Source organism: Lithobates pipiens, unplaced genomic scaffold (genome assembly GCF_037356315.1).
Source record: "Lithobates pipiens isolate NorthernLeopardFrog02 unplaced genomic scaffold, aLitPip1_a1.2 Scaffold_3, whole genome shotgun sequence".
Lineage (NCBI taxonomy): Eukaryota > Metazoa > Chordata > Amphibia > Anura > Ranidae > Lithobates > Lithobates pipiens.
This window is the reverse complement of record NW_027507790.1, coordinates 271,380,288-271,505,029: the sequence shown is the minus strand read 5'-3', so window position 1 is coordinate 271,505,029 and position 124,742 is coordinate 271,380,288. Positions and strand designations below refer to the sequence as shown.

Here is a 124,742-nt window from a genome sequence, read left to right as displayed (position 1 = left end):
ATAAAGGGGGCCTTGAGAGGCAAGGAAGTCCTCCTCTTCTTGCCTCTGTTCTGCCTTTAAGTGTCCTGTCCATTATTCCATGCTCCAAGAGGTGGACAAGAGGTACAGTGTCACTGATGCATGCACTGTTACTGCTCACCATCCTTGTGGCCTCCTCAAACGGTGACAGGACAGTGCATGCATCCCTGATCATGCCCCACTGGCGTGGTGAGAAAAAAACTAGCTCCCCTGACCCTGTCCTGGTGCCGTAGTCGCACAGGTACTCATTGATGGCCCTCTGCTGCGTGTTCAGCTGCTGCAGCATGGCCAATGTTGAGTTCCACCTGGTGGGCATGTCACATATAAGGCGGTTCTTGGGCAGGTTCAACTCCTTTTGGAGCTCAGCCAGCCGAGCACAGGCATTAAATGATTGGCGGAAATGCACATAGACTTTCCTGGCCTGCTTCAGGACATCCTGTAAGCCCGGGTACCTGCCCAAGAACCGCTGCACCACCAGGTTAAGGACATGAGCCACACAGGGCACATGGGTCAGTTGTCCCTGTTGGAGGGCGGAGAGGAGGTTGGTGCCATTGTCGCAAACCACCATTCCTGGCTTAAGCTGGCGTGGCGTCAACCACCTCTCGGCCTGTCCCTGCAGAGCTGACAAAACATCCGCCCCATTGTGGCTCCTGTCCCCCAAACAAACCAGCGCAAGCACTGCATGGCATTGTTTTGCCTGCGTACTTGTGTAGCCCCTGGAACGCCTACGGAGCACCGCTGGTTCCGAGGACAGAGCACTGGAAGAGGCCATGGAGGAAGAAGAAGAGGAGGGGGTGGGGGAGAGAGGTGTGTCACAACCAATAGTACTGCACCTTGTCCTGTATCCTTCCCAGCTGCCAGAAGAGTGACCCAATTGGCCGTGAAAGACAGGTAACGTCCCTGTCCATGCCTGCTGGGCCATGAGTCAGCGGAAATATGCACCTTCCCGCTGACCGCCATGTCCAGCGAGGCAAGGACATTGCCTTCCACATGCCGGTAGAGAGCCAGAATCGCCTTCTGTGAGAAAAAGTGCCGTTTGGGGACCTGCCACTGAGGAACCGCACATTGCCCAAACTCGGAACACGGAAGGGGGCCGAGTCTACCAACTGAAAAGGTAGCAGTTGAAGTTCTAGCAATTTAGCCAAGCTAGCATTTAACAGCTGGGCATGTGGATGGCTGGGAGTTAACTTCTTTCTACGGTCCAGCAGCTGGGGCAGGGAAATTTGTCTGCTACAATCGGACATGGCTGTACTGCTAGCAGAGTGCCCGCAAGCATTTGGCTGTGACACACCTAATTCTACACCTTCATTCCTCTCAGCGCAGGTTGCAGAGAGGATTGAAGGTCTAGTGGGGTTGGAGATCCCAGCTGATGATGAGCAAGGAGAGGTCTGCTTTGTTCTGTGGTGTGGGTCTTTAAGGTACGCTTGCCAACGAGCTGCAAGACAGGTCAACATATGTCTGGTCAAGCATGTGGTGCCCAAGCGGCTGATGTTTTGGCCATGCGAGATACGCTTGAGCCATATGTTGCAAAGGTGCGATCTGATGCACTCATCTCAAAAAAGGTCCACACCAAAGAACTTTTAGAATAACGCGCAGAGGCAGCGCCCTGCACAGGCGGAGCTCTGTGGTGTGATTCAGTCGGTGTACTGTCCCTAAGCTGGCCCCCGGAGGGCATCCTGCCTCATTGGAGATGTGCCTCCTCCTCCTCCTCTCTCCTACCAGGCACCCACGTGGAGTCAGTGCCCTCATAATTCCCTCCCTCTTCATCGCTGGAGCAAATCTGACAGTATGCTGCAGCTTGTGGAACATGACTGCCAGATTGCTGTCCTTGAGCATCCCCTCTCTCTGCGCTCACGCTACTGCCTTCCTCTAGCTGAGTATCATCATCAGAGCCTCCAAAACACTGGGCATCCTCCTGGAGCATGTACCCAACACTGTGCTCAAAGAGTTCAGGGGACTCCTCAGAAGGACGTGGTGGGTCTAGGGAAGGAGTCAAGAAGAGGGCTTGGTCATCCACTCTACCAAGTCTTCAGTATGATGCGGCTCAACACGTCCAGCTGCCAAAAATAAGGACAAGCGTGTCTCATGGCCACGTGCTGATGACGATGCACCGTGTCTATGACCAGCACTGTTGTTTCTAGACACAGAGCCTGCTTGCCCTCTTTTATTGGCTCGTGCCTGTCTGCCTCTCCTTGTTGGCCTTCCAGACATGGTAATGGCCTGAAGGGAGATGGGAAAACCCACAATTGGGTAGTGTATATTGTGCTGGAGGCACACAACACCCACTAACTCCTGCAGATGCCTTTATTATAGAACAACAGGAATTAAAGGGTAGATACCGATGTATACTGTGCTGTGCTGGAGGCACACAACACCAACTAACTCCTGCAGATGGCAGATGGCTCAATTAGAGAAGAACAAAATAGGTGGATAAAGGTGTATACTGTGCTCATAGCACACAGACAACACCCAGAAACTCCTGAAGATGGCTGATAGCTCAATTACAGAAGAGCAATATAGCTATATAGGTGGATAATGGTGTATACTGCACTGAGGTCACACAGGCAACACCCAGAAACTCCTGCAGATGGCTGATAGCTCAATTATAGAAGAGCAATATAATTAGCTATATAGTTGGATAATGATGTATACTGCACTCAGGTCACAAAAACAACACCCAGAAACTCCTGCAGATGGCTGATAGCTCAATTACAGAAGAACAATATAATTAGCTATATAGGTGGACAATGGTGTATACTGCACTCAGGTCACACAGACAACACCCAGAAACTCCTGCAGATGTCTGGAGCTCAATTACAGAAGAGAAATATAATTAGTTATATAGGTGGATAATGGTGTATATTGCACTCAGGTCACACATACAACACCCAGAAACTCCTGCAGATGGCTGAAAGCTCAATTACAGAAGAGAAATATAGCTATATAGGTGGATAATGGTGTATACTGTGCTCAGGGCACACAGACAACACCCACTAACATCCTGCAGATGGCTGAAAGCTCAAGTACAGAAGAGCAATATAGCTATATAGGTGGATAATGGTGTATATTGCACTCAGGGCACACAGACAACACCCAGAAACTCCTGCAGGTGGCTGATAGCTCAATTACAGAAGAGCAAGAACGCTAAATAGGTGGATAACTGCGTAGAAGGTACACAGAGAACACCCACTAACTCCTGCAGACGCCAACACACTACACAAGGCCGCCACGCTGGCGGCCTTATATAGTGTGGGGCGTGTACTACACAGCCTGAGCTATGATTGGCCACAGGCAGGATGCCTGTGGCCAATCATGGCTCTCCTCACTGGCGGCGCTGTGATTGGACAAGCATGCGGGGTCACAGTGCATGCTTGGTCAATCATGAGCCAGCAATGCACTGCGATGGCGCAGTGCATTGTGGGCTGTGAGCACCACATGAATTTGGCGCAAACGGCCCACAGAGTTCTGGCTTTGCCGAATGGGCCTATTCTCTAAGGTGACAGAAAGATCACACAAAGGGATCTGCCTGGCCCTTTCATGAAAAGGTTTATCTTCAGTTAGCCAAATTTGATGTTGGGCAGTCCTGGCACAGCAAAGTCATCTTTGTAGAACATCTTCTCCCATTGGGCTAATTGGACTTTAATCTTTTCCTCCCATCCTGAGGGTAGATTTGAGCAATTATTTTTCCAAATTTTACTAATTTTTTTTTTTATTATTTAGCTGTCAATAGGGAAGCCCATTGACAGTTGATGACTTCCCGTCCCTTCTCATTAACAACCAGTCGTTATTGCACCCTGAATGGGCAAAGCTTTGCCCTATCAGAGTGCAGAATACACTGTGAAAATTTGGGTGTTTCCCAATATTCAGCCAGAACTCATGCCCAGGCCGAACCAATTGCCCAACTCTAATCTCTACCACACTGTCCCTTACCAGAAGGAGTAACCTCTATGCCTGCAATGCCCACTTCACAAAATGTGTGTCATTTTGTGTCACTAAAGATGGCTGCAGAGGTCACCCAGGGTTTCAGCACCCAATCTGACAGCTACTCCCTTAATGACACTGACAGAAGCTCCAGAGGGACAAAGTTCTCCATTCCTCCCTCCTGTACAGCGGCCATGATACAATTCCATCTACAGCCAGGAGGCCACATTGCACCCGCCTTTTGTACTAATGCACTCATCTTCTTTTTCCTTAAAGAAGACTTCAAGGTATGACATTTTTTTTACATATCTTGGACCAATCTAACGATGCATATACCATACCAGTGGAATCCCTCTAGAATCTGGAAATCACTTTAGTAAACAACCCTACTGCAGTGATCTGCACTAGCTTCTGGGTCTTGTACCAGTGGCTGCTTTGTTGCATTGTGCAACACAGGAGTTTCTGATATCCCTGCCCCACCTGCCCACCTCAACGAATCAGAGAATGCTTTAAGAATGCAAATGCAATGCAAAACAGATCCTTGCTGTGTGGCTGACCACCTGTGTTTAGCATGCAGCTGGGAAGCCATTCACCATAAAACCTAGAAATTAGTGGAGATCACATTAATAGACACTGCTACTACAGTGATCTTTACAATAATTTGGGGCCTGTGCTTCAGCTTGTAGAGGGACCCCATGAGTATGGTATGTGCATTGGTACATTGGTCCAAGCTGCTATACTTGGAATTCTTTTGTTAAGACACATTAAAACCAGTACTTGGGACTACTAATTCTTTGTTTTATTCTTGCACAAAGATACATATCAGTAATTTTTTGGATTAATAGTGTACATGTTGCAAAAAAGTACACGTTCTCCTCCTCCTCCCTTTTTCTGTGTCATGCGCTACACAATAGCAAGTACCCAACCATCATTATTTTTATCCAAAGTTCAAGCCAGTGCCATTATTTTCCACAAAAGGCCATTCCGTGGCATGTGGAATGCCCTAAGGCAGCAGGAGGTAAAGGTGCAATATGAAGAGGAAGAGTGGGTGCTGAAGGTTAGGAGGAGAAGTGTTGGAGTGTTAAATGTTAGGTGGATAAGTGTTGGGTGATGAAGATTAGGAGGAGAAGTTTTGGAATTCTGGCAACAGCAGGGAATATAGTGGGACGTTTCAAGGGAAATGTTTTACCTCTTCTTGATACAAGGGTAAAACTGGTAGATCTACTGCCATCATTCCAGAGGAAGCCCAAGTAGAACAATTACTGTAGGAAAAGAAAAATGCAAAGTCATTACTGTTTCATGAGCATAAATACAGAAGACATGGAGAAGCCGGTATTCACACACTTAAACATGTTTGCAGGTAAAGGACAAAAAAAAAGTTAAGTAAAGACAGTTTTCTTTTACAGGCCTTGCTTACTTTAAAGGATCATAACAATGTAGAACAGTTATGTGCATTGTTAATGTGAGCAGAAATCATTATAAATAAATAAAAATATTTGGTACTGCCTGTGTACCGTATATACTCGAGTATAAGCCGAGATTTTCAGCCCCTTTTTTTAGGCTGAAAGTGCCCCCCTCGGCTTATACTCGAGTCACCGCCGTCTGCCTACCAGATCAGCGTGTCGTGCAGACAGACGGCGGCCATTCCACTATTCAAAAGCCGCGCCTCCCTGTCTGTGATAGGCGGAACACTCAATTTCCCAGCAGTCAGTGGTCCGCCTATCACGGACATCCGCTCATCCTCATACTACGGACCAGGATGAGAGGATGTCCGTGATAGGCGGAACACTGACTGCTGGGAAATTGAGTGTTCTGCCTATCACAGATGGAGGCGCGGCTTTTGAACAGTGGAATGGCCCCCGTTTGTCACAGACGAGGAGAAGAGGTGCGGCGATCCTGGCATGGCCGCCGTATGTTTTTACATGCAGATCGCTGCAGAAGGACACAGGCTGCAGAAGGACAAAGAGGCACAGGACACAGGTAGGCTGGACACAGGGATGGACACAGTGATGGACACAGTGATGGACACAGTGATGGACACAGGGATGGACACAGTGATGGACACAGGGATGGACACAGGGATGGACAGGCATGTCTCACCCTCGGCTTATACACGAGTCAATAAGTTTTCCCATTTTTTTGTGGTAAATTAGGGGCCTCGGCTTATATTCGGATCGACCTATACTCGAGTATATACGGTATTTCTTTTTTTTTTCCAATACATTTTTATTCAAGAAACAGAAGTCAGTTACATTAATAGAGATGTCATACATTTCTCCAAATAACATAAAGTGTACATAAAGATAGATCCAAGCCAGTACATATTATAGGCGAATCGCATCCATTTTCCATTAATTAGGACAAAAAGTTTCCAAGCAAAAATTAGGAGGTGCAGTCAAGGAATAAGTGTTAGACATTTTGAGTCAACCATATCGGGATGGACCCAAGGTAGGTGTATCCCAATAGTAATGTGGCTGGGGGGGATCATGGGAGTGAAAATAAGAAGGGGGGAAACTTAAAAGAGGTAATGGATACGAATAAAGTCTCCTCGGTCTCCGCTCTGCAATATGTGAGATCGGCTTGTTATCGCTTCTGAAGGGCAAGGGTAGGGAAAGAGCTCTTTGTGAAAGATTGGGAGCAAGATGTGATCTCTCAGACCCATCCCTTGGGAAGGGATGGGAGCACCCCGTCACCTAGAGAACCGGGGTAAATACCGGGTTCGTTCTCCCGACGGACGTTCATGAAGCGTCACGTGGAGTCGCATATTCGTGCATCAAGGCCCGATACCTGTCAGTGGTAAGGAAGTATTTCCAGCAGGCCCAAGTCTTGGAAAATTTAACTGTGGAGTCCCGAGCTATTGCAATGAGCTCCTCCATTTCTGCTATTCTACTAACTTGCTTAAGCCACTCTGAGATTGTTGGGGGGTGAGGTGAAGCCCAGTGTCTGGGAATGCACATTTTGGCTGCATTAAGCAGGGGCAGGACCAGGGTCCTTCGGTAGTGAAGGGTTGGCATGTCAGAGAGATGAAACAGGCAGTGAGCTGGAGTGAAGTTAATTGTATATGTCGATATTATTTCTGTGAGTTCTTTGACCTGTACCCAAAATGGTTGTAATACGGGGCAGTCCCATAATATGTGTAGCAAAGTGCCTGGAGCTTCCGTACATCTCCAACATGTGATAGGGTAGGAAGGGTTATATTTGTGTAAAATTATCGGGGTTCTGTACGTCAGGGATTTATAATTGTTTTCTTGTATGGAAACATTCAGGGAGCCCTGATGTGCAATTGTGTATATATGTTCCCATTGATCTGCCGTTATGTCTAACTGCATTTCTCTTTCCCATGCTTTAGGGGCCTTCCCATCTTTAGTAGATACATTTGCAAAAAACATGGTGTATATGCTGGAAATCAAGTGTTGTTGGGGGGTTGACTGAGAGCATAGGCTTTCAAATGGGGACAAGTCTCTAGAGACCTTGGCGTTTCGATTTAATGTTTCTAGGAAATGACGGATTTGGAAATAAGACCAATATGGGATAGGAGTTTCAGTGTAGTTGGGGACTAGAGCAAGGCGGTCTAGTATTAGGTCATTGTGAAAAAAATGATGTGCTAGCATGTCGGGGTGTTGCCATTGCTGTGCTAGAAATTGTGTAGACATGCCGGGGGGAAGGCAGGGTTCATTCTAATAGGGGTGAGAGGGCCTGGGATAGATGATAGCTGTACCGATTTGCAGATCTCTCTAAAAGATCGGAGGGTCGCGTCGATAAGAGGGTGGTTCTTCCATAGGAGAAATGTGAAAGATGGTTCTATCCATGGAGATAAATGTAGCGGAACGGGGGAAATCGTATTTTCTAGAGTAACCCAGTCCTTGTATCGGCCGTGTATAGCCCAGTCCACAATTCTAGAAAGCTGGCAGGCCCAGTAATATTTTCTAAGGTCTGGGAGGCCAATGCCTCCTTTTGACTTCGGGCGAGTCAGAACCTCGTAGGCAATTCTCTGACGTTTATGACCTCATAGGAATTTTGTTGCAATTCTTTTATAGGATAGAAAGTAGGATGGGGGGAGTCTTATAGGGATGGTTTGTAGAATATAAAGAATGCGTGGGAGGATATTTATTTTGAGTATCGCCGCGCGGCCAAACCACGAAAATTGTGGTTTATTCCACCTGTTCAGGTCATCAGATACGTTTTTAAGAATGGGTAGGAAGTTTTTACTGTAAAGCTCAGAGAGGTTCGTAGTGAGATTTATTCCCAGATACTTGGTCATGTCGCGGCGCCATTGAAAGGGAAAGTTGTTTTCACATTGTCTAACTAAGTCTGGTGGTAAGGTGATATTAAGGGCCTGGGATTTGGAAAAAAAAAATTTGAGATTGGAAAGGAGTTGGAAGCATTTGAAATCTTTCAAAGGGTTAGGGATCGAAATATGGGGTTCAGTAAGGAAAAGTAAAATGTCGTCGGCAAATGCCGCTAGCTTATAGGTCTGGTTTGCAATGGGTATTCCTTTGATATTTGAATTGGTTCTAATACAATTAAGGAAGGGTTCTAGGGTTAGTATAAAAAGAATGGGGGAGAGAGGGCATCCCTGTCTGGTTCCATTGGTTAGGGAGAAGGCATCCGACAGATAGCCATTAACCCGGACCCTTGCAGGGGGTAGTATAGAGGGACATTATCAGGTTATTAGCGTTCTTGAATACCTATATGTCTCAAGACTGCTGCCATGTAGTCCCAGGCCAATCTGTCGAACGCCTTCTCCGCGTCTAAGGATAAGAAAAAACCTTTAAATTTGTTTGTGGACATCCAATGATGAATATTAATGGCCTTAACTGTGTTATCCCTTGCCTCCCGTCCTGGAACAAAGCCTACTTGGTCAGTCTTTATCAGGGACGGTAGGAAGGGAAGCAAGCAATTGGCAATAATTCTGGCAAAAAACTTTATGTCTACGTTTAGTAGGGAAATCGGCCTGTAATTGGTGACTATCGCTGGGTCTTTACCGTCTTTTGGTATCACAGTTACATGGGCTTCAAGAAGTCTGTGGAAGGGGCGTGTCGGAGATGAGAAGGAGTTGAAAGCTTTAAGAAAAGGGTTGGAGAGAGTGTCTGTGAAGGTTTTGTAGTAGGAGGCTGTAAGCCCATCTGGGCCTGGGCTCTTCCCTGATTTTAGTTGTTTAATCGCCAATTTGAGCTCCTCTTCAGATATGGGACTTTCCAATTGCATGGCATCTGCTTGGTCAATGGGCATAGGGCAATGCTCGTTTAAAAAGTTCTCCATAGGGGTGCGTCGATTACTATTTACTAAGGGGTTGTCTACATTTGTGTTGAGATTATACAGGTCGGAGTAATATGATTCAAACTGGCCAGCTATATCTGGGGTTGTGACCCCAGGTTGTACCATTACCATTAATGGTATGGATATTGCTCAGGGCTCTATTTTTCTGAACAGCTCTAGCTAAATATTTCCCACTTTTTGTTGCCAAACTCATAGAACAATTTCTGTTGAAGGATACATTTTCGTTTCGTTTTTTGGGCCAGTTCCGTCAGGAGAAGTTCACGGTGGTGCGTCAGTTCAAGGTATGTTTGTTGGGCTTGGGTCTGTTTGTGAGCTAATTCCAGAGTTTTAATTTTTTGGATTAGGGATGTAATCTTAGCTTGATGTATTTTCTTGCAGGCCGATTTTAGAGCAATAAATTCGCCCCTCAAAACGCATTTATGAGCCTCCCACTGTGTCACTGGGGAAGTCTCTCCCTTATTATTTTCTAAGAAATAATTATGAATGACCTGTTTGAGGGCTAATATGTCTGCTTCTGCTGTCAGCAGAGTCGAATCAAGGCGCCAAGTTTTAGAACAGGTATTAAGGTCTGGAAACGTGAGTGTCATGGTAACGGGGCTGTGATCAGAAAGGAGCATAGGTTCAATGGTAGCATGGGAAAGGAGGGAAAGATCTGTCTGAGAAAGAAAGAGATAGTCAATTCTTGAATGTTTATTGTGTGGGGCTGAGAAAAACGTATAATCTTTGTCAGTCGAGTGTAGGGTACGCCAGGTATCATGCAGAAGCAAATTTTGAAGTTGGATTTTAATATGTCGGAGGGTTCTGTAGGGCAATGATGTAGTACCCAACAAAGTGTCTAACAAAGGATAAAGAGCCACATTGAAATCTCCACCAAGAATGGTTATTCCAGTGGAGAATTCCATCAGGAGTTGGGAGACTCGTCTAAAGAAGGTCGCTTGTGCGGAGTTTGGGCTATAAATGTTAGCTAAAGTCACTGGTCGGCCATGGATTTTCCCTTTCAGAAAAATGTATCGTCCGTCCGTATCTATAAGGGAATCTAGATGTTCCCATTGTACATTTTTAGAGAACAGGATGGAGACTCCTTTCGTTTTTGCCTGTGGATTCGTAGAGTGATAGGAGATCGGAAACCAGTGGTTCGTGAGTTTAGGGATCTTATCTGAGCGAAAGTGCGATTCTTGTAAGAATACGATATTTGCTTTTAGTTTGTGCATTTGGGCGAGAATTTGGCTAAGTTTTTCCGGTATGTTAAGCCCTTTTGTGTTCAGGGATACGATCTTCAGCGTAGTATGCTTAGTGGTAGGTCCAACGTGAGCCATGTTCTGCAGGTGACAAGGTGCTTATGGTGTGGAAGCAGGGAGCTCTCTGTATAGAGCGTGGTTTGAGTGGCTAAGGAGAGGTCCGGCCTCCCAACTGGTCGAAGAATGTCTCAGGGAATGGCAGAGCGGAGACCGAAGAGGAAAAAAAAAAACACAGAGGGGGGAGGAGGGGGGGAGAAAATAAAGGGCGGACAAGACAGATGAGTATAGGGGAAAGGGCAAAGGCCGGAGAGGGGAAAAAGAGAAGGGGAAAGAATCGGATTGGGGAGGGAAGTGAGGGGCTAAGTAAGCAGCCGGGGAGGGAGGGGGTAGGTCGGGGGTGTACCGGACGTAAGGAGAGGTAAATATACCTCTCCTTAGGCACGTAGGGTAAAACCGGTAGGGTTTAGCGGGAATACTCTATAATCCCGTCGTGTGGAGGCGCGGACTAGGCCGGTATGGTGTTGATAAGTTGTAGAATGGGAACCTCAGGTTCCCAGGGGGAGATGATAGTGATACAAAGGTGAGCCTCTATAGTTAGGCATTAAGAGGAGGATGCTGGGTTCAGCAGAAAGGGGAGGGTGCTGTGGGTTGGCCTGTGTCAATGTGGGTCATGATGCCGTCTCCCCTGTGCGTGGGCCGTGGAGGACTGAGCGAGCGCCATAAGCATGGCAAGTGAAGAAGTGGTAAACTCAACCTTTATATGTGTAAAGAAGCTTGGGATATGTACCACGGGTCTCTGGAGTGGGGGGGTGTTTAGGTATGGACTGGCTTTAGGAAGCAATCCCTCAGAATGATGGAGGGGTTGATGAACATAAGGTAACCAGTCTCCAGGAGAGAGATAACATGAAAGGTAAAGAGTGCCCTAACTGTACGCGAGTGTCAAGCAGTAAGTTAGGCATCTTGTGAAACTAAGTAAGGGGGTGAAACCTTCATCAGCAAGAAACAAGCAACATAAAACAATAACAGTAAAGAACCCAACGTACCAAACATATGCAACTTGATCCACTGACAGTAATTTTTAAAACATATATCCTGACCTCGCTGTGCGTTGTTTGTCTACTAAATAGCATGGCATAGTTATGATCGCCCTCAAGTTGCATTTATGGACGGTTTCATACGGAGCGCCTGGATAAGAGGGCTTATATTGTTTAGAGGGCACTTAGGATGTGCCAGATCTTAGGATATATCGGCCTAACAGACCACAATTGGGCCTCCTCAGACTAGTTCTTGAGAGCAGTAAAGGGGGGGCCCCGTAAGGTTCATGGGCAAGAGATGCATATGGGAGGGAGAAATAGTGGCATCCCAGCTGTGACTCCGTATGAAACCATTTTCTGTATAGGAAAGGGAATGCAGACTATACCTTAAGAGCATATATAAAGTATTACATTACCCGGAAAGAAGTAGCTATCTCTCTCTTATTTCTCCCCCTCCCCACCTATCCCTTATCCAGTTTTTATACTGTCAGGACCACGGGGATGCATGAAGGGTGGAAGAGGGGAGGTTGTGGGGCAAAATACCTAAAAGGGCGCAAGGGGGGGTCATGGAGGGTGCATTGGGGGGATATATAGTCCTTTAAGCTAAACCTTCGTGACAAGGAATGTTTATCATCTGACAAGAATCTGTATACTTGCGTGCAGAAGGATAAATCAATGAAGCGTGTCCGGTGGTATGCGCGTGGGCTTTTCTTGCAATCGATGGGGATGGAGATGCGTCCTTGGGAAGGCCTAGTCTTTAGTGTAAGATCAGTTTCGGAGTAGGGGCGGTCAATGGGTGCTCAGCGAGCCAGGTATTCTGCGGATCCAGAAGCATGATAACTAAGGTGTTGGGTTCAAGAGTTCGAAGGGAGCACGGAGAAGGTGCGATTATTCAGGTTCCCCATGGCATGGCCTTCTGTGTGCGGGAGAGGCTGTAGGGCTGGAATTCGCTACGTTCCTGGGTTCCATCGCAGTGTTGTGTCTAGGCGAGTTTGATCTGCGTCTTCGGATATGGAATTCATCCCTTACCGGGATGGCGTCCATTGAGGCGGTTCTCCTGAGATGGGGAGGTTGGATGGATCTATACCAATCTGGTAGATCAATGTGGGGTAGGCGTAGCGTCTCGCAAAATGAGCGAAGATCCTCAGGGACTCTGAGGTGAGCCGTGCGACCTTGGGCAGAGGCTGAGAGGCAAAAAGGAAATTTCCAGCGATACTGGATACCGTTCGCACGGAGCAGATCAAGGAGAGGGCGCAGATCCCGTCTGTTCTGCAGAGTGATGGGTGATAAGTCCTGGAAGATTTTAATCTCTGTGCCCTGGTACAGAAGGCTGCGGCGATCTCTTGCTCTGTGCATGATTTCTTCTTTCAATTTAAAGTTGACCAGGCAACATATGACATCCCTGGGAGGATCTGCGTCTCTTCCTTTGGGTCTAAGGGCCCTGTGTAACCGTTCACATTCAATTGGTGATTCAGGGGGCCTGCCTAGTAGGTCATTAAAAACTGCAATGGTGGCCTGGGCAAGTTGGGTCTAATCAATTGATTCTGGCATGCCTCTTACCCTCAAGTTGGGACGTCGGCTGCGATTGTCCAGATCCTCCATGTATCTGTGCAAGTCCCTAAACTGGACTGTGCTTGCTTGAGAGGAGGTTTGTAGCTGGTGTATAGCATTTTCATTACACAAGGTGGTCTCTTCAATGTCCTCCATGCGCAGTGTCATAGAATGGAGATCTCTCTTGAGATCAGTAATGGCTGTTGCTAGCGCGGATTTGATTTCCTCGGCCACTGATCTGAGGTCTCTGACAGTCAGGGGCTGGTCATCTTCTGCAGGTGGAAGTGAAGGTGGCTCCTGCTGTCTGCCTGATGGGCTCAGGCTGGATAAGCGCTGCGCTCCGGAGTAGGCCCAAGATGAAGCCGGGGTCTTGCGTGGCTGTGACCGGAATATCTCCGGTATATTGCGGGCGTGTTGCACGGCGGAGCTCCGCGGGGAGCGCGAGCGGGACGGGGATGAGTTCCCCTTCTGCTTTCCCATAACAGCGGCTAGGAGAGGCTCGTGAGGCTGCTAAATGATACCCCTGGGACCCGGAGCGCGAGGATCAAGCGTCCATTACGGTCCGGCTCCAAGCCACGCCCCCTGTGTATTTCAATTGTATGATAATATTTAGCATTGATTCTTGCTGAATAGGAGTTTATTTTAAAGAAATTATGTGTCTTGGTTTAGAGTTGTTAGAATATGAATATGAATAATAGAGGAGTAAACTTAACAACTCACAAATAAACTACCTGCAAACAACTAAAAGTAGATAGAAGAAGATGTCAGTATAATGAGAACAAAGAGAGATGCATGGTACTGAACTGTATAAAAGGAGGGGAGAGAAGCCATTTCATTGTATTGCCATTGTGATACCCATGCTGCAGAGATCTGTGTCACAATGGAGAATTATAGGCTCTAATTAAAGAAGAACCCAGTGATCGGAGCTATGCGTGTATCATATACCTACATCTTCCAGTTCTGTGTGATCCTGCAATGTATGACACTCTGGAGATCAGGAATGCAGAGTCCAGCCTGTACCCTTCATTTTACTGATGTATCTGATGAGTTCCAATATTTTCAGGATGGAGATCTGATCATTGGAGGAGTGCTCACTGTGAGGTCAAAAGAAGATTATCAATATTCACTTGAAGAAAAGATATACAGGTATGTAACTTACTTGCTATGGAGAGGAAAAAGTGATCAGGGTGACAAAACAACAAATCAGATTTTACAAAATGATTGTAAGAAATACATGTGATGGAAATATTATAAGAATGTGTATATTGGATATGAAATGTCTCTTCATTTACATGCAAGCCAAGCTGAAAGTGTCAGGGGGTGGGCTACAGTCATAGGGGTGGGTGACAGTGACAAACTATAACAGTGTCAGGGTGGTGGAGAAGTTGCTGGAAGAGTCTTTTCTTTAAAGCTGAAAAGTGTGGGGATTCCTCCATTGGCTCTGTTTGTGTGGATATGTCATTTTTTATTTGTTGTAGCTAGGGTTGCACTGATACTAGTATCGGTATCGTGGTCGATACCGAGTATTTGCACAAGTATCGGTACTCGTGCAAATTCACTGATACCTTAAACCAATACTTTCCGACTCAGTTCTTTGAGCTGTCAGTGAGTCTCGGCCTGTTGACAGTTGAAGTGTTAAGAAGTCTGGTAATTGTCAATTTTATTTTATTTTTTAAAAGCAGCCAGCAATGTTTATTAACAACATGGCTCAGCTGCTGAAACACCAAAATAAAAAGAAACATTGTTTGTTTTTGTATCTTTCTGTTTCTTCATCTGCAGATCAAAGGGATTAACAAATGTTCCTCTGTTTAACCCCTTATTAACCCTAAATTTATTCTAATCAGCCTTAATTAACTCCCTATTCTCCCCCATTTAATTATTATTTTCCTGCTTTTTTTTTGTTCACGTCTATTTTTTTTAAAACAATAAGCAATTAAAACTGTTTGCTTTGTTAATGAATATTTTTACATTTTAAAAAATATATTTATAATTTTTATATATATATATATATTATATAATAAATTTACACATTTCACATTGAAAAGGTGCAAACAAATCTAATTTATTTTTAATTTGTAAATAACTTTTTAATGCTTTGTACCATTGCTGACAGCTGAAGGGGAAAAAAAAAACAGTAATTATCAGGAATTGATATCGCAAGTACTAAAAAAAAAGTATCTGTACTCGTAAAAAAAATTGGTTTTGGTGCATCCCTAGTTGTAACAGTGGTCACTCTACAGCTGTCCTTGGATGATTTTTTTTTTTTTTGAGTTTTAAAGTTTTATTGAACATAAAACAGCATGTACAGCTCAAATCACATAAGAGTCGTGGGAAACAATGCATTGTCAATGCCAACAAACTTAACATGTCATAAGAACAATTCTACGCAGCAGATTATAGAGAAAGAAGAATAGGGTATAGAGGTGTCAGGCAGTAGAGCATGATACTCTAGTGAGAAGAGGATAACTGGCAGGGAGAGATTGCCTCAATTCTCTCCCCCTCAGAACATCCAAAAAAGGGTAAAGAAAAGGTGGAGGATGAGCGGAGAAACAGGTGAGTATGTCATTAAAAAAAAAGAAAAAATACTTATACGCTATAAGCAAGCACACCGCAGAGGGCTCAGTCCCGTGCCTTATGGGGGTCAGGTGGGTTTCCCCCTCCCGCCCGTCCTTGGATGATTTTTGTTTCATTCATCCTGGTAGATGGAGGAATCCTCCCTTTTGAGACATTGTATTCTGGAAGCGGGACTCTTCACTGTCAGAACACTCTGACTTCTGTTCTACTAGGCCTCTGCCTTCAGAAAATATATTATGTTCTGGGGATTTAGGTCATTTTCTTTTTTTGTTTACAAACGATTTTTATTATGAAAAAGGTCAAGGTATAAAACAATTACAAAGATGGAACAGGTACAAATACAAATGATTTTGACAGTGAATGTTGTACAGAAAGAGGAAAAGCGTTATGGTTGGTCAGGTAAGAAAAAAAAAATTGTACAGAGTTATAATCAGGTCAATCAAGAGTATTATAGTGGAGGGAAGAAATAAATAAAGACAATTACGTATATGTTAAGGAGGGGAGGCGAGAAAAAAAAAACACAAAACCAAAAATCCCCCCCCTTTTTTTCCCCCCACCCTTTCATCTCTCCCATCACTTCCATTCCCCCTCCTAAATCCAAGAGGTGGTGTCCCAAATAATCCATTTTATTTTTTTTGATAGAGGGGCATTGAATCATATAACGTGTGGTGAATTATTTCAGAAAGTTTGAAGTTATTGATGCGGTTGAGAATTTGTGGCCAAGGTACCGTAGTGGAGCGCCAATTAAAGGCTATGGCCCAATGAATAGAACTAAAGAATCTATGGATTAGCCTTGTGTTAATCTTTGGAATATCTTCTATAGGGAAGAACAGAAGACATATTTGAGGTGTAAGAGGAATCTTTCTGCCGGATATTGTTTCTATGATTGTACTGGCCATAAGCCAAGTGTTCTTTATGTGAGGACAATCCCAAAAGATATGTAAAAGTGTTCCCTGAGAGGGGCAACCCCTAAAGCAAAGTGGGGATAGTGAGGGATAAAATAGGTTAAGCTTAGCAAGAGTAAGATACCATCTATAGAGCAATTTGATGGCTGATTCTCTGATCGAAGTTGTTTTGGTACATTTATGAAGATTTATAAAAATAGTATCCCATTGCTCAAGGGTAAATTAGGTATTTAAATCTGATTCCCAATGTAGCATGGGGTGTGATTTCTCAAGCAAATTGGTCTCATTTAAACATTTATATATTCTGGAGATTAAACCCCTATCACAAGGGGAGGAGATACAAATTTGTTCAAATTGTGTATATGGGGGTGGAGTGTAAGTGAATGATATTTGTGATAGAATTGTCTTATATTTGTAGAGTTCTCTAGTTCAGTAGATGGGAGGTCATATTTTCTTTGTAAACTAGTAAAAGTGAGGAATGAATTATTGTGGGAGAGCGATTGTAAATGTTTTATGTTATGTAACTTCCAGTTCGAAAGAAAGCTTTGATCTTGAGCTCTATTGGGGTTGAAGTGTGTGAGTGACGATAGGGTGTAAGGGTCTTAATTTTTGTGACTGGGATAGTCTTGGACCAAAGGAGTCCTTGTAGATTGTAGGGTAGGATAGATTCTTCCTCAAAACAGAGCCATGGGATTTGGAATGAAGGGGCATACCATTGGGCTAATTGAGTGAATCTGGCTGATAAATAATAAAGCCAAAGATTGGGAATGCTGAGGCCTCCTTTTATTTGGGGACTAAACATAAGAGAATAGCTAAATCTGGGTTTCTTGTTTAGCCAAATAAATCTGTTAATTTCTCTCTGTAAAGAATATAATGTTTTTTTTAGGTAGAATAAGAGGAAGGGCTCTAAAGAAAAATAAAATTTTAGGTAATATCATTTTTACAGCCACTATTCTGCTCGAGAATGACATCTGGTATGTTGACCAGAGTTTAAGTAGATTTTTAATACTGTTAAATAAGCGAGGGTAGTTTGCTTGGTATAATGTCTTATACAACGGTGTAATCTGAATACCTAGATATCTAAACGAATCTGAGTTACAATTAAATGAGAATTTGTCTTTAAGTGAAGATATTAAGTCTGGGGGAATATTGATTGGTAAAGCCGAGCACTTAGATAGGTTTACACCCAGGCCTGTCAGGTCCTTAAAGATTTTCAAGGGTTTTCGTTAAATTGGGTAGGGAGATGAGAGGGTCAGTTATAAATAGAAGAATGTCATCTGCATAAAGACTCAGTTTGTATTCTCTGGATCCCCTAAGATATCCTTTAATGTCTAAGTTATTTCTAATAGCGCAGGCAAGGGGCTCTATCGCTAGGGTGAAAAGTAGAGTGGAGAGGGGGCAATCCTGTCCGGTGCCTTTGGTGAGTGGGAAAAAGTCAGAGTTGTTGCCTGGGAGTTTGATGCGTGTTTGCGGATTGTGATAAAGAGCCTTAAAGCCAAGTAAGAAATCATTGTTAATGCCATATTTGGGGAGTAGAGTGTCAAGATATGACCAGGAAACGCTATCAAAAGCTTTGTGTATATCAAGGCTAAGTAGTAATGTGGATTTGGAATGTATATTGGAGTCTTTAATAGGGATGAGCTTCGAGTTTGAGTCAAACTCATGCAGGCCACAGGGAACATTGCCTGTTCGCCTGTTCAGCAAACGGTGAACAATTTGGGCTGTTAGCGGCAAATTCGAAAAGCCGGAACACTATGTACAAGTCTATGGGAGAAATCTAAAGTGCTAATTTTAAAGGCTTATATGCAAGTTACTGTCCTAAAAAGTGTTTGGGGGCCTGGGTCCTGCCCCAGGGGACATGGATCAATGCAAATAAGTTGTAAAAATGGCAGTTTTTCAGGAGCAGTGATTTTAATAATGATTAAAGTGAAACAATAAAAGTGTAATATTTCTTTAAATTTCGTACCTGGGGGGTGTCTATAGTCTGCCTGTGAAGGGGCGCATGTTTCTGCTGCTTAGAACTGTCCCTGCAGAAAGTGTAATTTCTGCATTAAAAAAAGTCTTTTAAAATCACTCGTGGCTGTAATGAATTGTCGGCTCCCGTAATACAGAGAACACTCAATGAGTGTTCTCTGTATTACGGGAGCTGACAATTCATTCATTGATATAAAAAAAGTGTTCCCCTAAATTCAATTACCAGGGCCTTCAGGTCTGGTATGAATATTAAGGGGAACCCCGAGTCAAATAAAAAAAAATTGACGTGAGGTTCCCCCTAAATATCCATACCAGACCCTTCAGGTCTGGTATGGATATCAAGGGGAACCCCGCGTCAAATATCTCCCTAAAAATCCATACCAGACCCTTTATCCGAGCTCGTAACCTGGCAGGCCACAGGAAAAGAGGGGGGGGAACAAGAGAGTGCCCCCCTCCTGAACTATACCAGGCCACATGCCCTCAAAATTGGGAGGAGGCTTTGGAGGTCTGTGACCCCTCAAAGCACCATATCCCCATGTTGATGGGGACAAGGGCCTCATCCCCACAACCCTGGCCGGTGGTTGTGGGGGTCTGCGGGCAGGGGGCTTATCAGAATCTGGAAGCCCCCTTTAACAAGGGGACCCCCAGATCCCGGACCCCCCTTTTGAAATGGTAAGGGGGTACAAAATTACCCCTACCATTTCACAAAGAAAGTGTAAAAAATGGTTACATAAGACAAACATGGGTTTCCATTACATCAAAGGGGGGGGGGTCACCCAAATGTCATTGGGGAACCCCTGGCTACTGTCACTAGTGTCAGAGGGGGCAGAGTCAAGTGACGGGTGGCCCCACCCTCCTAATATAAGAAATGTCAGGCGCTGGGATCCTCAGTGGAGACAGAAGATGGATGCATGGATGTACTATGCTGGACTGAAAATCACCCGTCACTGGATCAGATCAGCCATCGCTGGATTCCGGAGAGATGATCATCCGTCGCTGGATAGCAAGAGTGGATTACCACCACTGGAATCTTTTTTTTATTTTTTTTATTTTTAATAAAGGAATTTTTCAAAAGTGTGTTTGTCTTATTTAACCATTGTTTACATTTTCTTTGTGAAATGGTAGGGGTACGTTTGTACCCCCTTACCATTTCCAACAGGGGGGGCGGGATCTGGTGGGCTTTCAGATTCTGATAAGCCCCCAGCCCACAGACCCCCGCAACCACTGGCCAGGGTTGTGGGGATGAGGCCCTTGTGCCCATCAACATGGGGACATGGTGCTTTGAGGGGTCACAGACCCCCAAAGCATCCTCCCAATGTTGAGGGCATGTGGCCTGTTACGGTTCAGGAAAGGGGGTGCTCTCTCATCCCCCCTCTTTTCCTGCGGCCTGCCAGGTTGCGTGCTCGGATAAAGGGTCTGGTATGGATATTTAGGGGGCACACCACGTCAATTTTTTTTTTATTTGACGCGGGGTTCCCCTTAATATCCATACCAGACCTGAAAGGCCTGGTAATTGAATTTAGGGGAACCCCACGCTTTTTTTTTATCAATGAATGAATTGTCGGCTCCCGTAATACAGAGAACACTCATTGAGTGTTCTCTGTATTACGGGAGCCGACAATTCATTATAGCCGCAAGTGATTTTAAAAGACTTTTTTTCTGCAGAAATGACACTTTGTGTAGGGACAGTTCTAAGGACAGGAAACATGTGCCCCTTCACAGGCATACTATAGACACCCCTCAGGTACGAAATTTAAAGGAATATTACACTTTTATTGTTTCACTTTAAGCATTATTAAAATCACTGTTCCTGAAAAAACTTTTTTTTGCATTGATCCATGTCCACTGGGGCAGGAGCCAGGTCCCCAAACACTTTTTAGGACAGTAACTTGCATATTAGCCTTTAAAATTAGCACTTTAGATTTTGAACGTTTGAATCCCATAGACTTTAATAGGGTTCTAAAGTTCACATGAAGTTTAGGTCTGTTCGCAGGTTCTGGTGCGAACCAAACAGGGGGGTGTTCAGCTCATCCTTAGTCTTGAATGATATTTGAGGTCAGTCGTATATTATCTTTTATTTGTCTGTTAGGAATGAAGCCTGTTTGGTCAGGATCAACTAATGGGGGGATAACTGCAGATAATCTGTCTGCTAAAATACGGCCAAATATTTTTAAATCGTTGTCAATAACTGATATTGGGCGGTAGTTTTGAGGGAGTTGGAGTGGTTCTTATTTGGTTTGGGAAGAAGGAACATGTTAGCTAAAAGCATTTTAGATGGGAAATGGCCGCCTTGTTAGATATTATTGTATAGTTTAGTAAGGTGTGGGGTAATAGTAGAGGCAAATTTTTTATAGTACGATGTAGAATAACCGTCCGATTTAGGTCATTTTCTAACCAAAAATGCAGATTTTAAAATGTGTGCAAAAAATAAAATAAATGTTCTAGATGGGACATAAAAACTCAGGGGGACGTTTTTGGGGAAAGTGTGATGTGCGCTTTAATCCCGATTATTCTGTTACCATTCTTGATAGTATCACACATACAATCTGTGTTGTTATTTGCCTTTTTTTTTTAAATTCCAGCACAGGGCACAATGAAGAGTTCATATACTAAAGTCCTGCCCCTGTCCTGTTTTTTCGGGAGCACTGATTTTAATGATGCTTAAAGTGAAAAAAAAAAGTTAAATATTCCTTTAAATATTGTGCCTGGGGGGTGTCTATAGAATGCCTGTGTAGTGGCACGTGTTTCCCGTGTTTAAAAAAGTAATTTAAAACTTCTTGCGGTTTTTATGTAATGTCTGGTTCTGGCAATACGGATGACAATCATTGAGAAAAATGGCATGGGTAGCTCCCTTGCCCATTACCAGCCCCTTTGGGTCTTGTACAGATATTAAGGGGAACCCCATACCCAAATTTAACCACTACAATACAGGGCACTTTCACCCCCTTCCTTCCCAGCCCAATTTTCAGCTTTCATCGCTCTAGCGCTTTTAGTGACAATTGCGCGGTCATGCTACACTGTACCTAAATGAAATTGTTATCATTTTGTTCGCACAAATAGAGCTTTATTTTGGTGTTATTTATTCACGACTCCGTTTTTTTTTTTGCGATATAAGCGCAAAAAAAGCGGAAATTTGGAAAAAAAACAATATTTTCTTTTTTCTATTTGAAAAGAAATCCAATAAAATCAAATTTTGTCATAAATTTAAGCCAAAATGTATTCTGCTACATGTTTTTGGTAAAAAAAATTCCGTTAAGTGTATAATAATTGGTTTGTGTGATCACAGACATATGTACGCAAATGATCATGTACATATGTGTGCAGGTGATCACGTACATATGTGTGCAGATAATCATTGGGACATGTGATTTTAGTGGGACATATGTGGGGGACATGTTTTTATTATTAGGGACATGTGTTTTTATTATTTGGGGACATGTATGTTTTGGGGACATGTGTGTTTTGGGGACATATGTGGGGACTGTGTTTGTACTGTGTGGTGTGTTGTGTGTTGACACTACACTGATGATCAGTGAGTAAAAAGCTGTAAAAAACAGCCCATACTCACTGATCATCAGCCGGCTGCAGCGTTCTGCTCTCCTCTCCTCAGCGATGACTTCCGTGTGAGGAGAGGAGAGCCGATTGCCTAGCAACCGGCTGTTTGTTTACATCACATGATGGCCGTGATTGGACAAGGCCGTCATGTGATCACGAGGGCCAATCACAGAGCCCTCCTGCCGATCTGAGATGTACCGTGTCCGGGTGACACGAGCACATCGGGATCGCGCCGCTGCGCGGGCACGCGCGCGCGCGATCCCGCTACTTCTGAAGGACGTTCCTGAACGTCCTATCAGGAGTAGACGGCTCCCACCCGGCCGTATATATGCATTGGCCGGGTGGGAAGTGGTTAAAAAAAGGAAAGGCGTGGGGCCCCCGGGCCCTATATACTCAGAACAGCAGCATACAGGCGGTGCAAACAAGACAGGGACTGTTTAGGTTTGTTGTGATAAGTAGAATCTGTTGTTAATTTCGAAGTGGTACATTTCTGAAGTGTAGCTCCAGTCAAAAAAACTATTTTTAAGCTTTTTGGAAAACATAGGAAAGGGTTATCACCCCTGTATAATTTTTTTGCCATCCGTCTTTTTTCATCTCACTTCCTGTTGTCTCCTTCTGTTTGCAAGTAGGAGATGTTTGTAAGTTGTATGTTTTAAAGTAGGGGCCTGCCCTATATACTCTGCATAAATGTGGGCCTAAGGTGTTGGTGTTGCCACAACACTTTAAGCCCTCAAAGTGACTCTTGGTGGGCACTGGAACGCCCTGCTTTGGACTATTATATCAAGAATTGTAATTACATGCAATTGTTGAACAGTGGTAGAAAAATTGGGGCTATGGTGGTGGTGGTGCTGGAGCCACAACACTGTGAGTCCTCACAGTTACTCTCGGTGGGCACTGGAACGGGCCCGGCTGTGAAATATTATATCAAGAATTGTAATTGCATGCACTTGTTAAACAGGGGGTGACAAATTGGGCCTTAGGCACTGAAACACCTCACAGAAACTCTAATTGGAGTGCAGGAATGAGCCCTGCTGCAAAGTATTGCATCAAAAATTTTAATTACATGCCCCTGTTAAACAGGGCTGAAAAATGTGGCCTTAGGTACTGGTGCTGGTACCACCACACTGCAACCTCTCACAGATACTCTAGTTGGAGTGCAGGAATGAGCCCTGCTGCAAAGTATTGCATCAAAATTTGTAATTACATGCCCGGTTAACCACTTAAGCCCTGGACCAATTTGCAGCTAAAGGACCAGGCCCCTTTTTGCGCTTTGCTTTAACTAACAATTTCGCAGTTGTGCAATGTGGCTCCCAAACAAAATTGGCGTCCTTTTTTTTCCACAAATAGAGCTTTCTTTTGGTGGTGTTTAATCACCTCTGCGGTTTTATATTTTTTGCGCTATAAACAAAAATAGAGCAACAATTTTGAAAAAATTGCAATATTTTTTACTTCTTGCTATAATAAACGTCCCCCAAAAATATATAAAAAAATTTTTTTTTCCTCAGTTTAGGCTGATATGTATTCTTCTACTTATTTTTGGTAAAAAAAAATCACAATAAGCTTTTATTGATTGGTTTGCGCAAAACTTATAGAAAAAGAAACTAGTCGAAATACTTCACTTCCTATATGAGCCCTTGATCATTTGTATTGTTAAGTGTTTTTATACTTAAATAAATTGAGATAATATTTTTATATATCTGTTCTTCTTAATGTTTCTATACGTTGTGATGTGCACCATAATAGTCCCCCTGCTCGTTCCTCTCTGTTGACATTTCTGGCTGGGGACCAGATCTTTCAAATACCTATTCCACTTTACGGTCAACACTGAGGACAAGGGGGTACTCTTTATGTCTAGAGGAAAAGAGATTTAATCTCCAAATATGGAAAGGTTTCTTCACAGTAAGATCTGTGAAAATGTGGAATAGACTCTCTCCAGAGGTGGTTCTGGCCAGCTCAGTAGATTGCTTTAACCACTTCAGCCCCGGCAGAATTTCCCCCCTTCCTGACCAGAGCACATTTTGTGGTACAGCACTGTGTCATTTTAACTGACAATTGTGCGGTCGTGCGACCTTGCACCCAAATAAAATCAACGTCCTTTTTTCCCCCGTAAAAAGGACTTTATTTTGGTGGTATTTGATCACCTCTGCGGTTTTTATTTTTCATGCTATAACCAAAAAAAGCGACAATTTTGGGGAAAAAAAACAATATTTTTCACTTTTTGCTGTGATAAATATCTCCCCAAAAAATGTATTTCAAAAATTTCTTTTTCAGCTTATGCCAACATGTATTCTTCTACATATTTTTGGTAAAAGATATTGCAATAAGCGTATATTGATAGGTTTGTGCAAAAGTCTACAAAATAGGGGATAGATTTATGGCATTTTTATTATTATTATTTTTTATTAGTAATGGTGGTGAGCTGAGATTTTTATCGGGACACCATTGTCATTTATACAGCGATCAGTGCTATAAAAATGGACTGATTACTGTGTAAATGACACTGACAGGGAAGGGGTTAAACACTAGCGGGCGATCAAGGGGTTAAGTGTGTCCTAGGCAGTGATTCTAACTGTGAGGGGATGGGCTCACTACAACATGACAGAGATCACTGCTCCCGATGGCAGGGAGCAGTAGATCCCTGTCATGTTGCTAGGCAGAACAGGGAAATGCCTTGTTTAGCATTGCCCTGTTCTGTCGCTCCTTGTCACTGTCGCTGGCCCCCGGCAGACATCGAGTCCGCGGGACCAGCGGGCACGGTCACGGAGTAAGTCACGTCTTAAAGGGGACGTACAGGTACAGCCATTTGCGCAGCCGTGCCATTGTCATTGACATTGTCATGGGCTGGTTGGCAAGCAGTTAAGAAAGGCCCAGATTAATTCCTAAATGTACATAATATAACTGGGTACTGACATTTATAGGTAAAGTTGATCCAGGGAAAATCCGATTGCCTCTCTGGGTTCAGGAAGGAATTTTTTCCCCTGCTGCAGCAAATTGGATGCTGCTTTTCTGTTTTTGTATTCATTCCTCTGGATCAACTGTGGGTTTAGTATTGAATATATAGGATTGTATGATTTTTTTTTCTTTTTTTGTTTAATGGTTGAACTAGGTGTCTTTTTCAACCTGACTAACTATGTACCTGCCCTGTGTAGGGGATTTGCACAGAGCATCCCCAATCCTCCTCTTCTCTGGTCCCTCCTCAGTGTTCCTGGCCCCTCCCTCCTGTTGAGTGCCCCAACTGCAAGCAGCTTTGTATGGGGGCGCCCAAGCTGAGCCATAGCTCCCTGTGTCCATTCAGACATGGAGCCCTGACCCGGTCCCCTTCCTCTACCCATTGGCTGGCTGACTTTGATTGACAGCAGGGGGAGTCAATAGCACCACACTGTTGTCTCAGCCAATGAGAGGGGAGTGCCGGACAGCAGAGACACTCCTGCAACTTTGCTGGATCTAGAGGAACCTCAGGTAAGTTTTGGGGGGGACTGAGGGGGGCTGTTGCACACTGAAGGCTTTTTATCTTAATGCACAGAATGCATTAAGATAAAAAAAAAACCTTCTGCCTTTACAATTTAATTTGATTGGGGTGCCCAATGCCTCAGAACACACTGCATTTCTGGCACTGCATTACACAAACACATCCGACTTCGGTGCGACTTGTACTAAAAATTACATTGCAAAGTCGCACTGTTAGGGGTTGTTGGGGTTGTAATAGTGGAAACAGAACCCAAAGCTATCCCTTCTTTAAGTACATCTATATAAAAATAATCCTTGGTAAATAATATTTAATATCTATTGACATTATAATCAAATAAATAATTACATTCTTACAGTATACTGATCCATCCTAATTCCATAAAAATTGTTAATAAACTGTTAATTTATCAAAGATAGACCATGCTTAACCAACAAAACAAAATCTGTCATGTTTGTAAAAACTCCCGATATATTCATGTTTCAGTATATACACAGGCATAGGCATGTAGCCACAAACAAATAAAGTCACCAAAGAAATAGATATACACATTAATAAAGCAGTGTACAAATATGTGTCAATGTAATGGATAAATATGAAACGACAGCGAGAGGAGAGTGGTGACTGTTGCTAATTTCCAGATATATATATATATATATATATATATATATATATATATATTGTAGACATGTCACTGGAGAAGTGATCGAGGGGGTGTACATCTCACCTAGGTTGCTACACAGTGTGAGATGGTAAATCCAGGATGGATCAGTTTCTCAGCAGCGATATGCTGCTGAGTTGTTATTTAATTTTGCCGGGCCTGGGTTTATATGGAATGGCAGGTAGGTTTGGTAGAGGGACCTGTCATTCCACATCCCCCGATCCAGTTCTGGGTTTGGGATCAGGTGAGCTTTGATCCTAATTAGCCTGGGAAGCTAAAGGATCTGCAGGGTCTGCAGGTGATTGCTCTCAGCCAGGGAATGAACAATCTGTGTGTTGAAGGAAGCTGCAAGCACAGCCACTGCTGGAGCTAAAACTCACCCTGCGATATCCAGGCGAAAGACGCTGTGTTTGTAAGTGTCAGATAGGTGAGCAGAACCTGTTAGTAAGCGCCCAGCCGGGCTAGGACTTTTATTTTTGTTGTACTTAGAAAGCACGGTGTTGCTGTATATTTTGTTTGCTGGACTGTTTGTACCACGAATAAACGCCAAGATCTGCTTTATAAATTCCAAGTCTGCTGTGAACTGTGTCCAAACACACCCTACCCCGGGAAGATCCCTTACAATTGGTGTTCGAATGCGGGCAAGTCGGTTGCTAGGGGCAACGGTGTGGACAGACTTGGCTACAGCTGCTGATGTCCTGGGTGAAAGCTGCAACTACACTCCAAGAACAGTCCAGCAACATGGAGGAGATGCTGAAGCAGTTTATGCAACTGAGTTTGCAACAACAGCAACGACATGAACAGTCCATGGCTGCACAACAACAACTTATCGAGCACCTGATAGCAATTCGAGAGGCGCCTGTGGTTGCTAATCCACCCACAGTGATGGGAGCCGCTCCAGAGATTTTTTTTGGGAGAAGGACTGTGCAGAAAGCGCTGCAAAAGATGACTGCTGAGGACGATGTTGAAGCCTATCTAACAGTATTTGAGCGCGTGGCTGAGCGAGAGAAGTTACCAGCCGCTGAGTGGGCAGAGGTAATTGCGCCCTATTTAACAGGTGAACCTCAAAAGGCCTACTATGACCTCAGTGAGCAAGAGGTTAAGGACTATACTCGGCTAAAAGAGGAGATACTTGCCCGACTAGGAGTTACTACTGCAGTCCGTGCCCGGAGGGTACGCAACTGGAGCTACAGTCTGGACAAATCAGCGAGGTCCCAGATGTATGACCTAATCCATTTGGCAAGAAAGTGGTTGGAGCCAGACACTTCTACTCCTGCACAAATCCTAGAGAAGATCGTGATGGATCGCTACCTCCGAGCGCTTCCTACTGACCTGCAACGCTGGGTGGGACAAGGTGATCCTAAGAATGCAAACGAACTTGTCAACCTTGTGGAGAGGTTCCAGGCGACTGAGGACTACCTCCGTGATGTTCCTGCAGCATCTTCACCTCCCCGGAGCGCCAGATCTGTGCCGTCAGCTGGTAAGAGACTTCCATCTATTGGGGGAGTGTGGAGGGGTGCTGATGGGGGGAAAAGGGCTCAAGTGGTGTCTCAGGGACAAAAGACTGCTGATGGTCCCGGGTGGCTAAGGGGCTCTAAAAAGGACTCCTTGCCAAGGGGACCAGGCCCTATCCAGTGTTGGAGATGCCATGAGGCGGGACACGTGTCTGCCCATTGCCCTCTTACCTCTGAACCCATGGAATGTGACGCTAGCCGGCGTCAGTCGCTATTTGCGGAACCATCTTGTGCTGCAGTTCCTGGACTAGAGACTGAACCGCAAATCTGCAACATCACAATCAATGACTTTCCTGTTAAAGCGTTAATGGACTCAGGAAGCCTTGTAACCTTGGTGCATGCTAGCCTGGTGACTGGGGACTTAGAGTCTAAAAAGCATATGAGTGTTGTATGCATACATGGTGATACAAAAGTGTACCCTATAGTGCTGGCTAAAGTCGGGACTGAACAAGGCACCGTACAATATGAAGTGGGTGTGGTTAAAAACCTCATGCATAATGTAATATTGGGGCGCGATTTTCCATTATTCTGGGCTCTCTGGGAAAAAAGAAAAATCCCCAAAAGGAGTGAGGATACCTCTAAGGGGGTTGCCTTGTCCACTGTGAATGATAAAAGTGTGCAGGATGAAAATGATTGTTTTCCTTTGCAGGTCCTGGCTGGGGAGGAGGAGGCTCCTCCCACTGAGCAAAATATACTAGACTTAGAGGTGTCTAGCGATAATTTTGGGACTGCACAATTACAGGACCCCACTCTCAAAAATGCGAGAGAGCAGGTTGCTGTTATGAACGGGGTACCTCAGGAACCAGACGCTGAAAAAAGATTTCCACATTTTTCGGTGACTAATGATCTTTTCTATAGAGTCAATAAGGTTAAGGATGAGATTGTGGAACAGCTTCTGGTACCTAAGCCGTACCGGCGTCAGGTGCTTGACATGGCACATAACCATGTTCTTGGGGGACACTTGGGGACTGACAAAACGCGAGAGAGGGTTCTCCAGAGGTTTTTTTGGCCGGCCATATATGATGACATTAAAAAATACTGTGAGTCGTGCCCCACATGTCAGGTTAGTGCCCCAGTGTCACATTTTCGCAGTCCTTTGGTTTCACTCCCTATTATAGAAGTGCCTTTTGAGCGTATTGCCATGGATTTAGTGGGTCCCATTGTAAAGTCAGCTAGAGGACACCAGTATATTTTGGTAGTCATGGATTATGCGACCCGCTATCCTGAGGCTGTACCCTTAAGAAACACTGCATCTAAAACAATTGCACGTGAGTTGTTTTATATGTTTTCTAGGACTGGGATCCCCAGAGAAATCCTAACTGACCAAGGTACGCCATTTATGTCGAAAGTAATGAAGGAGTTATGCAAACTATTTAAAATCTCACACATCCGTACCTCTGTATACCACCCCCAGACGGACAGATTGGTGGAGAGATTTAATAAAACTTTGAAACATATGTTGAAGAAAGTGGTGGCAAAAGATGGTCGTGACTGGGATCATTTATTACCCTACCTCATGTTTGCTATTAGGGAGGTGCCCCAAGCGTCCACAGGGTTCTCACCATTCGAGTTGGTCTATGGTCGTCACCCTAGGTGTCTACTGGACATTGCAAAAGAGACATGGGAGAATGAGTCCACCCCATACAAGAGTGTTATTGAGCATGTAGCACAAATGCAGGACCGTATAGCCACTGTAATGCCCCTGGTAAGGGAACACCTCCAGAGGGCTCAAGAGGCCCAAAGTAGAATTTACAACCGGTCCGCAAGAATCAGGACATTCAACCCAGGCGATAGGGTCCTTATACTAGTCCCCACTGTTGAGAGTAAATTCTTGGCGAAGTGGCAAGGTCCCTATGAAATTGTTGAAAAGATCAGTGAGGTGAACTACAAGGTGCACCAACCAGGTAGAAGGAAGCCTTTCCAAGTTTATCACATAAACTTGATCAAGCCCTGGAAAGACAGGGAATCCTTGGTGGCGACAAATACTGTTAATAATTTGTCACAACCAATCCCTCCAGTCAAGGTAGGTGATACTCTATCAGTGTCACAGAAACAGGAGGCTCAGGAATTTTTACAGAAAAACAAAAACAAGTTCTCTGACCTCCCAGGGCGTACACACCTCATCCATCATCACATTGAAACTGAGCCTAGAAGCAGAGTAAACCTTAAGCCCTATAGGATACCCGAGGCACGTAGGGAAGCCGTATCTGCCGAGGTAAAACGTATGCTTGCTCTGGGGGTAATTGAGGTGTCACAGAGTGAATGGTCCAGCCCAATTGTGCTAATCCCAAAGCCCAATGGAACTTGGAGGTTCTGTAACGATTTCAGAAAGTTGAATGAGATCTCCAAGTTCGATGCGTATCCTATGCCCAGGGTAGATGAGTTGATTGAGAAGTTGGGTAACGCCAGGTACATAACCACCCTCGATCTCACAAAGGGCTACTGGCAGATTCCACTTTCTGGTGAGGCTAAAGAGAAAACTGCATTCTCCACCCCTGATGGGCTATTCCAGTATGTAGTGATGCCATTCGGGTTACATGGAGCGCCTGCAACTTTCCAGAGGTTGATGGACTTGATTTTGCGACCACATCGTGATTACTCAGCTGCCTACCTCGATGATGTGGTCATTTTTAGCCCTGATTGGGAAAGTCACCTCTGTAAGGTACAGGCCGTGTTGGATGCCATAAGTGATGCGGGGTTGACCATAAATGCCGAGAAGTGTGCTCTAGCCCTAGAAGAGGCCAAATATCTGGGCTACATTATTGGGAGAGGGTTGATTAAGCCACAGCTAAATAAAATTGAGGCAATACAGAGTTGGCCTAGACCCCTGACAAGGAAACAGGTTAGAGCTTTCCTGGGTATTACGGGGTATTACCGTAGATTTGTGCCGAACTTTGCCTCAGTTGCTGCTCCACTAACTGACTTGACAAAGGGCGGAAAGACAGCAATGGTCACGTGGACCCCAGAGGCCGAGAAGGCTTTCCAAAGCCTTAAGTCTGCCTTGTGCCAACCACCTGTCTTAGTTACCCCCGATTTCAGGCGAGAATTTCTGGTCCAGACAGATGCCTCTAACACAGGCTTAGGTGCAGTACTCTCACAAGTAGTGAATGGTGAGGAGCATCCAGTGACGTACTTGAGTAGAAAACTAACCCCGGCCGAGAAAAATTATGCCATTGTGGAGCGAGAATGTTTGGCAGTAAAGTGGGCCCTAGAATCGTTAAAGTATTACTTGCTAGGCAGGAAATTCAAGTTGGTGACAGACCATGCCCCCCTAACATGGATGAAGTTAAACAAGGAGAGAAATGCAAGAGTGACTAGATGGTTTCTCTCCCTACAAAACTTTAATTTCACTGTGGAACACAGGCCAGGGAAATTACAGGCAAATGCTGACGCATTGTCAAGGGTAAGTTGTCTGTGGGGACAAAAGGCTCAGCCCTCCGGTCTGAAAAAGAGGGGGGGGATATGTAGACATGTCACTGGAGAAGTGATCGAGGGGGTGTACATCTCACCTAGGTTGCTACACAGTGTGAGATGGTAAATCCAGGATGGATCAGTTTCTCAGCAGCGATATGCTGCTCAGTTGTTATTTAATTTTGCCGGGCCTGGGTTTATATGGAATGGCAGGTAGGTTTGGTAGAGGGACCTGTCATTCCACATCCCCCGATCCAGTTCTGGGTTTGGGATCAGGTGAGCTTTGATCCTAATTAAATGGAAAAAATATACCGCGCTAAGAAAAAAACATAAATACAAATAAACTATATGTGAAACAGGCTGCAGCAATAGATGTGATATAACACCCAACAGATATGCAAAAATAGAAAACTGCGCCAACCCTATACTAATGAAAATAATAATAATGAAAAAAATATATAATAAAAAATTATAAATAAAAATAAAAATAAAAAATATGAAATATATTATCAAAATATGTAGGTGATTATCACAAATGATTATAACAATAAGAACACCTTAAGTGCAAAATAAAACACAGAAATGCATCAAGAAATAATGTCATAAACAAAAGTCCAATCATGAAAAGTTCATATGTGAATCTGGATAAACGTTTGTGACACCACAGTGATTCAACACGATCCAAAAGCGCATAAAAGTGCCCGTCACCGTATATTAGATGCGCTTACCAGAAAATAGGCAAGTTAGGGCGTTTATATATACTCAATGGGTCCCATCAGAAGATATCCTCCTCTTTAGTGGGTCAACTCTTCATCTCATAATAGTGCCCTCCAGATAATAATGATACTTCGTGATCCCAAATGGGGAGCTGTGCTGAGTGTCTGTGTGTAGATCCCGGCCAATCTCTGATCTCTGTCCTAATGTCACTCCAGCTCCTCGGTCTAGCAGTGCAGATCAGCTGATCCTTCCCCCACCCTGCAATACCTTGGTAGAGGGACCTGTCATTCCACATCCCCCGATCCAGTTCTGGGTTTGGGATCAGGTGAGCTTTGATCCTAATTAGCCTGGGAAGCTAAAGGATCTGCAGGGTCTGCAGGTGATTGCTCTCAGCCAGGGAATGAACAATCTGTGTGTTGAAGGAAGCTGCAAGCACAGCCACTGCTGGAGCTAAAACTCACCCTGCGATATCCAGGCGAAAGACGCTGTGTTTGTAAGTGTCAGATAGGTGAGCAGAACCTGTTAGTAAGCGCCCAGCCGGGCTAGGACTTTTATTTTTGTTGTACTTAGAAAGCACGGTGTTGCTGTATATTTTGTTTGCTGGACTGTTTGTACCACGAATAAACGCCAAGATCTGCTTTATAAATTCCAAGTCTGCTGTGAACTGTGTCCAAACACACCCTACCCCGGGAAGATCCCTTACAATATATATATATATATATATATGGCTCTAAAAAAGGGGGTACCAATCTTAAAAGGAGACAATTAGAACAGGAGAGGCAAAATAAAAATTAATATGATGGAAAGCAATAGGAAGAATGAAGAAGAGAGATATATAGCGGAAGAAAAAGCAATGAGTAAAACAGAACTACAATGGAATATTACAGCAAAGAGCTGGATGAAGGCTAACCGCCAAATAACTGCTCCGCCATGTGACAGTTCTTAAATAGGTAAGGGACTGGGCCATCTGGTGATTTTAGCTGGGTCAGCTGGCACCCTCTTGTGATATCACCAACACAGCATGATTTCACATGACCCAGCATGACCCACCCATGCAACTCTTCCCCATAACCCTGGGCGGTAGGCGTTGTGATTGGCAATTGATCTACATCACAGGACATTGTTTTTTTTTATTTTTTTAAATAAATGAATTGTCAAAAACTGCCTCACTATGGTAAGCCAAAGAAATTGTGTGTACATGCTAAGCGTCATATCCAGAGGTTATCTTTGGGGAAAAAGACATATGAGTGCTGCCAGCATTGCTGCAGAGATTTAAAGGGTCAGCCTGTCAGTGCTCAGACCATACTCCATACACTGCATCAAATTGGTCTGCATGGCTGTTGTCCCAGAAGGAAGTCTCTTCTAAAGATGATGCACAGGAAAGCCCGCAAACAGTTTGCTGAAGACAGATTAGGGACATGGATTACTGAAACCATGTCCTGTGGTCTGATCAGATAAACTTATTTGGTTCAGATGGTGTCAAGTTTGTGTGACGGCAACCAGGTGAGGAGGACAAAGACAAGTGTGTCTTGCCTACAGTCAAGCATGGTGGTGGGAGTGTCATGGTCTGGGGCTGCATGAGTGCTGCCGCCACTGGTGAGCTACAGTTCATTGAGGGAACCATGAATGCCAACATGTACTGTGACACACTGAAGCAAAGCATGATCCCCTCACTTTGGAGACTGGGCCACAGGGCAGTATTCCAACATGATAATGACCCCAAACACACCTCCAAACGACCACTGCCATGCTAAAGAAGCTGAGGGTAAAGGTGATGGACTGGCCAAGCATGTCTCCACACCTAATCCCTATTGAGCATCTGTGGGGCATCCTCAAACAGAAAGTGGGAGGAGCGCAAGGTCTCCAACATCCACCAGCTCCGTGATGTCATCATTGAGGAGTGGAAAAGGACTCCAGTGGCAACCTGTGAAGCTCTGGTGAACTCCATGCCCAAGAGGGTTAAGACAGTGCTGGAAAATAATTGCCAAAATGTAAAAAAAAATGGCGTGGGGTCCCCCCAAATCCAAACCCTTATCTTATGATGCAGCCCGACAGCTCAGGAAAGGGGGGGCTGAGTGAGCAGCCCCCCTCCTGAACCATATCAGGCCACATGCCCTCACTGTGGGGGGTGCTTTGAGGTGGGGGGGATCTTGTCAAGCGTCGTGATTGACAATGGATCTACATCGGGGGACATTGTGTTTTTTAAATGTATTTATTTATATTTTAATAAACTGTCCACTGTTTTTATTTATTTTTGACCCTTTTTTTTGGTGAATGAGTAGAGGTACAATGTACCCCTACTCATTCCTCTGGGGGGGGGGGTTGGGACTCCTTGTTAAAGGGGTCTTTCATATTTTGGGGGGTTGTAGGGAGAACTCACTTTTTTAGTGTGGAGGCCCCTTTAAAACCTGTACTAGAATCAACGGGTCTGGTATATACAGTATATCCTGGGGAACCTCATGCTTTTTTTCACTCTTAAAATCCATGTGAGACTCAAATGGGTTCACTTTAATGCTTTCCTGCACAGCCTATTGTAAAATGATGGTCGGATGAGAGCACTGTTGTTGTTCTGGGAGGACGTCATCTGATAATAACCTCCCAGGATTGCGCCTCCCCTTGCATTGTTCTCGAAGGCAGTTCTCTCCCACTCCCTTTTTTTACACCCTCTTGCCTATTAGAGCAGAAAATTAGCATTTTCAGTTTAACTGGTTTCAATAAAGTTCACTGAACATCTGCTGAACTGAATATTGGATGTTTGGCTGATCTCTACCTGTCAGATCTATGCAGAATATACCAAAACAGTCCACATGTAGGTGTTCTGGATCTTTAAAGGCCACATGATTGGTTTAAACATTCAATGGTGAGACCTTAATTTACAGACCTGCTTTGTGAAACTTATAATTAACTCAACATTGTTTCTCCTGTTTTATTCATTCCCCAGAAAGCATTACCCAAAAGCTTTTCCTTCTGTATTTAATGCAGATCACATGTATGAATATTTGTAAAACATTTGACATATCTGTATAGAAACTGTTAATTTACTGTTTTGGAAAAATCTTTTTGTAGGCCGTCTTTCTGGTATTACGTGAACCTCCTGGCTTTCCTTTACGCAATTGATAATATTAACCAAGATCCAGATATCTTACCCAATATCACTCTAGGCTTCCATCTATATGATTCATGTTTGGAACCCAGGAAGGGTGTACAGAGTGTTCTGCAGATCTTATCTGGACCAAATGGGACATTTCCTAATTATTCCTGTAAAGGACAAGGCAAGCTGGCCGGTGTTATTGGAGATCACTATTCATCCACTACAATCCCAATCGCCCAAATCCTCGGATTGTACAGATACACACAGGTGAGTGAAAACAACTTGTATATTTGTAATAATACTAAGTCAACAGAGAAAAAAATATACATTTTACAAAAACATGACAGTCTGTGAAAGTTAACGTGTATATAAACTCTAAAGCCCTGTACACGATCGGACCTTCCGACGGGAAATGTTATTGCAAACAAATTTTCAAAGACTTTTTTTTCTAGTGATATCAAGAATAGAATTTTTTTTTTTATTATTATGTGTGCAAGTTACCACAGCACCATTATCCAGTAGTTTTGAAGAACAAAGATACAACTATGTTGGTGTCCCTTGTTAATTTTATATTGTATTTTTTAAAATGTAACTGCCTACTCCCAAACTAAAACACATAGCCAAGTATCATTCTCCACAATTTTTCTATTGTGCATTAAAAAAAAGAAAGACATGCTGTCTGCCAATAGAACTTAACCAAAATGTAAATTCTATGCATCCAAAAATATAGAAAATATTCCAAATCAAATCATTATTCAACCAAAAAAAAGTCAAATCAATAACTCCAAGGTCAATAATGAATAACACATTATCTCCTCCGATTCCACAACATGTCTGGTTGACGAATGGGCGTTCAGGAATGAACTGAAAAGCACGAAATGAAAAACATGAAAAGAAAAGCGTGAATCAACACTCACCAAACTTCTACTAACATGAAATTAGCAGAAGGAGCCCAAAGGGTGGTGCTAAAGAGCTGAAAAATCATGTAGTACGTCTTGTACGTCACTATGTTTGTAATTGTTGGCCAACATTTGTGTGACCGCGTGTATACAAGACAAGTTTGAGCCAACATCCTTCAGACAAAATTCCGCAGTTTTGTTGTCGGAAAGCCTGATCGTGTGTGTGGGGCATAACAATTAAAGTTTTTGTAAATGCAAAGTGAATTAGATAAATGAAGACACACCTAGCACAATCACTAAGGATTTTGTACCATTTTCCATCGTTCGGCTTCAGCACACCAGGAGCTAAAAAAATGCTGGAAAAACACTGGACTAAACAAACGAAAGCAGGCTGTTTTAATAATTTTAAAAAATGTCGACAATGGGGACAAGGGCATCCTTCCCAAAACTTTGGTCGGTAATTGTTGGGTTCTGCGGGCAAGGGGCTTATCGGAATCTGGAAGCCCCCTTTAACAAGGGAGCCCCCAGATCCAGCCCCTCCATGTGGATGAGTATGGGGTACATAGCACCCCTACTTGTTCACAAAAAAAAAGTGTTGTGTAAATAATGACAGGTGCCCCGGAGTAGATCCAAAGTCAATCATGATGCCAGTTAACCCAAAATAAAAAAAAGGTCTGCACCAGATGAAGGCTCCAGCCGAATGACAGCTTCACCACCTCCCACCGCTAAATACATGAAAAAGGGGGGCCACCCGATTATGTCACTGGGTGACTACACCCCTTGTGATGTCATCGGCCCAGCATGCCCCAGTCGATGACATCACAAGGATGCGGGGCCATACGGTCCCCATGTTGAACCCTGGCCAGTGATTGTGGGGATCTGTGGGTGGAGGGCTTATCGGAATCGGGAAGCCCCCTTAAACAAAGGGTCCCCCAGATCCTGGCCCCCTATGTGAATGAGAATAGTACCCCTACTCATTCACCAAAAAAAAGTGGTGGGTAAATAAACACAGGGGGCAGTTTTTGACAAGGCCTTTATTAAAAACAAATTAAAAAAACTGTCCCCAGGAGTAGATCCAACACCAATCACGATGAATGCTGGCTGCTGACCCAAAAAAAGCCTACAGCCGACAAAGGCTTCCAAAGACTGACAGCTCCGCCACTAAAAAAATTAAAAGGCAGGGCCACCCAATGATATCACTGGGTGACTCCGCCCCATGTGATGTCATCTGCCCAGCATGCCTTAGTCGATGACATCAACAGGGGTAGGGCCATATGGTGACATCACTAAATCACCTTGTCCTCATGTTGATGGGTACAAAGGGCCTTGTCCCTAAAACTCTGGCCGGTGGTTGTGGGGGTCTGCAGGCAGAAGGCTTATCTGAATCTTGAAGCCCCTTTCAATAAGGAGACCCCTAGGTCCTGCCCCCCATGGCTATATAGTAAAAAATGGAGGGGCATAGTTTTTCTGGGTATGTATAATTTAGCCTGATTAGGGACGCCTGTCCCCTGCCAACATGCTGCAGAGAAAGGTCACCGTTCTCTGTGTGAAAACAGTGGTCTCTCTGCAGAGGTCCAACATGTTCACTGCTAAGGCCAAGCTATATCGTATAATACTTATGACCCTTGCTGATTGGAGAGCCACAGATCTGACTCAACCGGGAGCGTATCGTACCTCTGCAGGTAGACCACTGTTTCAACACAGAGAGCAGCATGCGGGCAGGGGCTGGCTTTTCTACTCAGGCTCTGGCTGCATTCTACAGTATATAGAAATAAATGTTTTGTTTTAATGCACCTGAAATGTATTTAGCTGATTTAATCTAAAAGATCAGTTGTACTTTTAAATATTTGTACAGTGCAGTCTCTTATTATAATTTTAGTGCCAACTGGATAAGAATGGAACTTTGAAATATAGCAACATTATAGTTAATAGTCAGGGCCGGTGCAAGGATTGTTGTCTTCACAGGCAATAGCATTTTTGGTGCCCCCCCATCCCCCCACCCCCTCCTCTCCACAATGCATACCCCATGTCCTCTGCTCTGTCAATATGGCAGTGGACAGTATCGGTTGTTTTTACCTTTGTTATTTTTTATTATTATTATTTTCAACTATTTTTTCTCAGCCCTTTAACCACTTCCAGACCGGACCATTTTGCTGGCTTAAAGCGGAGGTCCACCCTAAAATGGACCTCCGCTCATCGGAATCCCCCCCCTCCGGCGCCACAATTGGCACCTTTCAGGGGGGAGGGGGGTGCAGTTACCTGGATAATCCAGGTAACTGCATCCACTTCCGGGATAGCTGTCTGCGGAAAGGGGCGTAGATTACGCCCCTTTCCGCAACTGCCCGCCCCTTTGCGCAAGTGCCCCGCTGCCTGCTGGGAAACACACAGTTCCCAGAGGCAGCGGGGACCGTCCGGATTGCGCCGCGCGGCTCGCGCATGCGCAGTAGGGAACCGGGAAATGAAGCCGAAAGGCTCCATTTCCTGATTCCCATACCCAAGATGGCGGCGGCAGGACCCGACAGACGACCTAGCGATCGGCTTCGGGTGCCGACATCGCGGGCGCGCTGGACAGGTAAGTGTCACTATTTTAAAAGTCAGCAGCTGCAGTATTTGTAGCTGCTGGCTTTTAAAAAAAAAAAAAAACGCGGAGTCCTGGTGGACTCCCGCTTTAAGGCCAGACCACTTTTTGCGATTCGGCACTACGTCGCTTTAACTGACAATTGAGACGTGGCTCCCAAACAAAATTGACGTCTTTTTTTTCCCACAAATAGAGCTTTGCTTTCGGGGTATTTGATCACCCCTGCGGTTTTTATTTTTTGCGCTATAAACAAACATAGAGCGACAATTTAAAAAAAAATGCATTATTTTTTACTTTTTGTTATAATAAATATCCCCAAAAATATATAAAAACTTTTTTTTCCCTCACTTTAGATCGATACGTTTTCTTCTACATATTTTTGGTAAAAAATTCGCAATAAAGGATTATTGGTTGGTTGGTTTGCACAAAATTTATAGCGTTTACAAAATAGGGGATAGTTTTATGGCATTTTTATTTTTACTAGTAATGACGGCGATTTTTATTGTGACTGTGACATTATGGCGGACACATCGGACATTTTTGACACATTTTTAGGACCATTGTCATTCATAAAGCAATCAGTGCTATACAAATGCAGTGATTCCTGTGTAAATGACACTGGCAGTGAAGGGGTTAACCAGTGGGTGGCAGTGTAGGGGTTAAGTGTTCCTAGGGGCGTGTTACTAACTGTGGGTGGCTGGGCTTTGTTTTAGTGAACAATGATCTCTGCTCCAATGACGTGGAGCAGAGATCAGCGTCACTTGTTGCTAGGCTGAATGAGGAAATTCTGTTTACAACAGCATCTCCTCGTTCATTCGCCCCGTGAGACGATCGCAGGTATCCCCGAGGTGATCAAGTCTGTGGGACCTGCGACCCAGACTCACGGGGCCCCGACCGGCACATGAGCATGCCACCACCGGCGCGCTCACGATGGCAGGGCGGCATTTAAAACTGGATGTACCTGTATGCCAATATGCCTGTCCATGTCATTCTGCCAACGTACATTGGCGTGTGCCGGTCAGGAAGTGGTTAAAGTGGTTGTATACTCATTTTTTTAACATTTACCTACAGGAAAGCCTATAATAAGGCTTACCTGTAGGTAAAAAAAAATCTCCTAAATCTGTACGGTTTAGGAGATATTCCCGTCGGTATGCGCCGCTGACTGCAGTGGTGCATGCGCACAAGGGGATTCTCGGCTGAAAGTCCGGCAGTGGCAGGACTCGGCCGGGATGAAATCTCCAGCTCGCATGCGTGGGAGTGACGATATTGTGGCTCCGGCCACTCACAGCGCCGGAGCCGCGATACCCAGAAATTAAAACGCAGAGGGAGCATGTCAGCACCCTCGGAGTGGATCGGGCAAGATGTCGGGGCCTCATTCTAAGGTAAGTGTTTCATAATGAGCTAATATGCGGTGCATACTAGCTCATTATGCCTTTTGCTTTGCAGGTGGTAAAAAAATAATAAAAATTTGCGGGTTTACTACCGATTTAAGGAGGTTTGGGAAAATATCACCAACAGACCCCTGATGTCTCATTTTTGAGACAGAGAAATTAGATTGAGGACAGAGTCCCCAATCTCCATCACTGCACCCTTAGCTACAGGAATGAACAGGAAGAGCACATCCTCCCTGTTCATTCACAAACCAACCAATCACTCACTGTTTTCATTCAGAAAGGGTAGGGGCCAGTAAATTATGAATGTACCAGCCCCTTCCCTTTTCTACATCCTGAAGCAATCCTGCGTCGCAGCTGGTGGGAGAAGAGGAGAAGCTGGCAGCTCTATGGGAGGGGGTACCACGGGAGCACATACAATAAGTGGTCCGGCATCAGAAGGAAGTAGAACCTGGATAGGAGGAGTGGGAGGGGCAGCATATACTGGAACAGATCCCCTGTATTTTCCTCCAGCAGCCGCAGAATGCCGATGGGAGGGAAAGCAGGAGAAGCAGTCTTGCAGAGGCTGCAGGAGGAAAATACAGAGATCCATTCCAGTGAATGCTAACATGTAAAACCTAGTGTGCAAAGAAGGCCTCACGGTCCCCTAGAGCATAGGCAGGGTCACCATTGCGATCATCAAAGCTCCACCAGCACCACTCCCCATTCTGATGGCCTGTTAATAATTAATCCTCCTCCTTTCAGATCAGCTATGGAGCCACCGATTACTCTTTAAGTGACAGACTCCTTTACCCGCATGTATTCAGGACCGTTCAGAATGATCATGTCTATTATTTAGCAATTGCCAAACTTGTGAAACATTTTGGCTGGAATTGGATTGGAATATTCATTTCAGACAATGATACCGGAGAGAATGAAGTGCAAATTCTGAAAAAAAATTTGGCTTCCCAGGAGATTTGTGTGGCTTTTGAAAAAAGAATGACCATGAATTCCGATACATTATATCAGTGGAGAGACACATTTAGTAAAGTGCATTGTAAAGTTTTAATATTTTGTGGCTCCTTCACAAGCAATGCTCGGGAGTACCTTTATAAATACTCTCAGTTCAATATAAACAATATGATTATCCTTCCCCCAGGCTGGACTTCAGGTGAAATCAGGATGATAACCGCTTTCACAAATTTTATAACAAGTTTGTCTTTAAAGTTGAATGATCCGCAAATTCTTATTGATAAAAGTCTGTTTGATGACAATCTATTGTTAAGACATTCACAAATTGGACTGTTGCTGGATAGTCTGATCATTACATTTTACAATATAACATCAACTAAAAATGGGAAAAATATTTATTTCCAAAACTTTACTATTTTTGGTCAGGGTTTCATAAGAGTCTTTTTTCCACACATTGAAGGAAGTTTGCTTTGCGAAGAATCTGTAAGAGTGTATATTGCAGTAGAAACTATGGTTGAAGCTATACATTTTTTCAACAAGTTTAATCACTATTTTAATATTAACAGATTTAAGCAGGTAAAACAGTATAATGCAATAGTCTGTAAATTATTTTTTAGAATTTTTTTGTATAGAAACGTAAGAAGGTACTTTGACAAGGTATGAGCCGAACACCCCCCGGTTCGGTTCGCAGAAGAACATGCGAACAGGCAAAAAAATGTGTTTGAACACACAAACACTGTTAAAGTCTATGGGACACAAACGGGGAAAAATCAAAAGTGCTAATTTTAAGGGTTAAAATGCAAGTTATTTTCATAAAAGGTGTTTGGGGACCCGGGTCCTGCCCCAGGGGACATTAATCAATGCAAAAAAAAGTTTTTTTCGGAAGCAGTGATTTTAATAATGCTTGAAGTGAAACAATAAAAGTGAAATATTCCTTTAAATTTTGTACCTGGGGGGTGTCTATAGTATGCCTGTAAAGTGGCACATTTTTCCCATGTTTAGAGCAGTCCCTGCACAAAAGGACAATTCTTCTTTCAATAAATTTTTATTAATTTATAAAGGATATACAAAGGCAAGTGGTACAAGACATGTTGACTTTTACAATTGTAATTAACAGTTAATGTAATAGAGGGAGGGAAAAGGGGAGAGGGAAAGAAAGGATGAGAAAAAAAAAAACGGATAAGTAGGTGGTTACATAAACAATAATGCAAAGACTGGTTACTACACAGGATATATCTTATCAGGGTTAAGATCTAGTTCACAGGATTCTTATATTTGTTGGTCCAAATTTTCCATTGCTTATCAAATAGATCACACTTCAATGTATTTATGGCAAGAGCACGCTCTATAGTGTGGTGTTGGTTCACTCTTCTAATCAGGTCAGAGATGTTTACTGTCATGGCCGTTTTCCAATGTTGTAATATCATGGATCTAGCAGAAAGGAGGATGTTGGAAATAACAATACGCATATCATGCGGAAATTGTTCAATACCCATATGTAAGATTCCTAGGGATGGATTGGGGCGAGTGACAATACCCGTGAGCGATGTTATAAGTTGGAAAACTTGATTCCAGTAACTAACTAAGTTGGGACACTCCCAAAACATGTGCAGTAGATGTCCTAGCTGTCCACAATTTCTCCAACATGAATTTTGGGCAGATGGATAAAATGTTGCCAGTCTACACGGTGTGTATTGCCACCTGTTAATTATTCTAATAGTCATTGCCCAATGATTAATAGAACGGGAGGCTTTTTGGATTTCTCGAAATGTGGTTGTCCACTGATCATCTGTAAATGATTTCCCTAAATCCGTCTCCCATTTAGCAATCGGTTTTGTTTTCACAAAAGATTGTTTAGCATGTAGAAGGGAGTAAAAAAGCGAAATGCCCTTCCTGGTAGGGCGTTCTCGAGTTAAGAAGTTCCACGCACTGGATGGCATTGTTATAATAGGGGGAGGGTTACGTTTTAGAAAATGTGCCACTTGGATACATGTAGACTGGTACTTGTTGGGGAGATTGTATTGAGTCATAATCTGTGTGCTAGAAAGAGCTGTACCATTAGACAATAGGTCTTGGATGGTATGTATACCGTGGTTGGGGAACTGCTTTAGGGACAGCATAGGGATTTTATGCTCAAGCAGGCTAAGCGGAAATTTGTATTCCACAGCATTTTGAGAGTTATGGGTATGATGTATGAAGAACCTCCATGCTTGTAGGGATGCTATAAGGGTGGGAGCCATGGAATGGAGAGCCCAGGGTTTCCAGACATCACTCGCGAGTAATGCCACTAGATCTGGTATTGGGGCTATATGCTTTTCCAGCTCAACCCAAGGTGGTGAATCTATAGTTTTGAACCAGTGTTGGAGTTGGTCCAGTCTAGATGCCCACAAATAATCAGAAACGTCAATCAGTCCTACTCCACCTACTCGGTTATGCGGAATCAGGTTGTTAGGAGAGCAGCGAGCTTTCTTACCATTCCATATGAATTTCCACAGAGTAGTAGACAAGGTCTTAAGGAAATGGGTTGGGATAGGTATAGGTATGGATCTGAACATATACAATATGAGAGGGAGAACTAACATCTTACATGCTGCCAATCTGCCCATCCAGGATAATTCGGTCTTGGCTATACATTTGAGCGTTTCATCTATCTTTAGAAGCAATGATTTAATATTGTCGGAGACTAGAGTTTTCGTGAAATTAGTAATTTTTATACCTAAGTAAGGTATGCCATCTTCTTTCCATACATATGGAAGAGTGGTTTGAAGTTGGAGTTTGCTACGTTTGTCAATTCCTAAATCTAGAATCAATGATTTGGCAAAATTAACTTTATAGTACGAAATCTCACCAAAGTTTTTTAAAGTTTCATGGACTAAGGGGAGAGATCTGGTCGGGTTTGTCAGCATCAGTACAACGTCATCGGCGAAATAGGTTAATAACGTGGTTACGAGATCCTAACACGTGTCCAGTAATATCAGCCTGGGATCTAATTGCCTCCGCCAGAGGCTCTATCATAAGGTTAAAAATGGTTGGAGATAATGGACACCCCTGACGAGTGCCATTAGAAATAGGGAAAGGTGTAGAAAGCATTCCAGCTGTTAAGACTTGGGCGGATGGATTGGAATATAAAGCCAACATTGCGTTAGAGATAAAACCTTGAAAGCCAAATTTTTGTAGAACTTCCCTCATGTAACACCACTCCACCCTTTCAAACGCCTTCTCTGCGTCTATGGAGAGCAGCAGAGAAGGAGTTTTAGTTAAATTAGCATAATGAACAATATCAATAATACGTCTTGTAGCATCAGAAGTTTGTCTCCCCCTGATGAAGCCCATCTGGTCGCTTTTAATTAAAGAAGGCATAAACTCTGATAGTCTAAGGGCGATAAGTTTGGCGTAGATCTTTATATCTGTGTTCAGGAGAGAAATAGGTCTAAAATTACTAGGGGTAGTGGGATCTTTACCAGGTTTGGGTATAGTGGTCACGTATGCTTTTAACATTTCATTTGGAAAGGATGCTGAGTGTGCTGCCTGTGTGAACATCTTTTGGAGATATGTGGAAAGAATAGTGGAAAAGGTTTTAAAATATTCATTATTTAGTCCATCAGGACCTGGGGATTTCCCATGAGGGAGTGAAGTAATGACTGATGTTATTTCATGATTTGTGAACGGTGAATTCAGCAATTCAAGCTGTGATTCGGAGAGTTTAGGGAGATCTAAATCTTTGAGAAAATGTTGTATTTTGGGAACAGTGGGTTGAGGAGTGTGGGGGTCGGTGTTAAGGTTGTAAAGCTCACTATAGTATTGTGCAAATTGGTTTGCGATTTCTTGAGGATTGATTACTTTATGAAGGGATGTAGGGTGTATCAGGTGGGAAATCCTAGTTTTGGTGCGTATTGCTCTAATCCTATTGGCAAGATATTTACCTGCTCTATTCGCACAGGCATAAGTACGTAACTTCAAGCGTCTAAGGTAGAAATCATAGTTTTGGGCCAAGTGATCTCTCAATTTTTCTCTAAGAGAGGTTATTTGGGTAGTCCGCTGGTGAGAGGGAGATGCTTTGTTGAGAGTTTCTAAATTGTGGATATCGGAAGTAATAGAGTCTATGGTTGCAGTATACTTTTTTTTAGCTCTAGCTCCTAGCTGGATAAGGATGCCTCTAATAAACGTTCCAGAGTGTGAAGGGACTCTCTACTGAATGTTCATTCTGTTGGAAATATGTTTTAAGGTTTTGAGAAATTAGTTCTTTGGTATCGGGGTCCTGTAGTAATCTAACACTGCAGCGCCAGATGGGTGATGAGGGAGAGACACCCTTCTCATGAATAGAAAGTGATATGGCAGAATGGTCAGACCACGTAATATCATGTATCTCAGAGGATGAAACATTTTGTAAGGTCCATTGATCTGACAAAAAAAAGTCTATTCTGGAGTAAGACCCATGTACATGGGAGAAGAAGGTAAAGTCTTTCTCGTTGCCATGTGTGCATCGCCAGACGTCGTACAGTTTTTCAGAGTGCAGGATCGTATTTAGGCAGGTGTTGTTGCTGCGTTTAGCATTAGAAGTGTCAAGTTGTGGGTCGACAATGAGGTTAAAATCGCCACAAAGAATGAGACTACCATATTGGATAGGTTGTATTTTATGGAGTAGTCTATTCAAAAACCTAATCTGTCGGGTGTTTGGAGCATATAAAGATACAATGGTGTACGGTTTAGAATTAATATCACCCTGAAGAATAATATAGCGACCATTGTCAGCTGTGATGGATTTCTTGAGGTGGAAGGAGACCGTGTCACGGATGGCAAGAAGGACACCTCCGCTTTTTTTATTCGGGTTATTTGCCAGGAATATATGTGGGTAGTTTTTATGTGTACATTTGGGATGGTTGTCCTGTTGAAAATGAGTTTCCTGTACACATAAAATATCCGCCTTTAGTTTCTGAGCTTCTGTCCACAGCGAGTAGCGTTTCACAGGGTGGTTGAGGCCTTTGGCATTAATGGAAACAAAGGTAATGGTCATTTTTCAGGTAAGAAAAAAAAGATGTGTAAGTGTAATCACAGAATCCTTCGAGAATTATTAGAGACATCTGAGCTCCATGAGGTTGACAGAAGAGATGCCGCTATGGTATTTAGAGATGTAGTAGAACAGGGGAAAAAATAACGTATAGAACAATAAAAATAGAATCATATAAGCGATCCATATGCAAACAAAGCTGCAAAAATGACAAATGTCAAGGGTAAGAACAAGGAAAGATGAAGAAATCCTTGTGCCCAGGGAGAGAACATATTTGTCAACGGTGTGTGATTATTTACTGCCATCAGTGACATTTTTGGGGGCTCTTCTGTGTGAAACTACTTGCCACTCATCCGGAATAGGGCGTAGTTGTGTTGCAGATGGTTCCAGAGGGTTTTGTTGTGGAAGTATGCCCCATTGACGCAAGAGTGCAATACCTTCAGTTAAAGTAGTAACTGTATGCGTGGTACCATCATGTGAGATGGACAATTTCGCTGGGTAACGCCATTTATGTGGTATATTGTGGTTGCGTAAGGCCTTAGTGACGGTTGCTAAGTTTCGGCTCAATTGCAGAGTATGTCTTGATAGGTCAGGGAGGAGGATCAATTCAGCATATTGAGATATGTTGTTACCTCGAGTACGAAATGCAGTCATAATTTGTTCCTTGATATGATAGTAATGCATCTTGAGCAAAACATCCCGAGGGCTACCTTCAGGTAGAAATGCTGGCTTGGGGATTCTGTGAATCCTGTCAACGGTCAGTTCCTGAGGAGATAATGTGGGGATAATGGTGGAAAATAGCGTGTGCACATACTGCATTAATTGGTTTGGAGGTATGGCTTCAGGAATACCTCTGATTTTAATATTGCACCTCCTAGAGCGGTCCTCAAGGTCTGCTACTTTACTCTTTAGCCATGCTATTTCTTCATCATGGGATTTGTGGGCCTCTACTAAAGTATTGAAAGAAGTTGTGCATTCCCCTATGTTACGTTCCATTTGGTCCACTCTATTACCTAGTGTCAATACTTCTCTATGGCAGTTAGTGATTTCTACAGTGAGGTCAGCTTGTATGGAGGCTTTGAGTGACATAAGCATCTCCTTAAGGACCGTATCTGAGACCGGTCGATCGGATGTGGGGTAGGCCTCAATCAGGTCGGATGCCGGTGGATGTATAGCGTGGCCTATGGGAGCGGGTCCGCTTACCTCCATGTCCGCTCGGTTTACCTCAGGAGAAGATATCCGTTGCCTTTGTTTGGCTGGGCTTCTAGTCGTGGGACTATTCGTTCCCAAGGAGGAATCACTGAGGGAAGTCGTTCGGAGGTGGGATTGTTGCGAGGCCTGTTCTTGAGTTTCAGTCATGCACGAACCGGCGCCATTTTGTGTGATTCCGTGCGCCTTGAATAGGTTCGGAAGTTTCCGCGGCGGTTGTTGACTCTTTCTATTTTTTGGCATCTTCGGTAGAAGCGAAGGTGTCTACTCTGCGTTATAGATAGGTTTATGTGGAAATATGTCACCAATGGAGTCGTTATATAGTTGTTCTCTCCGGTGGTCGAACGGAGCTCTCAGCTCAAGCGTCCATCTTAGCGCTCGTTCGCCACGCCCCCCTTCAAAAGGACATTTCTAAAGGAAAAAAAAAGTCATTTAAAACTACTCGCGGCTATAATGAATTGTCAGGTCTCGACAACACTGATAAAAGTCTATGAAAAAAATGGGATGGGGAAGGTGTTATAGTCGAGTGAGGGATACTAACAGAGTGAATTTGTATGTTGGTGGTGTCATTTGCAAGAAGTAGTGCATTTTGGAGATATTATGGAGACTAGGGTAGGTTAAGGTAGACAGTGTTTGGCTGTGGAATCAAAACGAGAGGTCAGAGTCCAGGATTACACCTAGCGTGCTGACATGAGGGGGTGGACTAATGATTGTGTCGTTTATCTTGAAGGAAAAGTTTGGAGAGGGGACATGGTTCGAAGGAAATATATACGTTTTTTGGGGATAACCAATGCCCAAACATGCACTGGTAATCCCCATACTTAAAAAACCCTCATTAGAGCCCACCTGTTTGAATAAACTAAGACCCATCTCCCTGCTTCCGTTTGCCTCCAAGCTTATCGAATGCCTTTTCCATGACCGAATAAGTCATTACCTCACGGACATCAACCTTCTTGACCCCTACAGTCTGGCTTACGCCCACGGCATTCTACTGAAACTGCCCCTACTAAAACTCACCAACGACCTACTAACTGCTAAAACCATTGGGCACCACTCCATACCCATACCTCTCTGCTGCCTTTGACACAGTTGACCACCTGCTCCTCCTCAGCAAATTACACTCCCTTGGCCTCCATGATTCTGCTTTATCCTGGTTCTCCTCCTACCTATCTCAGCACACTTTCAGTGTAACTTACAACTCCATCTCCTCCACTCCCCTTCCTATTTCTGTTGGGGTACCCCAAGGCTCCGTCCTGGGTCCTCTCCTATTCTCACTCTATACCTCTTTCCTGGACCAGTTGATAACCTCCCATGGCTTCCATTACCACCTCTATGCCAACGACACCCAGATCTATCTCTCCACTCCTCAACTCATCCCCTCGATCTCCTCACGGATCTCAAACTTACTGAATGACATATCGATATGGATGAGACACCACATCCTCAAACTCAATTTAAACTGAGCTTGTTACATTTTCTCCTTCACGGTCCACCCCCCCCCCCCCCCCCCGTGACTTCACCATTAATATCAACAACACAACCATTGGTCCCTCCACACGTGCCAGGTCCTGGGTGTAATCTTTGACTCTGACCTCTCCTTCAGCCCCCATATCCAATCACTGGCTAAATCCTGCCGCCTTCACCTCTGCAACATCTCCAGAATTTGACCCTTCCTGACTAATGACACCATAAAGCGACTTATTCGCTCCTTGATTAATTCCCACCTTGACTACTGCAACTCTCTCCTTAATGGCCTTAATCTCCCTTCAGTCTATTATGAATTCTGCTGCAAGACTAATACACTTCACTAACCGATTCATTGCTGCTGCTCCTCTCTCCTTCATTGGCTTACCCTACCCCACCATGTAAAATTCAACCTCATCTGCAGATATCATCCAAATCGCCCCTCTGCTCCTCCCAGGACCTCCTGCTCTCTAGCTCCATTGTTACCTCCCATGCTCGCCTTCAGAACTTCTCCAGAGCCTCTCCCATCCTCTGGAACTCCCTGACCCAGTCTGTCCGATCAGCCCCTACCCTGTCCACCTTTAGGAGATCCCTGAAAACTAATTTATTCAGGGAAGCCTATCCCACAACCACCTAACTGTCCTGAGCCAACCCCATCAAATCATTCTCTGCAGCTATTACCTTTTGTACCACCCCCTCACTTTAGAATATAAGCTCTATGAGCCGGGCCCTCCTGTACCTTTGATATTGAACTGTACTGTAATTGTGTTGTCCCCCCTATACATTGTAAAGCCCTGTGTAAACTGTTGGCACTATATAAATTGTGAATAATAATAATAATAATAATAATAATTTTGCAACTTTTAGCATCTGACCACATCTGAGGGCTGCAAAGGGAATTGGTTCTGAGACTTCCCTCTGCCAGACTTTTTGATCTCATGTCTGAACAGGGAAAAGGTATAGATTTTATCATATTTTACTAAGTGCAGGTCCTACTTTGGCCATTGTCTGAATAGTAGATTCACTGGGGCCCCACAAAAACAAACTGTATCTTTTTAGTAGAAGAATTAAGTTGGCCATATGCCAGAGCAGGAATAGGCTTAACTTTGAGCTGTGAGTGATCCTATCAGCACCTTGACAAACTTCTACTGAAACATCAAAAAAGGTGAATGGCCAATTGTTCCTGCATAGATTTCTCTACACCGAATCTGTACGGCTGGATATTGAATTCAGACAGCCAAAGAACGCACGTCTGTCGACTATAGTAGCTGTCATTGAAGATTCATCCATCCATGATGTTTAGAGTATAAATCTGTGCATGTATACAGAAAATAAAAGATTAGAGGATCCAGAATGTGGTAGGTCCAACATAGAGGCTTTTACACTCCTGTATTGGCTGGCAGACATGTAGGGCCCTCTCAAACATAAACATTTTCACATTAAAGCATACACTTAAGAATTTGCACAAGCAACACATAGTTCAGAGAGAAACATGCATTCCTGTTATCTTGGAACAACTTATCAGCTTGACAGACCTCTAGATTTCCAAATCCCTTATGTTTGATAGCAGGTTCTCAAAATTTCCACCAACAAAACGTTGTTGTCGGAAATTCCGATCGTGTGTAAACAAGTCAGTCACACAAAAGTTCACGCATGCTCGTAATCAAGCAGAAGGAGCCGCACTGGCTATTGGACTTCCTTTTTCTCGGCTCGTCATGCGTGTTGTAAGTCAATGCGTTCCCACGTTTATAATTGTTGGCCAACATTTGTGTGACCGTGTGTATGCAAGACAAGTTTGAGCCAACAACCATCGAATAAAAATTCACAGTTTTTGTTGGCAGAAAGTCCAATCGTGTGTAAGCGTTATTAGAATAGAACAAGAAGATTAACTTGCTCCATGATCCACATAAAAGGTTTTCTAAGAACATTTTACACAATTAAGTTTACACTTAAAGCAGGGTTCCACCCTAAAGTGGAACTTCCGCTGATCGGAACCCTCCCCCCCTCTGGTGTCACAATTGGCACCTTTCAGGGGGGAGGGGGGTGGAGATACCTGTCAAAGACAGGTATTTACACCCACTTCCGAGCATAGACTCCCGTGGGAGTCTACGCCATTTCCTGTCCTGCCACGCTGTCTGCTGGGACACACACGGGTCTCAGAAACAGCGCGGACAATTCCTATTGCGCTGCTCGACTCGCGGATGCGCAGTAGGGAACTGGGAAGTGAAGCCGATTCGCTTCACTTCCTGATTCCCGCACGTAGAATGGTGGCGGCAGCAGCCGAAAGCTGAGCGATCGATCGGCCTCGGCTGCCGGCATCGCTGGAACCCGGGACAGGTGAGAGTCCATTTATTAAAAGTCAGCAGCTGTAGTATTTATAGCTGCTGGCTTTTAATATTTTTTTTGTAGGTGGAATCCCTCTTTAAGAATTTGCACAAGCAACATATTGGGATTGATTTACTAAAACTGGAGCGTGTAAAATCTGGTGCAGCTGTGCATGGTAGCTAATCAGTTTCTAAGTCCAACTTCTTCAATTAAGCTTTGACCAAAAAAAATCGGAAGCTGGTGGGTTTCTATGCACAGCTGCCAGATTTTGCACTCCTTTTGCACCAATTTTAGTAAACCAACCCCATTGCTGCTTGCAGAACAAGAAGGTTAAAGAGGAAGTAAACCCTGATGAGTTTACTTCCTCTTTCATTTCCTGCACAGGTAAAGCATAATGGACTACTATGCATGGCATAGTAGTCCATTATGTGTCACTTACCTGACACAGGAGCCAGCGATGTCACTGCTGTCCCCTGTAGTCCTGCGCATCCATCTTCTCGGTGGGCCTCACTGCTCCGCCACTGTCATTAGGCGAAGCCGCGATAACGTCACTCCCGTGCATGCGCACGGGAGCCGCCACACGCGGCATATCGCCGTTGACGGTGGTGCGCTCAGTGACAGCGGTGCCTGTCTTTCGGCAAATATCTCCTAAACCATGTAGGTTTAGGAGATATTTCTTGGACCTACAGGTAAGCCTTAATCTAGGCTTACCTTTAGGTCAAAGTGTGTTGTAAGGGTTTACAGCCACTATAAAAGTTTCCATGTTACAAACAAAACGCATTCTAAGAATCTAGAGAAGAACCATGTGTTCTAATATCTTTCTTCAAAACAATATAACATTACCTTTTGAGCACTGCAATGTTATTTATTCATTAGCAAAATACTTAGAATTATACTTCTTTATCAGAACTTTTGCGATAGATAGATCTGCACATGTACAGGCATACCCCACTTTTAAGTACACAATGGGGTTTATTTACTAAAGCTGGAAAGTGCAAAATCAGGCTCACTTCTGTATAGAAACCAATGGGCTTCTAACCCCAGCTTGTTCAATTAAGCTTTGGTAATAAAAAGCAGAAGTGAGCCTGATTTTGCACTTTCTAGCTTTAGTAAATAAACCCCATTGTGTACTTAAAAGTGGGGTATGCCTGTATTCACACATATCATACAGTGCCTTGAAAAAGGGTTTCTACCTCTTGAAATTTACCACATATTTTATCATTATACAACCAAAAATTTACATTTATTGTATTGGGATTTTATGTGATAAACAATATAAAGTGGCACGCAATTGTGAAGTAGAAGGAAAATCATAAATGTTTTTCAGTTTTCATTACAAATATGTGAAAAGTGTGGTGCGCATTTGTATTCAGCCACCTTTACTCTGATACCCCTAACTAAAATCTAGTGGAACCACTTGCCTTCCGAAGTCACCTAATTAGTAATAGAATCTACCTGTGTGTAATTTAATCTCAGTATAAATACAGATGTTCGGTGAAGACCATTTTTTTTAGAAAGCCTTAGTGAACCAACAGCATCATGAAGGCCAAGGAACACATCAGACAGGTCAGGGATAAAGTTGTGGAGAAGTTTAAAGCAGGGTTAGGTTATAAAAAAAAAACAAGTTTTGGACATCTAATGGATCACTGTTCAATCCATCATCAGAAAATGGAAAGAGTATGGCACAACTCCAAACCTACCAAGACATGGCCGCCCACCTAAACTTACCGGCCGGGCAAGGAGAGCATTCATCAGAGAAGCAGCCAAGAGGCCCATGGTAGCTCAGGTGGGGGGATCTGTCCACAGGACAACTATGATGCCCCATACACACTTTTTCTGCTGAGTTTTTTCCTTCAGATTTACCAAAACTATATAATATGACATCAAACCTTAGGAGTTTCAATTTGTCTGCAATCAGGCAGGCCCTTGCATTACATGGTTTTGGTAAATGTGAAGGAAAAACTCAGCAGATAAAACTGATAGTGTGTACAGGGCTTTAGTCGTGCTCTCCACAAATCTGACCTTTATAGAAGAGTGACAAGAAGAAAGACATTGGTGAAAGAAATACATAAGAAGTCCAGTTTGCAGTTTGCAGAAACCATGTTGAGGACACAGCAAACATGTGGAAGAAGTTGCTCTGGTCAGATGAGACCAAAATTTTACTTTTTGGCCTAAAAGCAAAACCTTTTATCATTTTCCATCCACTTCACAATTATGTGGCACTGTGTGTTGGTCTATCACATAACATCCCAATAAAATACATTTGCGTTTTTGGTTGTAACATGACAAAATGTGGACAATTTCAAGGTTTATGAAAACTTTTTCAAGGCACTGTAAGTTTTTTCTATATTTTAATATTTTACTTAGAAATCAATGTTTAAGAATCATTTATGGAGCAGTCATTAAACCATATCTTTGTACAGTACATACATGACTACCAAGGTGACCAGTGTAACTGTCCTTCAACCCTATCCTTAATTTGTGTAGAAATTAGACATGTGCAGAGTAAAATATTTCGTTTCGGAATTTCGTTTTCATCCAAAAACTTAATTTATTTAGTTGCTCCCGAAATTCGTTTTTATTTATTTAGTTTTTCGTTCAAAAATTGCATTCGCCTGAAAATCCACATGAATTACGGTTGAATCTGTCTTTGAAGGCTTATGGTGTCTGTCGAATGTATAAAGAAGATTAGACGGAGCTAGTATATAGCATACTTCATGTGAACTTTAGAACCCTGTCATAAGGGGAAAGGGGACTGCCCCTGGAGACTGCATGCTTCATACAAAGTCCCAACCTCTCCCCTGTCCCCTTTCCCCTTATGACAGTCTCAATAGACAGGGATGGAGCTTTATGACCTAAATGGTCTTTACCTCATATAAAGTCCCAAATAGATACTACATTTTTCAACAACTTTAGAACCCTATTAAAGTCTATGGGACTCCAACGTTCAAAATCTAAAGTGCTAATTTTAAAGGCTAATTTGCAAGTTACTGTCCTAAAAAGTGTTTGGGGACCCGAGTCCTGCCCCAGGGGACATGTATCAATGCAAAAAAAAGTTTTAAAAACGTCAGTTTTTTCGGGAGCAGTGATTTTAATAATGATTAAAGTGAAACAATAAAAGTGTAATATTCCTTTAAATTTCGTAGGGGGGGGGGGGGTGTCTATAGTATGCCTGTTTCTGGTGCTTAGAACTGTCCCTGCACAAAGTGTCATTTATGCAGGAAAAAAAGTCCTTTAAAATCACTCGCAGCTATTATGAATTGTCGGCTCCGTAATACAGAGAACACTCATTGAAAGTCATTGATAAAAAAAAAAAAAAAAAAAAAAGCGTGGGGGTCCCCCAAATTCAATTACCAGGCCTTTCAGGTCTGGTATGGATATTAAGGGGAACCCTGCCTCAAATTTAAAAAAAAATTGACGTGGGATCCCCCTAAAAATCCATACCAGACCCTTTATCCGAGCATGCAACCTGGCAGGCCGCAGGAAAAGAGGGGGGACGAGAGAGTGGCCCCCCTCCCTCCTGAACCGTACCAGGCCACATGCCCTCAACATTGGGAGGATGCTTTGGGGGTCTGTGACCCCTCAAAGCACCTTGTCCCCATGTTGATGAGGACAAGGGCCTCATCCCCACAACCCTGGCCGGTGGTTGTGGGGGTCTGCGGGTGGGGGGCTTATCAGAGTCTGGAAGCCCCCTTTAACAAGGGGACCCCCAGATCCCGCCCCCCCGTTTGAAATGGTAAGTACCCCTACCATTTCACAAAGAAAGTGTAAAAAATAGTTAAATAAGACAAACACACTTTTGAAAAATTATTTTATTAAAAAAAAGATTCCAGCGGTGCTAATCCACTCTTGCTATCCAGCAACGGACGATCATCTCTCCAGGGTCCAGCGATGGCTCATCTGAATCAGCACAGCATCCTTCTTCTGTCTCCACGGAGGAGACACTGCAGGGATTCCGGCAGCCTGACGTTTCTTATATACGGAGGGCGGGGCCTCCTGTCACCTGACCCCGCCCCCCTCTGACGCAAGGGGAAACCCGGGGTTCCCTGTGACGTATGGGTGACCCCGCCCCCCTCTGATGTAACAGAAACCTGCCTGTGTGTAATTCAGATCAGCCATCGCTGGAGAGATGACCGTCCGTCGCTGGATAGCAAGAGTGGATTAGCACCGCTGGAATATTTTTTTTAATTTTTTTTTTATTTTTAATAAAGGAATTTTTCAAAAGTGTGTTTGTCTTATTTAACTATTTTTTACACTTTCTTTGTGAAATGGTAGGGGTACTTTTGTACCCCCTTACCATTTCAAACAGGGGGGGCGGGATCTGGGGGTCCCCTTGTTAAAGGGGGCTTCCAGATTCTGATAAGCCCCCCGCCTGCAGACCCCCACAACCACCGGCCAGGGTTGTGGGGTTGAGGCCCTTGTCCTCATCAACATGGGGACAAAGTGCTTTGAGGGGTCACAGACCCCCAAAGCATCCTCCCAATGTTGAGGGCATGTGGCCTGGTACGGTTCAGGAGGGAGTGGGGCCGCTCTCAAGTCCCCCCCTCTTTTCCTGCGGCCTGCCAGGTTGCGTGCTCGGATAAAGGGTCTGGTATGGATTTTTAGGGGGACCCCCACATCAATTTTTTTTTTAAATTTGACACGGGGTTCCCCTTAATATCCATACCAGACCTGAAGGGTCTGGTTATGGATATTTAGGGGGAACCCCACGTCAAATTTATTCTTAAATTTGAGGCAGGGTTCCCCTTAATATCCATACCAGACCTGAAGGGCCTGGTAATTGAATTTGGGGGACCCCCACTCTTTTTTATTTATTTATTTTTTTATCAATGACTTTCAATGAGTGTTCTCTGTATTACGGAGCCGACAATTCATAATAGCTGCGAGTGATTTTAAAGGACTTTTTTTCCTGCATAAATGACACTTTGTGCAGGGACAGTTCTAAGCACCAGAAACATGAGCCCCTTCAAAGGCATACTATAGACACCCCCCCCCCCCTACGAAATTTAAAGGAATATTACACTTTTATTGTTTCACTTTAATCATTATTAAAATCACTGCTCCCGAAAAAACGGCCGTTTTTAAAACTTGTTTTTGCATTGATACATGTCCCCTGGGGCAGGACCCTGGTCCCCAAACACTTTTTAGGACAGTAACTTGCAGAATCTTTTCTCTCTGTCAAATCTTTTTTTCTCTGTCGAATATTTTCTCTAGATAATCTTGGACTAATAGAGGTAAGGTTAGGCACATTCGACCACAGGTTCTATAGACAGATTGTTATTGTCAGAGTCACATCGAATCTCCTATTCTATATCGAACTGTTGTAACAACGAAAACGAAAATAAAGCATTTATTTATGTCGGATCTTTCGTTTTTCGGATTCTGTGCTTTCGTTATTGTTTGCCAAAACGAAAATGAAAATAGCTGAAATTCGGACGAAAATGCATTCGGACGAAAATGAATGCACATGTCTAGTAGAAATCAGGGTAATGTGAAATTAACTTTATATGCTAATACTTAACTAATTATACACCCACGGCCACTTTATTAGGTACACCTGTTCAATTGCTTGGTAACACAAATTGCCAATCAGCCAATCACATGGCAGCAACTCAATGCATTTAGGCATTTAGGTGTGGTGAAGATGATTTTCTCAACTTCAAACCAAGCATCAGAGTGGGGAAGAAAGGGGATTTAAGTGAGTTTCAATGTGACTTGGTTGTTGTTGCCAAACGGGCTGGTCTGAGTATTTCAAAAACTGCTGATCTACTAGGAGTTTCACACAGAATATCTCTGGGGTTTACAGAGAATGGCCCAAAAAGAGAAAATATCCAGCGGGAAAATTCTTTGTTGTTGTCAGAGGAGAATAGACAGACTGGTTGGAGATTATAGAAAGGCAACAGTAATACAAATAACTACTTGTTACAACCAAGGACTGCAGAATACCATCCCTGACTGCCCAACACATCGAACCTTGAAACAGATGGACTACGTCAGTAGAAGACCACACCGGGTGCCACGCATGTCAGCTAAGAACAGGAAATTAGGCTACAATTCCCACATGCTTACCAAAATTGAACAATGGAAGATTGGAAAAACGTTGCCTGGTCTGATGAGTCTCAATTTCAGCCGCGACATTCAGATGGTAGGGTCATAATTTGGTGTAAACAACATGAAAGCATCCTGTCTTGTATCAACCATTCAGGCTGGTGGTGCAATGGTGTGGGGGATAGTTTCTAAGCTCTAGAAATGGACGAACTTCCGACGGTACGTTTTGTGAACGCGAATGCGGCCAAAAGTTTGCATTTTAATGGCAGGCGAACCTTAAAAACCTACAGGTCATATTTTCAGCCACACAATACTTACTAGCTGTGCACACATAGTTCCACCACATGGACACTGACATAACAAAAGTATGAAGTGAATCTGGGATCGACAACAACAAACATTCTTTTTTTATCTGTGAAATTTTGACAATTCAGGAGCGCATGAAGGCCATGGAGGAGAGGAAAGGTCAGAGCCTGCTATGAAGAGGGTGCAGTATATGATCACCAACACCGTGTTAGAGAGCACTGACACCAGCACCATGATAGAGAGCACTGTTACACACCAGCACCGAGATAGAGAGCACTGACACCAGCACCGTGATAGAGAGCACTGACACCAGCACCGAGATAGAGAGCACTGACACCAGCACTGAGATAGAGAGCACTGACACCACACCAGCACCGTGATAGAGAGCACTGACACCAGCACCGAGTTAGAGAGCACTGACACCAGCACTGTGATAGAGAGCATTGGCACCAGCACCATGATAGAGAGCACTGAGACCACACCAGCACCGAGATAGAGGGCACTGACACCACACTAGCACCGAGATAGAGAGACAGCACTGACACCAGCACTGAGATAGAGACCACTGACAGCAGCACTGATACCAGCAACTCGCTGCGGGACCCAAAAATATGACACCGTTCAACCGCTTCAAACAGGAGGATATGGGCATATAGTACGGTGTGCTTTTTTTGTACAAGGAAGTGAGCCAAAGGTAGAAAAAAAGGTCCGTGTGCACCACAACCCTATATATTGTACACCTATACCAGTCCTTAAAAGGAACTTTGTGGACCTAGTAGCTAGTGATTTTCAGACTGTCCCTCAGTTCCTACATTGATAAAAGACAGCTGCAGAATCGGGCAGCAGTCAAATATAATATTCTTTCTATATTTGGAAGAAAGTAGATTATACGTATACAACCCTATAGTCACAGTACTACTTACAGCGAAAAACCTCAGGCGAGCAGGTGACAAGGGATCCCCAGGGCGTGGAATCTAAGAGTCAGCCGGTGTTCCGCCAGTGACCCTCTCACGAAGGTTTGACTTAGCTGCGTGCTGACCCCAGGTCACGACCCCCGGGTTCACTCTGCTCGCTAGGGAAATACCTGAAGACACTGTAGACAAGGATGGATGGATGAAGCAAGGAAAGCCAGGTAGTGAGCCAAGGTCAGGGCGGGCTGCAGACAACGTAATCAGAACAAGCCAGGTCGGTACACAGAAGATAAGATTATGAGAAGACAGGTAAACAGGTTACACAGGGGAGCTAGGAACAAACATTGCTCAAGCAACCAGTAGCAGGTTTGAAAGGGGTTTAAATAGAGAAGCACATGAGGGCTGGACAGGAAGTAGCAGGAAGGAATCATATATTAGGCAACAGGTGAAGGGCGTCGACACCCATAGCTGGAGAGTGCACAGAGCTGAACACCAGACAGTGGACAACAGATGCCAGCTGACCCACTTCAGTAAAGGTGAGACACAGATCAGCTTCACGGCTGCTCTTTGACAGTACCCCCCCCCCTCTTACAAGGCCTCCCTACACATCTGGGGGCTGGCTTGGAGGGAAATTTCTGATGTAAACTGGTCACCAGACATGGGGTACAGACATCAGTGGCAGGGACCCAAGACCTCTCCTCTGGACCATAGCCCTTCCAATCAATGAGATAGAATAACTTCCCCCAGGAGTACTTGGAGTCCAATATTACTTTAATCTCATACTGATCCGAGGTATCAGCCACAGGAGCAGGGTGAGAAGAAGGGCGAGAGAAGCGATTGAGGACCAGTGGCCTGAGCTGGGAGACGTGGTGTTGGGTATACTGAGATGAGAGGGTAGACGGAGCTTGAAAGCCACTGGATTGATCTGGCGGAGAATAGGAAATGGACCAATGAAGCAAGGGGCAAATTTAATTGAGGGTACCTGGAGTCGGATGTGCTTGGTAGAGAGCCAAACTCTATCGCCAGGCAGGAACTTAGGAGCTGGTCGGCGATGACGATCTGCCGCCATTTTATGCCTGGAAGCAGCTAGATGAAAATTCCCAGAGACTTCTTTCCAGATTGAGTTGAAGGACCTTTGGGTCTCAGCTGCTGCTGGTACAACAGGAGAAATGGGAACAGGAAAGGGAACAGATGGATGCTGCCCATAAACTGTGAAGAAAGGAGATTTCCCAGAACTTGCATTGGCGTGATGGTTTAAGGCAAACTCTGCCCAGGGCAATAGGTCCACCCAGTCATCTTGGTGAGCAGAAATGAAGGCACGGAGAAAACGTTCTACATTTTGATTGACACGTTCCGTTTGCCCATTGGACTGGGGATGAAAGGCAGATGAAAAATCAAATTGAATCCCAAAAGAGCTGGCCAAGGCTCTCCAAAACTGAGCAGTAAATTGATCTCCTCTGTCAGAGACAATATGGGAAGGCATCCCATGAAGATGAAAGATCTTCTTTATAAAAGTTGTAGCAAGACTGGGAGCAGAAGGTAGGCCTGGGAGAGGAATCAAGTGACACATTTTGGAGAACCGATCCGCCACTACCCAGATGACTGTAGAACCTGTTGAGGGAGGCAGATCAGAGATAAAGTCCATGGCAATACAACGCCAAGGTACATCGGGCACTGGTAAGGGCAAAAGCAACCCAGCAGGGGCGGACGTGGAAGTTTAGGAAAGTACACAAACCGAACAAGCTTGAACGGATTCCTTGACATCCTTACGAAGAGAAGGCTACCAATAATGACACTGAAGAAGGTCACAGGTACAAGGAATGCCAGGATGTCCAGAGAACCTGGAGTCATGTGCCCAAGCAAGGAGTTTGGGACGAAGTGTAGGGGCTACAAAAGTTTTACCAGGAGGAGGCTGCGTAGACTGGAGCTGAGTGATGGCTAGAATATGATGCGGAGGAATGATGGGACCAAGATCTAGGTGATTCTCAGAATCATTGGCATCAAACGACCTGGACAAAGCATCGACTCGAACGTTTTTGGCACCTGGACAGAAAGTAATGTTAAAATTGAAGCGGGCGAAAAAGAGGGCCCAGCGAGCTTGATGTGGGTTCAAGCGTTTGGCGGATTGTAAATACTGCAGATTTTTATGATCAGTATAGATGATAATACAATGGGGAGAACCCTCTAGAAGAGGTTGCCATTCTTGAAGAGCTACTTTAATGGCAAGTAGCTCACGGTCCCCAATGGTATAGTTTTTCTCAGCATCAGAAAACTTCTTGGAAAAGAATCCGCAAGGTTGAGACTTGCCCTGCTGAGCTTGGAGTAGGACGGCCCTGACTCCTACAGAAGAGGCATCTACCTCCAAAGAAAAGGGTTTAGTAATGTCCGGGCGTAGAAGAATAGGGGCAGAGAGGAAGGCTGCCTTGAGTTTCCGGAAAGCTTCAATGGCTTCAGGGGACCAGAGCCGAGCATTTGCACCTTTGTGGGTGAGCGATGTAATAGGAGCCACCAAGGTGGAGTAGTTGCGAATGAATTGGCAGTAGTAATTGGTGAAGCCCAAAAAGCGTTGGGTGGCTTTAAGACCAGAGGGCTGAGGCCACTCGGAAATGGCCCGAAGTTTGGCTGGGTCCATGAAGAGACCTTGTGACGAGATTATATAGCCCAGGAATGGAACTTGTGTTTGTTCAAATAGACACTTCTCCAATTTTGCATATAGACAATTGTCCCGTAGATGCTGTAGCACAGTTTTTACGTGAAGACGATGGGTAGGTAAGTCTGGCAAGAAAATTAGAATATCATCCAGATATACGATAACACAGACATACAGAAGGTCGTGAAAGATCTCGTTAACAAAATTTTGGAAGACCGCTGGGGCATTGCATAAGCCGAAGGGCATCACAAGATACTCATAATGCCCATCCCTGGTGTTAAAGGTGGTCATCCATTCGTCTCCTTCCCAGATACTTATTAAATTGTAGGCCCCTCTAAGATCCAATTTAGTAAAGATATGAGAACTTCGCAGTCTGTCAACGAGTTCGGAAATTAAAGGAAGAGGGTATCCGTTCTTCACGGTGATGGCGTTAAGACCCCTGTAGTCGATGCATGGACGGAGTGAACCATCTTTTTTCGCTACAAAGAAGAACCCGGCTCCTGCAGGTGAGTTAGATTTCCTGATGAAACCCTTTTGCAGATTTTCCCGAATGTATTCAGACATGGCTTGTGTCTTGGGGATAGATAGAGGGTAGACTCGGCCACGGGGAGGAGCGGTCCCAGGTAAAAGCTCAATGGAGCAGTCAAAGTCTCTATGAGGAGGAAGGCGATCGGCGGGCCTTTTTGCAGAAAACATCTTGGAAGGATAGATATTGGACAGGCAACATGGGAGTTGTGGAGCTCTCAGCAAGAGGAATTGAAGAAGAAGGAGGTAGCACCCCGGAAATTCACTCATGTTGGCATGGAGGGCTCCAAGCCAATACTTGTCCAGAATTCCAGTCCAGATGTGGGCAGTGTTTCTGCAACCATGGGAGGCCCAGGATGATGGGACTGGAAGATTTAGGCAATATTAGGAAAGATATCTCCTCTCTATGCAAAGCCCCAATGCATAACTCTATAGGAGAAGTTTTTTTTAAACGGATTGGAGTCATAGGCAAGAAGGAGCCGTCTACTGCGGTCACGGAGAGAGGCATAGCCAAGGCAACAAAGGTGATGCCCAACTCGGAAGCTACAGACTGTTCAATGAAATTCCCGGCAGAATCCACGTATGCAGAGAGTTGATAAGCATTCTGAGCCCAGCGGATAGCTACGGGAAGGGTGAAATGAGGCAAACGAGGAAAATTAACGGATCGGTTTAGATCACCTCCATCTGAGAGAGCTAGACCCTGGAGTCCCGGACGGAGTGGACAGGAGTTCAAAAGATGTCTTTTATCACCACAATAAAGGCACAAACCCAGTCCCAATGTGTCGGCCACGCTCCTCTGGAGTGAGGCGGGTTCGCCCAAGCTGCAAAGGTTCTTCCAACACGTGAGAGGTTGAAGACGGAGAGGATTGCACCGATCTTTGGACTACCTGTGCTGGACGGCCAGCAGGGAGATGACTGGATCTGCATTTCTTTAGAGCCCGCTCCTGGAAGCGAATGTCAATTTGAATGCTCAATGCGATTAAGTCATCCAATGTGGTGGGAATGGCGCGTCCAGTGAGTTCATCCTTGACACGGTCAGATAGGCCTTGCCAGAAGGTAGCAGTAAGAGCCTCACTATTCCATTTGAGTTCAGCGGCCAGCGTACGGAATCGAACTGCGTATTGGCCGACTGTCATTTCTTGCTGACAAAGACAAAGGAGGGCCCCAGCAGACAAAGACGCTCTGCCAGGCTCATCAAAAGTTTTCCAAAATGCATCCAAAAAGAGCTGGAGGTCCGAGGTGATAGAAGCGTGTGATTCCCAGAGTGGAGAGGCCCAAGCTAAAGCATCATCGGAGAGAAGAGAGAGATGATGTATGTGACTTTGGTGCGATCAGTAGGAAAATGGTGGCTGGAAAGTTCGAAGTGGATGGAACACTGATTATTGAAGCCCTGACAAGCCTTAGGATCACCGGAGAACCGAGGTGGTGATGGCAGATGCAGGCAGGGATTGCCAGGTGCAGCAGGTAAGACCAGAGCAACTGAAGCGGGAGCAGGAACGGGAGGAGCTGAAGTTGCAGCGAGTTGCAGACGATCCAGACGAGAGGCCAGATCCTGGAGAACCAGCATTATTTGCTCTTGATTAGCTTGCTGGGAGTTAAGTCTCTGAACTAGATGTTGCATGGGATCCTCGGTCAATGGCCGATTCTCAGAGATGCTCATGGCTTGAGCAAAATGTCACGGTATTACTTACAGCGAACCCTCAGGCGAGCAGGTCACACGGGATCCCCCAGGGCGTGGAATCTAAGAGTCAGCCGGTGTTCCGCCAGTGACCCTCTCACGAAGGTTTGGACTTAGCTGCGTGCCGACCCCCGGCTTCACCCTGCTTGCTAGGGAATACCCGAAGACACTGTAGACAAGGATAAATGGATGAAGCAAGGAAAGCCAAGGAGTGAGCCAAGGTCAGGGCGGGCTACAGACAACGTAATCAGAACAAGCTGGGTCGGTACACAGAAGATCAGATCACGAGAAGACAGGTAAACATGTTACACAGGGGAGCTAGGAACAAACGTTGCTCAAGAAACCAGTAGCAGGTTTGAAAGGGGTTTAAATAGAGAAGCACATGAGGGCTGGACAGGAAGTAGCAGGAAGGAATCATATATTAGGCAACAGGTGAAGAGCGTCGACACCCATAGCTGGAGAGTGCACAGAGCTGAACACCAGACAGTGGACAACATATGCCAGCCAACCCACTGCAGTAAAGGTGAGACACAGATCAGCTCCACAGCTGATCTGTGACACCTATATACTGTACACCTATACCAGTGCTTAAAAGGACCTATGTGGACCTAGTAGCAAGTGATTTGCAGACTCTCCCTCAGTCCCTACACTGATAAAAGACAGCTGCAGAATTGGGCAGCAATCTGCAGCACAGCAGTCAGCAGCAGTGCACCACAACCCTATATATTGTACACCTATACCAGTCCTTAAAAGGACCTTTATGGACCTAGTAGCTAGTGATTTGCAGACTGTCCCTCAGTGCCTATACTGATAAAAGACAGCTGCAGAATCGGGCAGCAATCACCAGCACAGTAGTCAGCAGCAGTGCAACAGCACCCTATATACTGTACACCTATACCAGTCCTTAAAAGGACCTTTGTGGACCTAATAGTAATAGCTAGTGATTAAACTGACTGTCCCTGCTCCACACAGCGTCCTGTCCCTACACTGACAAAAGACAGCTGGAGAATCAGTGAGCAGTGCACTCAGCAATCACCAGCACAGCAGTGCACCAAACCCTATAGACTGTGCTACATCTATAACTATCCTTAAAAGGACTTTTGTGGACCTAATAGCTAGTGATTTGTGTAACTACAGTCTGTCCCTGCTCCACACAGCATCCTCCAGATCAGGTCTGTTTATAAGGTAAGGGTAATGTCCAAGTGTCCATGTGCTGAAATGTCTCAATTGGCTGTCCTGTACCCCATGATGGATGTGTCATCATGGGTCAAAGTTATTTTACAATGTAAACGCATATGTCCACTGGGCGAACAGCGCCAAAGGTCTGCCAGTTTGGCGAATCGCCTACACGCAAAATTCGCCGCGAACCGACCGCCGGGTGAACCACAAGGCCATCTCTACTAAGCACACTTTGGGCCACTTAGTACCAATTGAGCATCGTTTAAACATCACGGCCTACCTGAGTATTGTTGCTGACCATGTCCATCACTTTATGACTACTGTCCTCTAATGGCTACTTCCAGCATGATAACGCACCATGTCACAAAGCTCAAATCATCTCAAACTGGTTTCTTGAACATGACAATGAGGTCGCTCTACTCAGATGGCCTCCACGGTCACCAAATTTCAATACAATGGAGCATCTTTGGAATGTGGTGGATAGTGATGGACGAACTTCCGACAGGACGTTTTGCGAACGCGTACCGCGAACGCGGCCGATAGTTCGCGAACCAGAAGGTTCGCGGCGGGCCCCATTGACTTCAATGGGAGGCGAACTTTGCAAACCTACAGGTCAAATTTGCAGCCACAAAATAATTAATAGCTGTGCAAACATAGTCCCACCACATGGCCAATGACATAACACATGTATGAGGTGAATCTGGGATCGACAACTACAAGCATTCTTTTTTTATATGGGAAATTGTTGTGACAATTCAGGACTGTGGAGCGCATGAAGGCAATGGAGGAGAGGGAAGGTCAGGGACCAGGGTAGGCAAAGAAGAGCGTGCAGGAGATGATCACCAGCAGCAAGACATACAGCAATGACAACTGCACCGTGATAGAGTCATCTGACACCAGCACCGTGATAGAGAGCACTGACATCAGCAGCGTGACATACAGCAATGACACCTGCACCTTGATAGAGTGATCTGACAACAGCACCGTGATAGAGAGCACTGACATCAGCAGCGTGACATAAAGCACTCACACCAGCACCGTGATATACAGCACTGACAGCAGCACCGTAATAGAGAGCACTGACATCAGCAGCGTGACATAAAGCACTCACACCAGCACCGTGATATACAGCACTGACAGCAGCACCGTGATGGAGAGCACTGACATCAGCAGCGTGACTTAAAGCACTTACACCAGCACCGTGATATACAGCACTGACAGCAGCAGCGTGATGGAGAGCACTGACATCAGCAGCATGACATAAAGCACTCACACCAGCACCGTGATATACAGCACTGACAGCAGCACCGTGATGGAGAGCACTGACATCAGCAGCGTGACATAAAGCACTCACACCAGCACCGTGATATACAGCACTGACAGCAGCCCTGTGATAGAGAGCACTGACATCAGCAGCGTGACATAGAGCACTCACACCAGCACTGTGATATACATCACTGACAGCAGCACTGTGATAGAGAGCACTGACATCAGCAGCGTGACATAAAGCACTCACACCAGCACCATGATATACAGCACTGACAGCAGCACCGTGATAGAGAGCACTGACATCAGCACCGTGATATACAGCACTGACACCTGCACCGTAAGCAGCCCCAGGAGGAAGTCAGCATAGCACAGGGATGGTGGGAGCCCCTCATAATGAGCATAGCACAGGGATGGTGGGAGCCCCTCATAATGAGCATAGCACAGGGATGGCGGGAGCCCCTCATAATAAGCAGCCCCAGGATGATGTCAGCATAGCACAGGGATGGTGGGAGCCCCTCATAATAAGCAGCCCCAGGAGGATGTCAGCATAGCACAGGGATGGTGGGAGCCCCTCATAATAAGCAGCCCCAGGAGGAAGTCAGCACAGCACAGGGATGGTGGGAGACCCTCATAATGAGCATAGCACAGGGATGGTGGGAGCACCTCAAAATATGCACAGCAGAGGTACAGCCCCAGGAGGAAGTCAGCACAGCACAGGGATGGTGGGAGCCCCTCATAATATGCACAGCAGAGGTACAGCCCCAGGAGGATGTCAGCACAGCACAGGGATGGTGGGAGCCCCTCATAATAAGCAGCCCCAGTAGAAATATGACACCGCTCAACCTCTTCAAAGAGGAGGGTACGGGCATATGCATGTGCTTTTTTTGGACGTGAGCCAAATGAAGAAAGAAGGTCTCTGGGCTCGATTAAAAAAAATTTTTATAGACATATACATGGTCTGCTGGTCACATGTGTTGAATTCCTCCGAAATCCATGCCTCATTAATTTTTAAAAATGTGACGTAGTTAACACTGTTGTGAGCTAGGCGAGTACGCTTATCGGTCACGATCCCCCCTGCTGCGCTGAACGTCCTTTCGGACAGGACACTGGATGAGGGGCAAGCCAACAGTTCGATTGCAAATTGGGCAAGCTCTGGCCAGAGGTCAAGCCTGCCCACCCAGTAGTCCAGGGGTTCATCACTCCTCAGAGCGTCCACATCGGCCGTTAACCCGATGTAGTCGGACACCTGACGGTCTAGGCGTTCCCTGATGCTGGATCCAGATGACACCTGTCGATGGGTTGGCTGAAAGAATGACCTCATATCTGAAGTCACCAACACATCTTCAAACCGGCCTCTTCTTGCAGGCGCTGTTGGATTGGTACCCGCAACTCCTTCTCTGGGAGTGGGAATTTCTCCTCTGCCAGCGCACGCAAAAGCAGAATGCAGCATTTCTCGAAGCAAGGCCTGGAAGTGCTGCATTCTGCCAGCCCTCTGTGACGGCGGTAACATTTCCGCCATTTTGTGTTTGTACCGGGGGTCTAAGTAGGTTGCCACTGACCCTTATGCTTTTTATACGGGGGTCCCCATTAAAACACTGGAGCATGAAGGCCCCCATTTGCACTAAAGTGGAAGCGGTGTGGTGGCCTGGCTCCTGCTCATCATCCAGGATAATGCCGTCCTCTTCATTCTCCTCTCCCCATCCATGCACAACAGGGATCCCAGAAAGGTTTAAAGCATGCTCTTCTTGCTCCTCCTCATCCGCCCCGGCACCATCCTCCTCTGACTCCTCTTCAGACTCCTGTTGTTGACTTGTCTCAGATAGAGTAGCCCCCCCTGGGAATTCATCCAGCATTGCGACTTCCTCATCTTCCCGCTCCTGCTCCTCCACAGCTTGATCAATGACACGACGCAATGCACGCTCCATAAAGAAGGCATAAGGTACCATGTCACTGATGGCGCCATGGCTGCGACTGACCAGTTTGGTGATCTCCTCAAATAGGCGCAGAAGTGATGAGCAGCCACTGGCGCGGTGAAAAAAAAAACAGCTCCCCAGAACCGGTTCTGCCGCAGAGTTCATACAGATAGACGTTAACTGCACGTTTCTGCTGGAGCAGCCTATCAAGCATATAGAAGTTTGAGTTCCATCGCGTCGGGCAATCCCAAATAAGAGGTCTGACTGGCAGATTGTGTCGCCGCTGAATGTCAGCAAGGCGAGCCATGGCCGTGTAAGATCTTCTGAAATGGGCCGAGATTTTCCTTGCCTGCCGCAAGATGTCCTGGACCCCAGGGTATTTGACAACGAATTGCTGCACGACCAAGTTTAAGACGTGTGCCATGCATGGCACGTGCCTGATTTTGCCCTGTTTCAATGTGCTAAGCAGATTGGCACCGTTGTCACACACCACTTTACCAACTGTCAAATTGAGGGGTGTTAGCCACTGATCTGCCTGTGAACGCAAAGCTGGAAGGAGTGCCGGGCCAGTGTGGCTCTTGGCTTCCAGGCACAACAGACGCAGTACGGCATGGCAACGTCTCACCTGGCATGTCGAATAGGTTCTGGGGAGCTTGGTGCGGCGCAGCGGAAGAGACGCTAGCAGCGGAAAAGGAGGAGTCAGCTGAGGAGGAGAGGGAGGAGGATGGAGTAGGACGAGGAGGAGAAGAAGAGTCAGGCCTGCATGCAATCCGTGGCGGTAAAACCAAATCTACATGGGTGCCACGAGTTACATGCTTGACGTCCGTCAGAAGGTTCACCCAGTGGGCAGTAAAAGTGATATACCTTCCCTGCCCGTGTTTGCTAGACCACGTGTCTGTGATCAGATGTATCTTGGCACCGACACTGTGTGCCAGAGATACATTCACTTGCCACTGAACATGGCCATATAGCTCTGGGATGCCCTTCTCTGAGAAATACTTCCTTCTTGAGACCTTCCATCGTGGTGTTCCAATGGCCACAAATTTGCGAAAGGCCTCCAAGTCCACCAGTTTATATGGCAGTAGTTGGCGGGCTATGAGTTCTGACAAGCCAGCCGTCAACCGTTGGACAAGAGGGTTATCCGGCGTCATCATTTTTTTACGCTCGAACATTAGGCCCACGGAAGCCTGCCTTTTTGCAGAAAAACGTGAGCTTGGCGTGATGGAAGGTGGAGTGGAGGACAATTGTGAGGAGAGAGGAGAAGGAGAAGTAGAAGACGAGGCTGGACAGTGAGAGCCTGCAGTGTGGCTTTGTGTGTTCCGTTGCTCCCACTCGGCTTGGTGATGGCTGCTCATGTGCCTTCTTAAGGCGGTCGTCCCTAGGTGAGTGTTGGGCTTACCGCGACTAATGCGTTGACTGCAAAGATTGCAGATGGCAACGCTATTGTCAGCAGCGGACACGTTAAAAAAAGCCCACACTGCGGAGCCATGTGCCGGTGTCCTGGGAGCACCAGATGTGACTGTACATGGTCGATGACTCGCTCCTGATACATTTGCAGTCTGCTTGGTCCCTCCTGTGCAATGTAAGTTATTCCTGCTTCTCCTCCCTATCTGCTGGTCCATATCTCCCTCTGAACTCCCCTCCTCTTCCTCTCTTGTGGGCACCCATGTGACATCACTAGACACGTCATCATCAACGTCACCTTCCCCACCGCTATAAGTAGAGATCTCGGAGTAGGCAGCAATACCGGGGACCAACCTCCTCCTTGGGCTGATCTGGGTACTGTCGTCAGACTGCTGAGTAGCGGTTGTTGCTGCCTCCTCTTCCTGATCCAATACCAAGAGTGGCTGCGCATCAGAAATTTCCTCTTGATATGGATCGGAAAATAATTCCTGTGACTCAAGCAGAAAGTATGTGTTGGTGGTGGTGGTGGTAGTGTTTTTGGGGGTGCACATAGCAGAGAGTGAAGAAGAGAGGGCAGATCGAGAGGATGAGGAGGGTGCAGAAGAGTAAGGCTGAGCGAGCCACTCAACAAAGTCTGGTGCGTCCTTTAAAGTAATTGAATGCACCTTCTGCAACTTCCCACTTTGGCTCAAGCCTCCTGCCCTACCCCTACCACCCCTGCAGAAGGGCCTGCCTCTTCCTCTGCCTGTCATTTTTTAAATGTCCCTGTGACAAAACTCTCAGTCCCTATACCGATGAAGGACTGCTGCAGTATAGGGCAGCGGTCAGCAGTAGTGCACCTTAACCCTATGTATTGTGGACCGATACCAGTCCTTATAGAATGGCAGACTGTACCTCACTCAACCCTATGTACTGTAGTATCCTATACCTTACCAGTCCTTATAAGGACTTTTGTGGACCAAGTAGGTTGTGTGTGAGTGATTAGCAGACTGTACGCCAGTCCCTATACCGATGAAGGACTGCTGCAGTATAGGGCAGCGGTCAGCAGTAGTGCACCTCAACCCTATGTATTGTGGACCGATACCAGTCCTTATAGAATGGCAGACTGTACCTCACTCAACCCTATGTACTGTAGTACCCTATACCTTACCAGTCCTTGTAAGGACCTTTGTGGACCAAGTAAGTTGTGTGTGAGTGATTAGCAGACTGTACGTCAGTCCCTATACCGATGAAGGACTGCAGCAGTATAGGGCAGCGGTCAGCAGTAGTGCACCTCAACCCTATGTATTGTGGACCGATACCAGTCCTTATAGCATGGCAGACTGTACCTCACTCAACCCTATGTACTGTAGTACCCTATACCTTACCAGTCCTTATAAGGACTTTTGTGGACCAAGTAGGTTGTGTGTGAGTGATTAGCAGACTGTACGTCAGTCCCTATACCGATGAAGGACTGCTGCAGTATAGGGCAGCGGTCAGCAGTAGTGCACCTCAACCCTATGTATTGTGGACCTATACCAGTCCTTATAGCATGGCAGACTGTACCTTACTCAACCCTATGTACTGTAGTACCCTATGCCTTACCAGTCCTTATAAGGACTTTTGTGGACCAAGTAGGTTGTGTGTGAGTGATTAGCAGACTGTACGTCAGTCCCTATACCAATAAAGGACTGCTGCAGTATAGGGCAGCGGTCAGCAGTAGTGCACCTCAACCCTACGTATTGTGGACCGATACCAATCCTTATAGAATGGCAGATTGTACCTCACTCAACCCTATGTACTGTAGTAACCTATACCTTACCAGTCCTTATAAGGACTTTTGTGGACCAAGTAGGTTGTGTGTGAGTGATTAGCAGACTGTACTTCAGTCCCTATACCGATGAAGGACTGCTGCAGTATAGGGCAGCGGTCAGCAGTAGTGCACCTCAACCCTATGTATTGTGGACCTATACCAGTCCTTATAGAATAGCAGACTGTACCTCACTCAACCCTATGTACTATAGCACCCTACACTAGGTTATTACCAGTCCTTATAAAGGACCTTTGTGGAACAAGTAGGTTGTGAATGATTAGCAGACTGCAGCAGAAGGGCAGCAGTCAAGTATAATATTCTTTCTATATTTGGAAGAAAGAATATTATACGTGTACAAGCCTATTACCATACCACTGATACCAGTCCTGAAAAGAACCTTTGTGGGCCTAACATAGTAACAGCTACTGATTAAACTGACCCTCACTGCCTCACACACTGCTTCCTGCCTGTCCCTATATAAACTGACAAAACAGAGGCTACCGGAACAATAATTGAAATAGCACTTTTGTGGACCTGATAGTAACAGCTAATGACTAAACTGGCTGTCCCTGCAGCACACACCGTCCTGTTCCTTTCTATAAACTGACAAAAGACACTCAGGCTGCTGCAACAATCACTAGCACAGCACTGCCTATCCTGAACTACGCCTAACACCTATACCAGTCCTGAAAAGAACTTTTGTGTACCAAATAGCTAGCGATTTGGGTCACTGTAATCTCTCCCTGCTCCACACAGCAACCTCTCCCTATAGTGACAGAAGAAAGAATGTAAAATGGCCGCCGGATCGGGTGTATTTATAAGTTAGGGGGAATGTCCAAGTGTCCATGTGCTGTCATGTCTCAATTGGCTGTCCTGTACCCCATGATGGATGTGTCATCATAGGTCAAAGTTGTTTTACACAGTAAACGCGGTAGTCTGCAGGGCGAACGGCGCCAATAGTACGCCGAACGGGTGGACCGCGAACAGCCGAAATTCGCCGCGAAACGACCGCCGGGCAAACTGTTCGCCCATCACTAGTGGTGGAATGGGAGATTTGCATCATGGATGTGCAGCCAATAAATCTGCAACAACTGCATGATGCTATCATGTCAATATGGACCAAAATCTCTGAGGAATGTTTCCAACACCTTGTTGAATCTATGCCATGAAGAATGAAGACAATTCTGAAGGCAAAAGGAGGTCCAACCCGGTACTACCAATGTGTACCTAATAAAGTGGCCTGTAAGTGTATTTATAGTGGTTGTAAAGGCAGAAGGTTTTTTCCCTTAATGCATTCTGTGCAGCCCAGCCCCCCTAATACTTACCTGAGCCCTATCTCAATCCAGCGATGTTGCACGAGAGACTCGGCTGTCCAGAATTCTGCCTCCTGATTGGCTGAGACACACAGCGGGGACCATTGACTCCAGTGAGCCAATCAAAGGAGAGAGGGGGCAGGGCCATGCCGTGGCTCCTTGTCTGAATGGACACATAGAGCAGCAGCTTGGCTCGGGTGTCTCCATAGCAACCTGCTTTCTGTGGGGGCACTTGGAAGGAGGGAGGAACCCCAGAAGAGGAGGATTCATGGAGCCTCTGATGATGAACCCAATGTGGTGTTCATCTTTGTTCCTGAGACCTGAATATAAGATCTGATATGATGAGGAGATCCTCCAGCCATTGTACAACGAGTCTGGAATTGAGCTTTTCATCAGCAGAAACCATTGTATGGCACTGGAACTCAGAGTCATCCTATCTACTCTGCACCCTAGTGGATTTTAATCTGTCATGCAACCAAACCTTTTACAACCAGAAGTGGCTGTTGGCTTGCTGAACCTGGCACTAGCCTATGCTGATTATTGAGTCATAAAGTCATAAAGTGGTTGAAAAGGCAGAAGGTTTTTTTTTAAATCTTAATGCATTAAAGCTAGATCCAGCGATGAGGTCAGGCCAGTCAAGTCCCTCCACTCCAAACTTGCTCATTCATGTCTTTATTGTCCTCGCTTTGTGCACTGGTGCTCAGTCATGTTGGAACAGGAAGGGGCCATCGCCAAACTCTTAGCACAAAGTTGGGAGCAAAATGCCCAAAATGTCTTGGTATGTTGACACGTTAAGGTTTTCCTTCACTGGGACTAAGGGGCCAAGCCCAACCCCTGAAAAACAACCCCACACCATGATCCCCCTCTACCAAATAATTTGGACCAGTGCACAAAACAAGGTCCATAAAGACATAGATGAGCAATTTGGGGTGGAGGAACTTGACTGACCTCCACAGAGTCTTGACCTCAACATGATAGAACACTTTTGGGATGAATTAGAGAGAAAATGTGCTTCTAGAAGAATCCTCAAAACACACTCCTAAACCTTGTGGACGGCCTTCCCAGAAGATTTGAAGCTGTTTATTGCTGTAAAGGGTGGGCCAACTCAATATTGAACACTAAGGACTATGACTGGGATGCCAATAAAGTTCATGTGTGCGTAAAGGCCGGTGTCCCAATACTGTTGGTAATATGTTGTATATACTCAGAAGCTTTGGACAATCATTTTAAACTATAAAACATAGGAGCACTTGTCTCTTAATCCCTTCTGGTCTGGATTTAGCAGCATGGACAGGGCATGTGGCTGAGACTTTCTCCCTCTCTCATCATTTCCACCTTATTGAGGATTTTCAAAGCCAACCTCCAGTAGACAGGAGGTGCTAATATATAATTACATATAACAGTGTGATATTAGTAGCTAATAGTAGAAGGCAGCAAATCCCTAGATATATAATATAAAAAACATTAAAATTCAGTATGCTAAAAATGTATTCCAGATCTCCAGATGCTTTCATACTAGTGAACTTGTGCAACAAATTCAAGTGAATGAATAAATAAACATATTATACTACAATAAATGATGAAGTTTAATTTAACCACCTGCCGTCCGCGCTATAGCTGGAAAACCGCTACAGCGCAGACTCCAATTACTGGGAGGGCGTCCCTGGATGTCCTCCTGTGCTCAAGCAGCCTGCGCGCCCCCTGTGATCAGCGAGTCTATGAGATCTCGACCCCTTACTACGTGATCAACTATCAGTCAATGACAGCTGATCATGTGATGTAAACAAAGCTGGTAATTGGATATTTTTTTTCCCAAAAATGTTTTATTGTTTCATCATAGAACAAGAATACAGAAAATAGAAACCAGTTGACATTTAGCTGTTACAAAAGGTTATCTTGTAACAAATGTATATATCTATAAGTAAAGTAGCATATAAAACGTAGTCCTATTTGCTTAAAATAGAAGAAAGGAGAGCGTATGTAGGACGTCTCTGCAGGTCCCCTTAAGTTCAGGGTATGGGCTGTAATAATGAGCCTAGTGTTGTTCAGGAAGCCTATATTGATAGATTGTCTGTAGAAGTGTGAAAATAAAGGGTGTGGGGGAGGGAGGGTAGGATGATCTCCCAGATCCCACATCTGATACATAAACTGTGGTGGGGGGGGGGTCTAAGGAAAGGAATTTGCAGGGAAGAAAGGGTATTAGGGGGTAGGGTAGTCATGGATACTCCGCAGCTCGCCGTCTGCAAAGCCTAACCTATACATCATCAAGAAACATATCCCCCTCCTTGACTTTTCAGGTGGTATGAAACGGAAAGGGATTCTATACTGTAGCCCTACTTGGCAGACCCTAGGTGCTCTAAATGTGGGGAAGGTATTTCAGAATTAAGTAGGGTCCTTTGTGTACAGTACAGTACTTTACTGGTCAGTACAGGCAGGTAACTCATTCAGACAGATTGTTGATCAATATGGTGATAGTCTGTGGTGGTCATGAAATGCTTCCAGGGGGCCCATTCCATTCCAAACTTTGTTGCTGTGTCTCTATTGATGTGAATCAGCTCTTCCAAGTCTGCTATTTTGTTTACTCTCAGGAGCCATTCTTTGGTGGAGGGGATGGTGGGGGACTTCCAGTGCACCGGGATACACTGTTTGGCCGCATTGATTAGATGTAGCGTTAGAGATTTACTGTATGAAGCCTTCAGGGTAACATTGTGGTGGAGAAGGTACTGGGCCAGAGTGAAAGGTAATTCCAAGTCTGTGACCTGTCTTATCAACTTGTGTATGTCCTGCCAAAAGGGTTGTATGGCAGGGCAGAACCACCATAGGTGAAAAAGAGTGCCACGGTGTAAAAAGTGATTGTAGAGTAATAAAATGCAAATGTAGTGTAAATGCAAATGTAGTGGAAACTCTACATACTCACTCACAGGGGCGTTTCTTAATGAATAGCAAAGTCTTTGTGTAATATGTGAATCAGTATCTCTTCTCCAAAAGGGTGTGTATAGCGGAGATATGTATTTCTTCATCAAAGGCATTTCAAACGTACTTTCAGGAGTAGAAATTGAAGAATCCTTCGTCCGTTCAATAGTTTGTTTATTGTTCAGAAAGACAAGCAAAGACAAGATTGACATCTGGTAACATATGGCATGGTGATGGCCTCAGAAGGAGGAATGGGTCATCTGATCTACATTCTCCAAAGTGTAGAATCCTTTCTCTTCCCACCGATCCTCCCTTTCCTATAACCCTAGTCCATTCTTATACTGTTTCAAGATGTTATGTCAGCATATCCTAATAACTCCCACATTTGCATATATACCCAATATGGTTCAGTCTATAGATAAGTAGCATAACTCCACCCATTGTTTTGACTAGTAACTCAAAAATAGAAATACCTACTCAGCAAATCCCCTCCTCCCTATATGATCTGCTGTTGTGTGACCTTCAGAAACCATCACTTACCACCGAACATATAACTTACATATATTTTCAGAAACCCTTATCATTTAAAATATTAATTACCTCAACAACTTCTAACAATTCCCCCTCAATGCACTATATTCAACAAATAATAAGTGCATTCATCTTAAATAATAAATGTCTCTGATTTTCATTTTTTATTTTTTTTTTCAATACAAACAATACAATAAACATTAATACAATACACATTAATACATTTTAGTGAGTCAGATATTGTACATAAACATTTTCAAAAATTCTGAGATGTTTCTATGAAAAATATTTAAATATTTCATTCCATTGAGAAAGTATAAACTATTATATTTAATTTTAATTAATTCTCCATCTAAATCATGTAATACTAAATATTTTCTTCTTTCGACTTTATAAATGTATTTAACTTCTTGTGAAACTCTTATAACTTTAACCATATCATATAAATATTTTATGAATAATCTATGATCTTACTTTAAAAATGATCTTCTTTTCAAGTATACTGTTCCATTATATGACACATTCTCTAAGTGTGTTCTTATCTGTGAAACCACTGACCTACTGACCTTTAGTCATAAATTCTGAACATGGAGAACAACTGGTACCAAAATGACATTCACACAACTTAGATATTACCTATATCACTCACACTTCATTTATGGCGCCCTTTCATACATATTTTGAATCAATTGCTCCAGATGTACCATAGCTAATCACTGGATCAGTCATAATTTTTCTACCTTTTTTTGTTTCTTCCAATAATCAATTTATAAAATCGTTTCATTCTAATCATAATACAGATTTGAAACAAAATGCATAAAAACTTTCCCATTATTCGATTGTCATATTTTATATATTCTATCATTCTATTTATTTTTTTATTTATTTATCCATCTATCCATGACCAGCAAGCAACTTTTTCTATTTTTTTTTTTTTTTTAAACAATCCAAAATTATGTAAATTCAACAATAACTTTGTTTAGACACATTGAAATCCTTTTCTTCATATACTCTAATTATACCTTTTTGTCTTTCCTATTATCTTATTACTATCATCATTATTCATAATTCATAAAAAAAAATTCTTATGAGAAGCACATCCTAACTCCCCCTCACATAATGATCGACCGATCAATATGTCACTTTTAATGCAAATCCATATGAATAAATCATTGAAATTCACCAAAAAATGATAGTCCTAGATAACATAATCAAAAAATAATTTTTTTTTTTTTAAAAAAACAAGAAATAGTAACAAATAGAAATGTAGTTGTGCTGTTGCATTGTCATGGAAGAATTTTAAAAAACAAAATAAAAAAATAAAATAAAATCGTTTTCTTTAAATTTAGAAACAAAAGATATATCTATAAAAGAAAATGAAAACAAGTATCAAATTCTTTTAAAAATGATGTTTTCCTAAATAATTTTCATTAATCAATGTAAACCATTTTAGAATGATAATTCTTTCTGTGTTTACCCATTTTATTCTTATTTTTACCAATTATTTTTATTTTTACCAATACTTTTGAAACAAAAAACTATAATCCTAATGTACCTTAAAAATAACAAAATAATCTTCCCAACTGATATCCCAGTTGACATTTCTGTTGACATCCTTGGTACCTTCAGATCTATAATTCTTAACCATAAATTTAGCTACTGGAATAAATTACTAAACATACTCATTAGAAGTAGCTATCTCATTCAAGACATCATTTCTTTTTAAATTTAGCAAAGGCCTAGCCATATTTTGTGAACAAACTTCTGAAATACCTATACCTGTTGTTTGCAAAATTTGCAACCACACTACTTTCTATACAACAGATAATATAAAAAACTAAGTATGCTAATCTCAAAAGATTGTCATTAACTCAAAAAATTAACAAACCCTATGTTTAGAAAATAATAAAGTTTTTAAACTAAAACTATAGCAGGTAAATACGTCACCCAATATTTACCTTTATCATCTTAACCAATACTATTCATACGTTCTACAATACCTGAGTACTTAAGATGATAAGAAACAAAAACTTTACTAAACCTAAAATTGCATACATGTCCTTCACTACCTGTCTTATAAAATTTTAAATCATTAACTGATTCCATGGTTTGAAAACCAACCCCAATGAAATATGACATAAGTTCACAACAACTTAGCTTTTATAAAAAATATTATTTTTCTAGAATTACCTCAATTAATTTATCAAAAAGAAACATTAACTAAAAAAACAATATCCTTGTAATCCTCCTGTAGCAAGTGAAAAAAACTAATATAAATCAATCTATATAGATTTGCCAAATCCCTCAATACTTTGTAGTATCAGGTTAGGCCTCTTTCACTTTAGATAATTCTATAAACAAATAAAACAATTTTCAGAAGTTTGATGACAAAGTGTTCTAAAATGAGTAGTTCAGAATTTTTTTCATAAGCTAAAACAAAAAATCAATCAATCAGGTACCTGGATATGTAAAAATAAATATTTTCATTTAAAAATAACTCTATCCATTATTATTGTAATCCAATTATTTTTACAATAAATTTTCTCCTATATCAGTCTGTACTGATTCTAACTAATACAACATGTCATAATCCCCCTCTTTATCCTGTGACTAATATCAAATCTTCTAAAAGAATAATCTTGCCAGATTACTGTTTTTTCTCTACAATGACAATTTATTTTAATTTTATAAAAGAACATTGATTTAGGTTGGGCTTTCCTAAATATTCTGTTTCTGAAAGAAATTTGATCATGTTGAAGTTTCTTTTCAGAACCAAGCTTTCTCCTCATACAGTATGATTGAATGAACCACACCTGCTCTGTCACTGACTGCTAAATCAACACATGGCAGTCTTAAATTCAGCTTTCAATGCGTCCACTAAAAGTTTAAAACGTGACATTCTCAAGATTAATTTACACAACTGTGGCTCTATCCCTCACACCCTTAGTCACCATGTATTTATATCCCACTACAACTGATCTTTTTAACATCCAATTGCCATTAGACAAAGCTGTGTGTATTGACACCTCCTGTTTTCCTTGAAATAACACCTTTAGTGTAACATAAGATGTTTTTCAAAACAAATGGTGCTAAACCCACAATGTCTCAGATCTGTAGCATTGGACAATGCACTCCTAACACATTTATTTATAAATACCAATGAAATTGTCTCATCATCCACATACACTGAAATGTAAAATGACTGAGAGAGATTTCTATATTTACCAAAAATACTAAATTTATAAGGGCTTTCTTCAGATTTTCAAATGTTTATATATAAGTTATCTTTTGTTATAAAAAATATATTTGCCCTACAGTAAGCCTATATAATTCATTAAAATTTACTCAGACAGATACTTTGTCTGCAAAAATCTCAATGAACTCTCGAAAAAAGTTATTAAGGCCTAAAAAATCTTATTTTTCAAAACAATTACTTTTAGTAAGTAATAATACATTTTAAATATATTTTCCTCACCAATGAACCCTCTTCCAAGTATCTGGAAAATTTAACACAAAAATATATTGTGCTTTGATCCATAAAAAGTGAAAAATGTCATGGCATGACTGACCAGTCTGTAACTTGATCTGCATCTCTCTGTTGGTAATGCACTCCTCACATGTCACATACTCTTCAGAGAATGATCTGTTACTGACAGTCTTGGCTACCATGGTTTGTACACCCTACACTGTACAATTCGGTAACAATCTTGTTTCTCGTTTTTTAAAATGTTTAACCTTTTTAACACTTTTTAAACATATTTTGTTTGTACATTTACGAAAAATCATGTACACTATGTTATATGACTTTCCTGATTAAAATAATGACAAAAAATTGTTTAGAAGACAATCTTATGAAACTCACAGATTGGATCCTTCCCAATGACCTGCGATTGACCATTTCCCAGAGAAAACTCCTCCCACAACAAAAGTCCTTACTTTTACCAGAAATACTCATTTACAAGAACTTTTAACAATAGTTATTTTTTAAAAATTTTTTAGATTGAACAAAAACTTTCATATTTTAATATTTTCTCTGGGTAATCTTAAATAAATTAGAACAATTTATTATTTTTAATTTAGTAACCAAATCCAAGTTTGGAATTTTTTTGTAAAAATTGCTCAATCCTTAACTTATTATATCCTTCAACCAAATCTTTAGAATTTTTTGTAAAACATCATGTTTTTTCCATTATCTCAATTTCATACAGTTCTTTCCACAATCTTAATCAATATTTTTTCTCTGAAAACTTTGTTCAGGGCTTAATACATAAAGATATATATGCAGCATTAAACTTAATTTTCTTTTTAATGAACTTCTTTACACTCTGGCATAAATTAATTAACCACTATATGCATTGGCCGGGTGGGAGCCGTCTACTCCTGACAGGACGTTCGGGAACGTCCTGCAGAAGTAGCGGGATCACGCGCGCGCGTGCCCGCGCAGCGGCGCGATCCCGATGTGCTCGTGTCACCCGGACACTGCACATCTCAGATCGGCAGGAGGGCTCTGTGATTGGCCCTCCTGATCACATGACGGCCGTGTCCAATCACGGCCGTCATGTGATGTAAACAAACAAGCCGGTTGCTAGGCAATCGGCTCTCCTCTCCTTACACGAAAGTCATCGCTGAGGAGAGGAGAGCAGAACGCTGCAGCCGGCTGATGATCAGTGAGTATGAGCTGTTTTTTACAGCTTTTTACTCACTGATCATCAGTCTAGTGTAAACACACACACACAACACAGTGTAAACACAATGTCCCCACACATGTCCCCAAAACATACATGTCCCCAAAACATACATGTCCCCAAATAATAAAAACACATGTCCCTAATAATAAAAACATGTCCCCCACATATGTCCCACTAAAATCACATGTCCCAATGATTATCTGCACACACATGTCCGTGATCACCTGCACACATATGTACATGATCATTTGCGTACATATGTCCGTGATCACACAAACCAATTATTATACACTTAACGGATTTTTTTTTACCAAAAACATGTAGCAGAATACATTTTGGCTTAAATTTATGACAACATTTGATTTTATTGGATTTCTTTTAAAATAGAAAAAAGAAAATATTGTTTTTTTTCAAAATTTCCGCTTTTTTTGCGCTTATATCGCAAAAAATAAAAAACGGAGTCGTGAATAAATAACACCAAAATAAAGCTCTATTTGTGCGAACAAAATGATAACAATTTCATTTGGGTACAGTGTAGCATGACCGCGCAATTGTCACTGAAAGCGCTAGAGCGATGAAAGCTGAAAATTGGGCTGGGAAGGAAGGGGGCGAAAGTGCCCTGTATTGAAGTGGTTAATTACCTTACTACTGCATGTATTCCTATATTCCATACATATGAAATATATTAATTTCCTGATCATACTGAGACTTACTTCTGAGCCTAGAGATGTTAACCATTGCCATATTACCCTTTTATATAAACAAACACACTCACCCCTTGTTAGTATGATAGTCCTGTGTATACTTAAAATAAAACAAGAGATGAATAATGTCCCTTTAACTTTGTTGTTCGTTGCTTTATCTTTCTTTTTTCTTCTTTAGTGGTAGCTCTTTGCCTTGTTTCTTGAATTCTTGAATTGTGTGCTGTAGTGTCTTGCCTTGTTTCTTAAATTGTGTGCTGTAGTGTCTTGCCTGTTGATCTATTCTTTGCCTTTGTGCTTGGACCTTCCATCTTCAAACATCAAAATCCGACTTCCATATTAGCTCACCCAAAGTGTACATTCGCTTCTGTACCTACAATGGTGACTTTTTCAAATAACGTGAAGTCTTTGTTCCTATTTCAACACTTTTTTTTCTTCTTGGGTAACAACCCAATATTTTCTTATGTGAGACTCTCTCACCTTCTTAGGAACTAACCTTGGCAGATATCTTCACGTACGTAACTAAATTACGTCTTCACAAAGTCCTGGATTTTCCAAAAATAACTTGAAGTATACCGTCCAACTGGCCTTGTCAATCAACTTCGTAGGCTGTATCTTTTTTTTTTCTTCTGTGTACAGAGAGGTGAGAAAACAAAGAGAAAAAACTCACCCTCCACTGTTTTCTCTTCTGGACCGTTTGTCCGCATCTGACGCAAACGCCTCCTTCTAGGTTCTTTGATCATTTGTTGCCAAAACTTGACAAATCTAATATCCCCCCTTTGGCAAGGAGTAGGGAAAACAATTGATCATTTCGGCTGGCACGACAATGTAAAAAGTGATTGTAGAGTAATAAAATGCAAATGTAGTGTAAATGCAAATGTAGTGGAAACTCTACATACTCACTCACAGGGGCGTTTCTTAATAAATAGCAAAGTCTTTGTGTAATATGTGAATCAGTATCTCTTCTCCAAAAGGGTGTGCATAGCGGAGATATGTATTTCTTCATCAAAGGCATTTCAAACGTACTTTCAGGAGTAGAAATTGAAGAATCCTTCGTCCGTTCAATAGTTCGTTTATTGTTCAGAAGGACAAGCAAAGACAAGATTGACATCTGGTAACATATGGCATGGTGATGGCCTCAGAAGGAGGAATGGGTCATCTGATCTACATTCTCCAAAGTGTAGAATCCTTTCTCTTCCCACCGATCCTCCCTTTCCTATAACCCTAGTCCATTCTTATACTGTTTCAAGATGTTATGTCAGCATATCCTAATAACTCCCACATTTGCATATATACCCAATATGGTTCAGTCTATAGATAAGTAGCATAACTCCACCCATTGTTCTGACTAGTAACTCAAAAATAGAAATACCTACTCAGCAAATCCCCTCCTCCCTATATGATCTGCTGTTGTGTGACCTTCAGAAACCATCACTTACCACCGAACATATAACTTACATATATTTTCAGAAACCCTTATCATTTAAAATATTAATTATCTCAACAACTTCTAACACACGGTGTTGGTGGCATCTCCAGCAAGCATCAGAGGTCATGGGGTCCCAAGTATATAACAGGGCAGGTGTTCGGTACCATCGGGATTGAATTTTGTACCCATTCTCTTGGGTCGATACAATCAGTGTGCCTGTGTGTATGTTGAGGAATATGTTTTCCCACTCTTCTGCTGACAGGGATATTTCTAGATCCCTTTCCCAGGCTTTGCAAGCTAGGGAGTTCTCAAGTAAACAGTCTTGGAATAAGAGTGAGTGTGTCTGGGAAACGAGATGTGCCTGGGGTGTCATGGAGGAACAGAGTCTTTTATAGGGGGTCAGTTGTCTGGAGCAGTCAGTTCGCTTTCCAATCTGTTTTATGTAGTGCAGTATCTGTTGGTAAGTCCATTCGGGTATGGGGGGGTCTTTGCATACACGTTGCTAGTTGGGTTGTCGTTAGTAATCGCCCATTTTTGTAAAAGGATCTCACTAATATTTGTTCCTGTGTCCAGTGTCGTATGAGGAAAGTCTCGTGCATCCCTGGGGGGAAGTCAGGATTATTTTCAGTGGCGTTAACGGGCCAGGAATAGACGACATATGGTTTTGTGTGCAGGTGTTGTAGAAACACTGTAGTGTCGGAGCAATAAGCGGGTGGGATTTGATCATTTGGGGAATGTTGGTGCGTTGTATCCAGGGCATGGAGCAAAGTGGTAGGTCTGAGAATGAGGTTTCTAGGTTTACCCAGTCCTTGATGAGTGCGTGGACGTTCCAGTCTATTATCCTGGTTAGATGTGTAGCTTTGTAGTAGTTAAGAAGATCTGGGAGACCTATGACACCTTGGTGTTTGGGTAGGGAAAGTTGTGAGTAACTAATTCTGGGTCTCCGTGTACCCCCAAAAAAAAATTGGTACATAAGCAATACATATGATTTAAAGAAGGCCGGTCAGAGCCGGATCGGCATTGCCTGTAGTATGTACAGGATGCGTGGGAGAACGTTCATCTTTAGAATGGCGGCTCTGCCAAACCAAGAGAAGATCGGCTTGTTCCAGTTTTAAGTCAGATGTTAGTTTGTTTAATATAGTCGGGTAATTTTTTGCGTACAAGTCTTTCAAGTTGGTCGTGAGTTGTATACCCAGATATGTTATCGCCTCATTTGTCCACTGGAATGGGAAGTTGGTTTTACATTGCTCCGCAAGTTCACGAGACAGGGAGATGTTAAGAGCATAAGACTTTCCAAAGTTTATTTTCAAATTGGATAGAGTATTGAAGTTGGGGAATTCTTTCAAGAGGGACGGGAGCGTCGTAAGGGGGTTTGTAAGGAACATTAAAATATCATCCGCAAATGCGGCAAGTTTATATTCTTTTGTTTTCGATTGAACCCCTTTGATATCGGGGTTCCTCCTTAGATTATTCAGGAAAGGTTCCAGGGTGAGGATAAAGAGTATCGGAGACAGAGGGCAACCTTGTCTGGTCCCGTTTCTTATGGAGAAGGCATGTTGTTTACTCTAATTTTCGCTGATGGGTTATGGTATAGAGACTGGATGAATCGCAGTAGCTGTGGTCCTAAGCCAATGGTTTGCAATACACATTGCATGTAGTCCCAAGCTACCCTGTTGAATGCCTTCTCTGTGTCGAGTGAGAGAAAGAAGCCCTTCTGTCCGGTGTTTGTTATGAGGTGGTGTAAGTTGATGGCCTTAATCGTGTTGTCCTGGGCTTCACGGTCAGGGACAAACCCGACCTGGTCACATGAGACTATCTTGGGGATGAGTGGAAGGAGTCTATTGGCCAGAATTTTTGATAATATTTTTATATCTACGTTGAGTAGTGATATTGGCCTGTAATTCGTAGCCTTGGTCGGGTCTTTCTCACCTTTTGGTATCACTACAACGTGGGCTTCCAGCATGTCATGATGAAGAGGCATGATGTTGGATACGGAGTTGAAGGCCTGTCTGAAGGGGTCTTGGAGGATATCTGTGAAGGTCTTGGCCACCCGCGATCATGGGCACGAGAGAAAGAATGGGGATTTGCATATGTAAACACACAGATCCCTGTTTTGACAGGGGATGAGAGACAGATCATGTGTTCCTACTAAGTAGGAACAGCGATCTGGCTCCTTCTCTAGTCAGTCCCCTCCCCTCACAGTTAGAAACACCCCCCAGGGAACACATTTGACCTCTTGATCACCCCCTAGTTACCAGTGATATTTATACAGTAATCAGTGCATTTTTATAGCCACTGGTCCCAAAAATGTTTCAAAAGTGTGCGATCTGTCCGCCGCAATGTTGCAGTCCTGCTAAAAATCACAGATCACCGCAAATACTAGTAAAAATTAAATACATAATAAAAATGCCATAAATCTATTCCCTATTTTGTAGACGCTATAACTTTTGAGAAAACCAATCAATATACGTTGCATTATTATTGCATTTTTTTTTAACACAAATATGTAGTAGAATACATATTGGCCTAAACTGATGAAGAAATGTGTTTTTTTTATATTTTTCGGTGGGGGGGGGGGGGTATTTATTATAGAAAAAGTTTTAAGAAAAAATTTAATTATTGCTCTTTTTTTGTTTATAGCGCAAAAAATTAAAACCGCAGAGGTGATCAAATACCACCAAAAGAAAGCTCTATTTGTGGGGAAAAAAGGACATCGATTTTGTTTGGGTACAGTGGCACATGACTGCAAAATTGTCATTTAAAATGACGCAGTCCCGTATCGCAAGAAATGGCCTGGTTATTAAATCTTTCTAGGGCTGAATTGGTTAAACCTAAAAGCAAAAACATAATATATTACATCTTACCCATAATTAGATGTGGTGGCTGCATTCATTTTCTTTTCTTTAGCTTTCCCTCTCCTCTGTTTTCACCTGGTGATCTGGTCCTTAACACGCCTCCTGTATTAGAGCTCCTCTCACTTTGGTTGAAGGATCACAGGGGGCTCATTTGGACAGCAGCATTGTCAGTATAGGGGGAGGGGAGTGTTAGGTGATTTAGATACAGTAAAAAAATTAAAACCATTCTCCAGTGAATGCATTATAATCAGTTACAGCAAACTGTTTTTTGTTTTCTTTTTGAGATAAAGGTTAAATAAGAAAATTAGAAATTAGAAAATGCGAAAACGTTAACATTTGGAAATTTGAAAATTCGTAAATTTGTAAATTCGAGAATTCCGAATTTGTAAATTCAGAAAATTGAAACTTTGAAATTCAGAAATTCAAAACTTTGGAAATTAGAAATTCGAAAAATTTGAAAATTTGACAATTCATAAATTCAGAAATTTCAAGAATTAGTAAATTTGAAAATCCAAAAATAAGAAAGGAAAATCTAAATAAAAATAAGAAAGAACGAAAATCCAAAAATCCCAAAAATCTAAATGGTAACTGACTAACTAACTAATAATAACTAACTATTAAATTATAGGTATTGGAATTTTCTTTCAAATTTGGCTGTTAGTAAATGTAAAAAATACAAATTTATCTGAAGTTACGAATTATGTAAAATAAAAAATGCTGCATCTAAACAAATTGAACAAAACAAAATAATGATAAATAGTAATACATTATTATTATTATTGTTTCTATTTATTATTATTAGTTTGTTACATTCCATTTGTTTAGATAAGGCATTCATTATGATGGATAATTTATAACTTTGGATAAATTTGTAACAGACAAATTTGAAAGGAAATTCCAATACCTATAATTTAATAAGTTATTATAAGTTAGATATTATTTCAGATTTTCGAGTTTTCGTGTTTTTTGAATTTTCGGATTTTTGTTCTTTTTTGGATTTTTGTTCTTTTTCATTTTTTGGGATTTTCATTCTTATTTTTAGATTTCCAAATTTCAGAATTTTTGAATTTCCGGATTTTGGGATTTTTGAATTCCAGATTTCAGAATTTTTGAATTTCGAAAATTTGGAAATTTGAAATTCAAAAATTCGAATTTTCGCTTTTCCAAATCCCTGAATTTAGAATTTCAGATTTTCAAATTTTCAAATTCCCAAAATTTCCAATTTCCAAATTTTCAACTTTTGGAAAATCCGAATTTCCAAATATTCGAATATTCGGAAATACAAAAGTGAAAAAATTCTGCAATTTGAATTTTTGCACTTCCAAATCTACGAATTTCCGAAATTTCGAATATATATCCACACTGTATATTACATTGATATAGGAAGATGGAGAAATAAGGGACAGCAACATATAAATTGTTTAAACTTCAGTTTTAACTTGTTTGAGGTTTTTCTGTCTCCTCCAGTTGCAAAAATATGTGAAACAAATAAAAAATCCATATAAGACGGGAGACAGAATGACCTTGTTTGATGAAAATGGTGAATTTCCTTTCCACTACAAAATAGTAAATTGGGCAAAGCTTAATAGACACATAAGATCAAGTGATACTGATGTTGGTTCGTACACACCATGGGCTAAAGAAGAAGACCAACTTCACATTGACCCCAACAAAATAACATGGGATGAAGACGATAATACGGTGAGGAGGAGAACATGAGGCTCTCACTTTTCATGACATTGGCTGCCGAATGGACAGTTTTCTCACCAGATGTGTAACAATTATAGTCATTCAAAGACATTTCATAATGTTACCCATGAACTTTATTACTTCAAATATTATATCAGTCTCATCTGCCCTTCACATATAAGTATAAATAACACAGAAATTAACCACTTGCCCACTAGACACTTTTCACCCCTTCCTGCCCAGGTCATTTTTTAGTTTTCAGTGCTGTCACATTTTGAATGACAATTGCGCAGTCATACAACACTGTACCAATATGAATATGTTATAATATTTTTCATACAAATAGAACTTTCTTTTGGTGGTATTTATTCACCACTGTTTTTTTTTGCCACTGATGGGCACTGATGAGGCGGCACTGATAAGTGACACTTATGAGGCGGCACTGAGTGGGAATGATAGGCAGCATTGATGGGCAGTGATAAGCAGCACTGATGGGTGACACTGATGGGCACTGATAGGTGCCACTGATGGGCACTGATGAGGCGGCACTTATAAGTGACACTGATGAGGAGGCACTGATGGACACTGATAGGCAGCACTGATGGACACTGATTGGCATCACTGATAAGTGACAATGATGAGGAGGCACTGATTGTCACTGATTGGCAGCATTGATGGGCAGTGATAGGCAGCACTGATTAGTGACACTGATGAGGAGGCTCTGATGGGCACTGATAGGTGTCACTTATGGGACTATGGGGTTCTCCATGGGGAATTCTGCCCCCCCCCCCCCCAGGTTAAATTATTTAACATGTTTGTAAACTGTAAGAGTGAAATTCTCTTTTTTCCTCCTGTTTGCTTTATTAAATATACAATTGTAAGCATTTTGTTATACCTGTTCAAATTACAAAATAAAAAATAGGAAAAGGCTGACACCAGTCTACATAAAAAAAGTAAACCTGAAAAAAATATATTTATTTATTGTTTTCAATATGTTAGGCATCACTATATCACTGTATTTAGGTTTTAATTTTTGGGAATCCTTTGCAGTTTCTGACCTGGAGATCACACCAGTAGCAGCACTTCCTATAGCAGGCTGACAACACTAACCACTACAGCCCCGGACCAATAAACACCTTAAGGACCAGAGGTCTTTTTCCAATTTCGCACTGCGCTGCTTTAACTGGTAATTGCGCGGTCATGCAATATTGCACCCAAACGAAATTTGCGTCCTTTTCTTCCCACAAATAGAGCTTTCTTTTGATGGTATTTGATTGCCTCTGCGATTTTTATTTTTTGCGATATAAATGGAAAAAGAGCGAAAATCTTTTTTTGTTATAAGAAAAATCGAATAAGCTAAATTTTAGTCATACATTGAGGGCAAAATTTATTCAGCCACATGTCTTTAGTAAAAAAAAATGTCAATAAGCGTATATTTTTGGTTTGCGCAAAAGTTATAGCGCCTACAAACTAGAGTACATTTTCTGGAATTTACACAGCTTTTAATTTATGACTGCCTATCTCATTTCTTGAGGTGCTAAAATGGCAGGGCAGTACAAACCCCCCCCCCCCAAATGACCCCATTTTGGAAAGTAGACACCCCAAGGAAATTGCTGATGGGTATGTTGAGCCCATTGAATATTTATTTTTTTTGTCCTAAGGGATTGAATAATGACAAAAAAAATTTTTTACAAAAAGTTGTCACTAAATGATATATTGCTCACACATGCCATGGTTATATGTGGAATTGCACCCCAAAATATATTCCACTACTTCTCCCGAGTATGGGGATACCACATGTGTGGGACTTTTTGGGAGTCTAGTCGCGCACTGCACCCCGAACACCAATCACCACCTTCAGGATTTCTAAGGGTGCAAATTTTTGATTTCACTCCTCACTACCTATCACAGTTTCGAAGGCCATAAAATGCCAAAATAGCACAAAACCCCCCAAAATGACCCCATTTTGGAAAGTAGACACCCCAAGCTATTTACTGAGAGGCATGTTGAGTCCATGGAATATTTTATATTTTGCCACAAGTTGCGGGAATATTACAAACTTTTTTTTTTTTTGCACAAAGTTGTCACTAAATGATATATTGCTCACACATGCTGTGGGCATATGTGAAATGACACCCCAAAATACATTCTGCTGCTTCTCCTGAGTACAGGGATACCACATGTGTGGGACTTTTTGGGAGCCTAGCCGCGTACGGGACCCCAAAATCCAAGCACCGCCTTCAGGATTTCTAAGGGCATACATTTTTTATTTTACTCCTCACTACCTATCACTACCTATCACAGTTTTGAAGGCCATAAAATGCCAAGATGGCACAAAACCCCCCAAATGACCCCATTTTGGAAAGTAGACACCCCAAGCTATTTGCTGAGGGCCATGTTGAGACCATTGAATATTTTTTTTTGTCCCAAGGGATTGAATAATGACAAAAAATAAAACAATTTTTTTTTTTTTACAAAAAGTTGTCACTAAATGATATATTGCTCACACATGCCATGGTTATATGTGGAATTGCACCCCAAAATATATTACGCTACTTCTCCCGAGTATGGGGATACCACATGTGTGGGACTTTTTGGGAGTTTAGTCGCGCACGGCACCCCGAAAACCAATCACCACCTTCAGTATTTTTAAGGGTGCAAATTTTTTTGATTTCACTCCTCACTACCTATCACAGTTTCGAAGGCCATAAAATGCCAAAATAGCACAAAACCCCCCAAAATGACCCCATTTTGGAAAGTAGACACCCCAAGCTATTTACTGAGAGGCATGTTGAGTCCATGGAATATTTTATATTTTGCCACAAGTTGCGGGAATATTACAAACTTTTTTTTTTGCACAAAGTTGTCACTAAATGATATATTGCTCACACATGCTATGGGCATAAGTCAAATTACACCCCAAAATAAATTCTGCTGCTTCTCCCGAGTACGGGGATACCACATATGGGGGACTTTTTGGGAGCCTAGCCACGTACGGGACCCCAAAAACCAAGCACTGCCTTCCGGATTTAAATATAAAATGCTACCAAAAAAACTGTTAGCGATCGCAGGGATCAGGCCTGACTCTGCGATCGTTGCAGTTATGTGTTTAGTGTTTTGTAAGTGACAGTGATCGATCGATACTGCACTTGGGTGAGCTGGGCAGAGGGGCAAAACGCAGGTGCTAGCAGGTATCTGGGCTGATCCCGCTAACAATGCGTTTTTTTGGAGCCCTGAACTGCTGGGGACGCTAGTATAGATCTGATCAGATATTGATCTGTTCAGATTCTATACCACTACAGGAGGTTTATGCTTTGCGTGTGGGTGTTAGCGGTACTGGCACTAACCTAGCGCTGCCTGGGGCGACGCAGACCCTGACCCTAAAACCTAATTGATATCACCCGCCGGGTGATCAGGGGGTTAAACCTTTATTGGGTAATAAATGGTGGGTGCCCCGATGCTATAAAAAGCAAACTAACCAGAGTCACCCGTAACACTTATACGGTGATCAGTGGTAAAAAGGGTTAACTAGGGGCAATCAGGGGGTTCAAATTTTTATTAGGTAGTATATGGGGGTCCCTGGCACTATATAAAAACCTGAGGGGGAACCTAAATAACTAACTGGCTAACCAGCGTCACCAGTGACACTTATACTGTGATCGCTGGTGAAAGGGTTAACTAGGGGCAATCAGGGGGTTAAAACCATTATTGGGTAGTATATGGGGGTACCTAACACTATAAAAACCTGGCGGTGAACCTAAAAACATAACTAGCTACCTAACGACACTAGTGACACTAATGCAGCGATCAGAAAAACGATCGCTTAGTGACACTGGCAAAGTGGGGTGAAAGGGTTAACTAGGGGCAATCAGGGGGTTAAAACCATTATTGGCTAGTATATCGGGGGGATCTAGCGCTATAAAAACCTGGCGGTGAACCTAAAAAAAAACTAGCTACCTAGCGACACTAATGCAGCGATCAGAAAAATGATCGCTTAGTGACAGTGGCAAAAGGGGGTGAAAGGGTTAACTAGGGGCAATCAGGAGGTTAAAACCATTATTGGATAGTATATCGGGGTACCTAGCGCTATAAAAACCTGGCGGTGAAACTAAAAAAAAAACTAGCTACCTAGCGACACTAATGCAGCGATCAGAAAAATGATCGCTTAGTGACAGTGGCAAAAGGGGGTGAAAGGGTTAACTAGGGGCAATCAGGGGGTTAAAACCATTATTGGGTAGTATATCGGGGTACCTAGCGCTATAAAAACCTGGCGGTGAACCTAAAAAAATAACTAGCTACATAGCGACAGTAGCGACACTGATGCAGCGATCAGAAAAATGATTGCTTAGTGACACTGGCAAAAGGGGGTGAAAGGGTTAACTAGGGGCAATCAGGGGGTTAAAACCATTATTGGGTAGTATATCGGGGTACCTAGCGATATAAAAACCTGGCGGTGAACCTAAAAAAATAACTAGCTACCTAGCGACAGTAGCGACACTAATGCAGCGATCAGAAAAATGATCGCTTAGTCACACTGGCAAAAGGGGGTGAAAGGGTTGACTAGGGGCAATCAGGGGGTTAAAACCATTATTGGGTAGTATATCGGGGTACCTAGCGATATAAAAACCTGGCGGTGAACCTAAAAAAATAACTAGCTACCTAGCGACAGTAGCGACACTGATGCAGCGATCAGAAAAATGATCGCTTAGTGACACTGGCAAAAGGGGGTGAAAGGGTTAACTCTAGGGGCAATCAGGGGGTTAAATCTTTATTGGGGGGTGATCGGGGGCTACCCTGGACCTAACACTAACTGCCCTGACAGTTTTAACTGTTACAACTGACACTGAATGCAGTGATCAGTAAAGAAATGATCAATGCAATCAGTGACACTGTGACTGGGGGGGGGAGGGGGGGGCGATCGGGGGGGGGGATCGGGGGGGGGGGGTTTGTGTACCTATGTGTACCTATGTGTCAGTGTAGTGTTTTGGTGCACTTACTTTTAGTCTTCTCCTCGTAGTCCAGTCAAAAAGACCGCCCCGAGGAGAATAACATCACTTCCTCCTTCCTGTGGGAGGAAGCTCGTCATTGGCCAGGAGCGATCCAGAGGGGGTGGCCAGAAACCAACGGCCATCCCCTCATCACAGATCGCTCCTGGAGGGAAACGGACCGCCGTATCCAGCGGGAGGGGGTCCGATCGGACCCCCCACCCGCTGGAAGGCAGGCACGTACATCTACGTGCTTGTGCCTGCCTGTGCCATTGCGATGACGTATAATGGCAATACGGCGGTCCTTAAGTGGCTAATCAACTTCCTCAATATTATCATCAGCATTGTAAGTCTGCCATGAGTTCTCCTCCAGTGTGAGGCGGTGGCTCAGTCTTGTCAGCCTGAAATAAGAAGAGTAAGATCCCTTCCACACTTCGCTGCCTAGGGCGTCAGTGGTAAAGCGGCTCTATTTTTAGCCACTCTTTACCGTACTTTTAGCGACGCTATTCAGTCGCTTTTGGGACAGTTTTAACCCCCGCTAGTGGGCGAAAAGGGGTTAAATCCACCCGCAAAATGCTGCCGGAGCGGTATCGCAGTGCTACCCCATTTATTTCAATGGGGAGCAGCGGTGGAGGAGCGGTGGAAGAGCAGTGAGTTCACCGCTCCTTCGCTGCTCCAAAGAAGCTGCTGACAGGACGTCCTGCCAGTGCACCGCTCCAGTGTGAAAGTCCTAGGGCTTTCACACTGGCGTGAATGGAGCCGCTTTTTTTAGGCACTATGCAGGTGCTATTTTTAGTGCTGTAGCTCCTGAAAAAATGCCTCCAGTGTGAAAGGGCTCTTATCTACAGACTATACACTGAGAGACTTGCTGGCAGCTCTACTGAAAAATAGAAATAATATGCAATGGAAGACACATATAAGGAGAGACAGAAACAGTTTTCAACACACTCGTGTTTAATCTCCAATGTTATTTCACACAAGTACATTTTTATTTTTTTTGCACTTCCTTTTAGAAGTTGGAGGCTCGGTGTGTGGACCCTTGTTTTCCTGGATACAGAAAAAAGCCAGGATCATCAATCCGCTCTTGCTGCTATGACTGTGTCCCATGTTCAGAAGGGCAGATATCCAATATGACTGGTATACCTTATATTTTTATATACATACTGTATATACAGTATATATACGCATATACTATGTTTTTAATATTAATTGTTTTTAACTTTAACATGAAATTCACAGATGTGCAAAAGCTGTAACATATATATAGTATACTGTATATGTATGTACTATATATATATATATATATATATATATATTATACAGGCGCCAACAGTTTGTGCAGCACTTTACAACATGAGGGCAGACAGTAGACTTACAATACAAATCAATACAGGAGGGATCAGAGGGCCCTGCTCATCAGAGCTTACAATCTAGAACAGAGGGTCAAGTGAAACGAAAGGTAATAACTGTGGCAGGGTTAGCTGATAGAGAAAATGAAAAAACAGTTGTTATGTGTGGGCAGGATAGGCTTCTAATTTGATCCCTGAAGGGTTTTCAGGGATCGTCTAAAATCTAATAGAGTAGGACATAAGCAGACAGATTGGGGTAAGGCATTTCATAGGATTAGAGAGGCTTTGGAAAAGTCCTGGAGGCAAGCACGGGAGGAGGTGACAAGGGAGCTAGAGAGCAAAAGGTCTTGAGAGGAATGAAGAGAACACATAGGTTGGTATTTAGAGACTAAGCTAGTGATGTAGCTGGGGGCTAAATTGTGGATGGCTTTGTAAGTATTTGTTAGTATTTTGAATTTAATTTGTTGGGTGAGCGTAAGCCAGAGGAGGGATTGACAGAGAGGGGTAGCAGACACCGAGCGATTGGTAAGGTGGATGAGTCTGGCATCAGCATTCATGATGGATTGAAGAGGTAATAGACTATGTAGAGGCAAGCCAATGAGAAGGGAGTTGCAGTAGTCGAGGCGAGAGATGACCATGTACTGAATTAAAAGCTTTGTTGTGTCATTGGTTAGAAAGGCAGCGTATTTTGGAGATGTTGCGGAGGTTGAGGCGGAAAGATTTGGACAATAATTGGACATGGTGCTTAACCTCCCTGGCGGTATGGTTCAGTCTGGAATTAGGTGCTGAAAGCGGTACAATTATTTTGCATGGAAATCTGGCATTTTATTTTGTAGTCCTGTAATTCTTAGGAATAACGCTCTTAAATCTCTTCAAACCAGAGTCTAGCAGACATCCCGGGTATGATAAAGTTTATAATATAATAAAGAATAATAAAAATTATTCAATAATGTAATTAAATCCTAAAACACTGAAAAAGGGACACTTTTTGGTTGCTATGGACAATCTCCAAATTTCAGGCAGAAAAAAAACAGTATTTATAATATAAAAGTGCATGCAGGGCACTGCACAGACCACTAGGGACAAAGGGGGTGTGTATTATTTATTACAGTACTGTAATCTGTAAGATTATAGTACTGTGTGTGCTTTGTGTCTTTTTACTTTTTTGAATTTGCCGCCGTTCTCCGCTCCCGTGCACCGTAACGTCGCAGGGAACGGAGCTCGGCGGCATTCGGCACTGTGAATCGAGTGAAGGACAGCTCGATCACACAGTGCGGGGGACATCACTGGATCCAGGGGACAAGGTAAGTAACTCTCCCTGTGTCCTCCCCTGCATCCAGCGAAGCGATCCTGAGTCTGGCTCGGGGTTACCGCTCCTGCTAGTAAATTCCCAACCCGAGCCAGACTCGGGATTACCGTCAGGGAGGTTAAAGGAGAGTTCAGAGTCCAGGACTACACCTAGAACCTTGGCATGCAGGGTTGGGCTTATAGTTGTGCCATTGATTTTGACAGAGATCAGGGGAAGGGAAAGGGGCATATGGGGGAGGAAAAATTATAAGTTCGGTTTTGGATAGATTGAGTTTGAGGAAGTGGTGTGCCATCCAGACTGATATCTCTGATAGTAAATTAATGGTATGTGAGGAGACAGGAGGGAGTAAGCTGAGGGGTAGAGAAATAGATTTGGGTGTCATCAGCGTAAAGGTGGTATTGGAAGCCATGGGAGGCTATCAGTTGACCCGGGGAAGAGGTGTAGATTGAAAATAGGACAGGTCCAAGAACAGAACCTTGGGAGACCCCAACAGAGAAAGGAAGAGGGGAGAAGGAAGTAGAGTTGTAAGAAACACTAAAGGTGTGGTTGGATAAGTAGGAAGAGAACCAGCAAAGAGTACAGTCACGGAGACCAAAGGCTTGGAGTTTTTTGAGGAGGCGGGGGTTGTCAACCGTATCAAAAACAGCAGAGAGGTCCAGGAGTAGGAGTAAAGAATAGTGTCAATTGGTTTTGGCCATTAGTAGATTGCTTGTTAGTTTTAGGAGAGCAGATTCTGTTGAGTGTTGAAGACGAAATACAGATTGAAGGGGACCAAGAAGGCTATTATCACTATTATCACGAAGGTGGACGCCCAGTCGGTTGTAGACTAGACGTTCAAGGAGTTTGGATAAGAAGGGGAGCAAGGAGATGGGGCATAGGTTGTTAAGATTGGATGGGTCCTGTGAGGGCTTTTTAACCACTTCCCACCCGGCCAATGCATATATACGGCCGGGTGGGAGCCGTCTACTCCTGACAGGACGTTCGGGAACGTCCTGCAGAAGTAGCGGGATCGCGCGCGCGCGTGCCCGCGCAGCGGCGCGATCCCGATGTGCTCGTGTCACCCGGACACTGCACATCTCAGATCGGCAGGAGGGCTCTGTGATTGGCCCTCCTGATCACATGACGGCCGTGTCCAATCACGGCCGTCATGTGATGTAAACAAACAAGCCGGTTGCTAGGCAATCGGCTCTCCTCTCCTCACACGAAAGTCATCGCTGAGGAGAGGAGAGCAGAACGCTGCAGCCGGCTGATGATCAGTGAGTATGAGCTGTTTTTTACAGCTTTTTACTCACTGATCATCAGTCTAGTGTAAACACACACACACAACACAGTGTAAACACAATGTCCCCACACATGTCCCCAAAACATACATGTCCCCAAAACATACATGTCCCCAAATAATAAAAACACATGTCCCTAATAATAAAAACATGTCCCCCACATATGTCCCACTAAAATCACATGTCCCAATGATTATCTGCACACATATGTCCGTGATCGCCTGCACACATATGTACATGATCATTTGCGTACATATGTCCGTGATCACACAAACCAATTATTATACACTTAACAGATTTTTTTTTACCAAAAACATGTAGCAGAATACATTTTGGCTTAAATTTATGACAAAATTTGATTTTATTGGATTTCTTTTAAAATAGAAAAAAGAAAATATTGTTTTTTTTCCAAATTTCCGCTTTTTTTGCGCTTATATCGCAAAAAATAAAAAACGGAGTCGTGAATAAATAACACCAAAATAAAGCTCTATTTGTGCGAACAAAATGATAACAATTTCATTTGGGTACAGTTTAGCATGACCGCGCAATTGTCACTGAAAGCGCTAGAGCGATGAAAGCTGAAAATTGGGCTGGGAAGGAAGGGGGCGAAAGTGCCCTGTATTGAAGTGGTTAAGTATGGGTCTAACAAGTGCATGCTTTAGAGAGTTGGGGAAGATGCCAGAAGAGATGGAGAGATTGAAGATGTGGGTTAGGCCGCGTACACACGCTCGGACTGTTTGCCCAACCTTGTTCGTCAAACAGTTTCGGCAAACAGTCCGCTCAAAATTTGCATGAGCGGACTTGCCCACACACGAGCGGACTGTTTGACGAACAAGGTTGGGCAAACAGTTCGCTCAACTTTTGAAATGAACGGACTCGCCCACGTAAGGAGGAGGCAAATCCGCCCATTTCGAGCGCGTGTACAGGTAGGCGGGGCCCGCGAAGGATACTTCGCGGGCTCCGCCGCCTGGAATGGGCTTAAAGGGGAACCCCAACGCCGAAAAAAATCGGCGTGGGGGTTCCCCCAAAGTCCACACCAGACCCTTGTCCGAGCACGCTACCCGGCCGGCCAGGAAAGGGGGGCGAGCGAGCGCGCCCCCCCTCCTGAGCCGTACCAGGCCGCGTGCCCTCAACATGGGGGGGTGCCTTGGGGAAGGGGGGCCGCGCGGCCCCCCCACCCCAAAGCACCTTGTCCCCATGTTGATGAGGACAAGGGCCTCTTCCTGACAACCCTGGCCGTTGGTTGTCGGGGTCTGCGGGCGGGGGGCTTATCGGAATCCGGGAGCCCCCTTTAAGAAGGGGGCCCCCGGATACCGGCCCCCCACCCTATGTGAATGAGTATGGGGTACAATGTACCCCTACCCATTCACCTGTGAAATAAAGTACAAAAAAAAACACAACACAGGGAAAAAATATTTTATTGCACAGCTCCGGGGGGTCTTCCGTCTTCTGGGGTCTTCTCGCCGGACTCCTCCGCTATGTGTGTGTAGCTCTTTTACTAGCGGAGGAGTCCGGCTTTCTTCCTCCCCGCCGCCGGCCTCTTCTCCCGACTTCGGGGGTCTTGTCCCCCTCTTCGGTTCTTCTGCCGGGCCACCGCGCCTGGTCCGGTGGCCCGGTCTTCTGTCGCCGTCTTCCGTTCTTCTGTCGCCGCCTTCGGTTCTTCTGCCGGGCCACCGCGCCTTCTTGTAGCTCTTTTACAGGCGGTGGCCCGGTCTTCTGTCGCCGCTGTCGTCGTCGCCGCCGCCGCCGCCGCCCGTTCTTGTTCTTCTTGTTCTTCTTCTTCTTCTCCTGGAGATGTTGACTCGACGAGCTCTCCGGCCGGAATGCCAGAGCCGCGCTGTGCGGTCACTTATATAGTGACAATGGGGCGGTGTCACATGGTATATGTCACATGGGTTGGTCACATGGTGACCCCGCCCCCTTACGATGTCATAGTCCCCATGTGACATCAACCCATGTGACCAACCCATGTGACATATACCATGTGACACCGCCCCATTGTCACTATATAAGTGGCAGCGGAGCGTGTCGCTGGCATTCCGGCCGGAGAGATCGTCGAGTCAACATCTCCAGGAGAAGAAGAAGAACAACAAGAAGAAGAACAAGAACGGAAGGCGGCGGCGGCGACGACGACAGCGGCGACAGAAGACCGGGCCACCGCCTGTAAAAGAGCTACAAGAAGGCGCGGTGGCCCGGCAGAAGAACCGAAGGCGGCGACAGAAGAACGGAAGACGGCGACAGAAGACCGGGCCACCGCCTGTAAAAGAGCTACAAGAAGGCGCGGTGGCCCGGCAGAAGAACCGAAGAGGGGGACAAGACCCCCGAAGTCGGGAGAAGAGGCCGGCGGTGGGGAGGAAGAAAGCCGGACTCCTCCGCTAGTAAAAGAGCTACACACACATAGCGGAGGAGTCCGGCGAGAAGACCCCCGAAGACGGAAGACCCCCCGGAGCTGTGCAATAAAATATTTTTTCCCTGTGTTGTGTTTTTTTTTGTACTTTATTTCACAGGTGAATGGGTAGGGGTACATTGTACCCCATACTCATTCACATAGGGTGGGGGGCCGGTATCCGGGGGCCCCCTTCTTAAAGGGGGCTCCCGGATTCCGATAAGCCCCCCGCCCGCAGACCCCGACAACCAACGGCCAGGGTTGTCGGGAAGAGGCCCTTGTCCTCATCAACATGGGGACAAGGTGCTTTGGGGTGGGGGGGCCGCGCGGCCCCCCCTTCCCCAAGGCACCCCCCCATGTTGAGGGCACGCGGCCTGGTACGGCTCAGGAGGGGGGGCGCGCTCGCTCGCCCCCCTTTCCTGGCCGGCCGGGTAGCGTGCTCGGACAAGGGTCTGGTGTGGACTTTGGGGGAACCCCCACGCCGATTTTTTTCGGCGTTGGGGTTCCCCTTTAAGCCCATTCCAGGCGGCGGAGCCCGCGACGTCTCCTTCGCGGGCCCCGCCTACCTGTACACGCGCTCGAAATGGGCGGACTTTCCGAGCGGGAACAGTCCGCTCATTTCGAAAGTACAGCGGACAGGCCCACACACGGGCGGACTGTTCGCTCAAACACAGTTTCAGCGGACAGTTTTTCGGAATTTCCGAAAGACTTTGTCCGTCCAACTGTCCGCTGAAAGCCCACACACGAGCGGACTGTCCGCCCAAACACTGTTCAGCGGACAAGGTTGGGCGAACAGTCCGCCCGTGTGTACGCGGCCTTAGAGAGTGTAGCATAGAGCCAGAGGGTGAACATAGGATTTGCAAGGTAACAGGATCCAGAGGGCATGTGGTAAGGTGGACTTTAGCAAGTAGTTTAGCAACCTCATCTATAGTGGTGGGGTTGAAAGAGGGAAGTAATGATTGTACCTGTGGCATGAAGTGTGAAGTGTGGAAGGTATCTGAACAGTAGAGATCTCCTCACGAATTGTATCAATCTACTGTTTGAACTGATTGTCGATCTCCTGGGCAGGGAGTGCGTTGGTCGGTGGAGGCAGTGAAGGAGGAAGTAGAGAGTTGAAGGTAGAGAAGAGTTGATGGGGACAGAATGATAAGTTGATAATGAGAGTGCTAAAATAGGTCTCCTTGGTAGTGAGGAGGCTGGAATTGTATTTTTGGAGGGAAGATTTATATTGGTTGAAATCTTTCTGAGACTTATGCCACAGGCGCTCATGAGCACGACTGTTTTTTCAGACTTCTAGTATCATCTGTTTGCCAAGGTTGAAGGGGTCGGGGCCTTATTCTGTGTGTAGTGAAGGGGCCAGTGAGTCCAGTGAGGCTAGAAGTGAAGCGTTCTAGACAAAAGGGGCTAGGTTGGTGCAGGACAGGATATGAGATTTTGTCATAGAGGTTGTCGGTAGCAGAGTAGAGAAGAGAAGGTTTGAGATGACGCAGGTTTCTGCGGGGAAATTTTAGGGGGTTGTAGGGAGAGGAGGTGGAGACCGAGGGAGTGAAACTAATAAGGTGCGGATCAGAGAGAGGAAATGGATAGTTAGAGAGGTTGCATGGAGTGCAAAAGTGAGAGAAAACAAGGTCAAGGATATTACCTTCAGAGGGATTAGGAGCGTGTATCTACTGCTTCAGGTCAAAGGCTGAGATGTTTGGAAGTGGCAGGAGTGTTAGTATTAATAGGGAAGTTAAAGTCACCTAGAATGATTGTGGGGATTTCAGAAGAAAAAAAGTAGGGTAGCCAGGCAGAGAAGCCATCAAAAAAGGTTGATACTGATCCAGGAGGCCTGCAGATCACAGCTATCCTTAGAAAAACTGGAGTAAAGAGACAAATGTAGTGTGCTTTGAAAGAGAGTGACAGAGAGGGAGGTGGATGAAGTACCTGAAAGGTGCTACGTGGGGCTAGAAGGATTCTGACACCTCTTCCCTTATGTCCACTGGATCTGGGGGAGTGAGTCCAGAGAAGATCACCATGGGATAGGGCAGCAAAAACACAGTGTCGGATTCATGAAGCCATATTTCGGTAAAGGCGAGTAGATTAAATGAGTTAGCGATAAAGAGGTCATGGAGAGAGGTGAGTTTGTTACAGACAGAGCAGGAATTCCAAAGGGCACAAGAGTCTGTTCTAGGGAAGAATAGAATTGATAACTAAATTGTGTTGATTGCAGCTGCTGCCAGAGGGTGCAGGGTGATGAGTGCATGGGGTACAGTTAAATGATGGAGGCCCGGGGTTTGGGGATATATCTCCAGAGGTTAGGAGAAGCAGGAGGGTGAGGGAAGCAACATGGAAGTGAGATTTATATGAAGAGATTTGGCCCAGGGTCCTGGAGATTTTTTGTGTGTGTGGATTTAGAATTAGCAGGAGTTGGTGGGTTCAGTAATAAGGAGAGGACAAAAGTGAGGGTGAGATATATATATATATATATATATATATATATATATATATGCTGTGGGGGGGGGGGGGGGGTGAAGAGAGTTAATATAAGGATAGAGGAAAGGAGTGGAAGAGAGAGCATGTTAGAAGGAGAAAGAGGTGAAGGGGTAAACAAGGTCACCTGATGTCTGGGTGGTGTTTTTCAAAGTATTTTCTTGTGTTCATTTGCTTTGTGCATTCGCTGAAGTGCAGAGTCAGAAGTGATCCCACTTATAGAAATAGCCCCACTTTGAGAAAGAGCTCCATTTGCAAATGTGCTCCTTGCAAATGCTTCTTCCAACAGATGCTTATATTTAAGCAGATAGGGATGGGGGTGTGGCTGCATTTTAATTATCAATCAGGAGGTTGGCGAGTTAAAGATTGGCTGGTTTACAGGGCAAAATTCTTACTTCAGAAGAAAAAAAGTAGGGTAGCCAGGCAGAGAAGCCATTAAAAAAGGTTGATACTGATCCAGGAGGCCTGCAGATCACAGCTATCCTTAGAAAAACTGGAGTAAAGAGACAAATGTAGTGTGCTTTGAAAGAGAGTGACAGAGAGGGAGGTGGATGAAGTACCTGAAAGGTGCTACGTGGGGCTAGAAGGATTCTGACACCTCCTCCCTTATGTCCACTGGATCTGGGGGAGTGAGTCCAGAGAAGATCACCATGGGATAGGGCAGCAAAAACACAGTGTCGGATTCATGAAGCCATATTTCGGTAAAGGCGAGTAGATTAAATGAGTTAGCGATAAAGAGGTCATGGAGAGAGGTGAGTTTGTTACAGACAGAGCAGGAATTCCAAAGGGCACAAGAGTCTGTTCTAGGGAAGAATAGAATTGATAACTAAATTGTGTTGATTGCAGCTGCTGCCAGAGGGTGCAGGGTGATGAGTGCATGGGGTACAGTTAAATGATGGAGGCCCGGGGTTTGGGGATATATCTCCAGAGGTTAGGAGAAGCAGGAGGGTGAGGGAAGCAACATGGAAGTGAGATTTATATGAAGAGATTTGGCCCAGGGTCCTGGAGATTTTTTGTGTGTGTGGATTTAGAATTAGCAGGAGTTGGTGGGTTCAGTAATAAGGAGAGGACAAAAGTGAGGGTGAGATATATATATATATATATATATATATATATATATATATATATATATATATATATATATATGCTGTGGGGGGGGGGGTGAAGAGAGTTAATATAAGGATAGAGGAAAGGAGTGGAAGAGAGAGCATGTTAGAAGGAGAAAGAGGTGAAGGGGTAAACAAGGTCACCTGATGTCTGGGTGGTGTTTTTCAAAGTATTTTCTTGTGTTCATTTGCTTTGTGCATTCGCTGAAGTGCAGAGTCAGAAGTGATCCCACTTATAGAAATAGCCCCACTTTGAGAAAGAGCTCCATTTGCAAATGTGCTCCTTGCAAATGCTTCTTCCAACAGATGCTTATATTTAAGCAGATAGGGATGGGGGTGTGGCTGCATTTTAATTATCAATCAGGAGGTTGGCGAGTTAAAGGTTGGCTGGTTTACAGGGCAAAATTCTTACTTCAGAAACAGACTAGCAAGAGGGCACTAAAGTTAATGGGCCATACTTTTTGGTAAGACAAGGGAGATAATAAAGCATTGTCATGTGGACAGGTCTACAGACGGATAAGCAAAAATTACATACCAGCATTATTAAACAGACATAAGCAAAAGCAAATAGCAGTGTTTCCGTTTTTGGGTGGAGATGTTTCAGTAACACGTACCTGTGGAATGATAGAAGACATCTTCAGATGAGACATTCAGATGAGACATTCAGATGATGAGTGCAGAGTCAGAAATGCTCCCACTTTTAGAAATAGCCTCACTTTGAGAAAGAGCCCCGTTTGCAAATGTGCCCCCTGCACATATATATCCTAAAGAGCATGCGCTATGTTTTGTAAATTATTTTTTTCTTAAGACTATAGTTGGGTCTTAGTTGGGTCTTAGGGTTAATTTCACTAAATTTGGTTTTGGCATCAGTTTGGCTAGACTGTACTATGTTCTGCCTGGTCATGGGTGTAGGTATCACCTTTGACAGGCATTGGAACACAGTCTGGTTGGACTCATTGGGTGCCAATCTCTCTCTCGGAGCCAATCAGTGGATGCCTTGTCTCGCTGTGTATTCCGGGAGAGGGTACTTAAGGTGCTGAGGTCACGTGGTTCTGGGTTCCGGTCCAGAAGTATGTTCTGACTATATGGTCCTGGTCCTCCTGACCAGCCCCCAGGGACCCTTATGGCCTGCGGTGCAGATCCATCCATTTCCGAGTCTAGGGACTGGCTATTCCGAGCCGCAGTAGCTGGAAGGAGGGTTCTAATGTGGTCGGGTGCCATCTCGGGTTTGGAGAGGCCCAGCAACTCAAAACGCAACCGGGGGGGACTCTTCGGAAGAGGGCTACGCATGAGGCTGTCTGCTTGGTAAGAGCCTGGAAGCTGAGCTGTGAGGACTTTAATTGAATCCTAATTTCTTACAGTATCACCGGACTGGCTGCAAGATACTGGTACTGTAAGAAAGTTCCTAATCTCAGCCTTCAGTTACAACTAAGTTTCTGTGAGAGACTTTTCTTTGTGTTCATCTGAAGTTTTACAACAAAGTCTGTGGCAGAGACTTTGCTAAGCTCGAGTCACTTGTCGGCTGCTAAATCCACAAACAAGGATTTATCCGACAGTTGAAATATCCAGTTGCGAGTGGCTATTTCCTGGATCATCTAGAGAGAGACATCTTTAAGTGTCAGCAGTTTCCAAAAGTGCCTAAGCTTTTCTACCCATACCCTCTATTCCCAAGTGAGAGACTGTGTTTCTGTTTTATGCAAATAAAAATTCCTAACGGGATTCAAGTGTCGGTCTCTACAGTTTATTGGGCCATCAACCTCAGGAACCCTTAGATGAGCAACGAGCGGGAGAAGGTAACGGTAAGCCCAGCAAAACCAGCCACTCTTTCGGGGGTCAGTGCTATATATATATATATATATATATATATATATATATATATATATATATATATATATATATATATATATATATATATGTGGTCTCTACAGTTATTGGGTTATCAACCCTGGGAATCCCTAGACAAGAACAATGAGTACGAGCTGGAGAAGGTATCCAGTAAGCCCAGAAAAATTCAGCAGCTCCTTCAGGGGTTAGTGCTACACATAGAAAAATAATAGGACAAAAGATAAAAATATATAATATATAATATATTTTATTCTATTCTGTACTATTGTTTTTCTATTCTATTATTTTCTAATCTGTTTTAATCTTTTATATTTGAATTTGAATTAGTTCTATATGAAATTAAATTTTCAGAAGATGTTTATATATATTATATTATATATTTTTTTATTCTGTTCTATTGTTTTTCTATGATATTCAATTAAATTATTTTATATTCTAATCTTTTCTATTCTAATTCGATATCAATCTGTACGAAATTTGAATTTCAGAAGATGGTTTTATATATCAATATTATATATATAAAACCATTTTCAAATTTCGTATAGAATGAAATTGAATTTGAATAGAAAAGATAAGAAAAGAATAGCATAGAAAAACAATAGAAAAAAAAGTATTATATATATATATATATATATATATATATATATATATATATATATATATATATATATATATATATATATATATACATATAAAACCATCTTCTGAAATTCAAAGTTTTTCTATTATATTATTTTCTATTCTAATCTTATCTATTCAAATTCTAATTTATTTTATACGAAATTCAAATTTTGGATAGAATGAATTTGAATTTGAATAGAAAAGATTCTTAAACTTATAATAGAATCACAATAACACACTATAGCACACTAACTCACTAGTAGCAATGCACAGAGCCCTGTTCTATCTCTCTCCACTGCAATATCACACTGCAAATGGATGCTCTGGAAAGGAACCTTTTATAGTGTGGGGCAGGTCTATGAGTAATGAGCCATGATTGGAGAGAGTCATCATGACTGTGTCCAATCATGGCTATAATAGTGCTATGAACCCTGATTGGCTGAAGGAAATAGAAGGCTTTGCCCAATCAGGGCTTCCAATGCACATTTTATTTACAGGGTAGAATCTGTGAATTTCATACACTTGGACATATTACAGTATTTGATCTCACTGAAGTCTATGGGGGGGGTCATTCTTGATACTACATTCTGCCTATTTTGTAGGTTAATAGGCTAATATGTTGTCAAAAAAGACACGGGTGGCTGGGCACTGTAACTGGGGATATGGGGACAAAATGCTTGAGAGATGTCTTTAAGCTGTATATAATGTGAAACACTACAGATTTCTTGGGTATAACCAGCAACACTGTATTCTGTATTGGCGCTCATTCAGAGGGTCTATTAATGCTATCCCCATGCAGAGCCATTCGCAGATGCATGTGCATCCACTTCAACTGTGTGTGCATCCACTTCCACTGCTCAAGTGTTGTACAGTGGCTAGACAGTATGTAAGCAGCTTGGAAAGGCTCAGACTTAAGAGGAAGAGATGCAGTACGTTTATCTTGAAAAATACTTTCAGCAATTTTTAGTGGGACTGCGACATTGCGGTGGACAAATCTGACCCGAAATGACACTTTTGGGGACCAGTGACATTATTACATTGATCAATAAATATATATAATAATAAATTGTATAAATGACACTGGCAGGGAAGGGGTTAACATTAGGGGGTGATCAAGGGTTTAACTGTGTCCCCTCAGCGTGTTTTAACTGTAGGGGGGATGGGCTCACTGGGACATGACAGAGATCACTTTCCCCATTCAAAGGGAACAGAAGATCTCTGACATGTCCTCTATCAGAACGGGAATCCGCTTTGTTTAAAAAGGCAGATCCCCCTTCTGCCTCAGTACTAGGTGATCACGGGTCGCTGGCTGACTTTAAGTACACCCGACCTGCGGGCACGCTCCCGCAGCATGCAGTGGGAGCGAGAGCCTGCGACCCGCATTTGCGCCTGCGCGAGCCGCCCTACAGGTACAGCGATGCGTGCAGGACAGCCGTCCTTCTGCCGTATAACGACGGCGGCTGGTCGGCAAGTGGTTAATCAACAAAACCTAGTAGCTGATCGGTTTCTTTGTGGGGGCTGCACCTGATACTGTCTTAGTAAATAAGCCCAGTGTATTTTTTGAGATTACAAAGAAATTCATTATGCGTGGATTCCCTAGATTTTCCCTTATGGGGTGTACCAAAATTCTTGGTATATTGTGTAAAAAGAAAAAAAAACACATGGGACTTTACAGGTACAAACAAGTGTCACTGCTAAAATTGTATTATCAGATCATAATAATTCCCTGTAAAAAGACTGATGTATGTTAAAGTTCTATATTCTATGATACCTCCATGTATACCCTATTATTCAAAAACAATCTGTACAATACTTTTTTACCTCAATATATACTATTACTGCATGGATCAATGAAAGGAATACAATAAACTCTCAACATGAACCAAGAACCTACTTTTTCGTGAGAGCACAGTATTTGTACAATCATACAATACATTAACCTCCCTGGCGGTATGATTCAATCTGGATTTAGGTGCTAAAAGCGGTACAATTATTTTGCATGGAAATTTTGCGTTTTATATTGTAGTCCTGTAATTCTTAGGAATAACTCTCTTAAATCTGTTCTGTAGCAGACATACCGGGTATGATAAAGTTTATAATATAATAAAGAATAATAAAAATTATTCAATAATGTAATCAAATCCTAAAACACAGAAAAATTGACACTTTTTGGTTGCTATGGACAATCTCCAAATTTCAGGCAGAAAAAACAGTATTTATAATATAAAAGTGCATGCAGGACATTACACAGACCACTAGGGACAAAGGGGTTGTGTATTTTTTAATACAGTACTGTAATCTGTAAGATTACAGTGCTGTGTGTGTTTTGTGTGTTTTTACTTTTTTGAATTTGCCACCGTTCTCCACTCCTGTGCGACGTAACGTCGCAGGGAACGGAGCTCGGCGGCATTCGGCACTATGAATCGAGCGGAGGACAGCTCGATCACACAGCGCGGAGGACATTGCTGGATCCAGGTGACAAGGTAAGTAACTCTCCCTGTGTCCTCCCCTGCATCCAGCAATGTGATCCCGAGTCTGGTTCGGGGTTACCGCTCCTGTTAGTAAAATCCCAACCCAGACTCGGGATTACCGCTAGTAGGGTTAATAGAAAAAAGAAACATGAAGATGAAAAACATTAATTTAATATGATGGTAAAGTTTACATGTATAACCTTGCAATAAGCCACAGCCAATACAATAAAACCATTAACACCACTCCTGTGTGCAAAATTCCAACTGTCTGGATGGGGGCTACGGGAGATAGATGAGATAGTCCACTCCACTCCACATTAAATCTGTGGGTATTATAATAATGATAAATTGAATCTGTTAATAAAAAGATAATCTAGTAACTTAAAGTTATAGCGAACTTCCCAAAGATGTCTATCTAAATTAAAGAAAGGGGTAAATCCTCAGTTAAGATATATATCCTCTAGAGACCGCATTATTCAGCTTAACATTTTTCATCATTCTCACATTACTCCTGCCAAGTTGTATAAAATGGGGTTTCCCCCTCCGCAGAATGTTTCAGAGGATGTGGCCAAACTGGTGACTTCATACACTGCTTCTAGACCTGCCCCATTTTTGGGCAGACATTGGTTCCTTTATTTCCTCCACACTGGGCCCGCCCTATATCCCGAATCCCAAGAACTGCCTTCTAGGCATTTTTGGTGACCTGTCTATTCCCACTCATGCTAAGAAACTACTCTGCATCTTATACTTTTATGCAAAGTCCATATTATTATCATGGAAGGGATCACAATCCTCAACAAGATCCACATGTTTGAAACAAATTAACGACTCTCTACCACTATATAAACTTACATTTGAGATCCGCAAGAGAGCTACAACATTCCAAACAATTTGGGGCAGATGGATAGCCAGCCCTCTGACTCTTACTCAAGGGTCTACCTGTTAGCTTTATTATTCTTTGGTTGTAATAACCACCTCATTCAGTTTTCTTTATGTCTGTATGTAAGTTTGTCTTTATAATCAATAAAAATATCTTTAAAAAAAAAAAATGAAAATGAAAGAAAGGGGAGTTATATGCAGTTAACCTTTATGGGTTTATGCAGACTCTCCTCTTGTTGGTGGACAACTGGGCAGCCTCAGGAGAATACATTTGACCCAGTGTTTCTCAACATTTTGCAGACATGGCATCCTTGTTTAAAAGTATGCAAAATCCCATGGCACCCCAATCTAATATGTAAAAAATGCATACGTTGCTTATCAATGGGGAACCTGAGCCTGTGATTAATTAATTTCACATCAAAAGCCCCTCTTCACATCAGATCTCCAAACCTACTGCCCTAGAGCATTATTGGTTGTTATGGTGCAATGAAAATAACTGTTTTACCCTATATAATCAACAATGAGAACCAAACTCATTACTGAAAAACACCAGTAAATGTTAATGTAAAGCCGCGTACACACGGGCGGACTGTCTGTCCAACTTAGTCCGCCGAAACACATTTCAGCGGACAGTCCGCTCGTGTGTGGGCTTCAGCGGACTTTTTCAGCGTGCAGTCTGGCGGACTAAGTATTTCGGAATTTCCGTAATATTGTCCGTCAGACTTTGGTTTCAGCGGACAATCCGCTCGTGAGTAGGCTAGTTGGACGGACTAAGTATGGCGCATGCTCAGAAAGGATTTACACGGCGGAAGGTTGCATTGCTGTGTATTGGATGTCCTATTTCTAGTCCCGTCGTACGTGCTGTACACGTCATCGCGCAAGCTTTCAACGGACTGTTTGTTCATCGTGTGTGGTCAAGTCCGTTCATTCGAAAGTAGGACGGATTGTTCGTCGGATTGTCTGACGGACTAAGTTGGCCATACAGTCCGCCCGTGTGTACGCGGCTTAAGACTCTACAAGTAAAAACTAACTAACCTACACAAAACTGTTCCAGAATGTCCATGCTGAACAGATGGATTATGGGATGTGTAGTTCCATCACCGTTAGGTGGGACTGCTCTCTGTTGAGGAAAAAACAACATCTCCCCGAAACTGTGGAGGAGTGGAAGAGAAAACTTTTACAAAACTGCCTGGAAAGATCCAGGGCACTTGGCATCAGACCAGGGAAGGAATGTTGGGACAGAGTACTGTCTGCCAGCACAACCTATTCCATAGACACAGAGTGGAATCGCTAGTCTATCCTCAGCTATTCCAGAAACACAGAACAGAGTTGCCAGTCCACCCTCAGCTGTACCAAAGACACGGGAACCACCAGTCTAACATTCAGCATTCAAGGAACACAGAGCAGGATCGCCAGCCCATCCTCTGTGTCCCATAGACACAGAACTAGGTCACCAGTTTGCCCCAGCTGTTCCAAAAGGGCCAATTGGGTTCTCCGGAGTCATCACATTAGTGTATGTACCTACATCTGAGTTTGGTAAGAGGGTTGTTTACCCCCATCCTTGTACTGTGTAGCAAACACTGACACTCCTGTTCATTATTACATTACTTACCACCCTTTGAGTGCCATCCATCCTATCTAGACCATTCTCAAAGTTATTTTCCTAACACACTAAGGCTACACTTCTTCCTACAATACTACTCGTTTGCTAATTTCCCCTCCAGTCCCAAACATATTGTAGCTCCGTGACTGATTTGAGTTAAACCCCTCCATACTTCTTCTACAATTACTGCCTTTAAACAGGTTAGGATCATTGTGTACCACCGGAAGGGCTCCAACCAAGCTGTCAAAATGTAAATTCTTTTCTCCCTCATTCTCTGGGAATTTGTCTTTTATATATAAGCATATATTGATTGGTTTGCGCGTACATTATAGCATCTAAAACAATAGTATATATGCAGCATTTTTTTTTTAACTTGTAATACTAGTAATGGTGGTGATCAGCAACTTATACCAGGACTGTGATAGTATGGCGGGCAGTCAGACACTGACACTTTGTGGAAACCAGTAACACTAATACAGTAATCAGTGCTAAAAATATACACTGACACTGCACTAATGACACTGGCTGGATAGGGATTAACAAATAGGGCAATCATAGGGTTAAACATTTGCCTAACATACCTTGGTACATTCACTTTGAGATGCTTTTACTAAAGGATGTGCCGGTTTTAATTCCCTGCTTTGCAGAGAAACAAAAACTGGCACATCCCCACTGACAGGACAGAGCTCTGTAATGCTCACAGTCAGAGAGCTCTGTCCTGTCATCTTCTTCTCCAATCAGCAGGTGCCAAATGTCATCCATTGGCCGGGACCCACTGATCAGCTTGTGCTGTGACTAATGACAGAACAACCGGCATGGCTGTCATGCGCTCGCACGGCCCCTACCCGGAAGTGCTGGATTACGTATATAATAATGTGATCCAGTGCAGGAGCACCACTGGGCTGCCATACTCCTACATGAGGTGGTCAGCAAGCAGTTAAGCTGATCTGAGTGGTTGCTGGTAACCTAACTACAGATTCAGCTCAAGTTGGTGTCTTCTAACTCATTGTCAGGAGTGTGGCAGAGTGGTTAAATTGATAATATGAATAGTCCATACACCAGATTAGTCTCAGGGGGCTTATCCACTCAGTAGCTCCTTCAGTAGTGTGCTGCATATGTACAAATTACATCCCCACTGCGCCTCCAAAAATGACTGTTTAATTAATTAGAATAAAAATTAATCTGTGTTATATCTATTACTCTTGGCAGACAGTGAGAACTGTATGAATTGTCCAGAGGAAGAATGGCCCAATGAGAAGAAAGATCGGTGTATTCCAAAACACCTTGAATTCCTTTCCTACACTGATGGCATTTCTAAAGTATTCCTAACAGTTTCTGCTGTACTCTGCATTGTGACTGTTTTAATAAAGGGGATTTTTATTACCTATCTGAACACCCCGATCATCAAAGCTAATAACAGAAATCTGAGTTTTGTTCTTCTTGTCTCCATTTTGTTGAGCTTCCTCTGTGTGTTCTTGTTCCTTGGTAAGCCACTGGATATAACCTGTATATTGCGTGTCGTGACGTTTGGAGTCATCTTCTCCATAGCTGTCTCCTCTCTTCTTGCTAAAACAATCATGGTTTATATCGCTTTCAAAGCCACCAAACCTGGCAGCTACTGGAGGAAATGGCTTGGAAGCAAACTGGCCAATTCCATAGTATCAGTGTGTTCATCCATTCAAGTGATAATATGTATTATTTGGTTGTCCTCTTCTCCCCCTTTTAGGGCAATTGACACTCACTCTTATCAGGACAAGATCATTATTCAGTGTAATGAAGGGTCCGTTATCGGGTTCTACTCTGTGTTGGGTTATATGGGGTTTCTGGCAGCTGTGAGTTTTGTTCTGGCTTTCATGGTGAGGACATTACCGGACAGTTTTAATGAGGCCAAATACATCACCTTCAGCATGCTGGTTTTCTGCAGTGTCTGGATTTCCATGATCCCGGCCTATCTGAGCACTAAAGGGAAATACATGGTGGCTGTGGAGATATTTGCCATACTGGCCTCAAGTGCTGGACTTCTAAGCTGTATATTTTTTCCAAAATGTTTCATTATCTTATTTAAACCTGAATTAAATACACAATCATCTTTGATAGCAAAAATAGACATGAATAACTACTCCTAGGAATTTGTTTAGAAATGTTTTCACACAAGAATCAAATAGCTTTCACTCAAGTCTAATGAGTTTCAAATGTTGTTAATCCTCGGTCAAAGTTGTGTAAACCTTGTGCAATTTTTTATTTTTCAATGTAGATAGAGATGAAACCTGGGGCTGGAAATGGGTGGTTTTCAAATTAATGTCATTGTTATGTTGGTTTGTTCCTTGTAGGGCATTTGATTAGTAAATAGGCAGCTTCTGAAAGCCAAGCATGTCCAAAATGAAGTTTTTTTTTTCAAGATTAATTAGGTACTGATGAATTAATATGTGTGGGATGAGCTGAAACCCCCCCGTTTAGTTCGGATCCAAAACATGCGAACAGGCAAAAACTTTATTTGAACACTGTTAAAGTCTATTGGACACAAACATGAAAAATCAAAAGTGCTACCTTTAAAGGCTTATATGCAAGTTATTTTCATAAAAAGTGTTTGGGGACCCGGGTCCTGCCCCAGGGGACATGTATCAATGTAAAAAAAAAGTTTTAAAAATATTCCTTTAAATTTCGTACCTGGGGGGTGTCTATAGTATGCCTGTAAAGTGGTGCATGTTTCCCAGGTTTAGAACAGTCTGACAGCAAAATTATATTTCTAAAGGAAAAAAAGTAATTTAAAACTACTTGCAGCTATAATAAATTGTCGGTCCAGCAATAGACATAATTGTTCAATGATAAAAACGGCATGGGATTTCCCCACAGGGGAACCTCGAACCAAAATGTAAAAAAAACAAACACGTGTGGTCCCCTCAAATTCCATATCAGACCCTTATTCCAGCACGGAACTTGGCAGGCCGCAGGAAAATAGGGGGCAAAGAGAGTGCCCCCCTCCTGAACCGTACCAGGCCACATGCCCTCAACATTGGGAGGGTGCTTTGGGGTAGCTCCCCAAAGCACCTTGTCCCCATGTTGATGGAGAGAAGGGCCTCATCCCCACAACCCTTGCCCGGTGGTTGTGGAGGCCTGTGGGCAGGGGCTTATTGAAATCTGGAAGTCCCCTTTGACAAGGGGACCCTTAGATCCCCTGTGTGAATTGGTAATGGGGTACAAATGTACCCCTACCATTTCACAAAAAAGTGTCATAAATGTTAAAAAAGTTGTTGTTTTTTTGACAGTTTTTGACAATTCCTTTATTAACTTCTTCTTATTTCACCACTTCTTCTTCCATCTTCTTTCTTCTGGTCTTACTTCGGTGTTCTTCTCCCCCCCCGCTTCTTCCTCTATCTTCCTCCGGTCTTCTCGTCTGGCATCTTCCTCCGGCTTCTTGTTCTCCACTTCATCCTCCACATGATCCGCCTCAGTGGGAGTCTTCAGCTGTGTGACGCTTCTGTTCAGCTGGCAGTTCTTATGTAATGGAGGGCGGGGCCAACCGATGACTTCCGCCCCCTCTGATGCACGGGGCTTTCCCTGTGTTGTCAGAGGGGGTGGGGTCACCCATTTACATAATCATTTGATGTTAGCTGTGAGCAAAAATCACATACGGGAACGATAAAAACACTTACTTTCAAGAGAGCAATTTTCCAAGGATGAGGGCTGCTCTCCAAGACTGGTAGAGAATATTGGCTTCAATGGACACAGAACAGAAATGGGAATACTTCAAAAAGACTGTTTGTGAACACACTGCAAAGTATATTCCCATGGGCAATGAGTTTAAAAGGCTAAATATCAACCCTATTTGGCTCATGGCCAAAGTTAAAAAAGGTATAAACTATAAGAAAATAGCTTTTTAAAAATATAAAAATGAAGGAACACTAGTGTCATTTAAATATTACAAAGAATATAACAGAATATGTAAAAGGGAAATCAAGGATGCAAAAATTCAAAACGAAAGACAGATTGCAAAAGATAGTAGGACAAATCCCCAAAATTTCTTCAAATATATTAATAATAAAAAGGTCAAGTCTGAGCATGTAGGTCCTTTACAAAATAATATAGAGTGGGTGACTGGGGACAAAGAGAAGGCTAATTTATTAAATACTTTCTTCAGCTCTGTGTATATAAAGGAGCATGGGCGAGCTCATGTCCATAATGGGGGTGGTAGTGAAACAGCCTCAAATCCACAATAGCTCAAAAGTGATATGGTCCAGAAATATTTGGACAGAATTAAGGTGGATAAAGAACCTGGACCTGATGGCATCCACCCACGGATCCTAAAAGAATTGAGCCCTGTAATTTCAAAGCCTTTGTATCTAATTTTTAGGGACTTATTAATGACTAGACATGTGCAGAGTAAAATATTTTGTTTCGGAATTTCGTTTTCGTCTGAAAACTTAATTTATTTAGTTACTCCCAAAACTCGTTTTTATTTATTTCGTTTTTCATTCAAAAATTGCATTCGTCCAAAAATCCACATGAATCACGGTCGAATCTGTCTTTGAAGGCTTATGGTGTCTGTCGAATGTATAAAGAAGATTCGACGGAGCTAGTATATAGCATACTTTAGAACCCTATTAAAGTCTTTGGGACTCCAATGTTCAAAATCTAAAGTGCTAATTTTAAAGGCTAATTTGCAAGTTACTGTCCTAAAAAGTGTTTGGGGACCTGGGTCCTGCCCCAGGGGACATGTATCAATGCAAAAAAAAGTTTTAAAAACGGCCGTTTTTTCGGGAGCAGTGATTTTAATAATGATTAAAGTGAAACAATAAAAGTGTAATATTCCTTTAAATTTCGTAGGGGGGGGGTTGTCTATAGTATGCCTGTGAAGGGCGCATGTTTCCCGTGCTTAGAACTGTCCCTGCACAAAGTGTCATTTATGCAGGAAAAAAAGTCCTTTAAAATCACTCGCAGCTATTATGAATTGTCGGCTCCGTAATACAGAGAACACTCATTGAAAGTCATTGATAAAAAAATAAATAAATAAATAAAAAAAAAGCGTGGGGGTCCCCCAAATTCAATTACCAGGCCCTTCAGGTCTGGTATGGATATTAAGGGGAACCCTGCCTCAAATTTAAGAAAAAATTTGACGTGGGGTTCCCCCTAAATATCCATAACCAGACCCTTCAGGTCTGGTATGGATATTAAGGGGAACCCCGCGTCAAATAAAAAAAAAAATTGACGTGGGGTTCCCCCTAAAAATCCATACCAGACCCTTTATCCGAGCACGCAACCTGGCAGGCCGCAGGAAAAGAGGGGGGGGCGAGAGAGCGGCCCCCCCTCCCTCCTGAACCGTACCAGGCCACATGCCCTCAACATTGGGAGGATGCTTTGGGGGTCTGTGACCCCTCAACGCACCTTGTCCCCATATTGATGAGGACAAGGTCCTCATCCCCACAACCCTGGTCGGTGGTTGTGGAGGTCTGCGGGTGGGGGGCTTATCAGAATCTGGAAGCCCCCTTTAACAAGGGGACCCCCAGATCCCCCCCCCCCTGTTTGAAATGGTAAGGGGGTACAAAAGTACCCCTACCATTTCACAAAGAAAGTGTAAAAAATGGTTAAATAAAACAAACACACTTTTGAAAAATTCCTTTATTAAAAATAAAAAAATAAAAAAAAGATTCCAGCGGCGGTAATCCACTCTTGCTATCCAGCGACGGACGATCATCTCTCCAGCGATGTCTCATCTCATCCAGCGCAGCGATCCATCCTTCTTCTGTCTCCGTGGAGGAGACACTGCAATGATTCCGGCGGCCTGACGTTTCTTATATACGGAGGGCGGGGCCACCCGTCACCTGACCCCGCCCCCCTCTGACGCAAGGGGAAACCCGGGGTTCCCCGTGACGTATGGGTGACCCCGCCCCCCTCTGATGTAACGGAAACCTGCCTGTGTTACATCAGAGGGGTGCGGGGTCACCCATACGTCACAGGGAACTCCGGGTTTCCCCTTGCGTCAGAGGGGGGTGGGGTCAGGTGACGGGTGGCCCCGCCCTCCGTATATAAGAAACGTCAGCCGCCGGAATGCCTGCAGTGTCTCCTACACGGAGACAGAAGAAGGATGGATTCGCTGCGCTGGATGAGATGAGACATCGCTGGAGAGATGACCGTCCGTCGCTGGATAGCAAGAGTGGATTACCGCCGCTGGAATCTTTTTTTTATTTTTTTATTTTTAATAAAGGAATTTTTCAAAAGTGTGTTTGTTTTATTTAACCATTTTTTACACTTTCTTTGTGAATTACCATTTCAAACAGGGGGGGGTCCCCTTGTTAAAGGGGGCTTCCAGATTCTGATAAGCCCCCCGCCCGCAGACCTCCACAACCACCGGCCAGGGTTGTGGGGATGAGGCCCTTGTCCTCATCAACATGGGGACAAGGTGCTTTGAGGGGTCACAGACCCCCAAAGCATCCTCCCAATGTTGAGGGCATGTGGCCTGGTACGGTTCAGGAAGGAGGGGGGGCCGCTCTCTCATCCCCCCCTCTTTTCCTGCGGCCTGCCAGGTTGCGTGCTCGGATAAAGGGTCTGGTATGGATTTTTAGGGGGAACCCCACGTCAATTTTTTTTTTTATTTGACGCGGGGTTCCCCTTAATATCCATACCAGACCTGAAGGGTCTGGTTATGGATATTTAGGGGGAACCCCACGTCAAATTTTTTCTTAAATTTGAAGCAGGGTTCCCCTTAATATCCATACCAGACCTGAAGGGCCTGGTAATTGAATTTGGGGGACCCCCACGCTTTTTTTAAATTTATTTATTTATTTTTTTATCAATGACTTTCAATGAGTGTTCTCTGTATTACGGAGCCGACAATTCATAATAGCTGCGAGTGATTTTAAAGGACTTTTTTTCCTGCATAAATGACACTTTGTGCAGGGACAGTTCTAAGCACGGGAAACATGCACCCCTTCACAGGCATACTATAGACACCCCCCCCCCCCTACGAAATTTAAAGGAATATTACACTTTTATTGTTTCACTTTAATCATTATTAAAATCACTGCTCCCGAAAAAACGGCCGTTTTTAAAACTTTTTTTTGCATTGATCCATGTCCCCTGGGGCAGGACCCGGGTCCCCAAACACTTTTTAGGACAGTAACTTGCAGAATCTTTTCTCTCTGTCAAATCTTTTTTCTCTGTCGAATATTTTCTCTATATAATCTTGGACTAATAGAGGTAAGGTTAGGCACATTCGACCACAGGTTCTATAGACACTTATTGTCAGAGTCATGTCGAATCTCCTATTCTATATCGAACTGTTGTAACAATGAAAACGAAAATAAAGCATTTATTTATGTCGGATCTTTCGTTTTTCGGATTTTGTGCTTTCGTTATCATTTGTCAAAACGAAAACGAAAATAGCTGAAATTCGGAAGAAAATGCATTCGGACGAAAACTAATGCACATGTCTATTAATGACAGGAATAGTACCACTGAATTGGCGCAGGGCCAATGTGGTGCCTATATTTAAAAAGGGAACAAAGTCTTTACCAAGTGACTATGGACCTGTTATTGTAACTTCTATAGTTGGGAAGATACTGGAGAGATTAATAAAAGACCACATAGACGAGTTCTTGCAGGAATAAATATTTTAAGCAACAGACAGCATGGATTCATGAAAGACAGAAGTTGTCAAACAAACCTGATTGCTTTTTATGAGGAGGTAAGTAAAACCTTGGACAGAGGGGTGGCAGTGGACGTGGTATACTTGGACAGAGGTGTGGCGGTGGGCGTGGTATACTTGGATTTTGAAAAAGCGTTCAATACAGTTCCACACACACGACTCACGTGTAAGGTAAAGTCTACAAGTTTGGAAATATCAGTTTGTAAATGGAAACTGAACAGAATTCAGAGAGTAGTGGTTAAGGATTCTTACTCTGAATGGTCTAAGGTTATTAGTGGTTTACCCGAAGGTTTAGTGCTGGGACCCTTACTTTTTAATATCTTTATAAATGATATTGGGTCTGGGATCAAAAGTAACATTTCCATCTTTGCAGATGACACCAAGCTATGCAGTGGAATAACGTCCTTACAGGATGTCTCCAATTTACAAGCCGACCTCAATGCTCTGTCTAATTGGGCGACTATGTGGCAGATGAGGTTTAATGTTGATAAACATAAAGTTATGCAGTTGGGGGCTAAGAATATGCATGTACCATACATACCAGGGGAATACAACTGGGGGGTGATCTATAGTGGAGATGGATCTAGGGGTTTTGGTAGATCATAAGCTCAATAATAGCATGCAATGTCAAGCTGCAGTTTCAAAAGTGAGCAAAGTCCTTTCTTGTATTAAGAGAGGTATGGACTCCAGATAGAGAGATATCATTTTGCCCCTGTTCAAATCATTAGTAACACCTCATCTGGAATATGCAGTTCAGTTTTGGGCACCAGTTCTCAAAAAGGATATTGGGGAATTGGAGAAAATGCAGAGAAGGGCAACCAAACTGATAAGAGGCATGGAGGAGCTCAGCTATGAGGAAAGATTAGAGGAACTGAATTTATTCACTCTTGATAAGAGGAGATTAAGGGGGGATATGATCAACATATACAAATATATAAGGAGACCATATAGTGAACTTAGTGTTGAGTTATTCACTTTACAGTCAACAAAGAGGACAAAGGGGCACTCTTTACGTGTAGAGGAAAAGAGATTTCATCTCCAAATACGGAAAGGTTTCTTCACAGTAAGAGCTGTGAAAATGTGGAATAGACTCCCTGCAGAGGTGGTTCTGGCCAGCTCAGTAGATTGCTTTAAGAAAGACCTGGATTATTTCCAAGTGTACATAATATAACTGGGTACTAACATTTATAGGTAAAGTTGATGCGAGGAAAATCCGATTGCCTCTCGGGGGATCAGGAAGGAATTTTTTTCCCTGCTTTAGCAAATTGGATCATGCTCTGCATGCTCTGCTTATTAACCTTTAAAATTAGCACTTTTGATTTCTCCCATAGACTTTTAAAGGGTTTTCCGCGGCTTTCGAATTTGCCACAAACACACCAAATTGTTCGCTATTCAGCGAACGGGCGAATAGCCAATATTCTAGTCAAACTTATGTTCGACCCGAACATAAAGCTCATCCCTATTCACACTGCAACACACCTTAATTCATTAGTTCTGTCTGAGTCACCAGACTGTCAAACCTATATTTTGGTAAGCCTTGGTAAAGGGGCTGATGTTGGACTTCTTAAATGTGTTGACTGTTTTACCCATTTAATATTTGAAATAAACCTCATATCGGACTTAAACTATTTAGTGTGACAATATTCAGATTAAGATTTTTGAACAAACCCCCCAGCAACCTTTTGTCAAAGTTCTCCTCTCCTTACAAAACCTGCCTCTGATATGTGCCCATACTAAACCCGAAGTGTCTTTTCGTAAAAAAAATGATTTTTGAATGTCCAGTCAATGTTCTAGTAGTAAATGGAATCATAGAGATGTTTTACCTTAGAAATAAAAAAAATCAAAGGAAAAGTCTGGACATATTTTCTCCAAACAACTAAAATTCTCATAATGGTTGTGGTCGTGTTTTATTAAGCAAATGTTAAAAGCAAATTAAATGTTGAATTATTTTTGAGCGACATTTGTCAAGTTTTTGATGGCAGTATCAAATAAAACAACAAGATTTTTTCTGCAAATGTTCGTATACAAATCTATTTCTATTTTAATATGGAAGAAAATTTAGCAATTATTCCCAAGCGCAGGAGATGATATGTTCATATGTATGAACCCCCCCCCCCCCCCCCCGACTAGGGTTGTCAATCATCCTCCAGAAGTGAAAAGTACTCACAGGACACAAAAAATTGTACTGTAACGTAATAGCTCAAACTGAAAGGTATATGGAAATAGGGGTGGGTACCATCATCCTTGAGCTTAGGCCCCTTTCGCACTGGGGTGGTGCGGGTGTCGGCGGTAAAGTGCCGCGTTTTAGCGGGGGTATGCGGCCACTAGTGTGGCGGTTTTAACCCCCGCTAGTGGCCGAAAAAGGGTAGAAACTGCCTGCAAAGCACTGCAAAGCGGCTCTTTACCGGCGGTATAGCCATGCTGCCCCATTGATTTCAATGGGTAGGAGCGGTTTAGGAGGGGTTTAGGAGCGGTGAATAAACCGCTCCTTCACTGCTCCAAAGATGCTGCTAGCAGGACTTTTTTCACCGTCCTGCTTTCACACTGGAGTGAAAGGGGCCATTTTTTCTTTCGGGCGCTACATAGGCACTATTTTTAGCGCTGTAGCGCCTGAAAAACGCCCCAGTGTGAAAGGGGCCTTAAAATGATGAAGGAATAGGGGTTGTCAGGAGCTACTCCAAATGATGCCCCATGACCATTAGGAATTATTTATGGACTATCTTGGTAGCCAGGGAATGGACAATTGAGTATAAAAATATAAATTTATTATAAAGAACAAAAATTTAAACACATAAATGCAAGCAATGTATAAAAAAGTGGTTGCATACTATGACAGAATAGTATACACTAAACAGTCTGAACCCCACAATATAGTGGAGCCTCAAAATATGTAGGTCCAAAGCATGATCCTCAACATGTTTCACAAAATTATTTGCTTCTTCAGGAGAAGTTGACCTTAAACATTTATAAAGAGATACAATCTTAAAGTTAAACAGTCACACATAATGAAAGGGGGGTATGCTAAACATCAAAATAAGTAGACTGGTACTTTGGAGTATTTATAGTCGGGCATGGCTTACCAATGGGAGCCCAAAATGAAGATCACAGGTGGCACAGTTTGAGGCACCTTAAAAGGGTAATCCTCCTGCGGTGAACATAGGGGACACTGAAACAATGTAGTAACTGAAATTTTTTTTTTTAATTATATATAAGAAATATATATTTGGGTCTATATAATCGCAATCAGAGTGAGGTGAAAGGGGGGAGAGATGGGAAAGGGAGGGGAGGAGGTTAGGGGTGAAGGGGAAATGGGGCAGAAAAGGGGAAGTAAGGAAACATCTATCCATTGGAGGTTGGACCCACCCAATAAATGGCATATGAAGAGTAGAGCACCTGGGGATCAGGAACAAGATTCAAAACATAACAATGCATTAATAACCATTAATACCATCAGTGACCATTAATGCAGCCTCATTAGTTCCCAGCCATCAGTGCCCATTAATGCAGCCTCGTCAATAGTACCTGGCCACATCCCATCAGCCTTATCAGTTTGTGCAAAGGCATCAAGAAGAGCCGCAGCAGCCCACAGCCATTTTTAACAGAGCAGGCCCTGGGGATCTTCCACTTACCCAGCGCATTCAGTGTCATACTGAGTCCCACCTCCTGGCTGGGTCGGCTCCTATGATGGACGGCTCCAGGAGGTGGACCTCATGTGTCACTCTGCCACACCGGGTAAGTGGGAGATGGAGATTTCCGCTCTGAAAACTGGCAGTGCCCGCCCCTTCCCAGGCTTCAGAGGCAATAGCCCAGATTTCCTGGCCAAACCCAGGCCTTGGAACGTGGGGCTAATAATTGTCAGTATAAAGGCTGAGGCTGGGGCATAGCCCCGACCCCTCCCAATGCCACTGAGTGCAGCGCAAAGCCATGCTTCTGTGTTTACAAGTTACAGAAAGTAGTGACAGTGATTCTGGCCAGACAGGGCCTATTTTATGGTAGGGGTCTGGTGCTGCAGGTCCAATAGCCCCTATGTATATATATATATATATATATATATATATATATATATATATATACTCAGTTAACCATCTCCAAACACGAATTGATCATTTAGGAGACCGACAGGATGGAAGTCAGTTCATTGACTTTGCAGATGCTTATAATGAGCTAGTGGATGCTCATAAAGATCATTCAGAAGACTTGCAGTTGATTAAGGATAAGCTTGAAAATCTCGAGGACCGTTCTTGTCAGACAAATATCAAAATTAGAGGCATTCCAGAGTCGATTAGAGACCTCCTGACTTAATTCAGTATTTACAGCAATTCTTTTTGGGCATTGATTCCGTTGCTGTTCCCTTAAGATTGTGCCTACTGAATTTTTAAGCCACCGTATATCACTGCAGATAAGCAGCTTGATGTACTAGCACACCTGTACTTCTATCAAGCTAAAAGTCATATCCTGCTAGCTGCCAAAAACATGCAATTCTTTACAGAACCATATTCATCCTTTTCAATATATGCAGATTTCTCAGCCGCCATAGCGCAGAAGAGAAAGAAATTTGGGCCTGTTACCAAAATCCTATAGGAAAACAAAATTACATACAAATGGGAGTTCCCTACAAAGCTTCTGGCAACCTTCCAAGGTAAAACCAAGACCATTCTTCACTTGAAACAAGGGCTGAACAATCTACACTACTGGGGACTTCCTTCGTCTCCAGATGCAGAAACTCTGCAAAGGGCTCCACCAGGCATGGCACCGAAGATTGGCATGTAGTGGATAACACTTGATAGTTTTTGTTTTCATGTCATTATGGCCATAACCTGCTATTAACAATGTTCCTTTATGTATGGCTAAATGTTACCACTGGTTCTCTATATGTACAGGTTTTTGTTCTATCCTCCCTGAAGTGAACACAGGTGTGCTTGTTCTTATTCTTGCCTTCCTTTTACTTTCATCTCTGATTCCATCCTTCTCTCCTTTTACTAGCCATTATAACACTTGACATACTTTTTGTAGCCAGTGCAATGCTAGGAGTTGTGATTGGATTAAACTGTGGTACATATTTGCAGAGGGTTTAGTCTTTTTCACTGTACATGTCATATGAGCATACTTTCATACATTGATGTCCCTACTCCATGGCTCTTAAAATCTTTCTCTCAATGCTAAAGGGCTTAATAGTCCTTATAAAAGATTGCTTTAGCCTCTAAATGTGACATTCTCTGAGTCAAAGAGACCTATTTTGCAGCCTCTAAACCACCCACTTGTGCCCACCCAAAATTCTCCAACCTCTAATTTGCTAATGCAAAAACCAAGCGCAAAGGAGTGATGATAGCTATTGGAGACATTGTTGCCTTCCAACTCCATGCCTTAGAAGAGGATGCCAATGGTCACTTTCTTTTTCTCTCTCTGTCCTATTACAATCATGAATATCTATGCCTCCAACACTCACCATAAAACATTTTACAAATCGTTGATCCATGAACTACAACCTTAGAGAGTCTGCTTTATTATCATCTGTGGAGAGTTGAATGAAATTATAGAACCTCCATAGACTCTACACTTTCTACCCATAAATCATCCTCCTCTCTATCCACTTTTTTAACAAATAAAGACCTATTCAATGCATGACGCTGTATCCATGGCAATGAAAGAGACTACACCTTTTATTCCAATATGCATGCATGAAGTATACTCTAGAATATACTTTTTCCTTATCGATAAATTTACATTACAATGTAGGTTTGATCACTTGATCGGACCACGCAACCATTTCTATCAATCTGCTCCTTAATAATGCCTTGGGCTCGCCTTCTCCTTGGCGGCTTAATTCTACTATGCTTTCTAACCTGATTTTTAGGAAGCAGATTGATTCGGAAATTGATTCCTTTTTTTCAAATGAATGCAGGATCAGTATCTACCAGATGCTCACACGGATTTTATTTTAGGCCTTTTGATTAAATAGTCAGCTCATAAGAAATGACAACGCATAAGATGGTTTCTCAAATCAAATCTCAACTCCATACCCTTGAAGTCTGTAATAAAAACAAACCAGACCCTTCCCTAACACAAGAGATACGTGCACTCTGTTATCAGCTTTGCACCCTTGTTCAAAAATCCTATGAATTCAATAATGACAAAGCATCTGCATCTTTGTTCCCTCCATGCACGGTACTTAATGCTGAAGGTGAACCCTGATAGGGCAGCCAATCACCTGTGACCAGTGGCATCCAACTTGGCGGTAGTGAGGATGTATGTGAGTGGATTATTATCTGTTTTGACCACAAAGTTCGCTCTGTACAGGTGTTATGACTAATTCCTGATTGATGTTATTAAAAACAGAAATATGTTATTAAAAGCTAACAAATAGAAATATAGTATTAAAAGCTAGACAATAGAACAATTGCAAAAGTAAAACATTGAGAAGGGAGGGGGGAGTAGAGAGCATTTAGTAGGAGATGTGTCTGTGTGTTAGGTGAAGGTTACAGAACACATTTCAACAGTGAGAACAAAATGGAGTCTCTTGTGCTTAAATGAACAGTACAGTGAATGTCTATGTCATAGGTAAACACTCAGCTTATCTTTGGGAAAAATACTGCACTACTACAAAAACCTCTAATAGTGAAAATAAATAAAAATAAAAAATAAAATAAAATAAGCAGCCGCTAAAAGTGAGATACACACTGAAGTAAATGAAGAGGAATTTAGCAGCGCTAAACCATATGAATACAAAATATATATAAAATATAAAAATATATATAAAACTAAGAACAAACACAACCAAATATGAGGAAATGGTGTGTGATGGCACCGTGGAATAAAGCAATAATTAATACTGAAAATGTCCCAAAGTGAATATCATAAGTGAATTACGGAACAAACACCCAACAATGATAATTGTGTTAAATGAAGTCCATAAACACACATACACATCAGTAGATATTATTCAGTGATGAGTTCCACCACCACAAACCATGTGCCAACACCACAAAGATTGCACGCATACCACAAGGCAAGCTAGGTGAGCTTGCAGCTAATTACCCAGCCAGGGCCTTTATCCAGATGGTTCTGAAACAGTAACTCCAGATGGTCGATATGGTGGAGGAGATATGACCAGCAAATGGCCGGGATAATTCAATCAAGCAGGAACCATGGGGAGCAGCCAAATGTTTAACTCGTGAACAGTTCATAATAAAGTTGGTGAGTCCATAAAGGTACGTGATGTCAAATAGTGATAATCACCCGGGAGAAAAGGGAATAACCACCGTGAGAAATTCTGCCACCAAAATTTAATATGAGGAGGCTTACAAATGGACCCAATTCGGCTTATACCAAATGGGTTAACCAGGCGATGGGGTGTCTCAATACCTAAATATGGATGCTCGACTGGAGACTTCTCCAATAGACTATATACTGTTAGGAAGGTTTTCCAACCACCACTGGAGCCAATACAACAGTGTATATAAATGTACAGGGCCATGAAGCAGAGAAAAGTCAGGTTACCAGTCAGGCTTTGCTGTATTAAGGGGCTGTGTACTCATCTTATCTACTACTGCCCACTTTAAAGCCAGAAACTGTGAAGGGGGGCGTGGCCTGCTGCGGACCGGGATGGCTGCCTGAGATCCGAGCTCCGCTCCACGGCCTGGATATCGGCAACACGCAGCGACTTTCCTCTCCCCAGCCCACACCACCGGAGCGGGGAAGGAGCAGGGATGAATGGGGCATGTCGAAAATCGCGGTATAATCCGCCCAAACCCCGCTGCTTAACGGATTTTTATCCGTCAGCCGCCGCTATGCAGAAGGCCCAAGATGGCGCCGACCCTCTCAACCCGCCGCACGCTGCCTCCGCAGCCTCGCTGGGCCATCACACCGCACTGCACTCAGCACAGGAGGACGCTCCAGAGGCCTGCAGGGACATCATGGACACTCTTCCTCCTCCGGTGGAGTCCCCAGGAGACCTCATGGCTGACAGAGGTAAGAGACTGGCTACCTCCCCAGCACATTCCCCAAACAAAGCTCCACATGCCAAAAAGCAGCTTTGGTCTGCAGTTGTGGCCGGGACTCATACTTCTCATTCTACCCCCTCATTGGCGGCCATGCCTGCCTCAGACAGTACAGTGTCTGAATCCACATTGAAAAACATGCTACTTACCTTGCAGCAAGACCTGCACAGGGAGCTACAGATCTCCATTTCCCAGATGCATGACTGCATTGATTGCATTGAGGAACGCAATGACGCTCTTGAAGAAAATCTTCAAGATTACTCTAAAG

General features: G+C 43.4%; 1 protein-coding gene across 1 annotated transcript; it reads left to right on the top strand.

Moving 5' to 3' along the window:
- Nucleotides 1-13,893: 13,893 nt before the first annotated feature.
- LOC143941155 (vomeronasal type-2 receptor 26-like) lies at nt 13,894-113,523 on the top strand. The gene is made up of 6 exons (XM_077463181.1): nt 13,894-14,188; nt 34,886-35,177; nt 40,523-41,305; nt 86,308-86,541; nt 92,528-92,651; nt 110,045-113,523. The coding sequence occupies exons 1-6, from the start codon at nt 13,971-13,973 to the stop codon at nt 110,959-110,961; spliced, it is 2,568 nt and encodes an 855-aa protein (XP_077319307.1). The 5' UTR covers nt 13,894-13,970; the 3' UTR covers nt 110,962-113,523.
- Nucleotides 113,524-124,742: the final 11,219 nt, after the last annotated feature.

Coding starts and splice junctions, on each gene's coding strand:
- LOC143941155 (XM_077463181.1), top strand. CDS start 13,971: ATGCGTGTATCATATACCTACATCTTCCAGTTCTGTGTGATCCTGCAA. Junction 86,542..92,527: donor GGGATGAAGACGATAATACG/GTGAGGAGGAGA, acceptor ACTTCCTTTTAG/AAGTTGGAGGCTCGGTGTGT. Junction 92,652..110,044: donor GCAGATATCCAATATGACTG/GTATACCTTATA, acceptor TACTCTTGGCAG/ACAGTGAGAACTGTATGAAT.